Source organism: Perca flavescens, chromosome 4 (assembly GCF_004354835.1).
Source record: "Perca flavescens isolate YP-PL-M2 chromosome 4, PFLA_1.0, whole genome shotgun sequence".
Lineage (NCBI taxonomy): Eukaryota > Metazoa > Chordata > Actinopteri > Perciformes > Percidae > Perca > Perca flavescens.
This window is the reverse complement of record NC_041334.1, coordinates 40,549,957-40,694,135: the sequence shown is the minus strand read 5'-3', so window position 1 is coordinate 40,694,135 and position 144,179 is coordinate 40,549,957. Positions and strand designations below refer to the sequence as shown.

Below are 144,179 nucleotides of genomic sequence, written 5' to 3'. Positions count from 1 at the left end.
CTCCTTCCAGAAGCCAATAACATCCTTACCCAGATGTTTCTCAGCCATAGAGTTAGCTCTCATAGCCTGTTCATGTTTACCAATGTAGCGGATGGCATATTTGAGTCTGGCGCTAGTATGCTTTTTATACTCAAGGGAAGGGCCAATTCTGGGTCTGCCTGCCTGCACCCATGCCTTAAATGCTACCTTAGCTTCTGCATGATGAGCCTCAACATGCTTGTTCCAGCCAGGCTTAATGTTGTTTGTTTTTACAGGTAGAATAAGGTATGATCTACTAGCCTCACACATTGCACCCACAATACTGTCATACATGGCACAGATTAAGATGGCACCTGTGTTTGGCTATGCGTCGGTCACCTCTCTGCTCTCTCATACATCTGTAATCTTCCTTGTGATTTTCTTTGTGTCAACCCTATCAACTACCAGTTATGTCTCTGCAATCATACAGTATGATCGGGCTGCGTTGCTCGGCATTAAGGCACATATGCAGGACTTTTGTATTACCCGGGACCGATTTTCTGAGTTTTTCCCTCTAAAACTGGAGTGCCACGCGTCATCGCCGGAATACCTGTTGCTTGCCCGGCGCCGCGGCAGGAGAAGGAAGCGGGGATCCAGGGCTTGGGTCCAAGTCTGGAGGAGAAAGTGGCGATCCCGTGGAGTTTCATCTGGGCCAAACGGATCCAGTGCTCCTGGGAGTGAGCGGTGCCTGAGGCCGGTTCCGGTCTGCGAGTCAGATCGGGACGCGGTCTGTGCGTCATCGCCTGTGTGGAGCATCTCCGACTGGATCTTCCCAACCCGGCCTGCTCGCCATCGTGCGCCCCGCCAGCGTGTCCTGTGCCTGGTTACCTGCCGGACGGATCATGCCATCCAGCGTGTCCCAGGCCAGCCCTTGTCACACACGCGCTCTACCAGGATTGCACTTCTAAATGCGCGCTCCATTGCTAGTAAGGCTTTTACCCTGAACGACCATTTCACTAAGGAGAACTTGGATTTCCTGTTCATTACGGAGACGTGGCAGCGGGAGAACGAGCACTTTCACCTTAAAGAACTATGCCCCCCGGACTGCTCCGTGTTTGGGACTCCTCGGCTCGCGCGCCGTGGAGGTGGACTTGCGCTGGTTTTTCGGGATTCTTTCTGCTGCAGTTTGACGGACACCGCTTCATTCAACTCCTTCGAGCTGCAGATGTGTAAGGTTGGGAAAATACACCCCTTTTACTGTGTTTTACTTTACCGACCTCCTGGTCCTGCACGTTCATTTCTTGATGAGTTCTCTGAGTTTTTAACGTCCATCATTAAACTAGATCGCGTTTTAGTCCTTGGGGATTTTAATTTGCATGTTGACGATCCCTCTTGTTCAACTGCAGCTGAACTGTTGACTATTATGGATTCTTTTAACTTTGTACAGCATGTTTCTGGTCCCACGCATAAAAAAGGCCACACGTTAGATTTCGTATTCTCTTGTGGCCTAAACATTGATAAACTGAGTGTTGAAGAATTTCAAATTAGTGACCACTACTGTATTTCTTTTAATCTGTCGCTTACCATGATGCCTACTGTCTGTAATGTTGTAATACAAAAACGCATCATTAGTGAGACAACACCTAGTGAGTTCTCTGCCTCTTTTGACTCTCGCCCCTTTTTTGAATGTGATGATGTTGATTCACTTGTGCAAAGTTTCAACAACCACTGTCTGTCGGTTTTGGATATGGTAGCGCCTATTAGAAAGATCTCAGGGTCACAGAAAAAGGCCCTCCCATGGATAAATGATAACATTTGTAGTTTTAGGAGAAAATGTCGGAAGACAGAGCGTCTGTGGAAAGCCACTAAATTAGAGGTACACAGACTCTATTTAAGAGACATGATGCTGGATCTGAATGAATTGATAAAGTAGGCTCGCTCTGCTTATTTTTCTAACCTTGTGTCAGGAAATAAGAAGAATCCAAAAGTCTTGTTTGACACCATTGAAAATCTTACTGCACCTTCAGCTCCTCTTGTGCCTGTGTACACACATTAGGACTGTAACAATTTTTTGTCGTTTTTTCTGAACAAAGTACATGACATTAGGGCCAGTGTTAATTCTCCACTCATCAGTGTTTGTTCTACTGAGTTTTCACCGGTGTCGTCTTGGTCGTCCTTCACTCCTGTCAGCCTACAGGATGTGAAGACCATAACAGGAAACATGAAACCGTCTTCGAGCCCCGCTGATATTGTCCCAACAACTTTATTGTTGAAAATGTTTGATATTGTCGGCCCCTGTGTGGAAAAAATAATTAACATGTCACTTAGATCTGGCTCAGTCCCCGGCTACTTCAAACACGCTGTGGTAAACCCGATCCTTAAAAAGCCCAATCTTGACCCTTCAGAACCTAATAACTACAGGCCCATATCTAAACTTCCATTTATCTCTAAAATTTTGGAAAAAGTAGTGGTATGCCAGCTGACCTCCTTTATGGAGCAGCACAACCTGTTTGATACTTTTCAGTCTGGTTTTCGAAAATTACACTCTACTGAAACAGCCCTTATCAAAGTCTCTAGTGATGTGATGATGGCATCAGACTCTGGCTGCTACACTGTACTTGTACTTCTTGATTTGAGTTCTGCTTTTGACACTGTGGATCACAGTATACTGATCAATCGGCTTCATAATGAGATGGGACTCTCGGGATCGGTACTTCAGTGGTTCTCTTCCTATATTCATGACAGAACCTTTAATGTTGCTGTAAACAATGTACAGTCTGATGTGTCCAATTTGTCCTGCAGAGTGGCACAAGGGTCAGTTTTGGGTCCTATTTTGTTTTTACTGTACATTTTGTCAAATTATTGGTTGATTTAAGGATGTATCGTATCATTTCTATGCCGACGATGTCCAGTTGTATTGTTCTTTTAATGACGCTGAGTTCCATCGTTTGTCTCTGTTCCTAGAGTGTGTGTCCTCCATCAAAGACTGGCTGGCCACTAACTACCTGCAGATAAATTCAAACAAGACTGAAACGCTGATCTTTGCCCCAGACCATAAGATCCCGCTGATCAAACAACACCTTGGCTCTCTGGGCCCCTCTGTCAAATCCAGCCTCAGAAACTTGGGGGTTGTGTTTGACCAGGCCATGTCTTTGGAGACACACTCAAAACAGCTCGTCCGAAATTGCTTTTATCATCTTAGGAACATCTGTAAAATACGCAAAATATTGTCAAAAAAGGATCTGGAAATGATAATTCACGCTTTCATATCAACAAGACTGGACTACTGCAACTCTGTTTTTACTTGTCTGAATAAGTCTGCCCTGAACAAACTGCAAATTGTTCAAAATTCTGCTGCTAGGCTTTTAACAGGTGCTCCTCGAAGGTCTCTTATCACTCCAGTCTTGTCGGCTCTCCATTGGCTCCCTGTAAAATTCAGGATTGATTTTAAGATTTTAGTGCTGACTTTCAGAGCCTTAAACGGTCAGGCCCCACAGTACATCCTGGACCTTTTGAAGCCGTATTCCTCTGGCCGGACTCTTCGGTCCGCTGGCCGGAACCTGCTTGTAGTCCCTAAGACTCGTTATAAGACCCGAGGGGACCTGTCTTTTGAGTTTGTTGCTCCCAGACTATGGAACGCCCTGCCCCTGTCCATGCGTCTGGCAGACTCTGTTGTCTCTTTTAAAAAGGATCTGAAAACATGTTTATTTAGGAAAGCTTTTGGTTGATGGGTTTTCACTAGTGTCACTTTAATTTCACATATGTATACACATTCTACATTGTTTGTTTTACCTCTTCTATTGTACAGCACTTTGTGATTTTATCTGTGAAAAGCGCTTTATAAATACATTTTACTTACTTACTTACTTACTTACAGAGGGTTTCACGGTGGGAGATATCATTACAGTTCACATCCGAGCACATAATAGCATTTTTGGGTATACAAATATTCCCAAGAAGAATCTCAGTTTTCGTACAGTATGTCAAGAGATCGTCATTTGTAAGTTTTGCCCAATCCAATTTAGTCTTGTAGCTATCATTCACCCCCTTTCCACATCAAGCTTCATAGCAAATGGCACATGGTCTGAGATGGATGTCCCATATAGAATGTCTATAGATTGCAAGATTGCATGGGCATCAGCAGTGCTAATGCAGAGGTCAAGCCATGATGTTGTGTGCCAAGCTTCACTTATATAAGAATAGCTATCTGCTGGGAAAAGCAATTGGCTGGACAATATAAGGTCATTCTCCTCACAAAACTGTAATATACGTCTGGCAAACAGTGACTGGCCGTGACAGTGTTATGAAAGGGGGCGTGGCCTGATTAAGTGGGCGTGGCCATATTATAGGGGGCGGCTCAGTATCACACGTAGACCACACATTCTGAGTTTCATGCAAATTGGATGATGTTTGTCATATAAGGCAGATTTCCTGTTGCCAGCGGCGCTACGACCAAAAGTCAATTTTGGCCTGTAGGTGTCCTCAGGCATGGACCCTTGTCAATTGTGAGAAATTTTGCGCAGATCCGACAACGTACACTCAAGTTACAACAACTTCTTTGTTCATCGCTAAACACTCAAAATGGCCGCCACGCCACGCCCACCGTCTGAAGTTTGAAGTCCATCGGATGAAATCTCTAGGAGGAGTTTGTTAAAGTATAGCACCTTGACTTTTAGGCCTACTTCCTGTTGCCACTAGGGGGCGCTATGACTTTAAGTAAATATGGGCCTTTATTTATCCTCAGGGTTGGACTCTTATGAATCCTGAAAAGTTTCGAGGTAATCGGATAACGTACACTTGAGTTACACCCATTTCCTGTTTTGGCGGCGAAACGCACAAAATGGCCGCCCTGCCACGGCCACGCCCTAAGACGAAAAGTTTTTCTTTTAACAACTTTTCATCTTTAACATCTTAAGATGGCACAGACCGAGTTTGAAATCTCTAGGAGGAGTTCGTTAAAGTACAACATGTGGAAATGGCCAAAATTGCACTAATTTCGAACTTTGAAATGAAAATGGCGGACTTCCTGTTGGGCTTAGGGTATGGCTCTAATGAAGTTTTTTGTACATCTTGACATGTTACATATGTGTACCCAGTTTTGTGAGTCTATGTTAAACGCACTGCAGGGTTCTAGGGGGCGCTAGTGAGCCATTTTTGTGCGGCTATTTGCGAAACCCTTAAAATACGTAAATTTTCACCAGACTTGATGCGACCGCCAAATTTGGTGAGTTTTTGAATATGTTAAGCCCCTCAAAAAGCCAATTCATTTGGCGGGAAAATAATAATAGAAAGAAACAATAATTCCTTCAGTTTCAATAGGGCCTTCGCCGCTGTCGGCGCTCAGGCACTAAATATTAACGATAAATCCTCCAAGTACGCTAAAGTTAGCCATGGCGTTCCTCAAGGCTCAGTGCTTGGACCAATTCTATTCTCCTTATATATGCTTCCTCTAGGCGATATTATTAGGAAACACTCAATTAACTTTCACTGTTATGCGGATGACACCCAATTATATCTGTCAATTAAGCCAGACGAAAGCGGTCAGTTAGCTAAACTTCAAGCGTGCATTGAAGATTTAAAATCCTGGATGACCTATATTTTTCTGATGTTAAACTCAAACAAAACTGAAGTTATTGTGCTGGGCCCCAAGCACCTCTGAACTTCATTATCTAATGGTGGATGGTATTGCCCTGGCCTCCAGCACTTCTGTCAAAAAGTTATTTTTGATCAAACCTCAAGAACAGCCTTTTTCCATCTTCGTAACATTGCCAAAATTAGGAACATCCTGTCGCAAAACAATGTTGAAAAACTAGTCCATGCATTCGTTACTTCCAGGCTGGACTACTGTAATTCCTTACTATCAGGTTGCTCAAATAAGTTCCTTAAGACTCTCCAGCTGATCCAGAATGCTGCAGCACTAGCATTTGAAGTCACTGTTCCATTATTAATGTGACTATTATTGCCACTGTTCATCACGCCCCCAACCGGCACCGTCAGACACCGCCTACCAAGAGTCTGGGTCTGCCGAGGTTTCTTCCTAAAAGGGAGTTTTTCCTCACCACTGTCGCAATAGCCACTGCTAATGCTTGCTCTTGGGGGAATTACTGGAATTGTTGGGGCTTTTTAAATTATAGTGTGGTCTAGACCTACTCTATCTGTAAAGTGTCACGAGATAACTCTTGTTATGATTTGATACTATAAATAAAATTGTAGTGAATTGAATTGAATCTGTCAGGTGTACTCCCACTTACCCATTTCCAGTTCCTGGCAGCTTTCTGATGACCACTCTGTCCTATACTGTGGTTTCACTCGTCATGAAATCAGACGTATAACTTATCTAACTTGAAGGATAAGTCATGTAATATTCGATATCTCTTCCTTTATATTGGACATTTCAAATATCTTCATCTTCATCTTTTTCTCTACTGTTTTTGCCTTACATTTGCACTATTTAGAATGTATTACTGTATTGTGTATATTATCTTTCTTTATCTTATTTGTACATATTACTTTTTTATCTTTATTTGTATATATTTCTTATATACAAATATACTTTTATATTATGCTTGTTGTGCATGTCCTTATTGCACCATGGGTTGGAGAGAAACGCATTTTCAATTGTTCTGTATGTCGGGCACATATTGCAGAATTGACAATAAAGTTGACTTGACTTGATATTTTGCTTAATCTCTAAAAAAATCAAAACCAACAGTAAATGACTCCGACTAAAAACTATTGTTTGTGTAGCAAAAGCAGGACATAGCCCTTCTCTACCATTACATGGATCCTGTTTATTTTGAGTCTATTCACCATTCTGAAGGATCAATTGTGTATTGATCCACAGCTGAAAATAGTCCAAATGAAATGTAAACTTAAAACTGAGGCTGAATGTTGTCATAAAGCAAATTATTAGATGGATAAAATTTCTGACCTGATTTTGGAACTGAATAAAAAATCTCAGAAAGACTACTACAAGAATTACATTTCATCTTGAGTGAAACATGGATGTGTTTACCAAAACCTTTGGGCAATCCATCCAATAGTTGTTATGTGTAATATTACACTCAACACCACACAAGTCAGCCTCATAGTGGCTCCAGCTGAAAGGTCTGAGGATCACCAAGGTCAGTGTGATTCCTCCTCTGGACGTCATGAATATATGTACTAATTTTCCTGACTATCCATCCAATAGTTGCACAAATATCTGGACCAAAGTGGTGGACTGACCGACAGACTGCCAGTGCCATATTAGTAGTTATTTTTAATGCATTCTGTGCTCATTCCAACATTCTTCAACATGTTCGGAAGTTTACAAAAACAAAAGTTGAGTGAAGGGAAGGGAAGAATTCTGTATGTGTTATTATATTTTGCTCAGCAATTCAAGCCAAGACATTTGTGTGCAGATGGGAAAAGCGGATGTTTAACTTGGTATAATGATTTTCCAAACGGCTAGAGATATAACTTGTTATAGGACACACAGGGGAAGGCTTAAGGTGGGTTTGCTGTTGAGCGGCATCCAAGCACACTTCCCTCTGTTATTGGACCCTATAGTGTATGTGCGTGTGTGTGTGTGTGTGTGTGTGTGTGTGTGTGTGTGTGTGTGTGTGTGTGTGTGTGTGTGTGTGTGTGTGTGTGTGTGTGTGTGCAAAATGTCCAGCAGGGCTGTTGTAGTTAATATGACCCGGGTCAGGGATATAGTGGGTTATGAAACTTAACTCTCCTCGTAAACCGACTCATTTCCATCATAACATGTAGGGTGCACAATGACAATGGTGGGAGCGAGTGAATAGCAATGAAGGAAATAAGGATGGAAGAAAGTAACAAGGTAGTAGAATAAGGTAGGAAAGGAAGGAGGGAGGTATAGGAAATAAAATAAGAAAAATATTTAGCAAAAAAGTAAGTATTTAAAACGGAAGTGATTGGAGAAAAGGAGGGATGGTTAAGGAAGGAAGCCACTGATCAAGGGAGGGAAGGGCATATGTAAATAGATAAATACATTATAGTTTTAAAACCTTTTCTAGTCTTAATGACTACTCAAAGCACTTTTACATAGTACAGGAACCATTCACACACTGTGGCCGAGGCTGCCGTACAAGGTGCCACCTGCTCATCAGATAAACATTCACACACATTTACACTCCGATGCGCAGCATCAGGGGTAACTAGGGGTTCAGTGTTTTGCCCAAGGACACTTTGCCATTGGTACTGCAGGGCCAGGGATCGAACCACCAACCTTCCGATTCTACCACTGAGCCACAGCTGCCCCGGCGTAACAAAAAAGAATGAGGGTGCAGGAGAAAAAATCACCAAAAAATCTCATGGATTACAATTTAAGGTTTAGGTAGCAATACCACAATGCACACATTACAATAGAAAGTAAACATGTATGTATGATGTGAGTAGGGAGAAAGGAAACAAGGAAGGTTGAGAGGGCAGACAAGGAAGAAAGTTAGTAAGGAAGCAAAGAGGGATCATATGGAAGCCCAAGGTGTTCAATAAATAAAAAGGAAATATATCATCTCATGAATGAATTGTCATTATATGAATGAACCAACAGTTTATGTTTTGGTTCATTTCATAGGATATCATTTTTATTTCATTATAGACATTTTTACTTCAAAATGCACTTTTAAAAAACCATGTTCTTTCATCTATCTATAAATAGTTTGTCTGTGTGTCTGTTTGTCTGTTATTCGCATATGTCTCGAACCATTAGTCCGATGAATTTCAAACTTGCTACGGGCACAAGTAAGTTTGACGTTTGGATAAGAAATGCAAAATATATTGGTAAATATGTATCGGTAAAAGAAACACACAGTGGCCACTCCCCCTCTCACACTGCACACTGAGTGAGCACAACGCAAGACCAGAGAAACAGTCGAAGAAAGCAGCGGAGCTTTGGCAGCAAAAATGTGAAATACACCTCAGACCCACAAAAATGTGCAAAGTAGCACTACTTTGGACTGTCTTTGATTTTGAATAAACAAACGACAATTCCCAAATTTAAGGATGTTTCAGAATCCCACACATGCAAAACAACCAGCCACAGACAACAAGTGGCAGACAGAGCATGATGCCACTTATAGGCTGGCTATCAATCTAATAAAGCGAGACGTATCTGTATGTATGTATGTGTGTCTGTGTTTTGGGGGAAGGTAACCTGCACATCACACGCAGACGCCACATGCAGAACGCTTTACAACAGGTGGGGGGTGTTACAGCCTTTGACTTTTTTCCTGCTATTGTATTAAGTTGCTGTGAGCTGGCAGAACATAACATAATATCGGAGATTATTCCTTCACAGCGCTGTGCAATGCGAGAAAATCTCAGAGCTGAACCGGGCAGACACATCAGTTTTCATCCGACTCACCCTGGGTCGGGTTAATTAAGTCTACTGCTAACTTACAACACTAATAGCATTACCGTTACCAAAATACCCCCGCGAATCAAATCCCCTACTTCACCGTTAACCATCCAGCCACTAAACCTGTATGGAAATGAACACCTCTGCTGAAGTGTTAAATTCTCTCTCTCTCTCTCTCTCTGCACACACACACACACACACACACACACACACACACACACACACACAGTCCGGTTCTGGTGGTTGATGAACGCAGATATGTGCTAATTAGCTCTCATAACGGGCCAGGTGGGTAGTGCACTGCCATGAGTCCATGACGCTAATGTCTGATTACTCCACATTTTTATTGTAATATTTTGTGATTACATTCTGAGTCTGCAGCATTCTCTGTCAGGAAAATTCAGTAGTACAATGTCTTCCTCTGATGTAGACGTAGCCTACACTGTAAGTCAGTAGTAGGCTATACAGGGGAGTTGCATATGAAGTGGTTTGGGGTCCTCCTGTAAGTAATTTTGGGTACAATTTGGTTTTGAAGAATTCTTCAAGCAGCAATACCACAGGCCAAGCAATCGCCCGTTCCAAACAGGCACATTTTCAATGGGCACTGTACAAGTAATGGCAATTGTAATGTTGTCACTGCCCTATTACATTTTGGCCAATCACGTGTTCCCTCTCTGACCAGCTGTTGATGTTAAGTTTACTATCATATAAACATAGGGAAACTAGCAATTTTTAACATTTTTAAACTGTAATTTTTTAAACTGTCAATCAAGCCAGACTAAATCAGTCAGTTAGCTAAACTTCAAGTATGCATTAAAGATATAAAATCACGGATGGCCTACAATTTTCTGATCTTAAACTCAAACAAAACTGAAGTAATTGTGCTGGGCCCAAAACACCTACGAACCTCATTATCCGAAGATATAATTACTCTGGACGGCATTGCCCTGGCCTCCAGCACTACTGTCAGAAATCTAGGAGTTATTTTTGATCAGGATATATCCTTTAACGCCCACTTAAAACAAACCTCCTGTTCCGGTTGGGGAGAATTCTAGCCAGACCAGGCACCTCTCCTTAACCTGCCTCTCTTAGTCATGCTGTTATAATTCTAGACTGCCAGGGAAGTTCCTTCCTTCTTATGACACAATGAGCTGCTCTCTCCTCTCTCTCTTCTTTTGTTTCCTTTTATGTGCATCCTGTCCCAGAAATGCTTGTTACTAACCTAGCTCTGGGGAGTTTACTCCCCTGAGTCCTTATGTTTCTTCTTCGCCCAGAACATTGCCTTGGATTAGGGTGACACCAAGATCTGGGTCTTGGGTGCAGCTGTCGCTGTGGACCGGCTACACCCTGCTACGCTCCACCCATGCTCTGCTGTGCCACGCTACATCCTGTAACACCCTGCTGTGCCCGGCTATGACATGAACTACTACGACTACCATTGTAGTCACTGTTCCATTATCTTTATTATCACTATTACGCCACTGTTCATCACACCCCCAACCGGCCCCGTCAGACACAGCCTACCAAGAGTCTGGTTCTGCCGAGGTTTCTTCCTAAAAGGGAGTTTTTCCTCACCACTGTCGCAATAGCCACTGCTAATGCTTGCTCTTGGGGGAATTACTGGAATTGTTGGGGCTTTGTAAATTATAGAGTGTGGTCTAGACCCACTCCATCTGTAAAGTGTCTCAAGATAACTGTTTTGATTTGATTTGATACTATAAATAAAATTGAATTGAATTGAATTGATAAGTAAACTTTGGGATTTTGTTCTCAAAAGATTAACAATGATCAATTAAGATCAGATTTTTTGCCACGGGGGCCCCCTAGGTGCTTAATCTGACCACGGGAAAGGAGACAAGGAATGGAAATATAAGAGAGAAGATTAAGGGAAAATTAATAAGAAAACCAGGTAATAAGAAAAGGATGAGACAGGTAAACTGATAAAGGCAGGGTGAAGGGCAAAGGAAGAAAGAAAGGAAGGAGGAAAGGGCATAGGGATAAAGAGGGAAGGAAGGAGATGAATTGGGAATGAGAATGGGAAAGAAAGCAAATAAAGTGAATAAAGAATGACACATGGGAGGATGCAATGAAGGGTGGGTTAAATAAGAAATAAGAAACAATAAATGGAAAGAAATATTGTTAATGAAGAGATAATGAAGGAGGTAAGTGAAGAAATAGTGAGAAAGGAGGGAGTAAGGAAAGGACACAACAAGAAATTAAGGAAGAGATATAATGAGAATAATGAGGAGAAGAATTCAATTCAATTCAATTTTATTGATAGTATCAAATCATAACAAGAGTTATCTCGAGACACTTTACAGATAGAGTAGGTCTAGACCACACTCAATTTACAAAGCCCCAACAATTCCAACAATTACAGTAATTCCCTCAAGAGCAAGCAGTGCGACAGTGGCGAGGAAAAACTCCCTCTTGGGAAGAAACCTGGGACAGACCCAGGCTCTTGGTAGGCGGTGTCTGACGGGCCGGTTGGGGGTGTGATGAACAGTGACGATAATAGTCACATTAATAATGGAACAGTGACTTCAAATGGTAGTCGTAGTAGTTCATAGTACTAGTAGTAGTAGTTCAGAGCATGGATGGACATAGCAGGAAGCAGCAGAGTTCAGCAGGAAGCAGCAGGGTTCAGCAGGAAGCAGCATGACATTGCAGGGCACCGCTGAGCTCAGCAGGGAGTGCAGCAGGACCACGGCGACAGCTGGAACCAGGATCTTGGTGCCAACGTTCTCCAAGGAAATACGCCGGGGGAAAAAACATAAGGACTCCAGGGAGTAAACTCCCCAGATTTTAGGATTAGTAAAAAGCATTTCTGGGATGGGATGCACACAAATGGTAATAGAAAGGGGAGAGGAGAGAGCAGCTCAGTGTGTCAAAGGAAGGAAGTCCCCCGGCAGTCTAGAACTATAACAGTGTAACTAAGAGAGACAGGACATAAGGAGAAGGACATGAAGAAGAAGAAGAAGAAGAAGAAGAAGAAGAAGAAGAAGAAGAAGAAGAAGAAGAAGAAACAGCAAAAGAGCAAAAAAAAGGACAAAAGACTTGGCAAGAAAAAAAAGGTAGAAAAGGGGGTGAAAAAAGAGGGAGGAATCATATGTGAGGGATGGAGGGATGGATGGAGGAATGCCAGTGTTAATCCGTGTGTGAGAGCAGCGGCTCAGTGTCGGATGTCTGCCTGTGAATGGGCCTGTGTCACTGCGGTATCACCGCGACCGGGCCGGGACGGCGGCAGGTGGGAAAGAAAGAGCTGCAGTAAACAGGAATGGGTTTATGAGTATGACGGAGCAGCAGCAAGCAAACAAAAGCGAAACTCTGAAAACTGAGAAGAAGAGGAAGGTGTGGAGAAAGAGGCATTAAATGTCTGCCTCTCTACCTGTTGGCCCGTGAGGCTGGATGTCTGTCATCAGCGGGCTTCTGTGTCCTGAACAGGAGCCAATTTGTAGAGAATTTGTAACCCTTCATCCTCCTCTTTCTCCTGCTCTGATTCAGTCGGTCTGATATTTTATATGCCTGGGGATTGTTGTCACAATACCACAGTGCAACACAAACCAACCTCCCCCCACACACACACACACACACACACACAAACTCATACTGTCAGGAATAAACAGTGATAGAAGAATACTTAGAATTATATGCAAGGCTATGTTGAGACTGCAGGCCTTAATGCTCAATTCCAATTTTTTTTTCCAGATCTGATTTTTTTGGCTGACTGTTCACATTATTTTTTGAAATGTGGCCCGCATCAGACTCAAGTACTGGGCATGACCTGAAAGTGACCCGCATGTACAAACAAGTAATACAACGTCACGCATCACACCCAACACCCTGTTTAAATGCTCATCAAAATAAACGGTAGATGCTAGATCAGATCCGCTAGACGTGTCCTTATTCTTCCTCTGTTTGGCTTACCCTGGTATTCTTACCCTAACCCTAACCAATCCCCACTCCCCATGGCTACACCTAACTACGTTAGCCATTCTAGCAGATGTGATTTAGTATCTACCAAAAATAAACCCGTGAATGAACCAAGGAGATGTAATTGTTATGTAGTGCTACCGCTAGCTACTAGGCGATAGCCGGCAGTGTGGGAACAGGACGTTAAAAACCTTAAATCTACGTTAAAGGCTTAACAGCATACGGCCCGCGGATATATTATAAGATAATAGAAATGATGAATTACAACCATATGTCCATTATTACAGCTACAAGAACACAGGAGAAGTGTCACATGAGCCTGCAGTGCAGGACGGCCCAGCTGGGCGCAGTCCCGTGGTTCTGCTCACGTTCATTATGCCTAGTTAAATAACTCTGGATTTGGCTATTATTGCATGGTACAACTTTAAAAACATAATTATTTAAATGAGGACTATGTAAGTGTTCAGACTTGTAAGTTGATGTACCTCAAAAACCTTTATTCGCTGATATATTGACATATAGCCATGTAAAGTCTATAGGATAAACGTTTTAACTCCACCGTCAGCAGCTATGTCCATGTTTGCGTCAAAGCCTGGCACCGTTCCTGGGGGCTTGCTGTTCTCGGTGCAGAATTGTGACGATGGTTGCTCTAGAGTGATGTCAGAGTCACATAACACATGACAAACCCCCTAGCCATACACATCCGTGACTGTACTGACCTGGACACATTCAAAACACTCATCAAAACACACCTCTTCAGATAAGCCTTCCACACACAATAGTCTTACATTTCTCACCTGATAGTTACTGGTTTTACTGTTTTAATTGCTTTTGCTACTTGTTTTATGTGTTGGTTTTATTGCTTATCTGTTTTTAATGTGCTAAATGTGCTGGTTTTACTGTAAAGTGTCTTTGAGTACCATGAGAAGCGCGATATAAATAAAATGTATTATTATTATTATTATTATTATTATTACGAATTCCCATTTGACTGTCCGACCTGTAATGGATGTGGACTAAGGCTAGGATACCAGACCCGAGCCCAACGGGTCCCAACGGTACCCGACAGCCGGGCCGGGTTCGGACGGATATTTAGAAATGATGGACGGGTTCGGGCCGTGCTCGGACGGTCCCATCAGGTCCGGGCACCCCCAGGGGGGGCGGCAAAGATCACAGGGGGGGCGCAAGTCTTTATCTGGTTTGAGGTTGAGGTAAAAAAAAAAATATTGTTAAACAAATTATGATAATACACTACAATGTATAATGTATACAAAAGTCTGTATGAAAACTATATATTTTGTTGTATCCTGGTTTTTTCTGCCGCCACAGCATCACTATTTTATGAATGAAACATGGCGGAGAAACGTAAAAGTCCTGATAACTCTCTGTATCAAAAAAGAAAGTAAGGCTCTATCTCGAGAGTTACCTCAACTTTGGTTTCGCGGGGGGGGGGGCTCAGCTTTTCTTAGACATAAGTAGGGGGGGCGCCAAGGAAAAAAGGTTGGGAACCACTGGCCTAAGGCATTGGACATTTAAAATTTTAAACAGCTTATTATGTAATGGGCCTGTTTCACTTGATGCAAATGTTCGTTTTTGTGATTAAAATAAATTTAAAATATTAACCTAACATCCGTCTTCCTGTGTGCAGAAACACATGCATATCAGGCAGACTGCACGCGGCAGCGCATTGAGCGCTCAGAGCGCAACGATGGAAGATGTTAAAAAGAAGTTGGCCTCAGGAGATTTTAAAACCACCGAAAATGAAGGAAAGTCTACTGTGTGGTAGTATTTCCACATAGTTATCTAGGCATATGTTAATTCTATTTCAGTTATATGATTGGGCCTCTTGTGTGCGCCTGTGTTAACGTGTGCTTGTTGCCCCGTGTGTGCGCTCACTGTGCTGATGCGCTCATCTGTTGACATTTCTGAGTGCCTTACAGTTGCTTAATAAAAGCTTTCCACACAAACACACGTAGCCTACATGTGTCATTAGTATGAGAAAAAAATTGATTTTAACGGTGTCGGGCCGGGTCGGGCTCGGACATAAATCTCTTGATGCCTGTCGGGCTCGGGCCGGGTTCGGACAGAAAAATTCGGCCCGATCCCACCCCGAATGTGGACCAAAATCAGAACTGGAAAAGATCGGATGCCATGTGACTTGGGCTGTTTACACTGTCATGAAAAAATCAGATATTAGCAAAATAATTTGATTTGGGTCACTTTTGCCTGCAGTCTGAATGTAGCCTCAGGGCCCTATTTTAACAATCTAAGCTCAGTTGTGTTTAGGGCGAGTCCAAATCCATTTTTTCTAGTTTGACGATGGAAAAAAAAGGTCTGTGCACCGTGGTTCAAAAGGGTTGTACTTAGTGTTTTCATTTATCATAGGTGTGTTTTGGGCGTAACATGCAATAAACCAATCAGAGGGTCATCTCCCATTCCCTTTAAAAGCCAGGCGCGTTTTTACCTTAGAGCACTGCTATTATGATGGAGGATTTGCATTGTAATATATTTATCTGTAATCTTCTGCATCTTCCCTGTGTGTGTAACAAGCATAGTGTGTGCACACTGTGCACGAGCCTAGGAGCATTTTACTAATTCTCTGTTAAAATAACAATGAAATGCTGCGTTATTAACTTTAGACCAGGTTTTTGTTGGTCAATGGTGCGATCACTTCCCGCTGCCTTAAGATAGCAATAGCAATACTCCCAGAATGCACCTGAACACACCTCCCTGTAAGACTAGCACGCCCATGGGCGCGAAGATGGGCGCAGGTGCATTTGCTATTTAAACGACATGGGCGCTGGATGGGAAATTGACACTTGCGTCGGGCTTTGCGCTGCGCCGGGTGCCAGATAGGGCCCTTAGTGTCATTTAGCTCATTGTTTTAGTTTTCTGGCCTGCAACTGGCCTGTTTTGGTCCAGTCTCACCTCGTTTCCAGTAGCAGCAGGCAACTCTTTTCAGCAATAAAGCTTTGATAAACCCACTGTAAACGACATGCTCTGCACCAAAGGTCAAGCAAAGTTACAGCTGGTGAACATAATGGAGCATTTAGCAGCGAAAGAGACATATATTTCCCTAAGGAGTTGGTAAAGACCAAACATAGATCTAAAAGAGCAGTGGATGTTGCTCCATATCTCCTACATGTTTGGATAGGCAAATGTTTGCTAACACGTTCATCATATCTCATTAGTTGGATGATAGTATGTCAATTTGTGTTCACAGCCTGTTCTGCTTGCCGAGAGAGGCCAAAGAAACTAATTAATAGAGGTTTAAGTCTTAAGGGATGACAATGTCAGTTTTCTTTTCACTTTGGTCCAAACTGAAATATCTCGACAACTACTGGAAGTTATTTCCACTCAATTTTGCACAGACATTCATGTTCCCGAGAGGGGAAGTAACCTTGGTGTTCCTCTGACATTTCATCTAGCACCACCATCAAGTCACATAAAAACTACTTTGGTTTATGACTAAATACCTGCTAAACTAATGACATTCCCATCAGCCTCAGCTGTAATTTGTGTTTTGTGCTAATTAGTAATCATTATTTTTAGCATCAGAGGATTTATTCCCTTTAACCCGACGCCAAATTCAAATTACGAAATTACGTGATAATACTCCATTTGTGTTTTCCATTTGCAAATACCTCAAACTTGTACTCAAGTACATTACTTACATAACTGTGCTAAGATGCTTTCCCCAACTGCAAACTAATGCATAAAAAAACTGGCAGCTTCATTGATTAGCACTCAAACTCATGAACACACCAAACTGCCAAACATATACACAGCGCTCTCAGAAGGTGTGTGTGTGTGTGTGTATGTGTGTGTGTGTGTGTGTGTGGTACTAATTACACTCGTTCTGTCTACAAAACAGTTTCCTCATTTTTCACCTAGCTAACAGACACATTCCGACTTGACACGCACATCCAACCCTCGCTCTCCCTCTCTCTCCTCTCTCTCTCGCTGTCTCGTCTCATATTATTGCTTCCTGTTCCTCTCCCTGATAGGTGTCTGTGTGTGCATGTGTGTGTGAGACTTACTGACACTTTACTGATGGAGTGATGTCCATCTGATCCGCCTGCTGTCTCAGGTGTCTGTCAGCACCGCTCACAACACATCAGTCATCCTAAAGCTGCCCCGCAGCCCCAGAACACACACACACACACACACACACACACACACTCCAACAGTCATACACAACTGCACAGATAAAATCGGTCATCTTAACACAGACACCGTAGAAACATCACAACGCTGACCCACCCACACACACACACACCTTTACCAGTGCAATTCCACATCTGGATATGGGGGATGAGGGGGGTTAACAAAGAGAGATAGGGTGCTGTGACCGGGACCATAACCACACACACACACACACACACACACACACACACACACACACACACACACAAATGCATGCACAGTTAGCCTGAGGCAGATTCTTTAGACTACAGTCTCCCTCCTGGGTGGCAAGATTTACACACACACACACACACACACACACACACACACACACACACAGTTTTGGGCTGTTGATGGAAGTGCAGTGTCAGTGACAGATTAAACTCATACCAGAAGCAATGGAGTGGAATCACATTGAACTGGAACCAGTAAAAATCCAGTCTTTGTGTGTATTAATGTATAGTTTGTCTATGTGTCTATGTGTGTGTGTGTGTGTGTGTGTGTGTGTGTGTGTGTGTTGAGGGGTGGTAATTCCATCCGAGACCCTGAGAGTGACCCCAAAACACATACCCCTGCCTGAGGCCGCACACAAGCCAAAACACACTCAGCCAAGCCACACACAGTCACAGACACCAGCTCACCTCCCCGACACACACAAACACACAATACTCAAAGAAGGTGCATTTTATGAAGTTAGTTGTTGATTAGAGAGTACAGTAACAGTAGGTTACCTGGCCTGTTAGCATTAGCAATCAAAGCTCATTTACAAAAAGATATGTGTTTGAAAACCCAGTAAAAAGTAGTGAATATTTAAAGTCAGTTATATTTTCCTGCTAACTTTAACAGTCTTATTAATTGTTAAGCACTTAATCAATGAAAAATGATACCATGTTCAAGTTGTGCCTTACAATTAATCATAGCATTCTGCTTTCTGCTATTCCTTCCTAGCTCAGTTTAATGATGATGGTGCACATATCAACCAGAAAAATATTGACGTCAGATAGAAAATTGGTAGATAGCCTTTTAATGTATTTCGTTAGGCAACAATTAAATCCTTTTCTTAATCTTAATCTTTCTTAATCAATTAAATTATTTTATTTATTTATAGAATTTAAATCATTTTCTTTGAACTAACTCATTTGTATGGACTCAAAAAAGTTAAATTTTAATCTTAAAATCATAGCCAAATAAAAAAACATGGAAACTTCGAACATAGGGGAATCTGTGGAGGCAAATAAAGGCTCCAATATTTTAAAGTATTCATATTATGCTCATTTTCAGGTTGATAATTGTATTTAGAGGTTGTACCAGAACAGGTTTACATAGTTTAATTTTCAAATATCACCATATTTTTGTTGTACTACACATTGCTGCAGCTCCTCTTTTCACCCTGTGTGTTGAGCTCTCTGTTTTAGCTACAGAGTGAGACATCTCACTTTTGTTCCATCTTTGTTGGGAGTCGCACATGCTTAGTACCTAGGTAAGGACTACTAGCCAGTCAGGAGCAGAGTATGAGGGCGTGCCCTGACAGTACCTAGGTAAGGACTACTAGCCAGTCAGAAGCAGAGTATGAGGGTGTGCCACGCTAGCAGCTAGTTAGCTATTATAACGTGTGTTACAAAGTGACCCACGTTTGTCTCTGAAGTAAAGGCTGGACTACAATAGAGCTGTTTGGAGCAGTTTGTGAACAGTGTTTTCTGTTGGAGATGGTAAGTCGCTTTGGGGGGGACTTTGGGCTTTTTCTCTTTGGAAACCTATAACATGCACAAAAAAAGATATATAACACAATAAACGAAAGGGAAAAAGCCAAAAAGCATAATATGAGCACTTTAAATTTTAAGCAAGTACAGGGTGGCCACTAGCTCACCTGGTAGAGCGTGCGTCCCACGTAGGGTCAGTCGTTGCCAGTGGCCTGGTTTAAAATCTGACTTTAAAACAAATAAATTAGAAGCAAGTGAATATCTCACTGTGAAATGTAACCACTACTGAATGATTCATGTTGAAATACTCTTTTGACAGCATTGAAATTTTTCTTTGAAAACTTTGGAGATCTAACACGACCAGTTGAATTTGATCCAACTTTTTTTTTCTTTTGGCTATTGGACGCTACCTGATTTGTTAAACCCTAAAAGAAAAACATCTATTTGAATTTTGAAATGACCATTCGATTCAGATAAATCGTTTTTTTAAATATTATCTCAAATAGTCTGCTTCTATGCTTTCAATTTTGGTGGTATTTCAATTTCAATATTATGTGTTTAATAGTGAATACATTTCAGTTGCTCATAAAATTATGATGACCTTTCTTTGCTTCTATAACTACGTTATAATAAACAAACAACTTACAACGTATGGAAACATTGGTAAGAAATAGCTAGAATATTGAGAACATGCAAAGTGCAGTGATGTTTTAGACATTTAGTTGGTTAGTTGTGTAATGAATCTTTTCAATATCCCTTCATATTTGGGTAGTCTATATTAATTTGCTACTAAACATTCACAACTTTTTTGCTGCACATTTTATGCGGAATATAAATGATAGCAGTTAGCTTTTTTATAATGTGATGCTGTGCACATTGTTACCCCTGCATTGAAACTGATGTCATTGGTCCCACTGAAGGAGCATTCCTATCATAGTTATCCTATTATATTAGAGGTTATGTAGATATGTCTGAGTGAGGATAATTGTGGTGCAACTGAAAAGATTTTAAATTTAGATTTAAAACTGGACTAAATGCAACTTAAAAATGAGTTTTTTTTAACGACTGTCATGTCTTAAACAGCATTTCAGAAGTGTTTAAATGTAATACACGTCGAAATGTGGTCATTGATGGTGTTGAGCCAAGATTTATATTTAAAATATATGTCTAAAAATGTACGATTACAGAAGGCTTGTTTCAGGTCAAGGGGGCGACAGAAACTACTCACTGTAGCTTTCATTATTATTATTACTCGGTGGGACTATGAGGTCATCAAGTCTGTCAGTAAAATATGTTTTGTCTGTTTGATTGATATATTTGTGACCACCTGGATTTTGCTAGAAGTTACAGCTAAATACATGTATTTTAAACATGTAATGTATAATATAAGATTCTACCACTTTACCAGTGATGGTAAATGATGAGTGGATTATGATAAATAAAACTTTATAGTGTTAACTTATTAACTATTTACTCCACCACCACCTGCTGCTGCTGCTGAAAGGTAAATGTCATACTCCATTGACTAACCCTCAGATGGGGTTAGGAGTTAGACTTTTATAAACCTGCTTTCTGGAACAGGCCCAAACATACATCTGCCACTGTATTCTTGCAAAACTCCTGAAAATGCTGACCAATAGAGATAGAGAGAGCTTTGTTGGTGGTGAGCTCACTTTGGGGAGTGTCTGTGGTTACAGTGTTAAACCTCTGCACCGGGCTGCCTCTCTCACAGTGAGATTTTAATGACTCCTTGTTGATTCAAGCTATTGTATTTTTAATCCCTGACACTTAGTCTGATACCTTTGGTAAGCTGCTGTGCAATGTCTGAGTGCATGCGTGTGTTTTTCTTGGCAGCGTGGCTGACATAAGCCACAGTTACACTTGTCTTTTCAATGTGACTTTTGTGATCAGATGCGCCTGATCGTAACTCAGCTGTGTCCGTAGACCGTGTGTCCACATGTGACACTTCAATGCAACTTGCCTGATCGAATATTTATTGTCGCCTCTCAGATTTGGCGGGTCAGGCATGGATGTATGAAAAGAACTGGATACAGTGTTCGGCGGGAACCCCCGTTCATTCCAATGAGAGTGCTCAAAAAAACATAAAGCAATCATGGAGCTCGGATCTTCTTGACTGGCCCATAACGTCACGATGGACATGCGCACTAGCAACAGTTTGTTTGTGTTGTCATAGCAACCGGTAGCAACATGCTTGTTCATGAGCTTCTCTCTCGTTAGGGTACATCCACTCATGTACTCGCCATTTCACTGTCTAAAATATTCACTAACGTTAAACATTGTGTTTCTGTTGTTCCTGATCGTTTACATGCTTATCTAAATATGTATTTAGACAACCAAGGAGATGTAATCATTATGTCGTGCTACTAGCTAGCTACTAGCTAGCACTAGCTACTAAGGTTAGCCTGCAGTCTCTTGAACATTGCTTCTCTTAATACATCCATGTTAGCTACTAGCCGATGGCCCCGGCAATTTGGGAAACGCTAATGACGTTACATCCACGTTACAGGCTTTACAACACACATACGTACACATACCATGGATGTATTAATAGAACACCTGGTGAATTACAACCATTAGCTATATCCCTTATTACAGCTACAGGACCCTTTAAGTGTTTGGGCTGATAAGTTGATGTACCCCAAAAAAAATGATCCGCTGAAATATAGAAGTTTATTTCGCCAGACAAAGTCTCTGGGAAAAGTCTTTCTGGGTCAGAGGGGTGCAATGCTACCGTTATCCACTAAGACTATGGTTACTTTAAGACATGCTGCTGTTCCTGGGGGCTTGGGTGTTATGGGTCAGCTCTGTTTCCCTGTCCCTGCCTGTTTTCCTCTTCCCTTTTTCCCTGTGTTTGTTGTCTGTGTTTGTCTCCACCTGCTGTGGCGAGTGTCACAAAGAGGATCTAAGTCAAGGGGCGTGGCCACTCTCTCCTGCTCTGTTCCAGCCAGCTGCAGCACATTCCACTAATCAACAACCAGCAGTTATCTACCCGGGCTGTTCACCTCTTGAGCGCCAGTTCGTTACAACGTTACCAGTGATCCCATTCTGAACCTGCTGTCTTCCTGCCGCTCCCCTGCTGTGACCTGCTCACCTGCTGCCTGCTCACCTCGTCACTCAGCTCTCTTCGCCACTCGCCTCTTCACTCGGGCTCTCATTGCCTCCCCAACTGGCTGCCTGGGTGAGTCGAGACGGGACTCTCATCGCCACCCTCTGTCGAGTCTCAGTCTGCCTGGCCACCAGGGGCGGAGCCAGACAATATAAACATTTGGGGCTTAGCCCAAACCTAGGGGGGTCCGGGGGCATGCTCCCCTGGTGGAGATTTTTTTCCCCAATTAGTCAGCTAAATGCACTATTTTTCAGGCTGTTTGAGATAATAGAATGCCTAAAATTCTATACACTATTTGGGAAAATGATGATAGTTAGGCTAAAGTAATAAATATTGAGAAGGCAATGGCCTGCATTCTATATCTCTGACTCCAAACAATCGGCCACTGATCAGGGCTGCGTTTCCCCAAAGCATTGTAACCTTAAATTGATTATAGAACAATTTCCACAATGGTCTCTACGATCTATTTAGGCTTACGATGCTTTTGGGAAACGCAACCCAGATCCTGATAGTTAGTTCCTTCCATAGATATATGTCTGTTGTTTATGTTCTGCAGAGCAGGAACCTGCTGAAAATCAGTTTTACACTGAGTCAGGCCCGATTGTCTTTAATCTTTTCCTGTTTAATAAATAAAAAATTAAAATGAAAATGACTTGATGCTCACTCATTTTAATGATACAAAAGACACGCGTGAGCTCACGCCGTGAGAGGCGAATATGAACGCTGATCAGATAATTTCCCAGAATGCATAGAAAATCTACAGTAACATACTGTCAACTGTGTGCACAGTACATAACTGTTGAAAATACTAAATAATACTAAACTAAATCTAATCTAAAACTAAAACTAAATCTACAGTAACATACTGTACATAGGTTATACATTTAGAAACTGTTGAGAAAAGTATAATGCTGTGAAAACAACAGATATAATTTACAGTGTACTGGTCACTTTTCTCCTACCTCTTTTTGTCATAACTTCTCTTACTCATGCTCCACTCATCTCTGGAAATTTCTTCCACTGAAAGAAGAAAGTATAAGTGTTTTCTGATCACAAACTTAAGATGCAAAAAAGATTAAATGCAAATCTTATTCTCTTACATTTACTTCTGGCATCTGTGCTCCCCTTTACTCATCTGCTCTTCACTCCTTACTGCTAAACGCATTTTCATCTCTTGTCCCTCTTCCAATTCACCTGCTTTCATATTTCATTTCATCTCTATTTTCTTTGCTTTTTCCCTCACTCATCCCTTTCTTCCTCACTCCTCAAATCCAGACTTCCACTTGTCCTCTTCTCTCCTATTTCTCCACTTCTCATCACACATTTTTCTCCTCTCTCCTCTTAACTTCTGCTTTTCACTTCTTTCTCACTCCCCTCATCATCTCTCCTCCTCTTGTCCTCCAGTCTCTCATGCTCCACAAGTATATTCGTGTCATTGTCTCTTCACTCACTTATTTTTCCTCCTTGCTCATTTTCAGACTTATCTCCTTACTCCGAATTTAATAAATGTAAAAGCTATTAACCATACAGAAATTCTGTAAATCTAACCGATTTAGTAACTAGCATAGTAAGCATCTCCATTCTTTTGCTCCTACACACTTTCTTCCATTTCTTCTTTGCATTCCTTTCCAGCTGCCGTGCCTCCATTCTTTCTCTCGCAAACTCTCTAAATCTTTGCTCTCCTATTGTTGTCTTGATGAAGCATTTTTTTTGTCGTCTTCTATTTCTGTTGCGGCAACATAAGGCTGTATCAACGTGGCTTTAATTGAGCGAATCTGTCAATAACGCTGTCAGGGTTGATGTCATTCAAATTGTCCTTTTCAATTGACATGATGGCCAAGTCGTTGAGCCTGTCTCGACCCATGGTGTTCCTTAACCATGTATGAAGACGGCGCAACGCACTGAAGGAGCGTTCACAGCTGCAGCTGCTTACTGGAATCGTCAGGGCAACTTGAAAGAGAGCCTTCAGGCTTGGAAACATGTCTTCATCAAGCAGTTGGAACACAGTGGAGGTGTCAGGGACTGTCTCTTTCTCCATCCTTCTATTGATGAAACTTTTAGCCACTAGGAGTTCTTCTGGCTTCAACTGAATCTTATAATGGGAAACAAGGCTTTTGAAGGCTTCTTCAGAGAGAAAGGTCTCTGTGGTTGGGTTGCAAGCATGAATACCTGACATAAGTGCTTCTCCCAGACCTGAAAACCGGTGGGTGAGTTCCTCTACCATCCTGTCCAGGCATGGATAAAAAAGCTGTTGTCTGAATTCATCTGAGGTGGTCAGATTGGAGGTTGACCCACAGGCTGACTCCACCACAAAACCTGTTCTGAACACATCTTCACCACCAGATTCTGTGCGGAGCTCCATCAAAGTTTGAAGGACTGCCGTCTTGTACTGAACTGCTTTGCTTAAGTCCAAACTTTCCCCCTGCAGGTACCGGTGTAGACCTTCAGTTATGCCGAGGAGTTTGGAAAACATCACAAGCATGTAGAGTGTCTTTGTCTTGCAGAGCTTTGACCGGATCCCTAGGGCCATGGATGAGTTCATGTTGCTGAGACACGCTAAAACGGCAGAAAGGTTGTTCAAGACAGCATTGACAGACCTCACCTGGCACGCCCATCTTGTTGTGGAGAGCTTTCTGGATTTCTATGAACTTGTTGTGGTTCACAAGTGAGTTGCTGAAAAATGTGTACACATTCTCCAGCAGTTCAAAGAATGCGGTAGCTTCAGGTATAGCTTTGCATGTGTAGCACAGAACAAGGTTGAGTTTGTGTGCATAGCAGTGCACATACACTGCTTCAGGGTGTCGCTCTCTGAAGCGGGCTTGGACACCACCCACTGCTCCACTCATGACAGATGCCCCATCATAGGCTTGTGCAACACACAGTAGGTCACCCAAGTTGTGCGACTGTAACATTGCCTCTATCTCATCTGCAATGGACTTTGCATCAAAGCTCTGTAACCTCCGAAGCCCAAGAAGACACTCTCGCACTACCCCCTTTTGCAAAACGCACACAGACTGCAAGCTGCTCTGTGCATCTGTCTCTGGCCTCGTCTGCCATCACAGAGTACATCTTTGCAATCTTCATTTGCTTGATGATGCTTTCTGTGATTTCTTGTGAAATGCGTATGAGAAGGGGGAGTATATTCTTGTAGAAATGGGTCAAATTGTTTAAGGAGTTTCATACATTCAATAAAGTTGCCTTGATTCTGGCTAGATTCGTGCTCATCATGCCCCCGGAATGGGATGCCTTGTTTTCCTAAAAAGGTGGTTGCTGCCACAATACGGTGAAGGTACTGGCGCCTCTCTGAGATTTCTGCTGCATTAGCAGTTTTCAGCTGCTCAATTACATTCCCATGAGTTTTTGTGCTTTTAAAACTCTGCCAGCATGTCATGGTGGAAATGTGGAGGGCACTTCTTTCGTGCTCCCGGAAGGATTCCAAAGCCCTCTTCCAATTTGAAAACCCAGAGCAACTGAGTGCATCTTTATTAGAGCGAATGTTTTGCCTTTCCTACAGGCGACATGAAAAACAAAATGTGCAGTTTTTGGTTACAGAGTACTCCAGCCATTTAAATTGCTCAAACCATGTCTTGTTAAATGCTCTTTTTTGAGTTCCAAACTGGCTGAGGCCACTTTCCGGAGTCCCTAGATCACTAACTGCAGTTAATCCACCTGCTGTCCCTTGCTGTGATGCCTGTCCTTCCTCTTCCCTAGCTGACTCATCTGTGTGACAAAAAAAGATATTTTGTTCTAAAATTCTAATACATTTGTACTGGAGTTTTGATTTAGATGAGCTGTAAGCCCTTATCATCAAGACTAAAACAATAAAAGGCTTGAAATATTTTACTTTGTATGTAATGAATGTAGAATATATTAAAGATTAACTTTTTTAATTAAAGTAGGGGGGGGGAATCACTTTTCCAGTGATATTGATGCATCTGTACTTGGAATTGTTGTAATCAGGAGGAGGAAATAAACTTTCTCATGTCTTTCTGATCTTCTTTATCACTATATTTCTCAATTAGTCTCTCTTCTTATCCCACTAATGTGCCAAGATTAGCTGTAAAACATGCCCTGAGATAACTTAACATTTGATACAAGCTGTGTGTTTCGGTTTTACAAGTGCCCCCCCCTCAACCCCCCTAACCCCCTACCCCCCTGTGTACATGACAAATCATCAGACGAATCATCCGCCCATCTCTATTAGCAACTAATTTCTCTTAATAACAACTAATAATGTTAACTCGCTAGCCAGCCAGCAATACAGTCACTTAACTCAAGTGTTACAACAGCGGAGTCACAAACCTGCCACGCTTGTCCGCGGTTCACTCTCTGGCCGGTGAGGTCTGTTAGTGTTCCTGTTCGTGTTTCGTATAAAAAACTTAGTTATATCCATAACTACAACATGACAACAGCCCGCCTCATACTGTCTATGCCGCCAGCCCCTGACGACAAGTTAACGACGAAGAAGAAGATTTATATTCTTCTTCGTTAGTTTTTATTGGCAGTTGGCAAACAAGCTGAGTGATGCGCAATGCATTACCGTCCGCACGCACGGTAATAGAGCTTTTGTTAAATTTTTTGCTGCTCCAGTCAGAAAGACTGAGAGAGGAAATTAAGTTATTTTAAAAAACCTAAAAGATTCGGGGCTTTTGACAAAACATTCGGGGCTTAAGCCCAATTAGCCACCCCCCCGCTCCGCCGATGCTGGCCACACTCCTGTCCGTTAACCTCCAGCTCTAGTCCCACCTGAAGCTACTCAACCCTGAACAATTCCTCTCTGCTCTATCTCAGTTGTTAATAAACTCTTGAACTACTCCTCTGTGTCCGTGTGCTCTGTCTCTGAGTCTGGGTCCAAAGAACTAGAGCCTAACATTGGGTTCAGGTGGCACCTTGATCGTTTTTGGCAGCTGCTGCTGCTGTGGTCCTGCTCGATGCCCTGCACTGCTACATCCATCCATCTTCATCCATCTTCATCCGCTTATCCGGTGTCGGGTCGCGGGGGGAGCAGCTCCAGCAGGGGACCCCAAACTTCCCTTTCCCAAGCCACATTAACCAGCTCCGACTGGGGGATCCCAAGGCGTTCCCAGGCCAGGCTGGAGATATAATCTACAACTATACTGATACAACTATTATTTCTATTCCTCGTTCTATTATCTGTATTGTTCCAATAAATGCCAAAACATATACCAACTGCTATGATAATTATGAATCATATTTCTGTATATCTGTATCTGTGTCCCAACGGGTAGCGGCAGATAGCCACCCACCCAGGGCCAGGGTCTGTCTGAGATTTCAGGTTTTTCCTCGCCACTGTCACACCAAATGCTTGCTTGTGGGAAATTGTTGGGTTTTTGTAAATTATAGAGCGTGGTCTAGACCAGGGGTTCTTAACCTTTTTGACCTTGAGGCCCAATTTTTATAGTACAAAGTGGCCCGGGGCACATTAAATATTAACACTGTATAGGTTTAATTGACTTCACTCTCGGTTTGATTTGTATTCAATAATAAACCAAATCCACTTACTGTTTAACAAGCAAAAACCTTGTCATATAAAATGACATGATAAAATGGGATCATCACAAAGATTTTTTTTACGTTTAGGTAAACCTGCACACATACTGTATCAAGACACCGAACAGGCTGATAATTCATGGACCAAATCATGCTGTGACAAGAAAAAATGTCAATAATAAAAAAAAAGACCAATAGTAGGATTTTACTTAAAATTTATAAAAAATAAATGATATATATATATATATATCATTCAATCAATAAAAAGGGGGTAATAAAATAAATGCATTCAAATAATATAAATCTATAAAGATAAATAAATAAACTGTAAATGAAATTGAAATAAAGTGCAAATGAAACTATAGCCTTATAATCTGCAAAGCCATTTGAAAATTGCTTCAGCAGTCTCCATTTTTGCATGGCAGAACCAGAAGAATCTTTATATCTGTGACAAATGAACAATGACACAAATAATAACAACAATTAACAACAATAATACAACTCCCTTTTTATCTTCACCTCTTAATGAGACACTTGGGCCTGCCTCTGAGACATAATCAGATCCAGTCTGGGTGGAATGGGAGAAAGGCTCACTCTCAGAGTAGCCTGCAGTGTTGCTCTGAGTCTGTTTCGGGCTTTGGTCTTAGTTGTTGCCACAATGGAGAATCCTGATACACACAGGTACGTAGTTGTGAATGGGAGAAGGAGTTTCACAGCCCTCAGTGCAAGACATGGGTACTCCTTTGAGACAGCAATCCAGAAGGAGCCCAGGTCCAGTTTGCCCCACTGCAGCTTTAAAGTGCTGTCAGTGGAAACTTCCAGAAGCTGGGATTCCAGGTGTGAGGGCAAAGCAACATCATTTGTAGTGGAATCCACTGAAAATGGGTCCAAAATCGACATGTTTCCCTCTCTGTGATCCTCAGGAAAGTAGTCACCAAATTTCTCTGCCAGTTGTGAGAGGTGATGGGAGACTGAGTCACTGATCTTCACCTGAGGGGAGTTTTCCAAAATGTCAGACAAAAGTGGAAACATGTCCATCCTCTTTTCCTTGGCCCTCTTGGTCCACAAAATATGTTGCTGTTTCTTCCTTGAAGTGAGGTGTTCAGTTGGTTCAGTAGTGAAAAAATATCACAGAGGTAGGCAAATTTTGCTGTGAACATTGTGTCAGCATAGTAATGTGCAAGATGAGATTTTTCCTCATTGAGAAAAGAGAACACCTCATTCCTCAGTTCAAACAAACGATTGAGGACCAGTCCTCTTGAGAGCAATCTCACTTTACTGTGATATAGCAGCTGGACATGATCTGCTTCTATGTCCTCACAAAGCTTAGCAAAACATCTGGAGTTCACAGCATTTTTTTTAATAAAGTTTATGATTTTCATACTTACATCCATCACCTGGTGGAGATCTGGTGAGATCTTTTTGCTGCAAGGCTTTCACGGTGGAGAAAACAGTGTGTCCATTTAGCTTCGGGTGCACGATCAAGTATCTGTCTAATGACACCATGATGCCTGCCAGTCATTGATGCTGCACCATCATTGCACACCCCGACATAGTTCTGCCAGTCCAGGCCGTTCTCAGTGAAGTAGTTATCCATGCAGCGGAAACATTCCTCAGCCGTAGTTCGTGTTGGTAGCTCTCCACAAAACAGTATGTCTTCGTGCAAACTACTGTCCCAGCGGTCGCAAACTAGCAGCAGTGCAGCATTTGTGACATCTGTGGACTCGTCTAATTGCAAAGAAAAAAAAGGGCTACTTTTATTCTTTCTGTAAGTTGATGCTGTATGTCTGAGGCCATGTCCGCAATACGGTGACTCACAGTGTCGTTTGAGAGTGGGATGGTCAGCAGCTTTTTTGCAGCGGCCTGTCTGATTAGCTCACGGCACATATCAACAGCGACAGGCAGAACCAACTCCTCCGCTATGGTGAATGCTTTCTTACTTTCTGGCTACGAGGTAGCTGGCTTTCAATGCACATTTAGAGTTGCTTGTCAGTGACACGACAGACCTTTTCTGCATCTGCAGCCCACTTTCCTTCCTCTTAAAATATTCCACCGGCTTTCCCACGAGCATTGGGTGCTTGGTCTCTAGATGCCGCTGTAGTTTTGAGGGCTTGAGAGCTTCGTTGGACAGCATTAGCCAACACTCCACACAATGGGCTTTTGGCACTGCCTCTGTTCCTCCATTTATGTCGAGATTGTATTTTTATTCTTTTTAAAAACTTCTCAATTTTTGCTGCAAAGTAGAGTCTTCTTCTCTGTGTATTGGCGCTTTTTAAACAACTGAGTGCATTACCGCCACCACATGGTCAAAAGCTGCACGCAGTCCCGCGGCCTTTGCGGCCCACAGGTGCAAAACTGAAAGTTTTTTGCGGCCCTATGGTTAGGAATCATTGGTCTAGACCTACTCTGTCTGTAAAGTGTCCTAAGAAAACTCCTGTTGTGATTTGACACTATGAATTAAATTAAATTAAATTATTCTTTTTCTCAGTGCACAGTGGTGTCGGACCATAGTACCATAAGACAGCGGGTTTCAGCTGTGCTCCAGTAATGTTTAACCATGTATCCAGCTAATTTAAATAGCTTGTGTTACTGTTTTGTGTGAACAGTTAACTTCATTTAATATTGTATGTGGCGTTTTCTTTTGCAGGGTGTAAATGTTCCACCAAAACAAGTCCCTTCCCGAGACTATTTTGTAGAGCTACTGTCACTGCGATTGTGATTGGTTTAAAAAAATGCAAACAACCCAGAGCGTTTTTTATCTCCTATCCCACTTCTGGGATTGCTCCGTTGTAGCTGGAAATTTCGCCACTGTCCTTCTTTTCATCCAGATGTCTGTAACTTCCGCTTTCTTTGTGTTGGAATTTTAAACATAAATATCTGCATGGTAAATCCAGACAGCTAGCTAGACTCTGTTCAATCTGAGTTTCTGTTGCACGACTAAAACAACTTTTAACGTACACGTTCCACCAAAACAAGTTCCTTCTTGAGGCTATTTTGCAGCGAGACCAGGGCTCTGTGCAGCGCTTAGCCCAATACAATTGTGTTTGGTTTAAAGGAATGCCAGTAATCCAGAGCACGTTTTTCTCCCATCCTGGAATGTTGTGTGGACTAGCCAAACTCTCCTCCACAGCACTGTGGAGGAAGGTCTGGCAATGCAAGACTAAGCTAGACCTTCCTCCACAGCACTGTGGAGGAAGGTCTGGCCACTGATTCTACGGCAACTGCTAATTACAAGGAAAGGCATATCATAAAGTGTGTTACAGCACAATCAAGGTGGGAAAAATAATAGCATCTGAGGAGTAAAGAAATCATACACAATATGAAAAGGTACCAAAAAAATGAAACCAAGCAAAAAACATCCTTTGAAGTGAGATGCACCTTTGAAGAAATAAATGTTTACATGAAAGCGCTGTAAAGTTTTGGAGCAGCTATCAGACTCGATGTATATCTCTAATCTTCCTGATGACAACATGGTGCTTGTTACAGTACGTGGTTTACACATGGGCTGTGTTTGTGTGTAGAGTGTATAAAAAAATCAGCTGCGATCTGATCTGATCCTCTGCGTATCATCAGATAACATGCAGAGCCACCCAGAGATTCCACAAAAACCACATCTGCTCAGCACATGACCCTGTAGCCATGCCATACAGTACCGTACAGCAGCCAGGCCAGCTCTTCAGAGACAGCGGGGCTTGGCTCTAATGCCCTTCTACGGAGAAAAAAATGAGTCAGGATGAGGGAGAAACACAAGACATGAGGGATGAGACTGAAGCGATGGTATATGGAGAAGAAGTCGGGAACTGACAGCACTGACGAGGCTATCAGTTATTGATTTGTGGTGTATTGTTTAAGCATGAACGTGTGCTTCGATGAGCTCTTCCAGATGATGATATACATGATGATATCTTACTACATGCTTTGTGGTGTTCCAACCAGAAGTAAATACACACCCTGCATCCTTTGATGTCTTGGCTGTGTTTGCCCTCCTACAGTATATATCGCCCTCACATGCAATCTCTGCCTAACCCACAAACTCTTTTTTTACCCTGCGCCTGCATATGTGCACTAATGAATTCATGCTTTAACAACTCAGAGTGTGCATGTGCTGTATGCAACATATTTTTCTGTATCTGTGTCAGAGCGGAAACTGGTCTCTCTCACTGCCAGTAAAGTCCCATTAATCACCCTTGAAGCCACAAGGCAGGCCAAGCCAGTGGATGGGACCGTACGTCTGTAACTTTAAACCACAATGCATACTTATGAACATGGTCCGTCCTCCATCTATCACGCATCTGGATCCCATTGTCTTATGCCCTGACATCAGACATGTCATGTGGAGCCCATGGAAGAAGAGGGAGGGAACGGAGGGGAAGAAGGGGAAGAAGGGCACTCCGATTACTGGTAGAGTGATTAATCATAAAGATATTGGAAGTAGGATGAAGCAATGACAGAGTTGGACCACAGGGCAGAATGATAATGGCTGCTCCTCTGAATAGGGTTGTAAGATCGAGGGGCCGAGGCCAAAATGTGAACATGAAGCCTGGATAAAAGGTTAAAGGGTAGGAATGTAACCAGAGAAGTTAAGGTAAATTAGTGCTTTGCGTTAGCAGTCATAGCTCTGTTTTACATTAGCATGAGAAGGTTATTGCTCTGTAAGAGCAATGCAGATCACCTCAGCCCGAGGTCTCATGTCTGATTAGGAGTCTGTTTCAGAATGTTGCATCTTTAAAAATGTCTGACTCTTTGATTTCTCTATACAAAGTATTTCTGTCCACTGTATTTGTGAGATGGAAGACGCAAAGGGCGGTTCATTGCCATCAAAAGAAGTCTATTTAATTCCTGCACAGTTTGGTGTCAAGGGAACTGTGCTTCTGTAGGATGGTCAACAAGCTTATCAAAATTGGAAAATTGAAATTGGAGCGGGAGATAAGGTAACATTCCAACATTTAAAAAATCTGCTCTATGCTCCATCCAAAATCCTTGCAATCCACACGCGCTCGTGCTCCGCTCACATGCTCTGCCCACATGCTCTGCCAAGCTCAGTGACTACAGATTATCCAGAATGGAAAAGGACACGCATTAGCATAGCCGCGAGGGTCTGCAAGACATACTTTTTGTGAACATGTCGGCCTACGCAGATACTTTATGAAGAATAACTGAATCGCATGCTGTCAGTTTTGGAGAATGTACATTGGGTGTCTGCATAAGTACTGAAACAGTAATGAAAGCTCCATCATCAACTCCATGATTTCTTGCATTGTGACCAGAAGAAATGTATTATTTAATAAACAAACAATGCTGTTGAAGTGGAATTTGCGGCAAGAAATGTAGTGCCAAGCTAGCAAGAGCTATGTAGGGTGAAATCCTTTACATTACAGGCGTTATATGCAGGGTCACAAGTGAGGTGTAAGCTGAGGCCGCTTGTCTACTTCCACCCACAAACTTAAATACCCAAGCAGTCAGAAATCACATACACCCATAAATTACAGTACATTCACTTTAAACATCGGATGAAGTGATTCTTTTCTCTAATACAGAAGATACTGTGTCATTTTAATTAATTACAAAATAGTCTTGACAAAAAATGATGATTTCTCCATGAATCCTTTATGTTAGCGATTATAACGTTACCTAGATTGTTTGGTAACTTGTTAAATAGCTTTTTGGATAGTTAGTTAGCTAACTTGCTACTTCCACCCAACATGCTTTCACTTATTACAGAAAATGAGCTGGCTGGCTGGATAGTTATTTAGCTTGCTTGCTAGGAGGCTCAGTTCTAAGTTCAGCATAATCTGTATTAGCAAAAAGAATCACTTCATCTGATGTTTAAAGTAAATAAAATAGCTTGCCGGCCTACTTACAGGAGTTCCACAACTACACATTTCCTCGTACACATTATGGCTGTATTGTTTGTGTCCCCTTCAAAAATTGCTCTTGAGAAATGTTATATTTATGTATATATGAGAAGGAGAGGAGCTGTTGAAATGCAAAATGTTTAAAAATGAAAATCAATAAAAGTCTCTTGTGATTTGAGTGAGACTCGCCAGATGGTGGACACAAGACAAAAGTTCTTTGCCTTCATCCTCTACCATTGCTCACAACAACACCAGCCCACGTTCAAAGAAATTCACTTAATGGATGGAGTGTGAGTTGCAACTGCTATTCCAAAACCTCTCACCCTCTATCCCTGTGGGACCTTCGAAAACAAACCACTGCAAATATATTATTTCTGTCTTTCGTTCAAATCAGAGAGAATTAACTTCATGTAGGCACAGAAGTCTTATTCAATTAAAAATACAGAAGTACTAGCATCAAAATGAACATAACGTATCAAGAGTAAAACTACTCCTTACATACAAAATGACCCCACTCAGAGGATTTACTCTCTATATATTATTTGAACATTATTGATGCATTTGTATAAGCAGCATTGTTAACTAGTTCAATTTTAAAACATTAACTACATGTTTTAACAGCGGCTGTTAAAGAAGCAGACGCTGCTTCTTACAGTGCAGACGCTCTATTGCTTGCTCCTGCTTCTGCTTGCATATTTCTGCTGATAATCTTGCTTTTCCTCTGAGAGAAACTATGAGCAGCGGCTCTTGGATACTTATAAATCACTGGACTATATATTTTTTGTAGACATAGTAGGCTATTGTCATATTTGAACATTTTTCTGCGTGAGCGTGGCCTACCAATAGCTCAAGCCTGTCCTAAAGTGACTGTAGCTAAAGCTAATTAGCAGCAAGATGCCACCCTTCTCCATAGAGGACTACTACAAACTCCTTCAGAAGATTGCAGTTCTGGAAACCAAAATTTACCGGTTAGAAGTAAATATGGAAGTGAACGGATCATGTGGAAATGACACCACTTTACCAGTGACCCAAAACAATGGACAAAAGCATGCTAACACATGGCTAACTAGCACCAGCAAGACCACAAAGAAACAGGAGGGCTGTGGAACGGATAATAAATCAACAAGTGGCAGTCCTCCCTGGAACTCTTTTGGTGCAAAGCATAAGAGTAAATCATTTTCCTGGGAAATGGGAGGACGACTAACGGGCAGGACACAGCGCCCTGAGATTTGTGATACGACCGGCTGGCCTGTATTATCATCCAGGCAGAGTGCCTCTTCAACCCCTGTACTTAGCAGGACACAGACGTGGACAGCTGCAAAAGGGAAAATCAGCAACAAAATGCCTCCCCAACAACTGAGTGTGCAGGTGAAGAACAGATTTGCTCCTCTGCTGCAGGACCCTGGACATGACCTGGATTACGTCTCATCGTCACACAGCAGGGTAAGGACTGAGAGCAATTCTAAAAGTAAAAAGCTACAGGGAAAGTTAATGACTGGGTCCCAAACTCTGATTGTGGGTGACTCTGCTGTGAAAGATATAAAAAGCAGTAAAAACACCAAAATACTCTGTTTTCCCAAAGACATGGTGTCTGACTTGGCCCAAAGAATCCCAGATATCGTAGCAGCACGCCCAACTGTGAAGAACATTATACTGCATATAGGGTCAAATGATGTTGTAAAGCAAAAGTCTGAAGTGCTGAATCGTGACTTTATGAATCTGCTAAACACCTCCCTAAACGCAAAGGTGTTTGTCAGTGGCCCTATACCGCCAGTCAGAGGAGGAGCTGAGAGTTTCGGCAGACTGTTGGCACTGAACAGATGGCTTTCAACTGCATGTACCAACAACCATTCTATGCAGTTCATTGACAATTTTAACATTTTCTGTGGCTGCAGACATCTTTTTAAAGCAGATGGACTATTCCTTAACAAGCCAGGAGTAAAGCTATTCACCTCTAGCCTACTTTACTTTCTGCACCACACATCTGCTCCCTTGGCCAAGGACACGAGACAAGATGAACCAAAACAAGAGGAAGACACAACAAAGTGCGGCAGTGAGCCACCACAGCCCCCACCTGAGCAAAGATTTGACCATGGGAGACCAAAGACCGGAGATGAGAAATCTCAACCCCCCGTCTCACCCGTCCAACACTCCTCAAACCCCTTTGACAACCACGAAAGCTTTGAGGACCTCTTTAAGGATACGTCGCTCTCCCCTCTTTCCCTCATCCCCATGTTGGAGTTCACTGACCAGATGAAGCAGCTGGTAAATGCTGGAACCAAGTATGCCCCCCTTCCTTCTCCCATCGTAAAACGCCAGGCACCTATCCCTCCTCAAGGACGGCAGTTAACTCCATCTCCCCAAACTGATAAGGATGCTTGTGTGCAAAATGCAGTAAGCATTAACTGATATGGGCCGGCTCCAGGCTGCATGCCTAGTAGCACTCATGACTTTTTCCAAGACAAGCCTGGGCCCTACGTATTAGATTCTTCCACAATTTATGTTGTGATAGGTAATAGAAAAAGAATGGTGAATAAGCACGGAACTGCAAACTTTGCAAATTTAGCATCCATTCCTCGTCAGCCACAGTCTGTCCCAAAAAATGAAAACGCACTAACACTAGCACTACTAAACGTTAGGTCTTTGGCAGGAAAATCATTTTTAATCAATGATTTTATTATCAACCACAATCTTGATTTTATGTTTTTAACTGAAACCTGGTTGGACCATAATAACAGTGCTGCTGTTCTCATTGAGTCAGCCCCCCCTAACTTCAGTTTTATGAGTGAGAATAGAGTGAATAAGAAAGGAGGTGGAGTCGCCATTTTGTTTAATGACCCATTCCAATGTACGCAAATATCTTACGGAAATTTTGCTTCTTTTGAATATGTAGCTCTTCAGTTAAGATCCTCCCCTCAAGTTCTACTTCTAAATATCTACAGGCCACCTAAATACTGTGCAAACTTCTTTGACAACTTTACTGAACTGTTGTCTATAATCTGTATTAACTTTGACCGTGTAATTATTGCTGGTGATTTCAACATTCATGTTGACAACCCCCAGGACCGAGGGACCAAAGAACTGTGTTGTGTTTTTGAGAGCTATGGACTGACTCAGCATGTGACACAGCCCATGCACAATAAGGCGCACACTCTGGACTTGATTATCTCCAAGGGTCTGAACATTTCCAAGGTTGTGGTGACTGATGTTGCTCTCTCTGATCATTCCTGTGTTTTCTTTAACGGCACTATCTCTCTGCCCAAAAGTGTTCAAACAAAGTTAATCAGAAAACGGTATATCACTGAAAACACCCGTGAATCATTCATTCAGCTTTTCTCCTCTACACCCACCCTCTCAGGGGTCTCAGTCACTGAGCTTGTAAATAATTTCAACTGTAAAATTACGAATGTTATTGATGCTATTGCTCCCACTAAGGTCAAAGCTGTCTCTGGTAAGAAAAGATCTCCATGGAGAAATTTTATAGTTGTGAGAACAGAAAAAAGAGAGTGTCGAAAAGCTGAACGCAGTTGGCGAAAATCTAATCTCCAGGTCCATTATAACACTTATAAAGAGAGACTTCGCATTTACAATATGGAACTAAGGAATGCAAGGCGGTCCTTTTTCTCTGACATTATTGCCAGAAACAATGATAATTCACGTGCTTTGTTTGCTACTGTTGATAGATTAACAAACCTTCCAGTACCAATAGCATCTGAACTGTTGTCTACCAAGGCTTGCAATGACTTTGCCTCCTTCTTCACAGACAAAATTCAGAAAATTAGACAGTCAGTGCTTCCATATCAAGTACAGGATATGTGTTGTCACAGTGTGCACGCAAAACAAATTCCAACAGTACACAATTTCATACGATCAACCTTAAAAACCTGGAGGACATTATACAACATCTGAAAACCTCCACCTGTTGCCTTGATATTCTACCAATGGGTGTTTTCAAAAATGTTTCGAATTGTTGGTCTTCTGATCTTCTACAGATTGTAAACACGTCTCTGCTCTCAGGTATCTTCCCACAGGCCCTGAAAACTGCAGTCATCAAGCCACTCCTAAAAAAGAACAATCTAGACACAACACTAATGAGTAACTATAGGCCAATATCAAACCTTCCATTTTTGAGTAAAATCATAGAAAAAGTGGTTTTTCAACAACTCAACCTTTTCTTATTGCTAAACAACAGTTTTGATGCCTTCCAGTCAGGTTTTCGACCACACCACAGCACTGAGACAGCTCTTGTTAAAGTCTTTAATGACATCCACTTAAACACAGATAGTGGCAACATTTCAGTCTTAGTATTACTTGATCTCAGTGCTGCATTTGATACGGTAGACCATGACATATTGCTTGACCGATTGGAAAACTGGGTTGGTCTTTCTGGCTCAGTACTAAAGTGGTTTGAATCCTATTTAAAGAATAGGGACTACTTTGTGTCTATAGGTAATTATACATCTGAGCATACAAATATGACGTGCAGAGTTCCCCAAGGCTCAGTTCTGGGGCCTCTTCTGTTCAACATCTACATGCTTCCACTGGCTCAGATTATGGAAAACAACAAAATAAGTTACCATAGTTATGCGGATGACACACAAATTTACATAACCTTATCGCCAGGGAACTATAGCCCAATACAACAATTAAATATGTGCATTGAACAGATTAATGATTGGATGTGGGTTGATTTGCATCAAACCCCTTCCATTCCGACTGCAGGCGAGATAGCGTGTGTATTCCCCCAATGCCGGTTGGTTTACATTCGATACATACCTAGGAACCTTTTGCACGCACTGGTGGGAACTACATCCAGTTCCTGGAAGCGAAATTAACCCTAACCCCTAACCCTAACCCTAAAATGACTACTGTCAATGTTAGGGAGTAGGAGAGTGTTTTCTTTCTTGCTGTTGTCAAGATTCATTTATTTGTTAATTACTTTGTGACATGAATAAAATCTACATATGTGAGATGGGAAAATGTGTTTTATTCATTTTACCATTTTGTAAAAAATTTTACCATGAATGCCTGTTGTCGCTAATTTAAATCATAGCTAAATTTATATCTATTCTATATGCTATAGACAAATTAACAATCTCAACTTAATTTAACATCAGCTTGGAGCCAGAAACACACTTAATAAATTTGTTTATATAATTGTGAATAAATTCAGGAGTCACAGGGTTAAATAGAATGGTCACATGACTACGGTCACATGATTAAACCGCCACCGTGCTGCAGTTAATATAACGGTCATATGTCGTTTTACATGTCTTTAGAAATAGACCTATAATGTCGTTTAGATATGAGGATGTGTTGTGTAAAACATATGTATCATAATAATAATGTAATGTAATAATGTAACATAATAATGATTAAAAAAGATGTATTCTTATAAATTAAACTACATAACATTATACTGTATGATGTAGTTGAAATAAGCTCCACCTTGACATTAAGTTTAGGCAATAAAAATACTTAGGGTTAGTAAAACATCAGGGATCAGCTTGAAATGATTCATGTAGAACTACTAAAGTGAGGATGTAACATGACTTCACAGATGACTAGTCTATAGCACCTACAGGATTTGCTCTGGTGCCACCGGAAATGTCCGTTACCTTCTTTGTGTTGTAATTTTAAACTCCGGTGGATTTCTGAGGACTATGGTTAACTGCTCCTCACATCTCTGCAGGGTAAATCCAGACAGCTAGCTAGACTATCTGTCCAATCCTTTAAACGTACACATGTTCCACCAAAACAAGTTCCTTCCCGAGGCTATTTAGCAGAGGCACCGTTGCTCTGTCTAGCGCTAAGCGCCGCCAAAGACAATTGTGATTCGTTTAAAGAAATGCCAATAAACCAGAGCATGTTTTTCTCCCATCCCGGAATGCTATGTGGACTAGCCAGACCCTCCTCCACAGCGCTGTGGAGGAAGGTCTAGCTATGTGAGACTGTTTGCATCACAGACTAAAACTCAGTTAATTTCAAAATGACACAAACCCCGGTCCTAAATGAAAATCTTGTGGTTGTTTGTCCTACCATATAATGGTCGACCCATAAATGGGATCAAGTACAACAATTAACTTACTCGGCGGAGATTGCAGTTAAGTTTATGCAAGAAAAAGTGAGCGTTATGCGGTGACGAAAGTTAAGTTTAGTCATCGAAATGACTACTTTGTGGTTTGTATTGAAACACTCCCAAGGAACACCCATTTCCTGGGTAACAGTCTTTTGTGTTCCCCAGGAAGCGAACTCCGCTCCCAGGCTTGAAAGTCTTGTGTGTTAACGCCCACCCATCACCCCAACCACCTTTTGCAGAGGTCAGAGAAGAACTTTTAGGGGTCAATCAATGTCTTTTTGTTGATACAATCCACTATCATTCCGATTAGATACACTGAGAGCAAAGCGGAAATCTCAGTAGGAGCATGAGTCTAGGCGGGTTCCAGAGAATATCAACAGATGAACAGAACAGATGAACATCAAACATTTTGGGCTATCTTTGATCTGTGGATAAAGTAATTGATGCTGAGTTTTATGGGATGGAGTGTGCTTTGTGTATGGAATATGTTCTCCGGCTGTGTGAGGCTTTGCCTGTAAGAATCTGGATGACTCATTACATCCCCCCCAGCCCCCATTAAACTCCAGCTCTGGTCAGACGCCCCCAATCCTGCTCTGGCACCTCTCCTTCTGCCCCGTTCAGGGCGATAAGCCCCAATTATGACTGCCCTTGTCCGGAGTTCACACGCACACACACACACACATACATGCAAAACGTCATGTAAGTAAGCAGGCATATACACAAACACACACACACACACACACACATGCATAACATCATGTAAGTAAGCAAGCATATACACATACACACACACACACGCATACATGCACACACACACACACACACACACACACACACACACACAGTGAGAGGTCTGATGGTCAGGTACCCCAGACAGCATTCCCCTGTGTGATTAGGCTTAGTGAGCCATCTCCTCTCTCCAACCTGTCGCCAGTAGCTCTGCTTGGCCTTAACACCCAGCCAGCCGGCTATACAACACCACTGTCTGTGTGTAAGTATGTATCCACAAATCTAGGCAGTGTGTCAAATTTCTCTTTCACATTGATCTAAACTGTGTGTGTGTGTTTGTGTGTGTGTGTGTGTGTGTGCTGCCTCCAACCCATAAAGCTGTGTAGATTAGTGGCAGGACCCCACCAGAGCATGACAAGGCTTTTGTCTCTGGAGCTCAGTGGTTTTATGGCTGAGCACGCTCTTGTGTGTTATGCTTGTATGTGTGTGTGTGTGTGTGTGTGTGTGTGTATGTATTTATGTGTGTGTGTCTGTGCTGCTATGTTTTTGAAGGCATGTACCAGAAAAGTTATTTGTTGTCTTTGTTTCCCGGCCTTTATTTCTTAATCATAGTGCGGAATGGAAGGGGGTGAGGGGCTTGAGGTTTTTTGAAGTCAGGCTTGTCACTGTGTGTGCGTGTGTGTGTGTGTGTGTGGGGGGGAGGGGGGGGTTGGAGGGGTGGTGGAGGGATTTGTAGCTCCACAGGCTGTAGGAAGCTGTTGTCTCACCAGCTGTCACTCAGTCGCCCGCAGGCCACTGTGTGTATTTAAGCTCATACCTGAATGAAAGTGATGGATTCTGATTGGGGCATGCTAAGTTATTAATTACAGTTCATCATTAAATTTAAAGCCATGCCGTACATTTATAAACAATGTAATCAATTTCTACTGCAGGTTTTAAGGCCATCTATAGCATATTTAGTAGGCAGACTTATCCCTATTGCGCTTTATAGTCTCAGGAAAATGTTGATGGAGAATCTTCTTGTTTTTATGTCTGTGTGTGTGCTGGTAATTGGGGATTGTGGCGTTGACACTGCAGTTTTCCGTGTAACCGTGATTCCGACTGGAAATACCAGAGCTCTGACCTCACAAAGCAAAGATCCCCAACCCTAAATCCCTGTCTGCCATCTGATAGTCCAACACAGACACACACACGCAGGTGTACAGAGGAAAATCACAGAGACCTGCGGTAAATTGGGGATGTAGGGGCACAGCTGATGAGTAGTGCCAGTAGTGCATAAATATTGTTTATATTGTCACCATATATTGTTGAAAATACTAAAAAAATACATTTTATATATTTGTTCTGCTAAAATGTTGCTAACCGTTATTTCTGTTCAGAATTATTTTATAATACAGCAACTTTTTTTACCCTGCGTTTTGCCTCTTACACAGACATTCAGTTAATCCTGTAATTACTGGACCTTGTTCAGGCTAAAATCATATTGGAGTCTTGTGTGCTGTATTATAATTTTTTCTATTATCGAATTATCAGCGTTATCTGAGTCTCACTTCTCTATCAATGAAACTAAATAAATTTTCTGGGTTGGTGCGTCACAGCCTCCTTTGCTATTTGTTTTTTCAGCAGTCAGCAGTTCAGTTTAATTCATACAATGCATTATGAAGCAAAAGCTGCTGTATCTGAAATAGCGTCAGATTGGTGCAGTCATATAAACTGCTTCACCCAACTATTTCCTTATTATTCATTTATATCATCATTGTACAAACTAAATAAAACCAAAATACCATGTTGCGCACGTTGTTACCCGATTAATATGGGGCCCATAATATTTGCAGGTCTTGATACTTAATGGATGGATTGCCTAATTGGCTAGATTATTAGTCATGCCAAAGAGATAAAAGACTGTTAAATCATGAAAGGCCTTTTTTGAAAGAATATTATCACAGTTAAATGGAAAGGATTGGAGTCTACAATGCAATACAATACTGTGCCCTCCCCACAGCGCTCCCCTGGCTTAATGTACCCATGTTTTAACTCAAAAAATAAAATAACTACTTTCTAGTTTGTAAATTCTGGTTAATACCCTGTATACTCTGTTCTTATTTGTTATTGTAACAAGGGTCCTTCTAAATTCTATAGTTCTTGACTATGTCTTAACATCACTGCAAGGTTAAGGGCTGCAGTTAACAGCATGTTAGAGGGACAGTAAATGCTGCTGTTACACCCACTTTGCTTTGTACGTGTAGGAATTGTATGAGCGTCAGGGCATGAAATTAACACCTGCCCATCTGCCAAATGCGGGTGAATTTTGCAATTGGTGGGTAACACTGTCAATCTACCTGCCACTTTGGCAAGATATTGATTGACAGCCGGGGCCCCTTATCGCATTTTCATTACTAACATAATCCCAGCAGTCCCACGTGCAGCCACTGACCAAGCAGGAGTGAGAACGGGTCAAATTCATTTCCTTGTTTCTGTTATGAAGACGAGACGTGTGTGACTCGAACATCTCACATTACCAACAAAACATACAGTGAAAGACCTGCCAACATGTATACATTTTAACATCAATGTACGCTGTAACGTTTTTTCATTATAAAGTCACTGAAAGTTGCTGCTGTTTCAATATTGTCAGTTGTCTGCAGCGGGCGGGGCTGCTGCTCCATTTCCCCCTGCAACTGACGCGCACTCACACAAACACACACAAACACACACAATCACACGCGGTGGATGCAGGAAAAAATGCAGATGAGACCTACAGGATGACCTAAATTGAGGACAGCTACTTTATTGTAAGTGCAATGATAAGTTAAAGTCCAATAAGTACTTTATTAAACCGTATGAATGTGTGTCCCAGCCCAGGATAGGAAATTAACTAACAATGTAAAGATCAACAAGCCACTGACAGTGACATATATGTTCATATTTAATTCATTCAATAAATTATTATTTTGTGTCTTAAATCCACCAGCCGTTTTCATATTACCAACATCATCATCCTGAGCCTTTTTGATAAGGTTCCTAGGAAATCTCAGCCCAGAGTAATTAATTAATAGTACTAATTATTATTCTCCCTAAAACAAGTTTCCTTTTTATTTATTTTTTTATTTTTAAGAACTATACAAAAAACATTGTATGGATGTGTTATGGTCCACATTCACCAGTGTTTTTGTTGTTGTGGTGCGCGTAGGCTACTCCTGATTTTCATCTCATCTCTTATATGCAGTGGTGCAACGAGCCAACACAGGACAGCCTATGCAGTATCAAGGCTGGCCCCCCTACTACAGCACATGATGACGCAATGTCCATGAGTAGGCTACCATGAATAGGACAGGATAGGATCATAAAGGCACAGCAAGTCCTGTTTTTTACCTTTATGAGGCAAAAAGAAACTTGCTGGTAAAAGTCACTTTGGCAGGTGGATTTAAAAATCCACCTGCCAAAGTGGCTGGTGGTCAAAAAAGTTAACTTCATGCCCCGATGAGTGTGTATGTGCAACACATTCTCACTCCCATCGCGTATAATACGGACACTTGTGTATGTGCCTTTGGAGTTGTTATTGGCGCTAAAAGTCTCCTTTAGCATCATATATAAACATGCTTTGTCGGGACTCTTGGCGTCAGTTTTGGCGCTCTGGGTTGGGACGTACGTTTAACTGACATGTGGCACAAGAACGGGACAGTTAGATTTAGGAAAAGATCGTGGGTGGGGTTAAAAAATGTACCTTTCAGTGACACGCAGGACAAAAACAGGACACGATCTCTGGTCTCCTGGGTGAAAGTCCTGTGTTGTTTGAACCATCCACCACCCCGACCAACCTCCCTACGCGGATTTCGGTCTTTCATACTACTCGCTAATGTTGTCGCTCTTCACACTACGTCATCTTACAGCGCCACGTTCCAGCTGCTGCTCTGCCTGGTGCGTACCATACAGACGCTCAAGGGTGCTTTTTGCGTCGTATCTGACGCTGAGAGCCTACTAAGCATATGTATTTGATGAGTTGGGACTGATAATGGGTTGGTATGTGTGTACACGTAGCCTGGGCAGCAAAAGAGGAGCACATTCGTGGTGACAGCGAGCGGTGACGTGGTTCTGCACCCTTAGAAAACAGAGGAAGTAACCAAATTAAATTCTGCTGTGAGTGTGTGTGTTTATGTGTGATCCAAAATGACACTGCGCTGGACAGGGAAGGCAGTGAGAGCGAGGCCCGGCAGGCTGGAGCTGTCAGCTGTTGTTGTTTTCACACTAGTACTGTGGTAATGCCTGGAATACTAACAAACCTTCGCAGCTGAAGGCAACTATTTGATTTCGTGCACAGCAGAAATGGTTCTGATAAGGTCTGCACACACGTTTACTATGCAATTCGCTACTTGTCACCTCAACGATGGCATAGGACAGTCCTGTCGACAGGCACGTGGGAAATTGGAGCTTTCAGTGCTGACACAGGCCACCAGCACATACAAACAGTGTTTCTCACTTTCTTCCCCTGAGTGAGCAAACTGTGCCCTGCTGAGTGACACTGAGGAATAAACACATACATAGTTGTGGCTTCTGTCACTGGAAACAGAGGAATCACAGCCAGTAAATGTGGGCAACGAGTGGGCAGACCTACGCTATAGCCAGCACCTATGTAGTCAACGCCTCAAGGGCCCACACCTGCCTCCACCTCGGCCTTCTTTCTCCCCCTTTTCCCCCTCATTGTTGAATAACCAGCGTGTGTGACCCAGGCAGGATAGAAGTGAAAGGGTACTCCAGGAGGCCAGGCAATAAGCCTGTAACAGGGACCAAACATTATGAATCATACAAATTGAGATTGATGGTGCACATATTTGGGCAGTCTCTCATCGAAGGCATGTACTGTGTGACAAACTTAAAATAGAAAACTTAATGGGGTGGGTTCATACCCAGTCTTGTTTGCACACCTCAGCACGCCTGACCAATGACTGACTGCATGAAGTGGGCATGATTGTTTGAATGTCGGTTTCTGAAAGTTACAACAAAGGTGCCTCATTTTCTCATTTTAATACATGAGAAACTAAGTTGTCAGGAAAGTACTCCAAAGGTAAGAACATCATCTATTGTAAAGTTCCAAGCAGGGGCGGGTCCAGAGGGGGGCCCGGGGCGGCACCTGACCCCCCCAGAAAAATGATTGCCCCCCCCTGTACTCCCCCAATCCACTGGGCTAGAGTGCTGTCACTTTGCTGCCTGTTCTGCCAATCACTGCCTTTCAATTTGGTTAATGGATATCTACTTTAAACACACATTATATTGAAACCGTGTACTTTGTTCAAATGTTAGAGCCAGTTTAGAAGTAAACATATTGAACTCACTGTAGAGCACTTGCTGCTGTTGTGTATTGCACTTTATTTCTGTTCTGCTTCCTATTATCTGAAACCTGTGTACAGCAAGGTTTTCTTTGTTGAAGTTTGAGGCAAGTTTGTTGTAAGTGTATTGCACTTCATTTCATTTTTTAAGATTATTTTTTGGGGGCTTTTCCCTTTATTGACAGTGGATAGACTGGAAAGGGGGAGAGGACTAACTGGCTGAGCTAGAGGTCGCCCCATTGCACTTCATTTTTATACAGTTCTGTGAAAAAAAATCTTCCCAGCCATTGTCACATGACCAGTTATTGTTTCTATGATGACTATCCAAGTTTTTGCCTTAAGAGCCCATAGAAAATGTGTACTTTAATGGATACACAATTTGTTAAAAAAAAATATATAAACAGGTGAAATTAATAATGAATGTGTTTTGTTTAGCAAAATTAGATTGTGTTGTTTTATCCTATCCAATTTTTCCTATATTTCAAATCAGATTTCCTATGCTGTATTAGGGTTAGGGTTAGGGCTAGGTGCCTTGAAGTCGACGGTGGGGGATTTCAACCACATCGAGCCAATTTGGCATCATCTGTATGCGGTATTTTGCCTGTTAAGATTTTTAGCTATACTAGCAGCATGGCTCTAGGAAGGGTCAGTTGATTAGTCCACCACTTTGTTCCAGACTGTAACAACTATTATATGTATTGCCACAAAATGTTGAACAGACATTCATGGTCACCAGAGAAAGAATCACAATAACTTAGGTGGTCATCTGACTTTTCCTCTAGCATCACTATGAGGTTGGCATTTTTGCCTTTTAGTGAAATACCTTGACAACTTGTGGATAGATTGCCTGATTGGCTGTAGATTCTTAGTCTTGTCAAAGAGATAATAGGCTGTTAAAGAGAAATGGAGAAGATTGGATCCTACATTACTGTTTCAGTACTCAGAGCCATTAAAAAGGTCAAAGTTGTCATTATATCACATGACGAGATTATCTCCTGAACTCATTCATGCTTGTTAATCTCATAGAGACAAAGTCATTATATTTTGATCAGATTCCACCCAACTATGCAGGACTGTGTTTTGATTATTTTTGTATCAGATGTCTGAGCAGAGACATCATTCCACTGTGGTGTGGGAGAATTTATCTCCAAAGTCTATAAAACCTGCAGTGAATAGTGCCTCGCCCTGTCTGCAATCATAACTTCACAAATTTACCAGCATGATTTTCAGGGTAAGTATCCCTTCATGGTCAAAACCTTGTTCCGGTGGCATTTCCACCCGGACAAGAGTAGCACTCAGTGGCAGCTGATTTTTCCAGCCTTTATGCCAGCTTGAGTGTGTGCACGGTTGAAGTGTGTGGTCAGTGTTGGCTTTTCGCTGAAAGCCAAAGCTCTTCTAAAGCCACAGACAAAGCCACAGCAGGTGGATGGGTAGCAGGGTGTAGCAGGGTGGAGGAGAGGTGGAAGGGGAGTTGGGGGTTACAGAGGGCTCAATGCCTCTCCTCATCACGCTTCTTGACTCTGAAGAAAAGGCTGATTAATCGGAGCCTAATAGGATGGAGAGGACACACTCATCCTTTTACTGCTGCTGGACAGGCCTGCAGGACACCGACTAACAGACAGAACAACAGACGAGAAAGTGAGGAGGAAAACCTTCAGGGGACTTTGTGGAAATAATGCTTCACATCAACAGGATGCATGACACATTCTTAAGTCGTTATTTTTTCATCATGTCCTCTGAACACGAGACTGACATTGACTGCAATAGAACTATGATTATAATCAACTCTGTCTTATTCCTAATGGATTTTTATAGAAGACATTTATTACTATTTTACTAATATGAGATCAAATCTGTTCCTGGGTGGAGGTATTCCTGCTAAAAGGAAATTGTTACTGCCTTCCAGAATGACCCATAAGAGCATTTTCTGATTGGACCTCGGTGGTTAAAGTTTGGCTAAAACTAATTGGTTAAAGCAGTATTTTATGGGCCACTGTGGTTCCACAGAACACTGACATATTGCCACCAAATTTGTTATTATGAATATGGTAGCAAACTGTTGCATAATCACACATCCAGCAAAAGCAACCTAAGCAGTCATTTAAAATGGGTTTTTGTCCACCTGATAAACGTTGGTCCACTATTCACTCTCCTTTTAGCTCTTCTGTCTTTACTTACTACTTAGGGGAAATATCTGTTTCATTAGTTGCTAAATGGTCTTCTAAGGTCACCAGCTAACTGCTTACTGTGTCTGCTAGTTGTTTGGTGTTGGGCAGTTAGCGCTCAGTGGGGGTAACTGGAGCATTTTCACTGAAAACAGCTGCCTGCTGTTGCTGGAAACAAGAGGACGAGAGAGGTGAGACTGATTCAAAACAGTAAAGTTGTGGACTGTAAAACCAAAACAATGAGGTGAAAGATGCTAAAGCACAGAAAATTGGCTCAAGTGATGTAACTTGAGTCAGCGTCAGTTGGGGCCGAAGACTAGTTTGGAAATGAAGTTGGGAGGAAGTGAACTTACTAGACTTCTTATCGCCCGCTCCTCATCTTTGCTTGAGGCTAGCGGCTCAAGGCTACATTGGCAGCTATAGTGTTGCCAACTCTTTTTCAATGAAAGTAGCCAGCACTAACTCCAAATGTTGCTAAAAGTCACAAGATGATGTCAAACGCTCATTTGCATCTTGGTATAAAACTAAAAAATAAAATACAATATAACATATTTTTTGCTTTTTTAAGTCGCTCATTTGTCACTAGTCGCTTTTTAGAAATAAAGTCGCTAAGAGGTTGCGAAAAGTCGCTAAATCTAGTGTGAAAGTCCCCAAGTTGGCAACACTGGCACAATATCTCTGGTTCTGCTGCACTGATTTAGCTTCTTTCTGTTTTAAACTTTCCATTGTGAGTCCAGCAGTGCTATTGGAGTGGAATGCTAACTTGGTGGCTTACTAATCAACACTTACAACCTTGATATACGCTGCATTAGACTGCATTACATACTGCATTAGATGGGAATGTTTTTCATTGGTTAAGATGTTTGCTGATGAAGCATCACCCACTGAGGCTGAGTGAGGGTGTCAGTGACGTAGCCCATGGGTGACTGCTGTGGTCCTATGACGCCTGCCTGGCTTTGTAATGGACGCCTCTTGGGTCCTTTCAACCAAGCTCAGTCTGGACCCTGGACCCTCACAGGGCCTCTGGGAGCCCACTGTTGACTCCCCATTGTCTGTGTAAGTAAGTGTGTGTGTGTGTGTGTGTGTGTGTGTGTGTGTGTGTGTGTGTGTGTGTGTCCAAAGGGGTCTTTGGAGGCCTCCTGGGGGCCGGTGACTCCTCTTTGTCTCCGGTTGGCCTGCTGTCAGGGTGTCTTTGTTATGACAGTTGGGCTGCTTTTATACAGACTAAATCATAGCTCTCAGCTGTTCATTTACTGGCCTAACCCCAGACAGCCCTCGTGACCCCCCCCCCCACACACACACACACACACACACACATAACCAACATCATCCTCTTTTACTTCATTGCAAATCTCTACGGTTTCTTCTCAGTAGAATGAGAAAAGAGGATGAACGAAAAGGAGGATGAAGAGGAAGGCTAACAAAGCAAGACAGGGTAGGGGGGAGGCCAAAGGGCATTTGACATCCGACCTTTGTGTTGTGGCTGGGGCACAGGGGGGTCAGAGGACGCAACAACCCAGGGTAATCAGTAACTACATGCTAGATACGACACGCAAATAGAAAGAAGAGAACCACAAACAAATTTATTTAAATTCAAATCGGATTTATCTGTGTGATGTGAAATGAACCTGTGTTGTCAAAGTGGTAAAGTAGCAATTATAGTTACATTGTGAGCATGCATAGCAAATAAACACAAACATAACAGATTCCCTCTAAGGCCAATAGTCACTACAGCAGTCAAAGTACAGCAATAACTGGGCTCATCAGGAAAAAAAGTTCTTTTTGTTTTAATATACAATAAAGCAATAAATCATTGTATCCCTGTCTCTGCTTAGCTGTAAAAAACATTTAAAATAAATGTAAACAAGTGCAAATTATTGCAAATTACCTAAAATGATCATTGAATTGTTAGATTACTGTCACTAGTTTGGAGGAAAATTATACTTTATCATTCATCTTAAATGAATTATAGATATAGAGTGCAAAGAGAAAGAGAGCATGATGTCATCATTGATATCCACATTCAATATTGAACAGCATTGATCTAGTTTGTGTTTGAAGAGGGACGACAGGAAATGCACACTTTTTTTCTATTTGGTGTGTGTGTGTGTGTGTGTGTGTGTGTGTGTGTGTGTGTGTGTGTGTGTGTGTGTGTGTGTGTGTGTGTGTATGTGTGTGCGTGTGTGTGTGTATGTGTGTTCCTGCCTTCGGGAATGACAGACTAAAGACCAGTTAATTAGTTTGGGAGAACCAAAGTAAAATAATAAAAAGACACACTACCTTTTAGTTCTGGTCCAGCATGTGGTCACACTCATGGTCGTTGATTGGACAGTTTTGGTGATGTCATAATGCATCATTAGTGCTACATGGAACCATGTGGGGAAATGTAATTCTGACTTAGAGCAGGTCGTGCAGCACTTTGCTGCAACTGATGTGTTTAATTATGTTATTTGGTGTCACAAATACATTATTTTATGAGCATTATTATGGGATAGTGTCAAAATGAAGAAATAAACCAAAACCCATTCACACACACACCAGACTGTCACCGTGCGGAAGTCACAGCAGGCAGGGGCGTGACAGATAGTTACTATGTGATCACTAGGCTACATTTCACTCACTTCTCATTAAGGAACTACCAAAACACACTGACTAGGACAAGTACAACATACTCTATATATATATATATATATATATATATATATATATATATATATATATATATATATATATATATATTTATATATATACCGTATATATTTAACAGTAATTCAGTTTTTGGATTTATATTAAAATCACATATCTGCTGTCACCAAACTTTAACTTTTAAGTGGCCTCCATCCAAAGTTTGACTGACAGCTTTCACAGCGAATAAATTGGAAGACCAACTGGGAAAAACACGGGTTCACTGAAAAGGCATGTAACCAATTGAGGTTTAGGCCTTACACACTCCATCAACTTAATGACCCATAACTTAAGGCATAGCCATTGTGACAGGTTCCACTTCTGTTTACATGCCGTGTGTACATTGGATCACAATGTATTCCTTTTAAAATAAAGAAAAATCACTATTAGTGTCAACTTTTCCATTGATGTCTTCCCCCCCAAACCGAACTGCACTCGTTTACAAAACATAGTGTCGTCTTTTCAATGATGTATATGGACCTGTCCATTTATTAAGCCATCCCTAACACCAGGTGGCCTTTTTCTTTCTCATCCTCTTCTTTAAACTTCTTCTATCACTCCCTCTTTAGAGGAAGCAAGGTTCATCCTAAGAAGGTGAGAGACACAGAGAAATTAAGAAACAGTGGGAAACAGAGGGAGAGAGGAAGAGACTTGTCAAGAATTCTTCCAGGAGTCACGGACTGCGTGTGTGTGTGTGTGTGTGTGTGTGTGTGTGTGTGTGTGCGTGCAACAGTTCATTTGTGCGCGACTGTGCGTGTCACCCGAGAGTAAACTTTAGAGGGCCGAGAAGCATTCGTGTTACCAGGGTGATGGCACAGGAGTGTAAAGCCAAGCAATATAAAACCTGTGCTTTCCCAGAATGCCTTTGTGCCGGGCGTGTGTGCCAGCTCCCGTTGCCATAGGGATAGGGGGGTCATTAGGGTAACACGTCCTGACTCAGACCTTTTCTCTCATGACCCCCTTTCACTGTGTTTCATGTGTCCAGCGAGAACACACATCGTCCATGCCTGTCTTTCTCTCGCACTCACCGTCTACATCTGTCACACACAGTCGTACACAGATATGTGTGTGTGTGTGTGTGTGTGTGTGTGTGTGTGTGTGTGTGTGTGTGTGTGTGTGTGTGTGTGTTTGTGTGTGTGTGGTGTGTGAGTATGTGAGCTTGTGTCTCCTTCAGCAGTGGCACATGCTTGCAGCGATTTCACCTCAACAAACTGAATGGGAGTTAGGGTAGTTACAACACAGACACAGCATTGGAGAGGCAGCATTGGGTTGAAACTGCTGAGTGTTGGCGCAGGAGCTGGCATGCTTGTGTTTTTTGTGCAAATTAGATTTTATCCTGATTATAAGCAACAGAGGATACTTAAGGACATGGCAGATTTAGTTCTCCGCTGCAAACTGAGGGTTCAGTCAAGCTACTGTATGTGACTGCTCCTCTAAAATACATAAACAATAGAGAAAGTTAAGACTTTTGCTTGTAGGCGACCTTCTGTATTTCACTATAGAAGCAGTTATTTTGAAGAAAAAATATACAAAATAACATAATATAACAAGTGACACTGTTTTGGGAAAACAGGGACTCCCCTGTTTTTCTTTATTTCTGATGGGGCTGGGACGATTCGTCAACGTAGTTGACATCATCGACTACATAAATGCGTCGGCACAAATAATTTGCGTCAACGCATCACTAAATAAAATAAATAAATAAAACTTGCGTGCAAATTAATGGATTGTGAAACTAATGTAATGCGGAACTACTGCTGTAGCCCCGCCTTAGCTCTGAAGCTAGCCGAGCTCCTCCGCCGACATGCAGTTTTTTGTCAGGTTGACGGTCAGTCCAGTGAGTGAGTTAGAGATAGCAGAGTGACTGTGAGGTGACAGTTGTGACAGGGGCCTGGGACACTAACACCTGTTTCCTGGTTAAAGTCTTGAGTTTTCTCCTTAACTTCTTCAGGACACTAACAATAACCTGACTCCGCCAGATGGATTGCTTCGCATTTGCTCGGCATATCCATCTGGGAACTTTCCGTTGGAGAACTTATGGGAAGGGGCGGAATACTGGTTATTTGATTGGATGAACCATCTGTCTATCAGCTATGTTGGTGATAGACGGGCCAAATCAACCAATCAGATCCAGGAAGCGTATGAAAATACAACCACAAGCCCGCCCCTGCTGCTGCAGGCAAAGCATAGCTTGTAAGCTCAGCATGCAAGCAACATGTCGGTAAAGGAGATTTGCCATTTGTGTAACGAGAATTTAGGAATAAAAGGCACCATTTCAGGTTCCCGGACCATATTCCAAAAGAAGGATCCAAGAGAAAAAAAGCATTAGCGAGCGGCTAACAGAATTAGGGCTACCGCTGGCTGATAATACTGATTAGCTGATTGGATAAACCATCGGTCTATCACCACCTAACCCACCTCAAAACCAACGCTGATTGGCCCGGTCGTTTGGCTAACGGCTCCAAATTTTCTCTATCTCAAGATGCCAGACTGATCTGGGAGAGGAGAACTGGAGCTCGCGAGATCAGGACGGTCTCACGAGGCTACACTAACACCTGTTTCCTGGTTAAAGTCTTGAGTTTTCTCCTTAACTTCTTCAGGACACTAACACCGGTTTCCTAGTGAAAGTCTTGAGTTTTCTCCTTAACTTCTTCCGGGACATGAACTCCGCTTCCCTGCTTGAAAGCCCTGTATTTTAGGATACACGCCGAACTCCTCCTGTTTGTTGCTATAAAGTTGCAGAAGACAGTGAACGTTGCAAAAAAAGTTGTACTTTTTTTTGGATAGTTCTTTAAAAATAAAAAGGAAACTTGTTTTGGGGAGAATAATAATTATTACTATGAATTAATTACTCTGGGTTGAGATTTCCTAGGAACCTTACCAAAAAGGCTCAGGAGGCAGCAAATGTTTGTATAATATGAAAAAGGCTGGTGGATTTAAAATATGAACATATATGTCACTGTCAGTGGCTTGTTGATATTAGTTAATTTCCTATCCTGACCACACACACACACATTCATATGGTTTGACAAAGTACTTATTGGACTTTAACTTATCATTGAACTTACAATAACGAGCATAGCTGTCCTCAATTTAGGTCATCGTGTCGTTTCATCTGCGTTTTTTCCTGCATCCACGTGTGTGATTGTGTGATTGTGTGATTGTGTTATTGTGTTATTTTGTGAGTGCATGTGTGCGCGTGTGTGTCAGTCACAGGGGAAATGCCCGCTGCAGAGAGCAGCCCCGCCCACTGCAGAGAGCCAACAGTATTGACACAGCAGCGACTTCAGTGACTACAGCGTACATTGATGTTAAAATGTAGACATGTTGGCAGGACGGTCTGAAATGTTTTGCACGGTCTTTCGCTGTACGTTTTGTTGGTAATGTGAGATGTTCGAGTCACACACGTCTCATCTTCATAACAGAAACAAGGAAATTAATTTGACCCGTTCTCACTCCCGCTTGGTCAGTGGCTGCACGTGGGACTGCTGGGATTGTGAAAATGTGATAGGGGGCCCCGGCTTACCCTGCTTACCGTTAGTTAAGCATCTGGGTTCATGAGAACAGCCTGCAAAAATAGGAAGACATGTCGGCAATGGCTTCTAGAAAATCACAAAAGAAGAATCCATCGCTGCAACAATTGTTGTTCTGGTGTTCGACCACATAGATGGACAAGTCTGATCTGGTTCTACAAAGACTGAACGGCAGATTGTGGGATTTGTTGAGACTATTAGATCATTTTATTATTTGATTTATCTCTTTAAAAAAAATTTTTTATGTAAAATGTAAAATGTTTTATTTATCAAGTTGTACATATTGCTCTTGTCCATACAAAGAGATGTTTGACTAAACGTGTTTTTTATTTTACTTTCATGGACATGTATGCAGATTATTGAAAGTATACTTTTACCATAACCAGTTTTAAAATCCACTGTATTGTTTTTTGTTGTTATTGGGACAAAGGGTTAACTATGGGCTATGCATTGCCAAATCTTTATTTCATTCACGTTGATACAATATTCCAAAGAACTTATTATTATTTATTTTTTTAAGATTTTGTTTTGGGTATTTTAGGTCTTTATTTCCGACAGGACAGCTTTGACTTGAAAGAAGAGAGAGAGGGAATGACATGCAGCAAAAGGCCACAGGTTGGAGTTAAACCTGCGGCCACTGCGTCGAGGACTAAGCCTCTTTATATGGGCGCACACTCTACCAAGTGAGCTAACCAGGCGCCCACAAACAGAAACTTTATTTAGAAATGAACTTCTAACTATGTTTGATATTACATGTCAATTTTCACACACTTCTTACTGACAGACAAGGACTTGTCAACCGTATAGATTGTATAGGATTATGGTATGATATTGAGGTAGCCTACATTTCAGTCATGTGAGAGCATTCTATGAATTGTTGATTTCCTATTGTTCATAAACAAGCTCCTTTACTCACTGCCCCCCCCTGTTGGCCAATCAGCAGCAGAGCTGATGCAGGTAACCTCTGGGGAACCTGGATGCACTCAGGGATGTTGTCCACTTCATTTTGTTTCACCTCTGGACGCTGAAGCCTTCACAGCAGGCAGACTACACGGCGGCAGTTCTCAGACTCACTCACACACGGTGAGTTTTACACACTGCCCTGAGCACGATGCAGGTGCCATCTGTCTCACTGTGGAGCAGAAACGGGTTCAGTGGGAGCAGAAGTTGGGAAGGAACTGTCAGCCCAGAATGTAGGTCAGCAGGTTCCCACACCAGCTCCACTCTGCTGTCCAGAAGCTTGGACTCCGTGGCTTTTCCTGAAGAACCTGCAGACTTTCCACTCAGATGAGGAGAAGTCTTTAGAGCCCCTTGTCAGTTACTGTTTTCGGTGTTTAGTTGATACTCTGTTCTTGGACTCGTATTCAATTTTTTTTCCACCGCTGAATTCAGTTTGGCTGCTGCAGCGAAATCTCCCCACAGGGAAAAATACACATTTATCTTATCTTTAAGTATCCAGAATCAGACAGACTTGATTTGCTGTGTGTGTGTGTGTGTGTGTGTGTGTGTGTGTGTGTGTGTGTGTGTGTGTGTGTGTGTGTGTGTGTGTGTGTGTGTGTGTGTGTGTGTGTGTGTGTGTGTGTGTGTGTGTGTGTGTGTGTGTGTGTGTGTGTGTGTGTGTGTGTGTGTGTTCGCCAGCCAGGAGCCACACTGCACACAGCTGGTGGCGCGGCTGCAGCGTCTCGTCCCAGCAGGGTGTATTCTTAGCGCTCTAAAACCCAATAAGTAAAATGAGATTAGATGACACACACCAACACACACACACACACACACACACACACACACACACACACACACACACACACACACACACAACCCAAACCTCAACCACCATCACCACAACCACCCACACATGAACACACACACACACACACACACACACATAAGCTTAAGACCCATGTGTGAAGAGCGGCTGCTGCTGAAGTCTCCTGTCTGTACATTTTTTTCTTGGTCTTTCCACATCTGCAAGCTGTGACTCTAACTTAATATCCAATGTTCCTTTTTTATTTCCCCCTATAGCAATAAGGTTGGACAAATCACATTGCTTTGCTGCACTATTTTATTAGGATGTCTTTTGCATTGTATTATACGTTTTTATTCTAAAATGCAGCCCGTAGTTGGCATCTTTGGTAACTTCTCTCCACTAGAATTCACTAGAATTTTTAAATAAAGTTATGTCGGTTTGAACAAAGCATGAGTATGTGCTGTTATCCATATGTATATGTACTTATTTATTGTCACAGCAGAACCACAACCCTGGGGAAAACTTGATATTATGGCTACATGCAGAGAGATTAAACTAGGCATACTGCATTTTTTGGGCCCCCTCCAAATTATTCCAATTTATTTATTTAGGTATTTTAATGTATCTTATTTGGACTTATTTGAATGGCCTGAGAGAAACTTGTGTAAAGGCCCTCTTTGTCATTTTCTTTCTTCTTTTCATTTTTCATTTTTTCTCCTTTTTTGCATCCAAAAGCATCCCAAAAATGTGGTAATGTAACCGTTACAGCTAGCTAACATACAGAAGCGGAAACACATTTTCCACGCTATGTTTTTACTAGTCTTTACTGTACTTTTTGATAAAACAATATAATAATATAAACACGTTAAAAATATACAAGTTTAAATTAAGTGTTATGTTGGACATTTACATTTTAAAACTATAAAAAATAAATATATTTTGACTTTTCCCTCTTAATGGGCCCCTAGTGGTAAATGGCCCTAGGCAGGTGCCTAGAATGCCTATTCCTAGATCTTGAACTGGGCCTGGCCACGTGTCTATGAAACTTAACAGGGTTTGGGTTTTTTTTGTGCATTTGAAGTTACAGGAGCTACACACTAATCCGGCAGGCTGGGGAGAGGCCTACCTTTGTCCTCGACTCTGTGCGCCGCTCCTTCCTCCGCTCTTCGGACCACCTCACTCCTCGTTGCGGTGTCAAACATTGCCGACACTCAGTTGACAGTTCATTTGTAGTGAACTTAACATTAATGCAACTTGGTGGGGAAATGTCACGACAAATCAGAAACACATCCTCCTCTCACTAGTCTCGCATGTCCAGACCTTCCTCCACAGCACTGCGGAGGAAGGTCTGTCTAGTCCACACAGCATTCCTGAATGGGAGAAAAACATGCTCTGGTTTACTGGCATTTCTTTAAACCAACCACAATTGTCATGGGCGGTGCTAAGCGCCACGCGGAGCAACGGTGCCTCTGCTAAATAGTCTCAGGAAGGAACTTGTTTTGGTGGAACATGAGGACGTTCAAAAGTAGTTTTAGTCGTGCAACAGAAAACTCAGATTGGACAGATAGTCTAGCTAGCTGTCTGGATTTACCCTGCAGAGATCTGAGGAGCAGTTAACCACAGTCCTCACAAATCCACTGGAGGTTAGAACCCCAACACAAAGACAGAGGAAGGGGACGGACATCTGGCCCAAATGAGTGAAATCCGTGGGACATCGTCAATATAGACTATCCTCTCACTGACTCTCCATCTGAGGGCCCTATCTTGCACCCGGCACAGCGCGGCGCAAAGCCCAACGCAATGCACGATTTCATAGACTCAAAGTCGCTTTACAGGGTAGGTAGAGTACAAAAACAGAACAAAACAAAAAAAACAAGATTCAGGCACAGATGGAAAGGGATGGGGTATGGGGCTATGGATAAGCAGAGGTGAAGAGATGGGTCTTGAGGTGGGACTGGAAGATGGTGAGGGACTCAGAGGTGCTGATCTCTTGGGGGAGGGAGGTCCAGAGCCTGGGAGCTGCCCTGGAGAATGCTCTGTCCCCAAAACTGCGCAGGTTGGATTTTTGGATGGAGAGGAGACCAGCTGCGGTGGATCTGAGGGACCGTGAGGGTTGGTACGGGGAGAGGTCAGTGACCTATGAGGGTGGGAGATAGGGAGCCAGTGGAGTTGTTTTAGGACTGATGTGGTGCCAGGATTTGGAGCGGGTGATGAGTCGGTTTTGGACCAGTTGGAGTCGGTTGATGTTGGTAGAGCTCAGGCACGGCGTTATGGGTTGGCCTGACGGGCCTAGGCCCACCCACTTTTCAACAGGCCCACCCAAAACATTTCCTCAAAAAACATTAATTAATTACTATATTATAATTTGGTGAAGAATTATTAAAAATCGGCAAATAATCTCATAATTTGTGCTAAAATTGTCTAAATGTTTAGTTTTCAAAAACAATTTAAAAAAACTGGTCATGTCTATTTTTATGTTTCTGCGCAAGTTCAGGAGACAGTGAGGTTCGGATCGGATGTAGCTTGTCGGTATGCTAGGCTAGCTCCCAGTGATCTGAGAGTGTGAAAATCATTTCCAGTAAAGGACAAGGTTGCAAAAGTTGTTTAGGTACCTTAAACGTGCACGAATGGTCTCAGAGTCATCGCTGCAACCAGGAGATGAAGGAGAGCTGAGATCCACAACGCCGAGCACATCTTTGTCTCGGACACCGCAGGATGCTAACGCGGCTAGCGCAGCAAGCGTGGTTAGCGCGACCAGCGCCGGTGCTAATGCCTTTGCCTCTGCCTCGCGAGTGGATGATATAGCCCCTATGGATATAGCCCTGTGGATGTGGATCGGTCTTCCGTGGATGAGCCCGCAACTCAACCAGTGCTAAAGTATCCGGTCACTTCTTCTGCTGAGTTTAATTGTGTAAGACTCCCAGAGGATAACAGTAATGTATGTCAAGACTACTCTGCCTGTATTGTATTATGTCGTTATATGAGATATATGGATTAAAATAATCAATTCATAACCCGCTACAGAAGGCGCAGTTCTATTTCTATAACAGCTTGTTACTGTTTTCAAGTTGTTTTTTCCCTCATGGTTTTCTCTTGTTATGGCCAATAATGCTTTAGGGCTATTAATGCGATTTATTTATTTTTGTTAAACATGTTTTTAACATGAATCATCACACTAAAGTAAGGAAATAACTTGAGTCTTGTTTTACATGACAGATGACGTTGTCAATGAACATGTTCTGTGGCCGAGTATTGATTGAAACTGTCGGGCAGTGTTGTTGATCTGTATATTGTTGAAAACTTAAAACAGTTGAAAAGAATTGTGAAATATTCGGCCTCATGTTATACGAGCAGAACTAAACTATATTTTGGGGAAATATTAGATTCCTGACCACTTTTACAGTCGATAGGCCTTAGGTTAGGAGAGATGTGCTATAGTACAGCCAGGTATGGTGGTAATGGAGAGTCCAAAGCGCTCTTCTTTTGGGCAGAACCAAGGAGAGCGATCGCGGATAGGTCCGTCCTTTGCACCGAAACTTTTTACAATGCAACAACATATAAATAGCATCAAGCTATTACAATCTTTATTATGTAAGCACATATAATATATATAATATAACAGTCATTTTTATTAGGTTAAACAGGGATTTGATAAAATTTTTAATTTAAGGCCCACCCACAATTGGTCTGGCCCATCAAAAACTGGAATCCTGGCGCCGTGCCTGGTAGAGCTGATGCCAAGGAGAAGTGAGTTGCAGTAGTCCAGTCGGGAGGAGATGAAGGCGTGAATGAGTCTTTCAGCAGCGGAGGGTGTGAGAGAGGGTCTGATTTGGGCAATGTTGCGGAGGTGAAAGAAGGAGGTTTTAATGACTTGACGGATGTGAGGCTCAAGGGAGAGGGTGGAATCAAAGATAACGCCACGGTTGTGGGCCATGGGGAGATGGTGAGACAATGGTGCCGTCGATGGTGAGAGTGGGGTTATTGGTTTTGCTGAGTGTGGATTTAGAGCCGATGAGGAGGAATTCTATTTTATCGCTGTTGAGTTTGAGGAAGTTGCATCCAGGTTTTAATAGTTGACAGACAGAAGTTGATGTGGGAGAGGGGAGTATTGTGGGGGGATTTGGTGCTGAGGTAGATCTGGGTGTCATGGAAGTCCAGGTTGAAGTGGCGGAGTATCTGACCAAGAGGGGGGATGTAGATGATGAAGAGGAGGGGGCCGAGTACGGAGCCTTGGGGACCACCTTGTGTAACTGTGGCTGTGGCAGAGGTGTGGTTATGGAGAGAGATGAAGTGGGATCTGTTGGATAGGTAGGAGGAGTTGGATATTGGGCGGTAGTTGTTGAGGGAGGAGGTGACAGCGGCAGTTTTGAAGGCAGGCAGAGGGGACAGTTCAAAGGGACAGTGGGGAGTTGAAGAGGTTAGTGAGGTAGGGGCATAGGACGGGGAGGCAAAACTTCAGGAGTGGAGTAGGGAGGGGGTCAAGGGAGCAGGTAGTGGGTTTGGAAGAGCTGATGAGTTTGGAGATTTCAGGAGGAGTGACTGGATCAAACTGGAAGAGGAGGCAGTGAGGAGGAGGGGTCAGGAGGTCAGGAGAGATGGGGAGAGGAGGGTCCATGGTGGGTGCTGGAGTAGATCCTGGGAGGTCAGATACAGGGGATAGAGATTAGTAGATGATGTTGATTTTGTCAGCAAAAAAGTGGAGGAATGAGTTGCAGAGATCCAGAGTAGAGGTAGGGAGGGTGTTGGTCCGAGGCTTGACGATGCAAGTGTCTTTGCTATTTTAAGACCGTCCAGCGCCCACATTATTGAAATAGCAAATGCACCTGCTCCCATCTGTGTGCCCATGGGCGTGCTGGTCTTACAGGGAGGTGTGTTCAGGTGCATTCTGGGTGTGCTGGTCTTACAGGGAGGTGTGTTCAGGTGCATTCTGGGCGTATTGCTATCTTGAGGCAGCGGAAAGGGATTGCACCATTGACCAACAAAAACCTGGTCTAAAGTCAATGACGCAGCATTTCATTGTTATTTTAACAGCAAATTAGTAAAATGTTCCTAGGGGGATGTGCAGCAACACAGAAAGGATTACAAATTAAAAGATTAAAAATAAAAATATATATAAAAAATATATATACAATGTGAAATAGTATTATGATATGATCTGCACTTTCACTTCACGCACGAGCAGATCAGTTTCTTCTCCTGTAAATCTCTCCTTCCTGCTCAGCAAATCCTCCTGGCTTTTAAAGGGAATGGGAGATGATCTCTGATTGGTTTATTGCATGTTGCATGTTTCAAGCAGCCCTGTTGAAACTATAGTGGACGAGCACGCACGCTTAGGCGATTGAGCAAGATGGCGCCTGTGTTTGGCTATGCGTCGGTCACCTCTCTGCTCTCTCATACATCTGTAATCTTCCTTGTGATTTTCTTTGTGTCAACCCTATCAACTACCAGTTATGACCGATTTTATGAGTTTTTCCCTCCAAAACTGGAGTGCCACCCGTCATCGCCGGAATACCTGTTGCTTACCCGGCGCCGCGGCAGGAGAAGGAAGCGGGGATCCAGGGCTGGGGTCCAAGTCTGGAGGAGAAAGTGGCGATCCCGTGGAGTTTCATCTGGGCCAAACGGATCCAGTGCTCCTGGGAGTGAGCGGTGCCTGAGGCCGGTTCGGTCTGCGAGTCAGATCGGGACGCCGGGGTCTGTGCGTCATCGCCTGTGTGGAGCATCTCCGACTGGATCTTCCCAACCCGGCCTGCTCGCCATCGCGGCGCCCGCCAGCGTGTCCTGTGCCCGGTTACCTGCCGGATGGATCATGCCATCCAGCGTGTCCCAGGCCAGCCCTTGTCACACACGCGCTCTACCAGGATTGCACTTCTAAATGCGCGCTCCATTGCTAGTAAGGCTTTTACCCTGAACGACCATTTCACTAAGGAGAACTTGGATTTCCTGTTCATTACGGAGACGTGGCAGCGGGAGAACGAGCACTTTCACCTTAAAGAACTATGCCCCCCGGACTGCTCCGTGTTTGGGACTCCTCGGCTCGCGCGCCGTGGAAGTGGACTTGCGCTGGTTTTTCGGGATTCTTTCTGCTGCAGTTTGACGGACACCGCTTCATTCAACTCCTTCGAGCTGCAGATGTGTAAGGTTGGGAAAATACACCCCTTTTACTGTGTTTTAGTTTACCGACCTCCTGGTCCTGCACGTTCATTTCTTGATGAGTTCTCTGAGTTTTTAACGTCCATCATTAAACTAGATCGCGTTTTAGTCCTTGGGGATTTTAATTTGCATGTTGACGATCCCTCTTGTTCAACTGCAGCTGAACTGTTGACTATTATGGATTCTTTTAACTTTGTACAGCATGTTTCTGGTCCCACGCATAAAAAAGGCCACACGTTAGATTTTGTATTCTCTTGTGGCCTAAACATTGATAAACTGAGTGTTGAAGAATTTCAAATTAGTGACCACTACTGTATTTCTTTTAATCTGTCGCTTACCATGATGCCTACTGTCTGTAATGTTGTAATACAAAAACGCATCATTAGTGAGACAACACCTAGTGAGTTCTCTGCCTCTTTTGACTCTCGCCCCTTTTTTGAATGTGATGATGTTGATTCACTTGTGCAAAGTTTCAACAACCACTGTCTGTCGGTTTTGGATATGGTAGCGCCTATTAGAAAGATCTCAGGGTCACAGAAAAAGGCCCTCCCATGGATAAATGATAACATTTGTAGTTTTAGGAGAAAATGTCGGAAGACAGGGCGTCTGTGGAAAGCCACTAAATTAGAGGTACACAGACTCTATTTAAGAGACATGATGCTGGATCTGAATGAATTGATAAAGCAGGCTCGCTCTGCTTATTTTTCTAACCTTGTGTCAGGAAATAAGAAGAATCCAAAAGTCTTGTTTGACACCATTGAAAATCTTACTGCACCTTCAGCTCCTCTTGTGCCTGTGTACACACATGAGGACTGTAACAATTTTTTGTCGTTTTTTCTGAACAAAGTACATGACATTAGGGCCAGTGTTAATTCTCCACTCATCAGTGTTTGTTCTACTGAGTTTTCACCGGTGTCGTCTTGGTCGTCCTTCACTCCTGTCAGCCTACAGGATGTGAAGACCATAACAGGAAACATGAAACCGTCTTCGAGCCCCGCTGATATTGTCCCAACAACTTTATTGTTGAAAATGTTTGATATTGTCGGCCCCTGTGTGGAAAAAATAATTAATATGTCACTTAGATCTGGCTCAGTCCCCGGCTACTTCAAACACGCTGTGGTAAACCCGATCCTTAAAAAGCCCAATCTTGACCCTTCAGAACCTAATAACTACAGGCCCATATCTAAACTTCCATTTATCTCTAAAATTTTGGAAAAAGTAGTGGCATGCCAGCTGACCTCCTTTATGGAGCAGCACAACCTGTTTGATACTTTTCAGTCTGGTTTTCGAAAATTACACTCTACTGAAACAGCCCTTATCAAAGTCTCTAGTGATGTGATGATGGCATCAGACTCTGGCTGCTACACTGTACTTGTACTTCTTGATTTGAGTTCTGCTTTTGAAACTGTGGATCACAGTATACTGATCAATCGGCTTCATAATGAGATGGGACTCTCGGGATCGGTACTTCAGTGGTTCTCTTCCTATATTCATGACAGAACCTTTAATGTTGCTGTAAACAATGTACAGTCTGATGTGTCCAATTTGTCCTGCAGAGTGGCACAAGGGTCAGTTTTGGGTCCTATTTTGTTTTTACTGTACATTTTGTCAAATTATTGGTTGATTTAAGGATGTATCGTATCATTTCTATGCCGACGATGTCCAGTTGTATTGTTCTTTTAATGACGCTGAGTTCCATCGTTTGTCTCTGTTCCTAGAGTGTGTGTCCTCCATCAAAGACTGGCTGGCCACTAACTACCTGCAGATAAATTCAAACAAGACTGAAACGCTGATCTTTGCCCCAGACCATAAGATCCCGCTGATCAAACAACACCTTGGCTCTCTGGGCCCCTCTGTCAAATCCAGCCTCAGAAACTTGGGGGTTGTGTTTGACCAGGCCATGTCTTTGGAGACACACTCAAAACAGCTCGTCCGAAATTGCTTTTTATCATCTTAGGAACATCTGTAAAATACGCAAAATATTGTCAAAAAAGGATCTGGAAATGATAATTCACGCTTTCATATCAACAAGACTGGACTACTGCAACTCTGTTTTTACTTGTCTGAATAAGTCTGCCCTGAACAAACTGCAAATTGTTCAAAATTCTGCTGCTAGGCTTTTAACAGGTGCTCCTCGAAGGTCTCATATCACTCCAGTCTTGTCGGCTCTCCATTGGCTCCCTGTAAAATTCAGGATTGATTTTAAGATTTTAGTGCTGACTTTCAGAGCCTTAAACGGTCAGGCCCCACAGTACATCCTGGACCTTTTGAAGCCGTATTCCTCTGGCCGGACTCTTCGGTCCGCTGGCCAGAACCTGCTTGTAGTCCTTAAGACTCGTTATAAGACCCGAGGGGACCTGTCTTTTGAGTTTGTCGCTCCCAGACTATGGAACGCCCTGCCCCTGTCCATGCGTCTGGCAGACTCTGTTGTCTCTTTTAAAAAGGATCTGAAAACATGTTTATTAAGGAAAGCTTTTGGTTGATGGGTTTTCACTAGTGTCACTTTAATTTCACATATGTATACACATTCTACATTGTTTGTTTTACCTCTTCTATTGTACAGCACTTTGTGATTTTATCTGTGAAAAGCGCTTTATAAATAAATTTTACTTACTTACTTACTTACGCCCAAAACACAGCTATGACTAATGAAGACACTAAGTACAAACCTTTAGAACCATGCGTCCGGCGCACAGACCCTTTTTTCTTCTTTCTAACTAGCAAAAGTGGCTTTGGACATGCCCTAAACACACCTGCGCCAGGCGCTTCACACCGTGCATTTAGATTGTTAAAATAGGACCCTGTGTCTGCCCGACAGTTGTTGGACTGCACCTGTCTCTCGCAATCTGCTTCACTTCTGCTTTGTGAGCTCTGTGACGTAGGTAAGCTCCACCCACCCCAGCCTGGCAGCCAAAACCAACCAATGGGTGGATTCTGTCGTGACATTTTTTGTTTGTTTCCATTGATGCACGCATATTGTTAGGTTCTATTATCTGTATAAAATGTGAGGTGTGATAATTGCATCAGTTATTAAGACAACCTGTTTTTAATGCTCATATTACTGTATACCATGCTCTTGCTGTGCATCTATATACTAAGCGGCTCTCATACTGTGATTAGTAAACAATGTAGATGCACCTAATATTTTATTATATCTACTATATTGTATTTTATCATCTATATTACATTATACTATGGTATACTATATATATATTGACATTTATTTATTGAAGAGGAATAACCCCTTGAGATGAACCATCTCGTTTTCGAGGGGGTCCTCGAGTCCAGGTACAGAAATTGACATTGACCTTACAGCGGCAGTCAAACAGAAAAAAAAAAAAAAAAAAATAAAAAACAACAACTTACTTTACAATAATGGTAAGTGCAGAAATATATAATACATAACTCATACAAACAAGACATTCACTCATACAAGACTCTCCAAAGGTTGCTCACTCATCCCTCAACAAAGTAAACACATGAAATATGTATGTACTGAAACACACATCTAGACACCAGTAAACACGTATGCACACATAAATGTAAAAGTAAGGGATAAATGCACCATGCTTAAAATAGGTTTCATTTAGTCCCGTTTAAGGGTATCAACTCTATCAGTGTTAACCACTGTAGAGCAGTAGTGAAGTAGTGGCCACCAATAATGCTCCAGCATCTGTCCTGACCTGTGCACTCAAACCAGCACATAGATCTCAAAAATTTAAAACAATTGCATGTATTCTGAAGATGTTGAGCAAGGGCATTTTTAAACATTGGAAAGAAAGTCAAAGAGCGAATTGAAATTGGAAGATTATTCCACTCTTCAGGTGCTTTATGTTGAAATGCATATCTTCCTATTTCTTTATTGATTTGAGGAATGTGAAAATAAATGTGGTTATTGTGTCGCAAGTTATAAAATGAGCTAAATAAGATTAGATATTGTTTTAAATAAGAAGGATAGTCCATATAAATACATTTAAAAATAAACTGTAACCAATGAAAACGCCTTCTATCTGGTACGGTCAGCCAGGAGAGTTGATGGTACATTTCACAATGGTGTGTTCTGTAGTGGCAGCGGATAATTAATCTACACAGGCTATTGTAGGCAGTGTTAAGAGACTGAAGGCAGGAGGCTGTAGTATTTTGATATACGATATCGGCATAATCCAAAATTGGCAATAAAAGTTGAGAAACAATTATTTTTCTGACAATTGATTGGTATACAATTCTAAGTGAGCAGTTGAGCTTATTAGAGATATTATGTACATGAGTGCTAGAAGAAACATCAGAGTCAAGCCAAAGGCCAAGATACTTGACCTGCCTAGTAGGTTTTATGGGAGTTTGATCAAGAAATGTAATTTTTAGTGAATTTTCAAATGAAAGATTCAGCTTTTTTTGAAAAAGCATTGAATATGATTTTGATTTATTAGATAATTAAGTAGAAGCTTGTTGGACAATAGCCACCGCTGGACGGAATCAAAACCATTGTGTAATGTAGTGCTGATGTCATAAATATTAGGTTTGGAACAATAAATGACCCATAAAGTTGGATATTGCATTCAGTGCAGCTATGCGGAAGATCATTGAAAAATATCGAAAAAAGTAAAGGCCCAAAAGAGGAACCTTGAGGAATTCCTCTGTCAATGCCAGTGAAATTAGAGATGCTGCCCCCAAAGGACACACACTGACGACGATTGTGTAAATAAGAATTGAACCAAAGCAAAGAAGACGTATGCTGTATGTTGTATGTATCAAATGTATGCTGATGATGCGGTTATTTCTACACCTGCTAAAAGCACACAGGAAGCATCATCCACCCTTACATTAGCACTGACTATACAGCATTGGCTGCTTGAATCCTGCCTGTTATTGAACAAAAAGAAAACTCTTGCTATGATTTTCACAAAAAAAAACATAAAACTGGAGCGGTCCAATGTGTTCCTGGGGGGAATGGAACTTGACATTGTTGCGTCACACTGGACCCAACACTTTCATTTAAAAAACACATCAAACTTACAGCAAACAGAATCAAATTCAATTTACAAATCTTTAAACAAATCAGATCATCAATGACAATTACTTCTGCTAAAATGTTCCTACATTCAATGATATTTTCACCCATAGATTACTGCATCACAACCTGGTCACTTACTGGAAATATAATTTTAAAACGCAAATGTTATTCAAAAAAATCTATAAAAATACTTGATCAAAAACCTCTGTCATTCCATTAATGTAATATTTTGGGAAAGCACAATATGCTTAATTTAGAAAATTTTATTCATTTTAAAAATTGTTTGTTGTTTAATTTATAAAGTTTTTCATGGACTTGCTCCACCTTCGCTTTCTATATACATTTAACCAAGGTCTGACAGAGGTCATTGTACCAGAGCTTCATTTAAAAATGTTTTCTGAATCCAGATTGGCATTGAGATAATAGGTTATTGTCAGATAAATAATTCGATAATTGGAAAAAAATGATTTTCTCAAAAACTTTTACAACACTATTAATGATTGAGATGGGTCTGTAGTTATTAATATTTTCATGATCGCCACCCTTGTGAAGTGGGATAACTTTGCCACATTTCCAGGCTAAAGGAAATTTACAAGAAGAGAACGACTTTTGAAGTTGAAAAGTGAGGCCAATGGCACTGCTAGTACATGAGAACCAATTTTAATAAACTTATTCTCGATGCCATCTGGACCAGCAACACTGATAGAGGACAGTATAGCCCTTTGCACATCAGCTGGGCTAAAAAAAAAAAAAAGAACTGCCTGGCTGGAAACAAGGGACCAGATCAGGTTGAAAAGTAGAAGTCTGTACTTGTGGTGCTAGGGAAAAATGCAAACTAAAAGCATTCACCATGGTAGCTGGATCATCTATACTTTCATTATTCAGGTTCAAATTAGTTGTAGCCTGCCCCAATCTCCCAAGTACATTATTAATCTGTTTCAAGAATCTTCGTGGGTTTTTAAAATCATTCATTAGACAATTTCTGAAATAATTTGATTTGGAGTTTTTCGTTTGCATAGTACAAATGTTCCTTAATCGTTTGTATTCTTCCCAATCAGCAGTGTATTTTGTCCGTCGATATTTGTAACAAGCCCTATCCCTCTGTTCAAAGAGATTAATAAGGTCTCCATTTACCCACGGTAAGTGACTACCTTTAACTTTAACTGTGGTCCAAAGAGCATGCTTGTTTATAACATTCTGAACCTCAGTATATAGAAAATTCCATGCATCATCAATAAATGGAATTAGATTGAGCCTGTATCAATTAATTTGTAGCAAATTGTAACCTTTTTCTCCTCGGATTCTGTCTGATCAACTAGGTTTGGGTAAGGAGATTGGCAGTAGCACTAAAGCACGAGAGCAATAGATCCCCCAGCCCACATAACACACAACACAGAATGTGGTATAAATGAATAATATATTCAAATATAAAAAAAAATTTCAAACATAAAATGTTCAGCCTTACACTTGTTAAATGAAATGCAGTTATTTCCATATAAATGAAATTCACAGTATGAAATAAAATTAGCTGACCTAGGTAAGTACCGATTTAGGAAAAAAAAAAAAAATGTGTTCTTTTCCTCTCTTAATGGGTTTAATAGTCCTTATTCTTCACTGTTTTCCGTTGTCTGTTTCAGTTTATTGTCTTCCAGGGTCCTCCAAGGAGGAGACCGTTTTTAGGTTCCTTTGTCAGTTTGGTTTTAGCAAAAAAAATGTAAAATAAAAATAAAAATAAACCCCCCAAAAAATACTGAGATCTCAGGAAAAAAAAAGAAAAAAAAATAGATTCCAACTAAAACGTCATTCCTCAGGACTGAGCCTTGTCTTCACACTCACTTTTTAACGACCGTTATATCACAACGTTCACAAAATATCATCTGTGCGTCGCTGAACGAGGACACTTTGCTCCGCAGCTGCACAATGTTCTTTTTTCTTTTTCTTTTTTTTACCTTCTCACACAAAGAGGGCTGCGGGTGATGAATTCAGGTAAGCTCAGAAGTTCCACTACTAGACGGAAACAACATGCATTCAAAGGTTTCTGTAAATTACAGTACCATAAAACTAACCAGGGTTACAAAATCATCAATAAATTGGTCACTATTGAAGAATTTGGTTTGCCTTATCTTGATAAATTTAGGAGGGAGACGTGGCTTCATAATTTTCCAAATACAATAAATCATGTGGTGATCACGAAAACAATCTGGTAGAACCCCAGATTTAATTATTCATTCAGAGTGAGAAACTAGGGCCCAATCCAAAAGAGATTTAGAGGTAAAAGTAAGTCTTGTGGGCTCAGTTATAAGCTGAGTCAAGTTTAAGCTATTAATCATATTTCTTTCAGTAAGTGCTGATGAATGAAGCCAATTAATGTTAAAGTCACCCATAAGTATCATTTCCTTATTAGAAACTAAGGAAGATGCAGTAGAAATAATATTTTTAATTGATTCGAGTTTGGGAGAGTTAGGCGGTCTATAAATATTTCCAATAATTAACTGCTTGTTTTCATTTAGAGTGATTTTGATGAATAGTCTTTCAAAATGTACAGGAGTCTCATTAGGAACCATAAGTTGAGAATTTAAATTTGCTAATACATAAGTGGCTACTCTGCCTCCCCTTGTGCTTCTGTCCGATCTAAACAGTTTATAGTTGTCTATACTAATATCGGCAGAAATGAAATGTTGCTGGTAAGCCAAGTTTCGGATAACGTAATAATATTTGGATTATTATAGGCCAACCATGCTCGAAGTTGGTCGATTTTGGGGAGTAGACTTCTAATATTCAGGTGCATAATGTAAAGACCTTTACCCATATTTATCAGAGAAAAAAATTAATTAAAATACAGTGACTAGTGAAGAGATCTATGTGAGTACATACTGCAAAATAAAAAAGGTGGGTGAGTGACATGGGAGTCAACACACACACAAAACCATATACACACAAACACTCTCCAAAAACAGACAGGTAAACATGCAAAAATATTAACAAAAGATACAAAATGAAAGAAAAGGAAAAGATCCAAGTCTCAGTCTGCAGATAAAAAAAAAAATAATAATCATCGGTGAGGGCATGCGTCGGTAAAGCATGACCCTGCGTCAAGTCGCAAAGCACCACAGTTTACGGTAAATAAAGATTCAGGAATTGAATGCAGGATAGGAGAGTTACAAAGTTCAAAGTAAAAGAAGAAATGCAAATCAGGATAGACCCGAATTAGGGAGACTTCATCTGAACATCCCGAATGAACACCTCCACTTCGTCCGGAGAGTTGCAGAGGTGAGCTTCATCACCGATGTGGATCCTGAGGGTAGCTGGATACAACAGTGCTTGGCGGAGCCCCATCTCGCGTAGTTTCTTTTTCACTGGGTCAAACAGGCTGCGTTTCTGCATCAAACCGTGGCTGAAGTTGGGATAAATGAAAACTCTAGAACCTTGGTACATCAGCTCCATTTTCTCCCGAGCGAGGCGGAGGATTTTAAGTTTGTCCTGAAAGTGGAGAAACTTTGCCAGTATGGGTCTTGGACCAGCTTTGGAATCCCGTTTGGAGGAAACTCCAGGAGTACGATGAGTGCGCTCGATCACCGGTGGAGTGGAAAAGCTGGCTTCGCCGAAGACAGTGGTGAGTAAACGTACAATAAAGCCGATTGTATCTGTACCTTCAGCTCGCTCAGGAACATGAATGAATCGAAGATTTTGGGCTCTGCTCCGATTTTCGGCGTCCTCGGTTTTCTGTAGCAGGACAGCATTTTGCTTCTCCAGAATCTCAACACGTTGCTCTGGATCATTTATGTTATCCTGGTTTGAACTGACTCTAAATTCTAGCTCGCCTACTTGATCCCCGAGAGATTTAAGGGAAGACTGCAACGCATTGGCAGCTGTTAGCAGGTTGTCAAGTTTCGGGTCAAAATACGTGAACATCTCTTGCTTAAGTTGTTGGAGAGCGCTCAGAATGAATGCGTTGGTCACATTTTGTTCCATGGCGGAGCACAAGTAAGATGATCAAGTGAACAAATTGTAACAGTGACCGTCCAACAGATCACAAAAAGTCACAAGTGGCTCTAGTAACACTCAGAACTTGATGTGGGATAGAAATGCACGAAAGTTAGTTAATTAGTGCATTTAGCAGACTGAGATTTGAGGAGCTTCACTCAAGCACTGCTGCTGTGTCGGCCATCTTTAGGCAGTGTTTAATTACATTATAAACTATATCAATACAGATATATTCTTCTGTTATAACGTTATGTTTTTTTGCATCAAATTACTCTTGCATTATATATACACAATATAATTTAATTGCTGAAATATAATATAATATCTCATATTGTCGGTCAAAAAATTTGTATCTCCATATACAGTACAGGCCAAAAGTTTGGACACACCTTCTCATTCAATGCATTTTTTTATTTATTTTTATGACTATTTACATTGTAGATTCTCACTGAAGGCATCAAAACTATGAATGAACACATATGGAATTATGTACTTAACAAAAAAGTGTGAAATAACTGAAAACAGGTCTTATATTTTAGATTCCTCAAAGTAGCCACCCTTTGTTTTTTAATTAATAAGGTAAATAATTCCACTAATGAACCCTGACAAAGCACACCTGTGAAGGTAAAACCATTTCAGGTGACTACCTCATGAAGCTCATTGAGAGAACACCAAGGGTTTGCAGAGTTATCAAAAAAAGCAAAGGGTGGCTACTTTGAAGAATCTAAAATATAAGACATGTTTTCAGTTATTTCACACTTTTTTGTTAAGTACATAATTCCATATGTGTTCATTCATAGTTTTGATGCCTTCAGTGAGAATCTACAATGTAAATAGTCATGAAAATAAAGGAAATGCATTGAATGAGAAGGTGTGTCCAAACTTTTGGCTGTATTTCGTGATTTTCATTTTTTTTCATAAATTAATGCAATTGGTCACCAATTAAATCTGTCTGTGGGTTTTGCAAATATTTAAACACTGATGAGGCGATATCATGTGGCTTTGATGAAGGTAAATACCTCAATAAAATGTTTTTTTCTTCTGTCGTCCTGGGTATTGGTAATCTTGACTCTTTTGCTCTTATATGTTTGTTTTTTATCTTTATATGCTCCTAGGCCTATATGTTTTTTTGGATGTCAAATGTGTGTATGTGTGTGTGTGTGTATGTGTGTGTGTGCATGACTGACAGGTGTGTCAAATGTTTGTTTATATTGTATCATGTCTTGTTGATGATTATTGGAGGGTGACCTTACATCTGTTTTTTTTGCTTTTGTGTTTTTATGTAATACTGTTGAGTGTTGGAGCAGGCGATGCAAGAAACATTTCTGTGTGAACAGACAATAAAGTTTTCCTTATCTCTTATCACATTCTCACTATTTTATTTTACTTATTCATTTGTTAAATTTTTCTCTCTGTATCTATACTTACTTCTCTGTCTTTCTTATTTGTGCTTCGACAACACACACATTTCCCCTCTCAATGAAGGATCTTATCTTGTCTAGTCACTGGATTCATACTAATAAATGTAGAGAGAAAACAAACGGTATCCTATTCTTGTCTTTCTCTCTGGTCTTTTTTTGTGCTGTTACTAAATTTCCCTCCTGGGATTAACAAAGTTTGATCTCGTCTTTCCTTACCTTATGCGTAAGGCATGTGTCCCTGTGTGTATAGGTACAGTATTTCTTTCACTCTGAATGTTGAGCATCTTGGGCAATATTAAATAAAGTTCTATATTTTTAAATAAACCTCTCGGACTCTTTTTGGTCCGTTAACTCTCCCTTGAATAACGTGTAAGTGTAATATCTTTCCTCTATTCTCTTTCATCATTTTATTCAAAATACTGTTGCTTATGCTGAATGAACATTTTCTCATATGGCTGCAACATGTTAAATAGAAGTACATGTTTGTCCATCTTTTTATACACCTTTACTCATAACTCAGTCTGACATATTTGGAAACTTTGGGATTCTCGCTGGTGTTAAAAATAAAGTCCTGTGGGTTTTGTAGTGATGGACCCAGGCAGCCTTGATAATAAATAAGGTACATGTGTTTTTTTCTCATTTAGTTGTTGTAGTTTAAAAAATAAAATATTATATTCAATAAAATATAATCTTGCCGTTTTCAGTCCTCCACTTCGCTCTTCGTCTTCACCAGGATCAGGTGAGTCATTTAGTCCTCGGTACATGAGGCCAGCATGGCTGCCTCACCTTATTATCCTCCTACAACGTGTTCATCAATCAGTAGTGTGTAGCTGACATTTGTCATATTATTGGGATTTGCTGGTTTCAAATGCAGACATTTTGCAGCCAAGCTTTAAATAGCCTGTTGACCGCAGAATATTTGGTTGAGTGTGTGACAGGGAGAGTGAGGTGCTGCCAAGAAGTGTGTGCGGTTTGAGGAGTGTGTGTATGTGTGTGAGTGAAAGAGAGCGTGTTTAGGTGTGTGTGGGAGAGGAGTGGGGGTGGCTGGGGAGGGCATTAGTGAATGGCTGTGCTATTGCATCCTCCCAGGAGACCTCTAAAACACACACATTGTCCCAGCACACACACACACACACACACACACACACACACACACACACACACACACACACACACACACACACACACACACACACACAGTACCTAAGCAGCGCACTAAACCCGCCTCCTTCATCCCTAAAAAACTCCCATCTCGCTGCCATACCTCTATATCCTCCGCCCCTCAACTAAAGTCAGCACACATCTCTCTTCTGCCAGATGCACCGAGAGACGGTGGTGTGTGAGGAGGAACCGTGCGTATTTTACGCTCAGAGTGTGTGCATGTGTCCGGGGAGAGTTGGAGAGCCCGCCGCGCGCTGACAGGAGAGCCCCGCTTGCCTCAGAGCGCGAGCCGGTATCGGGTGATAAGCCTTTCAGAAAGGAGGAAGAACCGCCTGAGAGCTCATTTATTGACTGCTTATCCACGCACTGTCCCGGCTGGGGTAAACGCGCAGCTGAGAAAGAAAGCAAACAAGTTGATTGAGGAGAAGGGTCCGATTCAGCCCGAGCGGCTCCAGAGTTTTGATTGTATTTTTAGCATCCTGCTCTTCCCGTCCCTTCTGAGTGCGGAGTGTCAGTGGGAGGGACGGGAGAACCGCGCGGACGGACCGTGAAGCTGCGCGCCTCCCCGGTGGATGATCCACTGGATGCGGGACGATGGATTAACAGCATTCTACGGACCCCGCCGCTGCTTCTTTTTCACCGCCGACCCCTTGTCCACCTCGGGATTATTTCAGCTCTCACCAGTCTCCCCGACCTCCCTCTCGAGATGACTGAGGAGTATGTTTTGCGGTGCGTCCTGATGCTCTGCTGTGCGCTCCTCTCCGCCAACGCAAGTAACTGGCTGTAAGTTGGACTCCACATTTCTACTCCTGATTTTAGAAAGTGGACCACATTCTCACTGTATTTTCACCTCCACTCTTTCACCTCATCTCCTCCTATTCCTCCTCATCTTCACAGCTTCTTTCCTCTTTCCCTCCAGCTCGTTGCCCGCTCAGGTTAATTGTTAACCATCTCACACACAAACACACACACACATACACGCACGCGCACACTCCCTCTCCCCCTCTCGCCAAGACTTAATAATTTACCAACACCGATACATCCCCCCGCAAAGACCCTTACAAAAAGTCACCCACAAGTTAAAAAGCACATGCTCGTCATGCAAAGGTGCAGGTTCCCATAGGTGAAATGTCACAGTTGAAATGTCAAATTATTGATTGACATTGACATCTCATTTCTTTTCATGTGAAAAGTTGTATCTATGAAACTAATATAGGTCAGTAATGGAAGATGGACATGTGGCATTAATATGCATGTGCAGCCTATAGAAAAAGGGTTATAAAGTTTTATTTCTAAATGAACAGGTCTCCTCTGCCTATCTTTTTTGCCAACATAACCCTCAACCTCAGTTCTTTCAATGAAGTAAATATCAAGAGATTTTCGTAATTATGTGATCAAGAATTAAGATGGTGCAGCCTGTAAAACTTAATGTGCTAATTTCCTTATAAATGGCAAGAACACAAACTGAATAATTGTTCACTTTGGAAACGCTTCAACAAACAGGAGTTCACAGACCATTTAATCCTCTGACCTGCAGTCTCAAAAACTCTTGTTCATAGTCCTAAATTTATATTTTGTCATCACCAACAGCCTATTATAAGGTCAGACAAAGATGCTGTTAATAATATGCAGGTGTGTGCCAGTTCAACTGCATTTGAGCGTAAGAAACTATTCTAAAAAAAAGACATATCCCAGTAAATAATCAGTGCCTGAATACCACATGCATATGACAGTGACTCTTAAATACTTAAAATAGCCCACCTAAATAAATAAAGTAGAGTAAGACCACTATTAGTTTACCATGAAGTTCTGACACCAAGTTTGTCGGCTATATGAACATAATATAAAAAATAAATAAAGAGAACTCAGGAAATAAGGGAAAATTAAAAGTTCAACAAGGTCACAATAAGCTCACAGACAAATGTCAGCCCATATAGAAATATTTTATTATTCATTCATGTATTTGATGTGTGGGGATCTTGAAGCAGTCAGACTACAGGGGCTCCAAAAACACAGTGTGACTCTGTAGTTGAACTGCACAGTGCCACCTCTTCCTGGGGCCGGTCGGTTGGGTCGCATGTGTGTGCCTGCTCTCCCGGCAGCCTGTGGGAGGTGGTTAGGTGGGTTTCTGCATTCCTCCGCAGGCTCTGCTCCATTTTCTGCTGCCATTCATTCCTCTTAGCTTCAGCAAATTTACAAGCTGCGCTCATCATTTAGGCAGGACCTTCCTGTTCTCTTCCAGAGAGTTGAGGCTCGGGCGGTATAATTATACCTGTCATTGATAGTTATTATTATATGACATAATTCCCTCCTTTTATAATCCTCCTATAGGGGCTTACATAGTGTATGTTGACTTTCATTGACATTATTTTACTTAATTTCTCTGTATAAACTTTGTAAGGTTTATACAAGGTTCACTACAGACTTATGTGTTTTTACATCAGGACAGCAGAAGATAGCCTAACTGATATCATTGACAGATTTGTCGTTATAAATGAAATTACAGCCTTGCCAAAACAACGCTGTCTACCTTGAACTCTGTCACTGAGTGCAGGGTAATTGTGTTGTTTGAGGCTGAAGGCGTGGTGACAGCAGTACAGAGCAGGCATGTACAGGCAGGCTGCCGAGCTGCCAGTCTGCTCGGCGGGATTACACTGCCGAGGAAAATCTGTGTGGGGCTGTAGGGACTGCATCTCAGTCCTCAACACCTCAACAAACCCTCAAGCTTCAGTTTCACCTATACACACAGCAGCAGGTACACTCGGGGTCAAAGGATAAGAAGCAATTAGGAGAAAGATTATTGTTGGACCAGAAAGCATGCAGCAACACACCTGCTGTGTATACCCAGCAGTTTACCACAGCAGCACTTGATTGGACAGGACTGTTCATTACAATCAGTCAAATAAACCTCTCTCTATATATAGTTTGTTTTCCTTCATCTCTCTCACGTCAATCATTTAAACTGTGAGAAAGACAACCATGATCAGAATGTGTTTTATTATGTTTTTAACAACAGTGTGACCATTCAAAACTTGTGTTATAACTTTCTTTCTTTCTTTTCTTCATCCAAAACACAGAGTCACAGTGCAGACTAATACGTTGTCCCGTTTTCTATTATATGTGCACATTATTGTGTAATAAGTATATAAAGGTAATTGTTAAACATATTATTATTACATAGTTGGGTAAAAAAAATTGTTTTTAATGCATGTTGATAAATGAGCTTGCAGACCAACAAAGTAAAATTAATCTGCTTTAATGATCATTTTTGAAATAATGTAAATAATATTAATAACTTAACAACCTGCATCATTACGCAGTTAGCCAAAATAAAGCCGATTCTTACTCGGCAGCACTTTGAGACAGTAGTACACGCCCTTGTGACCACTCGGTTGGATTACTGTAACGCCCTATATGTAGGCATAGTGCCGTCTCTTAACTGGAGCACGTAAATATGAGCACATTACCCCCGTTTTAGCTTCACTCCACTGGCTGCCCGTATATTTTAGGATCCATTTTAAAATGTATTTACTTGTGTTTAAATCCTTAAATGGTCTTGCCCTGTCCTACCTGTCCAAGCTGCTTCACCCTTCCACTCCGACCCACTCACTCAGGTCAGCTGAACAACTGCGCCTGAGTGTCCCTAAAACAAAGCGGAAACTTAAAGGGGATCGTGCTTTTGCTGTGGCAGCTCCAAAAATATGGAATGAGCTCCTTCTGCCTATTAGACAGTCTTCTTCACTGTCTCATTTTAAATCTCTTCTTAAAACCCACCTTTCTTCCTTGGCCTTTCCCAGCTGAGGCTGACAAAATTTTTACTGTGATACTGTTTCATGTTTTAAATGTTAAATGTTGTAAATGTTTTAAATGATTTCTACTTTGTTCTGTACAGCACCTTGTGCAACGTTGGTTGCTTTTTAAAATGAATAAACGTTGATTGATTTTGATTTATTGATCATTATACTCATAAATTAGCATCAGAGCTACTGAAAGAAATTTCACCACAGAAACATAAAATGTGTAGTAGCTGTGTGAACTAAACAGGACTCATGGTGTGTGTCCTGTCAGCGTCATTTCCCTTCTTCCAATTCATTTCTATGGAAGCAGCCGTGCAATGCATTCTGGTAGCGTCACGTGGACTTCTGAGGAGCGGGGCGTCGAGTCCAGTAGGCTTTTTATCTCAAAGAGGAACAGAAGACGGTGCCCCAATACTGGTAGCTAAGAGTTTAATCTACTAGTTAGCTCCTCTGGTAGCTAAGAGTTTAATCTACCAGTTAGCTCCTCTGGTAGCTAAGAGTTTAATCTACCAGTTAGCTCCTCTGGTAGCTAAGAGTTTAATCTACCAGTTAGCTCCTCTGGTAGCTAAGAGTTTACTCTACCAGTTAGCTCCACTGGTAGCTAAGAGTTTAATCTACCAGTTAGCTCCTCTGGTAGCTAAGAGTTTAATCTACCAGTTAGCTCCTCTGGTAGCTAAGAGTTTAATCTACCAGTTAGCTCCTCTGGTAGCTAAGAGATTCATCTACCAGTTAGCTCCTCTGGTAGCTAAGCGTATGGGGCTTAGTATACGTCACCCCGTGTATTGTTGTGATTGGTCGTAGTGTTTGTGAGATTTTCAAATGCATGCTTGGTGCTGCCCCTCGAGTTGGGCCATTTTCATTACTCCATGCCAGACCCTTAATTTTTCAGATTTGGGTCTGGATTTCCAGGCTAGGTGGCAAGCCCACTAGCGTGCAATGCTAGCGGGGCTTTCCCATCTGTAAAAACAACGCGTTTATGGATACTCACCATAAGACTTTTAGCAAGCAATAGCAGAATATGAACATTTTCTGGTTTTCCTTTTTCTATTAGCTGAAAAAAGTAGTTAGAATATTAATTGATAGTGAACATAATGGTTAGTTGCAAACCTGATTATTATTCTGTCACTCATGAAACATTTCTTTGAATCTGCATTCACTGACTATGATTCAGAACCGCTAAAATGTTTCCAACACCTTTCTGACGTCACATTAAACCTCAGCCTATTTCTTTACCTCACCTGTAGCTCTGCTTGTCACCTTTAGCCCGGGAGCCAGGATGGGATCACTTTGCCAAATCTCTGTGGCTGCTGAGTCATGTTTAGTGTCCCGCTGCCGAACAGGGATTTGAATGCTCCTTTTCATTGGTTTGTCCGTCATCACCCTCCTTCTCCTCCTCCTCCTCCTCTTCCTCCTCTTGCCCTGCGCCCTGTGTTTGTTTGTGTGTGTGTGTGTGTGTGTGTGTGTGTGTGTGTGTGTGTGTGTATGTGTGTGATTTTTTATGATTGAGCATGTACGCTGGCATCTTCCCCAACAGTGGCACACACTCAGTAATTACCACACTGACTGCAGAAGAATGGTAACCACTTACAGTGCACTAGCATGCTCCAACTCATCAAACAGACACATGCACAGCTGAACACAATGATAGAGAAGAAGCAGGAAAGTGTGTGTGTGTGTGTGTGTGGGGGGAAGGATGTATCTAGGAATGTACTGGCTAGTAAGAATCCAAATAAATTGGCAAGAGGACCCACTCAGGGCTTCATTTTAGTCTATAAGAAGATGTTCAGTTACATTTAAAGGGCCAGTTCACCCCAAAATCTAAAACACATAGTTATTAACCACGACAACGACACCACTATTAACGCTGATATTAACTCTGGTATTATTTTTACCTTGCAAGTCTGTGCGTGTGTGTGTGTGTGTGTGTGTGTGTGTGTGTGTGTGTGTGTGTGTGTGTGTGTGTGTGTGTCATCATAGCAAAATGTGGTCCAGGTAGTCTTGCATTGAAAAATATTCTCAGGAAGGATCTTGTCTTTTTTTTTATTTTTATTTTTTATATCTTTTATTTTGAACATGTAAATACAATACAACATCCAAAGAAATGTTTTGGTGGAACGTGTACGTTCAAAAGTAGTTTTAGTCATACAACAGAAAACTCAGATTGGACAGACAGTCTAGCTAGCTGTCTGGATTTAGTTAACCATAGTCCTCAGAGGTTAGAACACCAACACAACAAAAGAGGAAGGTGACGGACATCTGCCGAAAATGAGGGACATCCAGCGCCTGAACAATCCTGGAAATGAAACGTCGTCGATATAGAATGGATTACAAATATGATGTTTGTCAATTTAAAAGATCATTTTTCAACCGAAGAAAGTTTCAGTTTATTGTTAAACTGTTGAATAAGACAAAATGACACGTTTGATGTGTACGTATGCATAGTTTTCTGTGGTTATTTTGCAACAGTCTGGTGCTGGTCGCATAAAATGTAACCAGCAGATCTGCCTTGTCAACTCATTCTCACTCCGAACTCGTAAAATACGGATGTTTGGACAGTGGCTGTCAGCATCTGAAGCGACGAAAAAAGCGTCCTTCAGCGTGTTTGTAGAACGTACCGGGGAGAGCAGCAGCTCCACGACGTAACACTAAGAGCGACTACAGTAGCAAGTAGTCTCTTGGTGAATTGACTGGATACTCTCGCTGTTTCACTTCCTGCCCGGGTGACCGAACAGCCCGTGGCTCGCATGAAAACAGACCTGGCGCGTATCTTTAGTGGAGCCGGGAGCCGCTTCACACACGATTGTGGGATGTGCGGTGGAGAGGCTGGTGGAATATCAAGCATTGACTAGAATGGCAGAGATTGCTCGCAGAGGTCGCGGCGCATTCAGAACGCAGCGCAGATGTGCCTGGTTAGAGAGTGCAGATGAAACAGATACCTGCTGCCTTAAAGAGAGTCACCAGTGTAAAGGAACGGCCTTCAGTATAGGCTACATACTAACTGTTATTACAGAGCTGATAAGAATCTTGCTTTTAATCTTCATTCTGCCTCACTGGCATTAATGCCATACCTGAAAAAACTTAAATGTGTGTGTGTGATCACGTCAGCTGGTTGACAAATGGAGAATAAAAGCTGAAAACGGTTTGTGTGATTTCTGAGAGGTTTATATGGGTGTGTCCTTCACCAAGTAACGTGAACACTCATTTTTGGCACCAAGATTTCAGTGTGCCACTGGACTGACTTTGCCACACCGAGTTACCAAGATTACAAACTGCAGGAAATAACCTCAGTGTGCCTTAGCTGACACCAAAATACAGATTTTTTTGTCCTTGTTTTCAAAGTCACTTAATGGGTAAAAACCTTAAACACTGACTCAAGAAAAAGCAACCATAGTGGTTGTGAATAATTCCTCACCACTGCTGAGGCAAAAGAAGGATTACATCTGGCATCTTTTTGAGCACGCCTTGCTCGGTTTCATTTATTTGTTTAGTGAAACTGTCATGAAGCCGCTCTGGAGAAAGGATTAGAATCCTCATTTATTTGCTCGAAAAAGAACATCCCCTTTAAAACCTAGAAAGAGTTGAGTTTGAGTTTGCTTTTTAAACACTTAACTTTCAGTACTGATCAGTGCGTTCATGTTTGGCTGCCATTTGCTATTGTCAACATGAAGCAAAAGATATGGCAGCAAAGCAACCAATAGATGGAAACAAATGTGGTTGGATGTTATTACTTAATATTCTGGTTTAGGCAGAATAGTTATGATTTCCCCTCTAAACTACTGAATACACTGAATACACACCTATATTACTCAACATTCTCAGTTGCATCCTGGTATTACACATATCACAGATAATATCTCTTTATATACTGTGTGTGTGTGTGTGTGTGTGTGTGTGTGTGTGTGTGTGTGTGTGTGTGTGTGTGTGTGAACATACATGCATATGTCCTGGACAACCATGGTGAGGTGCTAAAGAGATGGCAGCTGATGGGTAACCAGAGAAAGCAGAGACCTTGGCATTGCAGTACACACTGGCGCCTCACACGTCTTTCACACACACACACACACACACACACACACACACACACACACACACACACACACACACACACACACACACACACACACACACACACACACACACACACACACACACACGAATGTGCTAAAGCTGTGGCATGTTATTTCGAGCCCTCTTGTCATCAGAGTGTGTACAATTATCGTGACACACTTGGAGCCACGGGGAACCTGATGACCAGATTACCGCCAGCTCTGGCTGACGAGAAAACACCTGGGTCGCTGAAAGACAAGAGACAGTTCTGGCAGATCCACAGTGAGGTGCACGGGGCTTTTAGGAGACACAACACACCCTCTGTCGGCCATGTGGAAGTGCTCGTGCTCCTGGACAACAATGGTTGTGAACAGCTGATTGCATTTCTAAATGTCATACTGTCAGACTGTGAGGCGGGAGACTTGAAGGAGGTAGAAACGTGAGGCAAAGATACTGCTGGAGTGAAAGGGACAGGTGCATGCTGGTGTTCTAAAAACAACTGGAAGGTAGCTATTGTAGTTTGGCACGTTCATCAACACGCTTGGCAGTTCCAACAGCAGCCGTGGCTGTGACATACAGATCATGGAGGCAATGACAGTATTTTATCAAGTTTGTACCCTCGTGGTCGCCAGCGGCCCGTTACGATAGTTTGATTTTGTTTCACATTAAGACACAAACACACACACACACACACACACACACACACACACACACACACACACACACACATCTACATCTACTACAACTACATATAGGTATAGCCCCCTTATTCTGATGACTAAGCATTAAAATACAAATGTTAAAAACCGTAGTCAATATAGATATGTTACACATCATTAGATCGATTAGATTCTCCGCAACTTAAAGGTACAATATGTAACATTTCTGCTTTAAAATGTCTAAAAACGACCATTCCTATGTTATATATTTTTATGAGTTGTGTTCTTACACTATCCTTAATGTTTCCACCAAATGTCAAACCCAGAGAAATCTGTTATTTTATTTTCAGACACGGCACGTTTCCTTTAGTCGCCCGTCAGTGGCGTCATATAACCTTTCACCCTCCAGTTACTCTAGCTTCCGTCAGAACACTGGCACCAAGATGATACGTTCAGGAGTAATTGTAAATCATACAATGTCACAGAAAAAAAATACTTGTAACCGTAATGCTGTTTTTTTTTTCCATACAGCATCATTTTGTGATTAGTTTTTTTTTTCCATACAGCATCATTTTGTGATTAATTACATCCCACTTTTTATCACAGTAATACAACAGAGACCTTATCTATTTTGAAAGTTCAATATCGATACCAGCTTGACGTTACTACAATGTGCTAACGTTGATGCTAAAGCTTTGTGGGTCAAATTGAGGTTACAACATCGTTCAACACGCAAATAGTTATTTTTAGTATGACTGTTTCGACCACAGCTAACAGGACTGAGCTAACCCACGAATAACTTCACTAGTAACGTTAACGTTAGCTGTATAGATAGACGATTAATCTAATGTTAATTTAGCCAAAGTAGCACACCCCGGTCTGTCTGCCTCACTCCCCCGGCGCAGAGAGACTCAGTCGGGATGACAGCTGACAACAGCCCCGGGACATAAAGCTAGCTAGTTACCGTTAGCCCCCAGTCAACTATCAGCCAGCTCCTTTCATTACAGCAACCCCCGGCCAGAACTTATCTCCAGTGCCTGGTGTTTACGACGCTAACGGCAGTTTAATTAAATGTCGGGAAACAGACTATATCAGACCCAGCACCGAGTCACAACAGCGGCAACATCCATAGCGGTAGCTAGCTAGCTACATCTCCGTAGCGCTACCGGTGTATGTGCCGAAAATCTCCTCCCTGCCGAATTTCTCCCCCCTTCACGTTTAGCTGTCTTTACGGTTAGCTAAATTAACCCGACAAAAGGTGGGTTAAGCACCAAAACGAAAAGTTAAGATTACTGAAAAGTGAAGGGGAGATAATTCCGGTCAGCTAGGAGATGTTCTGCTGCTGCACAACAGGCATCAAACGTCCTGGCTCGCTATCGCGGAGATTTCCCCAACAATCCCCACCCACACCCGTCTCTCAGACTCGTTTAGTAGCTAGCTAGCGTTACAACAAAGCCCGTCCGCCCCGGTGTTGAAACCATTCAAAAGGTGACATTGATATGTGAAATATTTTGTGTTTTAGCTGCTTGCTACTGTTAGCTTGCTGGCTCACTAGCTAACTGGTCAGCTACAAATAAAAATCTAATCAAGAAAAACGTAATTATGTTGGGGAAAATGCAGCTATTTTATTAGAATAACATAAATAAACGTAACGTGAATAAATTTGAATGGGTAAACTCGTCCGTGAACTGATGCATTCTAACCGGCAGCGAAGGTGTTTAACACTAAAAACTCCCATAATTCCACGCAACTTCACAACGTCATCAAAAGTCCAGTTTTACCGTCCATTGTTTTGGTTGAGAGACCCCTAGCGGCAGAAAGTTACATATTGTGCGTTTAACCGTTCACCAGTTCATTTTACCAAAATCATGTGCACCAAAGCGTGGTAGAACGAGCTGTCATTGGCTATCAACACGTCTATCATGATGATTTCGGCCATGCAAATTCCCTTTCTAACGGTGTATAGCATGGATAGGAACAGTGCATGTGAGACAGTCTGAAAGAACGCATGTTTTGTAAGAAAAAAATACATGCTAATGCCTTAGCATGTATTTTCCCAATGTCACAGAACTGAGTAAAAGCATTTAGCACAATTTGGTCACTTGAGGAGGTTTTGGAGAGGTTCAGGGACACCAGTGACACCACAAACTAAAAACTCCTTAGCTCCCATAAGGTTAGGCCTAGAGGTCTAAAACGTTATACAGGTGTTGTTGAGGTTTAGGTTGTCTTCAAGTCAAATGCAAACACAAGCATAGTTTCAGAATCTAGAATAATTGAGGTTTCAAATGAAGCCTCATACCTGCATTCTGGTCTTCCAGTTCTTCTGTTATAAACGTTTCCATTTGGGTGTGGCAAATAGGCGAAAAGAAAATAAGGTTTACTAAACAGGACCCTCACAAGCCTGATTGCTGCAATTTGCTTCAAAATTAAACTCCTTCACAGAGTTTTAACTCAGTCAAATCTGAGCACATAGACATGATACAAATCATTTTAGATTCAGTTTGACTTGCACTTTCCGAGGATATTGCTATCTCTGATCTCTTTATACATACAAACTTGTGTACAACACACAGTTTGTACATGTGTGTGTTAACTGTGTAAATAGTTAGCAGGAGTGAACATGGTGCATGTCCAAACCTGCCCGCTGCACATCAATGATTTCGGTTTTCTAGTATAAGCGAGCTTATCTCCTTATCTATCCAAACTGAATGTGAAAATAAAAACAACCATAAATTCATCTTTGACACTGTAATAATGCAATCCCATTCTTTTCAGCTTATGATTTCATGAACTACTTTTATCCATCAAATTGAAAATATAAGAGCTCAAAGCTCCGCTTTAATGAGAAGTTTAAAATGATCAAGTGCATCCAAATTATACCCTATCCCTCTTATCCCTTTAAATGTACTGAATCTTTCCCCTTTTGTATTATCCTTTGACATGTAGGCCATAAATAAAACTGATTCTCCAAAATATATCCTACCATAGATTTACCATAACTACAGACACATCTCTAATCTCCCATTTCTTTCCACCAAACTGACAGGGATGGGTAAGAGGGATCAAGGGACACTATACACCAATAGGCTTGGCCACTCCCTCACCAGATTTCCAAGCGACTTGTGATAGCTGGTTGAATACAAACTACTTTCTTTTTATGGCAATGCCGGTGTGTCAGAGAGTCCATCCACTTTGATCCAGACTGAAATATCTCAACAACCAAAGGATGGATTGCAGTTTTCTACAGACATTCATGGTTCACATAAGTCGAATCCTACTCACTTTGGTGATCCTCTAACTTTTCAATTCACACCATCATCGGGTCAACGTTTCAATTTGGCCAATATTTTATTTTCCGACCAAATATCTGCAAAACTACTGACATTCCCATCAGCGTCAGCTATACTTTGTGTTTTGTAGAAATGTTAGCATTGTCATCTTGTGCATGTTAGCATGTTAACACTAGCTAGCATGGCTTTAGACTCTTAGTCTTGTGTGAAAAGATTCCTACACTATCCTAACTATCTCTTGCTAGTAGATACTCTTTTAAAATACAAAAATGTTTTAAATACATTGACAACTGAAAGTTGCAACCCTGCAAATGGATAATGTTTTACAGACATATAGAGACTACTTGCTAACTCAAAAGCTGATATGAACATGCATGCCTATCATCTTTGCTCTACTCAATCTCAAAACTCATCAGCTATCGGTCTGACAACGATTTAGCCTCTGGGGCAACGACCAATATTTTTGGGGTTCCAAGCCAAGACTTCCTCTTCTGTTTGGCAGTCATTGTTAACAGTCCTAGTTGATACTTTTAGTAGGTGTTTTAGTCCAGACAACATTTCACCTAATTTCTATAGCCTAAACAGATATCTGCATATGAATGCAGATACCTTTTTTTAAAAGCTAAAAAAAAAAGAAGCTAAATCGACGTCAGACGATAGCCGATGGGCTTTTGAGATTGCATTTTGGCGAATAGTTTCCGTCTCTTTTGCACTCCACAAGGACCTGTATGCAACCAAAGCCTGCTCAAACGTGATTGGTCAATACTACTCGGACTACAAACAGACTGCCAACGGAAAACAGAACGCTACCGACACATAGCACAGGAATCAGCTCCAGCCAAGTCCTGCATTTAGAAACAATCAGCTGTTTGCAGCTATTGTTTCATGTTAGTGGGCATCACCTGAAAGACCTTTATAGACAGGAAACATGACAGAGAATCTGAGGACAGGCTTAAGACAGGGATGAGGTTGTATGCATACTGACACACACCCACACACACACACACACACACACACACACACACACACACACACACTCACACACTAATTGATTCCTAGCCTTTAGGGGCCACTGCACTAACACCATGCAGGAGGTTAATTTCATGGCTTTTATTGCCTCTTTTCCCAAATGTGTGTTAAAGTATGTGTGTGTGTGTGTGCGTGAGGGTTGTGGTGTTGGCAGAGCATGTTATTTTTAGGGGGAAATGAGCTCTAGTGGAGCCAGCAGCATACAAATACACCCAGACACACGCGTAGCCACATACACACGAGCCTCTAGCTGCTCACTCAACTGGGTTAACTGAACTCATCAGATGCTTTCCTCTCTTATCACTGTACCTGCTTTGCTTCCATTTTTTATCCTTCACTTTAAATGATTCCCTTTGACCTTTTTACACTGTCTTTCATTCCTTTCTTTGAAGCTACTGTTTCTCAACATTTATTTTATTTAAACTAAATACGTCAGAGCTAGGCTTTTTGAGTATTATGACTTTAAATCATATCCACCTACTCCTTCCTACAATAACACCCCCCCCCATTGTTACCACTACCACCACCGCCCAAAGTGCTCCTAAACCAACTAGCCTACTGCAGTACTTTCATTTTTCATTTTTGATGGTTTGTTTAATAAACATTTGATGAGTTTTATTTCTCAGTGAGATATCCATGATTTGGGAATGGTTACTTTATTTTTATTTATTTATTCATTTATTACTCAAGAAAAAGAATTGGATTGCATATATACTTGCAAATGCAGACTCCCATTCCCAAAAAGTTGCATTAAATATTTCAAAGCACAGTTTATTTTGAAAACCATATAGATATTCCCTCTTTTTCACTATATTTTTACTAGTTCACTATATTTTTAGTATTCTATTTTAATGTTTCACATCAAAAACAAGCTTTCAGTATGCAGTTTACCATTTACGTAAAACCCTGCTCTGCAACCTTCAAACAGACCTTTCATTTGTTTTTATTTGTTTTTATGACAATGGTGAACCACTGTCAATTTCATTTCATTACTCCAGTCAGGTATCGTTACACAAATAAAACCATTTGGTCAATGTTAAGGAAAAGTGAATCCTGATATGAGACGGTTTAGGGTTAGGGTCAATGAGGGCAGGCTAAATAACAGGAACACCTCTGTGTATGATGCAATGCAATAAAACAGCAGCACAATCTAGTGTTGTAGTACTCAAGATCGGTCTTTGTCTTAAAGGAACACGCCAACTTATTGGGAATTTATCTTATTCACTGTAACCCCCATAGTTAGACTAGTCCATACATACCCTTCTCTTCTCCGTGCGTGCTGTAACGCTGCCTGACGGTTCCAGCATTAGCTTAGCTTAGCACAGATCCTGCAGGTAACTGGTTCCAACTAGCCTACTGCTCCCAATTGTGACAAAAGTGACAAAATAACTCCAACATGTTCCTATTTACATGTTGTGATTTGTAGAGTCACAGCGTGTACAAAAACAACGTAACATGAGACACAGCCATCTTCTAACAGTAAACAAACCGGGAACTATATTCTCAGGCAGGCTTTCTGCGAGCATATCACTCCGCCCAAGTACTATATTCTTCCGTCTGAGAATATAGTTCCCGGTTTGTTTACAGTTAGAAGACAGCTGTGTCTCATGTTACGTTGTTTTTTGTGCACTCTGGGGGTTACGGTGAATAAGCTAAATTCACAATAAGTCGGCGTGTTCCTTTAAGACCACTTTTTGAAGGTCTCGGTCTCTTCTTAGAATCGATCGCATTTTTACTCGGTCTCGGATAAAGAGGACTCAGGATTTTATTTCATGACCGGTCAAGACCACAACTGCAGGGATATCACTAAGTTGCCTCTGCATTGTCTAATTGTATGTGTTAACAGCATTGCTGTGATTGGATGTAGAACTTCCTGCTTCAAATGCAACCAGTAACTTGACTCAGCGGGGCAAAATTTATGGGGACAAATTTTAAATTAGAAAAATTTTCCCCCTTAACACATGCTCCCAAGAAAGTGAAGCAAGAGACAAGAGAAGTTGTGGCACTGGTCTGGTCTTGACTGGGTCTCGCCCTGCCTTGGTCTTGGTCTTGACTCAGTCTCAACCCCTCAAAGTCTCGGTCCTGTCTCGGTCTCGATACACTCTGATGACATGGTCTCAGTTTAGGTGGTCTTGGCTACAACACTGCCACAAACTACATCTTCTATGAAATGGTTTTAACAAAAACTAAACATTATGACCTTCACTAAGGACATATAATTGCTGTTTGCAAGCAATAACTATGAGTGGTGATGTCACAAGAAGCAGATGTGCTGCTGTTAAGGTCACTAGTTTAATATACATTTCTTGCTGATTTAGAACAGTGGTTCAAACTGATGTACAATTTAAACAAAAACCTGCCAGCCAATCAGATACACGCATTTAAACTGTGTTGAAAATATTTATTTTTTTCAGTGTAGATTAAACATAGTGGACTGTGCAGGTGAAGTTGGGGGTCAAAATAAGAAATTTTTGTTTTCTGTAAAACTTGTATTGCTTCCTTATATAATAATAACTGAGGTCTGGTGTCAGTTTTTCTTGGATGTGTAGATCGATGTGACATGGACACCAATCCCTCCTTGAGGTGACATATTAAGGCGTTATTATGGATTTCTCAGATGCTTCCCACGCAATCAACAGAGGTGTTTTCTCAAGAACAATGTGAACAGACACATGGCACGCCATTGGCCATGTTCAGAGCAGTCCGATCATCTGGAGCCATCAGGAAAGCCACAAAAGGTTCAGCAGGTAGGACGGCGAGCTTAGTGCTGAAATGTAACTCTGTGTAGTAAATTTGCAGAAGGTAAACTGAGAAGATAGTGCCCTCTACAGGTCACTATATGTTTTACATACTGTAGGTGTCTACTGCAGAGGGGACAGGGAGGGTTAGCTCAGGTCACACCACAGTCACACTTGTCTTTACGAGCAGTTTAAATCTCTGCTGCCTGCTGGCTCTCTACTTGCAGTACTGAATGTGAGGGTTTCCTGAGCACTTTACTTCATTGGCATTGAACTAACAAAAGATATTGTCCGTGCACCAAGTCAAGAACGCTAACTTGTTGCAGCTTTGCTTGCAGGTTTGTTTGCTCTTTTAAGACCTGTGCACAGTGCTTCAGTAGAAAAGAAGTTCCTTAGTCTCTTTCTCGCAGCTCTCCTCCTTGCATTTCCCATCCGTGCTATATTTACCTGTCACTGTGTACCTCTGCTGTGTGCTCAGTGCTGGAAAGGCAAACATGAGGATATTTTCATATAAATAAACATTAGAGGTGATGGATGTACAGAGAGTGTGCTACAGTTTGTGAGCCTTTGTGTGTCGTTTTGTATATGTGTGTGTGTGTGTGTGTGTGTGTGTGTGTGTGTGTGTGTGTGTGTGTGTGTGTGTGTGTGTGACATTTGCTCAAGTGTTGAGCCTCTATATCCCGTCCCTCCCCTGCATTTCTCTCTTCTCTGCGGTCCCTAATTTATCTTTTTTGGGCCATCATTTTAGCTAACTTAATAATTGTTGTTTTTTTAAATGTCTAACCAGTATATTCAATGTTGAATGAATATAGTGACAGAAAAGCACAAAACTGATTGTGGGTTATGGGTTCAGCAGCCTGTCCACAACTCTGGTGGTAAACGGGGTGTCTGGGGTTTGAGGGGTCTCTCATGATGTTTGTAGAGACGGCTCGATCAGATGTCTCTCAGGTTTGGGAGTAGGGAGTAGTAGAGAGAACTCTGGGACTTAGAGGTCTGCAGACCTGCAGCGGTGTGACTGGAGTACCAGACAGTACAGCAGTATGTCAGGATACTCGCAATATAGACAAAGCATGCAGAGGACAACTCAAGACCTCTCTTAAGTCATTTGAGACTACTTTTTTAGTTTGACATCTTTAACAATGAAGTAGGGCTGCAACTAAAGATATATATATATATATATATATATATATATATATATATATATATATATATATATATATATATATAATATTTCAGATTTCTTGAAATCTGATTCATTGTTGTTCGCTCTATTAAATGTCATAACATAGTGAATGCTGTTGCTTGTTTTGTCCAAAGGCAGTAAATGGAAAAATCATACAAAAACAGTCCAAAGAAATAAGAAGCAAATAAACCCATTTGAGCAGCCCAAACCAGCAAATATATAATACATATCTGTAGGGCTGTGTTCAATTGAAGAACTTCTTAGTCGACTAACACTCATTCAATTGTATCGACTAATCGATTAGTTGATTTAATCGACAGATCTGTAAATCTGAGTTTTTCCACAAAGAGTCATGCAAAAGGATGCATATATTGAATAAGATGATGCCTCCTTTGCATATTTAAACAACATTTCAGAAAACGTGTAACACAACAAATAATTGCCTTAATGAAAGTAATCAAAGTAGGTTTCACGGTGATATCTATTGGGTCAAATGTCAACCCTTAATTCTTGTGTTTACCAGAGATGTGCTCGTACGTTTCTTTGGAAATAAGTCATAAAGTCAAAAAATCAAACATGACTAATGGACTAAAGAGATCTAAGTTGACTAAGACCAAAACGACCGATTAGTCGACTAATTGACTAAGAGGGACCATATCTGGCATTTTTGCTTGAAATATGGGAATAGTTTAACATTTTGGGAAACACTCTTATCGGCTTCTGAAGTTGCTGCTCCCAGCCAAGAAATAGTCACATAACATAACCCGCAACTTGTTTTTAAAATCCAACTTGTCGTTTTTACATTGTCGTTTGTGTACAGATTAAACAAACTAGATAGATGAGTGTCAGAGGTACTCGTAGGTGAATTATGCTACTTTTGGACAGAGCCAGGCGAGCTGTTTCCAGTCTTCATGCTAAGCTAAGCTATTTACAGACATCTAACTCTTACCTCTTGGAAATAGAAGAAGATTTATTTATTTATATTAGGACAATGCACATTAATCAACATTTCTGTAAATGCGCCAGTGTTAGCCAGTCGGCTAATTTTCAACTGTATCACTAGTTGCATGCATGTCTTTATGGTGGGAAGAAACCAGAACACCCGGAGGAAACCCACGCAAGCACGGAGAGAACATGCAAACTCCACACAGAAAGGCCCGGGCCAACCTGGGTTAGAACCCAGAACCTTCTTGCTGTGAGGCAGAAGTGCTAACCACTGAGCCACCGTGCTGCCTGGGCCTTTGGTAACAGTTTATGTAAAAATAAATAAAAGCTTTTAATAACATCTCATGGTCTTCATTCTTAGCACTTAACTATTGATTGATTATCAAAATTGTTGTCGATTTATATTATGTTAATGAACTAATACATGTCGACAATTTTTTTCCGCACTCTTTCTTAAAGTTCTTTCTTTCCCTATGTCCCTTCTTTTTTCATTGAAAATTCACTAATTCATATTTTTAATGCATGAAAGTGGTTCAAAAGGGATTTCTGTGTGGTACTCACCATTTCTTTGCTATCCTTTATTTCCTGTCTCCAGATAACAACCTGCGTCATAAATGTCTCCTCTGTTTAGAATTATCTCTTATTTTCAGTTGTAGCCTCCCATGAGGCCGTGGGGGGCTCTGGGTGGGAGGTATGGAGCATTCCACCTGGACTGTGATGCGTTTGCGTGTTTGTGTTGCATTACACGTCGCAGCCTTCACAACACCACTGGCTCCACTGGGCTTAGGCCCCTGGGATTTAGGCACGCAACCACCACAGGCCAGGGAGACAGAGAGGAAAGAGGGAGTGGAATGAGGATGAGGGGTTGGCGAGTGTGTGTGTGTGTGTGTCTGTGTGTGTGTGTGTGTGTGCGTGCGTGCGTGTGCATGTGTGCGTGTGCATGCGTGCATGCGCACGTGTGCTTGTGCTTGTGCGTGTGCTTGTGCGTGTGTGTGTGTGTGTGTGTGTGTGTGTGTGTGTGTGTGTGTGTGTGTGTGTGTGTGTGTGTGTGTGTGTGCAAATGTGCGTGTGTGCGTGTGTGCGTGTGTCTCCTTGTTGAGACGTTTTGTTAACCTTGTCTCTGGGAAGTGAAGGGTATACACAGCAGAATGAACAGATAAAGTGAGACAGGGCTCAAAACACTCAGACACACTCGCCCAAGGCCTGCACTGAACTTTTCCCACGCGTGTACACACACACACACACACACACACACACACACACACACGTCCAGAAAATCACCTGAATACCGGCTTACCCAATGTTTCTTAAATGTTTCCAGGGTGAATGTCAGGCCAGCGGGATGCCATCCAGCTTTATGAGTGTGGTGCTGGGTTCGGTTGTCGTCTCGAGTTTTCTCCATGGCTTGTTTTTACCGCTGTCTGATAGTCTCCCAGCTGGATGCTTCGACCCAAATGTAGAGCTCTGCCCAAGGCTACGCTAAACAACAAAGGGGGATCAAACAGCGCACATGGCTTTGATGAAACCCTCGCTACTGCAATGAAGCAAATCATAGCTGGGGAGGACAGGACCTGTAGATTTGAGATTTGGGAAGATAAATACCCTCACAGAGGGCTCGAGGGCAGACAGTGGGGTTTAGGATTCCCCCAAATTTAGAGTTACAGCAACTCAATTCAAAACATTTGAAAATAAATAAATATAAATTCATAAACAATAACAGCACATCTTTGCTCAGTTGAAGACGCCCAGCGACTTCCTGATACAGCCTTAGTTGGTCTGGTATTACCAGTAACTTATGGTGGCTAATGTTAGCTAAAGTTAAACTTGTGATAAGATTAGACATTGCAGTGTAACTGACATTACATATGCTGACTTTATGACTCCACATTTTAACATATCACAAAGGTTTTTATTATTTATATATTTTTAAGGTTGATATGGCGACCTTGTTAGCAAATATTACATTAAAAAAAGCATAAAAGATTCTATGACTTACTTATTCATTTGTTCTTGGGATATATCATATTGCTCTCTTTTTAACAGTGGCTGTTTCTTAATGATACTCATGTCTATTTAGATTGGCTCCGAGTGTGCTCAGGCCCTTTTTTGTTTGTTTTGGAAAATTAATTCATGCACATTGGGTTCAGGTAGATTTTCCCAGGGGGCCATTTTGGTCAGGTCCAACATTTTGGACCCGTAAAAAAACCTCTGTCCTGTAGTTGGATATCCAGGCAAAGATGCAGTCTCACTTCTATTTTTCTAAAATAGGGATGGGTCTGTTTTTTCACTTAAAATGAACCCAATCAAATGAATTTAGTGTGTGAAACATTTCGTAACATTCACTCGGCTACATTCTATTTCAAATAGAATCCATATCCATATTAGCATATAGCTGTCAAACCTACAGCTAAAAGATGCTAAATGCTCTGTAGCGATCAAGGTAAGTGTTGCGTTGTAATGTGCTGGTGGTTCAGTCATTCATTCAACCTGTTTTTATACTCGGGAGATCGCTCATTTACACTGACAAAGAAAGAAGATATGAAAACAAGAAACAAAAAAAAATAACAACACAGAAAAAAAGCTAAAGTGGAAAAATTATTTGATAATGTAGAGCCCAATAGTTTCAGTGATATCAAATAATGGACGGAATCAAAACAATTTTTTTTAAATGCCATAAAACAGACTCCATAGGACCCTACATTAAACAGTGCTACAGTGCGTAGTTTCTGTCTCCCCCATGAGGAATTCTAAGTAATGACAACAACACTGTTGGCGCGTCCACATGATACAAGCCTTCCATGAACCCCCCCCACCACCATCCCCATGGGTCGCCAGACGCCCCAATCTTCTGAACATAGTCATACTGAGACATACAGAGAGAGTTGTGTGGAGCTGATAGTCTTAATCAGCTTTGTAGAAACTCATCTGGCTTGAATGTAACGGGCATTCATTAATATCAAAAAGTGACGCACTAAAGCTTTAAGTCAGTGCTAAAAGCTAAGTGGACATTTGAAAATATGACTACGCCAAAGTTTTCAACCGAGCCGCCCCACTGTAGGGTGGATGTGAGCAGATGTGGCCGAGAGCGGGGGTTATCACAGCGATGAGTGCTAAATATTGACACTGTCTGGGGGGAAGAGGAAAAGAAGGCCATCAAAGAGACGGAGAGAGAAAGATAATCTGAACTGTTGCGAGGAGGAGATGAGAGGGTGAATGGAGAGGAGGAGCTGTTTGACCTCTGGAAGGATGATATACTAATTATACCACATTTGCAAATAGTACTAAACATAATGCACTAATGCTAAACATGAACTATTTCTACTTCTATCACTTTTATCACCCACTATCAGGAGGGTTTGAAAGAAGTGAGATGTAGCTAACAGCTGATCTATATGTAATAAAACCAATAATTAGGATGTAAAACCTTTTTATACAGTCAGCTGGTGTACAAGATTGAGCATGGCTTTGTGTTGTGCATTATGTCTTTGTCAATAATCTGACAGCAGAACTCTGCAATCTGGTTCTGTGCCACAGCTTGATTGAGACGGGCTAACAGGGCTTTACAGAGGTATGTGTGGTCTAGGGAACTCATAACCTGAGCCTCATAAAACAAGCTTGAGAAACCTTAAGGAAAAACATGTCTACTTGGTCAGAATGACAGCCTGTAAGTTCATTTTGTTGGAGTTTAACTTATTAAGGCCCATTTTGATATTCAAACTCTGTCCACTGTATGGAGGAGCCTGCAAATACTGAATAATACAATAGTAAAATAGTTAGGTTATCACATTTACTATAGTTATCATAGATGAGCATGCAAATGGCCATCTCATGTAAATGTGCTGCTTGGATTTAATGCAGTTTATTGTTTTATATGTTCGATTTCGATCCTTATATACTTTGGATTTTGCATGTTAAACAACACTGTGTTTTTGTCCTTGACCTCCCTGAAAGGAGTAGTTCAACATTTTGGGAAATGCGTGATTTGCTTTCTTTATGACAGTGAGATAAGAAGATCAATGTCTGTTTGTGTGTTGAGCTGGAGTCAAAGCTGTGGTGTAGTCTACGTGATACGCAGCTATACGCACTATACCCATTAGGAAAGCTCCAGGATTTCCATATACCCACTTAAAAATGCCCAATGACACGTAACAACATACATACTTAATATTATATTTTTGATATCTGTTATTTTCTTCTTCACAAAGGCTAAAGAAAGGTATTTCCACCATAAATTGGTGCATAAAAGTGTATCCGAAGACAGGAAATGAAGTTGTTGATGCTCAAATCTTCCTGACAAAATCTCTGAACCCCCCCTTGTTGAAACAAGAAACAAGCATTTCTTTCAAAACTCCATCACTGCGTTACGTGAAACTGCACTAGAAATGACACAACTTTCCATTGTTTGAAAAAACTAGACTCAACATATGTTTAAAGAGTACACTTTGAGTAGTGTTGACTGTACATAATCAGGGTTGCTCCCTCTGTGGGAGACTCACTGCCAGCTTATGAGAAAGCCTATTTCTGTAAGGTGCAGCTGGGACTGGAGATATGAGACTGAAGTGAGGTGGATGTGTGAGGATCAGGGCATCCAGACTGATGCCATTTCCTCACACATCTTAGATTGTGTGTGTGTGTGTGTGTGTGTGTGTGTGTGTGTGTGTGTGTGTGTGTGTGTGTGTGTGTGTGTGTGTGTTCAGTATATCTCCCTGACCTGTCTGGCCTGGAGGTGGTTTGTATGATAAGCCACTTTCCCTCCTCTCAGTGTCCTCACAACCAGACATTTATCCAAAACATTCCCACAACGTCATGGGAACCAACCCTCTGCTTCATCTGAATGGTGTCGTGAAATTCAATCATCCCTGGTTCAAAGGGAAACATATAACTGTATTATAGTGACACTACGGTGGAGATAATATATGTCTATCTTGTTTGTGTACCACTTTAACCACAGACATCAGATTCGGTACTTTCAACTTCTTCTCCTGAATGTTCCTTTGCGACCTCCATGTTCTTTCAGGCCTCCCCACCTACTGCACACTAAAGAGGTCTTGTTGGTTGTGTTTTTCGTTTCTTTCAGGTACCTGGCCAAGCTGTCGTCAGTGGGAAGCATCAGGGATGAGGAGACGTGTGAGAGGTTACGAGGCCTCATCCAGAGACAGGTACATACCCCGTACATACCTTTTTGCACATAATTTACTAAAAAGTGCGTTAACAGTGTCTTCTTGCAGAAGGGATGGGTGATTGGGACACAAAAATAAAAACAACATTAATCATTTTAAAGAAATGTGATATTCTGCAGCAATAATGAGCTAAGAACAAAAAGGATGAGCTCTACCTAGGAAGGTACCACAATTGATTTGATAATGACATATCAATACCAAAATGAATACTGGTAAATGTATTTTTTTTTTCCAGGAGACATTTACGTTAAATGAGAAAGTAAAGTCTTTTATTAGTACGTGTGCTGCTGTGTTCGTGGCTGACGTAGCTCCTGTGTGCCTCTGCTGCAGGTCCAGATCTGTAAGCGCAGTGTGGAGGTGATGGATGCGGTGCGTCGTGGAGCCCAGCTGGCTATAGACGAGTGTCAGTTCCAGTTTCGCAACCGTCGATGGAACTGCTCCACTCTGGAGAACATGCCTGTGTTTGGCAAAGTGGTCACCCAGGGTAAGATTATACACTGCAGTGATTCCTGTGGCCTACTCCCTGCAAGCATCTGGACACAAAGGACACACTGATATGACTGACAGCACCACAGCCATAACCATAGCCATTTACGGGGGGGATGGGGGTGTTACAAAAAAGAGATTTTTTGACCTCCCTAGATAGTTGGAGATCTCAACCCCCCCCCAATGTTGAACCCAAAGTTACACCCTTATCCACACACTAAAACAAATTTATCAGTTAACTTTTCTACCTGCATGCATTAACAAAATTGGGACCTGATTATCTTTGATATGACAAAGCTGATTTGATGTGGATTATTCCACTGGCCTGACCAGTTACTGCATGTTGACGTCTGGGCTCCTGCTCTTAGACTTTAATACACTCTTTATCTGTAGAAGGGTTTTTTTGCCATTCAGAATGAGAAGCTCTTTTCAGTTACATAATGCAAAGAAATATGACTGTGTATGTATGTGTGTGGCTGTTTGTGTATGTGTTAGGCACCCGTGAGGCAGCCTTTGTATATGCCATCTCAGCAGCCAGTGTGGCGTTTGCGGTCACAAGGGCCTGCAGCAGCGGAGAGCTGGAAAAATGTGGCTGCGACCACAATGTACATGGAGTCAGTCCAGAGGGTAGGTCTCTCTCTCTCTCTCTCTCTCTCTCTTTTTCTCTTTCACACAAACACACAAACACATGGACACACGCGCAACAGAAACAGAAGGACCAACTGATCCAGTACATTTTAATGCAATCATTTGAAAGACTAAATAATGTGACAGTATTTTTATTGAAGGCCGGACAGATATCACTGGCAGCATATTATTTTTTTGACATCTTATCTCCATGTGTGTATTGCCACATCTTTTAAATATCATTATCACGCATTACTACAATCATCAACCAGCATTTCATCAATTCCGAATTATTGAAACATGGCTGCAAAATAGTGTAGTGTTTAAGCAATGTTCCTGTCTCTGTCTTAATATATTTTGATAGGGTTCCAGTGGTCGGGCTGCAGTGATAACATTGCATATGGAGTGGCCTTTTCCCAATCCTTTGTGGATGTGAGGGAGAGGAGTAAAGGCCAGTCATCCAGCCGGGCTCTCATGAACCTGCACAACAACGAGGCTGGCAGGAAGGTAACTCACTGCCAATGACGTAAAATGGGAATCAGCCCTTTTGTAGAACACTGCACTTCTTTTAGTACAAAGCACCCAAAAAGGTTGCGGTGGCAATTATTTTTTTGATCTACGTTTGCAGTTGTTCCTTCGCAATGCTTTTGTGTTACAATTCCAGCAAGTCTTAAGTCATCCGAGATATGTCCAGCTCAAGTCTTAAATATTTCTAGATATGTCCAAGTCAAGTTTCAAGTCAATCTATTCTCAAGTCCAAGTCGAGTCTTATGCCATTCAAATAAGTCCAGGCCAAGTTTCAAACTATTTGAGACAAGTTCAAGTCACGTTTCAAATCATTCAAGACAAGTCCAAGTCATGGCCAAAGTCATTCAAGATAAGTCCAGCTCAAGTCTTAAATATTTCTAGATATGTCCAATTCAAGTTTCAAGTAAATCAAGACAAGTGCAAGTCTATTCTCCTCTAATTTGAGTCCAATTCATGTTATTTGAGACAAGTCTGAGTCAAAAAAGATTACAAAATACAGTATTTTAAGTCTCATTACAGTCAAGTCTAAATGAAATCCCAATGAAGTTTGACTTGAGTCCAAGTCTTAAGTCTACAGCTCTGATAGCAGTAGGTAGTTGTTACTGTAAGCCCAAACAGTCAGCATTTGAGAGATGGATGCAGCTATCCACAGCAGCTATTCTGTATGAATATTGTGCATAGTCAAGTTATTTCTGCTAACCAAAGGTTCTTTGGCATCTCTGCAGGCCATTCTGTCCCACATGCGTGTGGAGTGCAAATGCCATGGCGTGTCAGGCTCCTGTGAGGTAAAGACCTGCTGGAAAGCCATGCCGCCCTTCCGCAAAGTGGGCAATGTCATCAAGGAGAAGTTTGACGGTGCCACTGAGGTGGAGCAGCGCAAGGTGGGCACCACCAAAGTCCTGGCACCTCGAAACTCCCAGTTCAAACCTCACACAGACGAAGATCTGGTCTACCTGGAGCCCAGTCCAGATTTCTGCGACTATGACCCACGCACGCCGGGTATGCTGGGCACGGTGGGCCGCCAGTGTAACCGAACATCAAAGGCCATCGACGGCTGCGAGCTGATGTGCTGTGGCCGCGGCTTCCAGACGCAGGAAGTGGAGGTGGTGGACAGGTGCAGCTGTAAGTTCCACTGGTGCTGTTATGTCAAATGCAAACAGTGCCGCAAAATGGTGGAGATGCATACTTGCCGGTGATGGGAAAGGGGGGGGCACAGAGGGCACTGCTGATGAACAAAACAAACGCCCCACACTCCTGCTCAATTACCATGGCCAAAGGGAGCAAGGAGGACTTGTGAACCTCCCTCTTCTTCTGCTTGAAACACCCCAACCTCCTACTACTGGTCAACGGAAACAGACTGAGTGGCTTATAAGTCAAATGTCATCCTATTCATTTTATGCCACCTTAATGAAAATCAGTAGATTATGCATGGGATTCCCTACAAAGTTACAGAGGCAGTTTGTTTCTTCTCAAGTAGAGAGCATATTTTACTTTCTGTCTCCCTCCCTCACTCATATTTGCTTTGTCATTGATGCTTCTTATTTTTGTAATGTTTAACTTATTTGTTGAGACTGAGGAGATTAACGGTTGGTGGACCTAGAAGGAGGGGACAGACGAATGGAGATAATTAGGGACAAACTGGACCCATGGGTGGGCAGATGGGTGGGTGGGGTTAAGGGTTTGGGTTTGGGTTGGGGTCAAGAGGAGGGTTGTTTGCCCTCTATCTTTGCTGCTGCTGCTGCTGCTTCGGGGACTCACTTGGAGTGCTGGATGTCAAAAAGGGAAACGCTGAGTCTGTCAGACAAGGACACAACGTGTCACAGACGGACTTTCTGTGATTTGCTTCCTGAGTGTACATGGCTGTGCTGCGCTGAAGTCCAGTCATTTATTTGGCCCCCTGCCATGCCCTGATGCTGCTCCACTTACACACACTCACTGTCTTTCTGTCAGAGGGAGGATGATGATGGACAGGTGAAAGCCACTGTCAGCTCCTTCCTGTCTTTTCTGTAGACCCGTAGCATTGGCAGGTGATAGGCATGAGACACACAAAACACACACATACTCGGCAAACATTGCTTCAAATCAGCACCTGTATTCACGCACAGCTGATACCTGCAACCAGAAACCAGAAACCTTACAGTATATCCAAACAGTTTTCAGATCACATTGTCAATGATGTGTTGCCATTACAGAACATCATATTGTAAAAATCCTGGATTGATGTTGACCATGGCCTTCTCCTGCACGTTGCCATCTGCCAAACGTTAGTTGGCTTAATGCAAACATGAGTAAACACACAGAGACATGCATGCACCAGAAAACACACAATGTAAACACACACATACACAAAGGGGTCTGCCAGAGGGTTGCCGAGCATGTTCACCATGCATGATGACTGAAGCACTTTCTCTCCAAGCGCACATAGAGCCCTCGCCCCACAGCAGCGAACCTCTGACCACATTTTCAATGTTCCTTGTTCCTTTCATACTGTACACACACACACACACACACACACACACACACACACACACACACAGTTTCCCATGCCACTGTCAGGACTCTATTGTTGTCTTGTACCACCACAAAGCCAAGCTTTCCTATAATAACGTGCTATCATTATAGAGACATACTGTAGATCTGTAAAGACTTATACACTGAAGAAGACTATACTGCCTATGAATGTATGTTAATACAGAATATATGCTTTGTCAAAAATGACTGTTGTCGTTTCTTTCAAAAATAATATGTGTGTGCGTGTGTGTGTGAACATGAGAAGATAGAAAGATGGAAAGTGAGAGAGAGCAGATCCTTTTCCACCACCAAGCCCTGACACACACACACACACACACACACACACACACACACACACACACACACACAGCCCTGCTGACAGACATACACATATTTCAATAAAATTGTCCATTTCCCGTGTCTTTCAGCTGCGTTATTATGTGGCCACCGTTTGCACCATGCAGCATTTTGTGTGTGTGTGTGTGTGTGTGTGTGTGTGTGTGTGTGTGTGTGTGCGTGTGTCCTGTTTGTGTGAGGTACATTACACCCCAAGGTCCTTCACTGCAGCCCTGACAACTATATATATATATATATATATATATATATATATATATATATATATATATATATATATATATATTTGTGCTGTCTAACTAATAAAAAAACTCCTACTTGATGCCATCACCGACCTCATGTTTGTCTCATTCACTCCTTGCCTGGGTTCTTATCCACTAAGACATATTGTCAAACAAACATTATGTAATAGATTTTTCATTAGTTTTTCTGTATTAATAATATTAAGAAATGAATCTGTTGGCATCAAGTGGCTCCCCCTACACCTTCACCTAATGTTAGACCTACCTGTTGCCTTCCCCTGTCTTTCCTGATCCACCATCCTCACACCTGAATGAAATGAACTCACTGTTAAATATAGGAGCCTCAATTCAATTCTTATCAGCCTAGTGATGGCATCAGATAAGACAACTAGTATGCAGTAAGGTTGTGCTGCTGTTGAAATTACATTCACATTTTGGATTTTAAAAAGTACAAATATGGAGAGCCACTTAGCACAGACCTTTAAAGAGAGAGAGAGAGAGAGAGAGAGAGAGAGAGAGATGTGACCCTGTAATTACAGCTTCCATGTCACCCAACAGATGTAACTACAGTATAGCCTGTATGTCTGACAACACAGCTAACATGAACAGCTAATGGTAAAACTAAATCTATTAATGATTCCATGATAACCAGAGTTATTGCATAAGTTATGTTTTCCAAATTCTTGTCATTTATTGTGCATGCTGCCTTATATTTACCAGTTGTTATTTTATCTTAATAAAATTGCATGGGATTGGTACCATAGGGTTTAATCAAAATCTAAATATAGCTATCAGCACCATCCACTTATTTAACTGCTGTCGCATCCCTTGACTCTTTCTTTTTAAATTTTTAGCCCCGACAGCATTTTGCTTTATCCATCTTTTTCCATAGATGACAACTCACTATTTGTACCTGCTCATTCAGCCCCCCCCCCCCTTTCCTTACCATCGTTTTGGCGCCCCCATGGTGCTGCACCCCTATGCGCCACATATAGCGCATACCCACTTTTTGCGCCACTGCATACAGCATACTGCATACAGTATATCAACCAGAGATAAATGGATGTGCGTCCCGCGCTGGGAACCTGGTACTCTGGTTTTAGGAAGAACAAGAGCGGCCGCTCAGGTTTCAGCAATGGCCTGATTGAGTTCGAACTGAAAAGGGAACAGAGGCAGGAACACCGTGCTAGAACAGGGATTACAGCGAAATGCAGACCACATGGCTCAAGCTTTTTCCCTCCTTCTGTCTCTATCAATATCATACTGCCCCCACTACTCCAGCTTTCTCGCTCTTTCTCTTGCAATATCTTTGACTTTAGCTGGTTCCAGTCCGCTCCCCCTCTACGGAAAGTGTAACCTAACCACTCTCGGTCTGCGACGGTGGGATCTGTCCTTCATTAAGCCCCCGTGATGGCCTAGATGAGGTGGGTGGTGGTAGCCACACTGATTGGGAATGTCTGTGGGCTTGTGTGTGTGTGTGTGTGTGTGTGTGTGTGTGTGTGTGTGTGTGTGTGTGTGTGTGTGTGTGTGTGTGTGTGCTCAGTCTGCCAGACGTACAGTTAGGCAGTCAGTCAGAGAACTCTTATGCCTTTTGTGGTTTGCTGCGGTTGTGGCGGAGACAAGAGGCTGACAGTAGGGTTTTAGCACTTAGCATACGTGTGTGCACTAAAGTGCAACAAATATGGGTTTATGAAGGCTGGTACAAATATTTGTGGAATGAAACTACTCATAGTTGATATTTTGTGCTAATATCTAGCATCCATATGGACAATTTCCAGGCCAAAAAAAATTATACTACATCTCGATACACACATCTTTGATAGACATACATTGGAAACAGTTGTATGTAGTCTACTGACAGCAACTGCTTCATCATTATGTCTTTCTTATGTAAGTACCCATTGTGTGTTTAACAGTGAGTTTAGCCTAGTAATTGAGTTAGGGCTAGTTGGCCTTGTTGATGAGTCCACCTGCAGTCAGAAAGAAACTGTTCTTGTGGCGGGAGGTTTTGGTCCCTCTGCCAGGCAGGAGTGGTTCAAAAGGTTTTCTGGTGTGGGAAGGATTGGCCATAATCCTTCCTGGCCACCTCAGTGTCCTGGAGCAAACAGGACCTGGGGGGATGGCAGATTGTAGCCAATCACTTCCTTCACAGAGCGAATGATATGCAGCACTCTGCCCTTGTCCTTGCCGGTGGCAGCAGCGTACCAGCTGGTGATACAGGAGGAGAGGATGGACTTGATAATAGCCATGTAGAAGTGCACCACCATTGTCTTTGGCAGGTTGAACTTCTTCAGCTGCCGCAGGAAGTAGAGCCTCTGCTGAGGATCGAAAGTGAAAGACAGAAACAGCCTGAACAATATAGTCAAAATTACTGGTGTGAAACAAAGAGATTTAAATTCTCTTTGTAATCAACAAATGTTGCATGAAGCAACAAGCATTTTGTCTTCTTCCGATCATGTTCTTCAGAGGGAATTTTCTCTGTTGCCATCAAGACATCCTTATATTTTACATGCTTTTAAAACTAATCGCCACTCTAATTCTTTTTCATTATTTTTTGATCTACTCTCTAGGGTGTAGCCCTATACAGTATATAGGCTTGTGTGCTGTTACATATGCGTGTGTTGTCTGTAGCTGCTCTCAACTAATTGCCCCTTGTGGGATTAATGAAGTTGTTGAATTGAATTGAGTCTTTTTGAGGTCCTTGGACACAGTGTTGACTGGGAGTCACACAGGGTGAGGGGGGCGGGAGGGGGCTGTGTCCTTCCTAACCCCCTAACCCTAACCATCTCCACTGTCTTCAGAGCATTACGCTCCAAGTTGTTCTTCTCACCAGGTGGTAGGCAGAAATTAGTGGCTTTGTGAATATGTAAATTAGAAAAGAGAGAAGGGGCTCCTTGACAATAATAATGCAAAAAGCACAAAACATTTCACAAAAAATTACAAGAAGATAATTTAAACAAAATAAAATATGACAAAAAACACAACAGAAACATATTCAATAATAATAAGCCATACAAAAACTGTCAAAGTTAAAACCTTTGTGATTTTAATGAATTTAAAGTTAAACAATGACTTTGTAAGCAAACAAAAAACTACAGCTCCAATTAAAAAGAATTGCGGGTCATTTTGCCCACATCCATAAAACTCGCCAACGCTCTTCTCTCGCTGCTGGCTAACAACGTCTACATCGGTCAGTCCTCTTTGTCTGAGCTACCCGCGACCCCTCCACTCTCTCATGGGTTCACCTCTTCTGTGGAGCCGAGACGGTTAACCTGCTATTAGCCTCGCTTTGCCAGACCTTCCTGCACAGCGCTGCAGAGTTTCAAAAGGCAAAACACAAAGGAAGCGGAAGGTAACGGACATCCGGCTGAAAAAGAGTGAAACCCGGCGGGATTTCCGTCGCCAACGGAGCAATCCCGGAAGTGAAACGTCGTGGATATGGACTAACCTGCGATGGTCTAAATGGGAAATGGATTTCATCAAAGACAACGTCAAATGTTGAATAAACAAAAATATTAGATTTCTTTTTTTTCAATCACATCTAGACATCACAGACAATCTGTTGAGTTTTAGCTATTTACAGTGTTACAAATGTCAGTGAGCTTTTGAATGAGGTTTTCTTACATCCGGCACAAAGTGGTCTCACTGCAGCTCTCTATAGCAACAATGTTAGCATGACCATATACCTACATTTGGAAAGCCTAGGAATAATGCAACACCGTGTTGGCCTAAAGAAGGGTGCAAAGTGGTCTGCCCTCTTCCATCCATCCATACATACATCACACACACTTTATAATGAAGACAACATAATTAAACAACATCAAGATTTGACTTATGTTTTGTCTAATTAGCATGTGCTATTCACAACCCACACAAGCACGGGTACTCAAATAAATACTTCCTGAAGGTATAAGAGGTAATGAGACAATGATGATGTGAAACATCAATCTTCCAGCCAATCATTCTCCCAGACAGGCAGCTAATAGTTTACATTGCACCTGCATAGCTTTGGTTAAAGGTTTTCTGCTGTCTCTCTTTCTCTGTCAGTGTGTGTTGTGAGTGTGAAGGGTTAACAGTGCAGGTTGGCTGGATATTAATGCCACTCGCTCAGAGAACCCAGGAGAAGGCTGGGTTTAGCCCAGGGCCCGGCCCTCCCAGGCCTCTCTCAAACTCCCAGATCTCTTCAGCATACTTCTCATATTAAAAGAAAACAAGTTACACAAATGAGACAGATGGTTCTTGTTTGTGATGACAGTTGCAGTTTTTTCTCCTCCAGCCCTCCTCCCCTCTTCTTCTCTCTCGGCTTTCCTCCGGTGTCTCCGCCGCTCTTTGCCCTGAAACGGCCACGTTGTGCAACACGAGCGGAGCGGTTGGGAGGATTGGGCTTGTGGGCGTTGAGACACCAGGCTCCACATCTGACATGGCTACGTAGTACTGGTGCAGTGGACTTGCTATTCACTGACTGTACTTTATCTTTACACCGCTTGCAAGTTTTATGTGCTTTCTACTCTCAAGGGTGCACATTAAAGGGCCTTTCAGGCAGACGTGGCAACAGCACTGCTGTTAACTGCACTCTTAAACCCAATGGCTTCCACCGCGCCACGACAGCTTTCAGAGTTCAACCTCGTTGAACAATGTTTGGTGTTTGAAGCCCCCAACGTCGTCTTCCAGGATGCGCTGCATGGAAGGCACTAGGGTTAGGCAAGGGCTACGGTTAAGGTTAAGGTTAAGGTTAGGGTTAGGTGCCTTGAAGTCAATGGTTGCAGCACTGCCTTGAAGTCGACGGTGGGGGCTTAAAACACCATCGAGCTGGTTGAACTCTGGGCGCAGCACGCTGTAGATGTGCGCTGAACCCAGAGCAAGTGCAGCGCAAACTGTGTTTAGTCTATAAGTCTAAGGCCTATAAGTCAATCAACAGTGTTGGGCAAGTTACTTCCAAAATGTAATACATTTTAGATTACTAGCTACTGTCATTTGGGAGTAATTAGTTCTATTATAATATGACTGTCTCTGAATTGTAATGCTTTATACTACTTTTGCATTACTTTTGACTTGGCAGGTAGCTTTTGAATTTCGCCACGGGATCAACAAAGTCTCCTCTTTATCCAAATATCTGTATACAATTATCCAATGTATCTTTATACAATATTTTGTATTATTAATCTTAATCTGCAAAGTACCTAAAGCTGTAAAATAAATACAAAGTAAAAGGTACAATACTTGACTCTGAATTGCGGTGGAGTAGAAGTATCCTATAAAGTAGGAGAAAATGGAAATACTCAATTAAAAGTAGCCTACCTTACAGTTGTATTGAAGTACGGTATAGTTTCTTTCCACCGCCGATAAAAATGTAATGCTAACGTGTAGCAAGCCTAAACGTTAATTCTCAATTTTCATGTAGAAGTCACCTATCAAATGTGTTGAAATAAGTAGCACAGTTTACAAGCGAATCATATGGCATCTGATGAAATATCTATTGCTGCATCTGATTAAGAGATGCTTCACAGGCTGGGGAGGAAGCCTAATCAGCCCCCACTCTGACTCACAAGCATCTTTAACTTGTAAACAACTTGTAAACAACAGGACTAAGGCTAAAAGTCTGCATACCGTGCACACTATGCACTCTTTGCATTGGATTCACTCAACAAGTCCTCTAAACCATATGACGATATAGGTTAGTCATAACTATCCTCTAAAACGACCCACGGGAGCGTTTCATAAGTTAGCGCCCCCAGAGGTGGCAGGAAATTTGACCCACAGGAGCGATTTCCGTCCTCATTTCTAAACCAAAGAACGCAACAGTCCTGGTTTTAAACACATCATTAAAGTTGTGAAACAGTCACCGTTTGGCTGGGTTTAGGCCCCAAAACTACTCAGTTAAGTTTAGAAAAAGATCGTGGTCTGTTAAGTTACTCAACTTCCAGTTGTATATGTCACGTGACTTAGTTTCATTTGTTCTGTAAAGTAAATTGTAGTGAATTCCAAGCACTCACCTCGAGGCCACTCAGACACCAGTTATCCCAGCATGGACGGATCAGATAAGGATGGATCAGTCAGGAGGGAACACACACACACACACATGGTCTTCAGGCTGTTGATGAGGGCTTTAGCTGCCACAGCTTCATCTCTGGATGCTGGTATAGAGGATCACTGTGAGCTTTCCTCTCCACACACACACACTGACACACACACTCTCTATTGATGGTTATAGCCATGTGTCTGTCATCGGGGAGATTTCAGCTGAACTGCAAAGAACTTTTTCCTTAACACCTGGACACTAAAACACACACACACACACACACACACACACCTGAATATGTGTGTGTATGTGGGTGCGAGCGTGTGTGTTACATGTATCTATTAGCCAACAGCAACCTGCCATGACAAAATAACCCTTGCAGTGACCAGTGGTAGCGTGACTTGATGGCCGCCTGGCTGTCAGACATGTACTCCATGAACATCATGATGAGAACAACGTTTGGTTCTGCTTCTTTTAAGATAAGCATCTTTGTAACTGCAGCAAAACATGTTGTCGTTGTACATGTAAATGAAGAATTGGGTGCAAATAGAACTAGTTAAATGTTGGAAAATAAATGAGTTAAAATGAAATATAGTATACTGGGGAGTTTTCATGTGGCATTGCTTGGATTGTACTTGGCCACCCCATCAGATTGGCATGTCCTCATCATCTTTTTTTCCATCGTGGAAGAACTTTTATCAAACTGTAAGCAACATTGGATCGGCTGCGTGGCGTGAGCCTGGCGGCTGCGTAGCGTGAACGTGGCGGCTGCATGGCGTGAACGTGGCGGCTGCGTGGCGTGAGCCTGGCGGCTGCGTGGCGGCTGCATGGCAGCTGCGTGGCGGCTGCGTGGCGTGAACTTGCCGGCTGCGTGGCGGCTGCGTGGCGGCTGCGTGGCGGCTGCGTGGCAGCTGCGTGGCGGCTGCGTGGCGTGAACGTTTATATTTGGGCTCCCATGGTAACAGGTTAGAGCTTACACACTGCCTGCGTGACACGCACGTCTCAGAAAAATAGAATACAAAAAGATGTTTATATGTAATTTTGACACAAATACGTTTAATAAATGATGTTGATGTTTGAGTCTCTAGGTTTTGACATGAATACAGATATAAATGTAATTTAAAAAATAAATAAATAATTATCAATTATGTCAAATATGTCACCTGTCAATCCAGAAGGAAATATTCTGGAGCCTATTTTGCCGTCAATACTGCCGATGTTGTCTTTGCCGTAATCAGATCAGAATATATTTACAGCCACGCAGCCGACACGCAACACAAACGCCACGCTCACGCCACGCAGCCAGTGTGCAGGAGCCCTAACTCCTCATTTCCACCAGCTAACGGCGGCGGAGTCATTAGGTTTCCATTAAGTCAGTGTGTGTATTGTGTGTATTGTGTGTATAATGTGTGTATTTCCACTGACTGCAGAACAGCTGCGTCCCAGCTCCGGCGGTCCCCAGCCCTCCGGAGGAGACAGGCTCCGCAGCAACTCAGCACACGGCAGATAGTGGGGGACAGAAAGTGGAGCACAGAAACAACATAAAACATCCTGTTCATTTTAATCATATTTCCCTGCACTACACCTCGATAACGTCATAATGGGCGGAGACAGGCCTGAAGTCAACTGTTGTTGGTTTTGTGGTTCTGTTTATAGAAACTACATACTGTTATATCGCGCAATAAATATGTGAATTTGCGAGATCTCGTGGGTCCTCGTGACTTCAGCTGTCAGTCATGGCCGCAGCCGTTCCTGGTGGGTGTTGAAGGACGGCGGAGCATGCGGCCGACACGCAGCAGAGCCGGGCCACAGCCGGTGGAAATAAGGACTTAGACTCATCAGGGAGATTTGTAACTGAGCGGTGTCTGCCCTGAGCAGCAGCAAGATAAATCGCTCTATGGAAACCAGACACTGGTGCTGGTGTCTGATGATTGTGATTTAAAGATAAAAACGGCCCCATTTTCTCTGACTTGTACACCGCCTCCTACCTGCTGGAGAGCATTTAGACCAGGTAGACCGGGCCAAACCTGCACCTCTACACCACAGCCAACATCCACATGAAAACCACATTGTGTTCCATGTGTTGGCAGGAGCTTTGGACACTGGAACAGCAGAGGCTGTCAAAGGTTCAGTGCAGGCACAACTAAGCAGTCAGCGTCTAGTGCCAGAACTGGAGATTTATTTTCATGCACACATAGCAGCCATGCCCGAGCACCGTATATAGCTGAGATGTATGAAAACTGATTTACTGCTGAGATCTGATAAACTGCTTCAATCCTCAGCATGCTTTTCATCACAAGTCAGTATCTGTGCAGATCATCGTAAAATCGTCTCAAAAAAGCGGGTGCAGCACACACACACACACACACAGACACACACACACACACACACACACAGGCAGCAGCTCTCCACCTGCATTGTGTGTGTTTTTCAGATTTCTCAAGTGTCCCGGTGGGTTGCCATTACATCCCGACATCAGCCTGCTCGTCCCACCCATAGACAGTATATATAATGGACCAGCAGACCCCGTGTCTCTGTCTGAGACCAGTGGAGGATATCAGAAGTCTCTTTCCCGGTGCTGGCTGAGTGTTACTGAGCAGCCTCCAACTGAGCTTGAAGACGTAGATGTGACGTGAGCAACGTGTCTGAAAGTGTGAAGTCTTCTGGTAGCTGTGAGAGAGAAATCTCAATCATTCCCAATCTCACAGAGACGGAGAGTGTAGGTATATGTAAGGAGATAACATAGACACAGGCTAATTACTGATCACTAACATGATAGTTAACATTAGTAATTACTGATCACTAACATGCTAGTTAACATTAGTAATTACTGATCACTAACATGCTAGTTAACATTAGTAATTACTGATCACTAACATGCTAGTTAACATTAGTAATTACTGATCACTAACATGCTAGTTAACATTAGTAATTATTGATCACTAACATTCTAGTTAACATTAGTAATTAATGATCACTAACATGCTAGTTAACATTAGTAATTAAACCTAAACAGCTAATGGAAGTCCAAACTGCCTGTGAGCTTCTCCTGTACTATACGGTAATTCCTCTACTGTGTGACAGTAAGTCTCGTGGTTATGACCCAATCGTTAGCCTATTGTTATAAAAGCGTCTGCTACGGAGCCATAACGTGAGCTACAAGGTAATGGAGCCTTTTATACATTGTCGTGTTTCTTTAGAAATAAACAACGGACAAATAGAGTCTTTAAACACTTCAGATGTAAAGTTATTCTCTGTCAAAGTGACATCAGAATGAATGGGAGTCAATGGGATGCTAATGGGAGGTGATCAATTTGTAGCATCAAAATGGCGCCGGAGGTTTGAGTTCTGAAGCAAAGCTTACCCCCTTGGTCCCACCCAGAGGAGATACTCGGCCAGGCTGGATGGTGATTGGACGACCCCAGAGGACAAAACATTTACACTCATTTGACAAACATGATGAAGACCAATGAAGGCCAGGTGGTGTCTCTGTGTGTGTGTGTGTGTGAACATAGAGGGCTGAGGATGTGTGTGTGTGTGTGTGTGTGTGTGTGTGTGTGTGTGTGTGTGTGTGTGTGTGTGTGCGTGTGTGTGTGTATGCACACACTGCACTAATATTTCAGCAGAGAGGAATGTCCTTCGTTCAGCCAGTGTGATAATTAATGGCTGTCAGCATCTCTTTAGTGGAAGAAGGCGCTGACAGACAGCACTCCAGAAACGCAGGGAATGTGTGAACGCCTCCCAGGGGTGGATGAGGGTGGATGAGGGTGGAGGAGGGGGGGCAATAGCCCCCAACTGTCCCTGTTTCAGATGATTTCAGATCAGCGAACCTGCGCTATCACCCTCATTTGCTGCCATTTGAGGAATTTCTGGACATCTGCGTAAGCTGTGCGAAAGTGATACTGATCTCTTGGCAGCTCACAGCAATACACTGTTAGATACTGTGTATGTGTGTGTGTTTTGTGTGTGTGTGTTGTGTGTGTGTGTGTGTGTGTGTGTGTGTGTGTGTATGTCTGTGTGTGTGTGAAAGTAAAGAACAGGTACATTATATATAATTATACTTTTCTCAAATTGTAATAATCATTTCACCAATTAGAATCAACCCTGAAATCACAACAAATTACATTCATAAATGTCTCCAGAAATCGTGACCATTCTGTATAAAAGGTAGATAACGCCTTATGTTATAATACATATATTGTGTAATACATTACTCTTCATGTAACTGAATTAGCACGTCTCTTATAAAAATGTCTCGGGGAAATTAACCGTCCATCCTCGAGTAAATAATCTTGTAAAGAAACTTAAACCCCAAAAGTTTTTATTTCCATTTTAAGAAATGTGTTCCCTTTGCAGCAAGAAAAAAGCTTCTTCAGTCGACATGATTATGTTTCAGAATATAGTGAGACCCTGACTCCCTACAGGCTTAATGCTCTTTATTCTTCATCTCTCCATTTTATTTTGAAGGGTGATTCAAAATGATGGGTAAATTGACCATGGCGTCATTATTTGTAGTTCATAAAGCTGTTGTTTGTCTCCCAAGAGTTGTCTGCACCGGTCTTAATATGTGGCTTAACTAATTAATATTTAAAGAATCCTGTCATCCAGCTCATTCGGATTTTCGAACACAGTTTAAATGGTGATCCTGGATGAAGTTATATTTAACAGTGCACTCTTATTTTGAAATAAAATGCAAAATTAGTAGAGAGTTGAAACCATGATCAGCATTTCTATTAATCACTGAGTGCTGATCATGTAATTGCTCTTACATTGGTCTGTTGGGAACCCTCCCAGCATGCACTGGGGCAACAGATTCATGGAGTCTACTTTTCTGTGTTCCTGCATTGTTACTGGTTTTCTTTTTCTTCTACACTGTGTTTCCAGTATTTCAACTCTTTGATCACTGTTACATAATTGCATATTTCCAGTGAATGTGGTTAGACTATGAGTGATATTAGTGTGTGAATGATGAGGATAATCAAATGTAATGCCATATCTTCTGGCTCCATCGCTCTTTTAACAGTCAGAAGCTGAACTTATGTCTTTTTGGTCACAGTAAACTACATTTGGATTGTTTGGTTTCTTAGAGTGCATGTTATCATATATACAGTAAGTAGGTAACTCGTTATGAAAGAGGTGATAATTATACAATAACCTACATGGTTTTGTACTCATATCATTATTAATATAAGTAAGCCAGCCCCATGTACCTGATAATGAGTTCATGTACGGGGTCATGATCCAGCTGCTAGCAGTGGGCTGCAGGGTGGAGTTTAAGGACGTGTTGCCCTGGTAACAGTACCAGATGAGTTTAAAGATCTTACCACTGTCTGTACATATGGACCTCTGTAGACCTGTTAATATGAGTCTGCCTGTATTCCATGAAGTTTATACTATTATTTAACATACTTAGTGTTGCATTTCATATACCTAACTTCATCTTTCTGTACATTACTGCTTTTATCTATTTTGTTTTATAGCCAACACTTTTAAAATCCTCTTGATGGGTGATTGAGTTCCACCTTAGCTCACAACTGGTGCTAACGATCTCAATGTCCATATCCAAGTCTCAGTTTACACAGCGGGAATAAAAGGACTTCAGTGGATACCATCCGCTTCACTGTGACCCACAGAGGGTCCCCAGCATCAGGGCCGGTAACGTTTGGGTGGACAGCTCCACCTGCTGGCTGGACAGCAGAGAAACTGGAGGTAATGGTCCCGTATGGCTCCATGGACACAGCCTGCCACCAACACACGGCTCAACCTCTGATGGCGCTGACAGCTCTGGTAGAGAAGCAGTTTGGTTGCAGTATAAAAAAAAAATTCTCTATTGGGCGCCCGGATAGCCCAGTTGGTAGAGCGGGCGCCCATATATAGAGGTTTACTCCTTGATGCAGCGGCCGCGGGTTTGACTCCGACCTGCAGCCCTTTGCTGCATGTCATTCCCCCTCTCTCTCCCCCCTTTCATTTCTTCAGCTGTCCTATAAAAATAAAGGCCTAAAATGACCAAAAAATAATCTTAAAAAAGAAGAGATGCTCTAAATATAAGTTAACATCATGATTACTTATATCTCTAGTTTTAATCTTTTATGTTTCAATCTATTTTGTCATCTTTTTAATTCTTGCTTTGTCTTTATCTTTTTATTTAACTGTCTTACATTTACTTTATACCTTCTAAATCTGTTGTATTACTTCTCTAATTGTAAATGGTTTTGTCTTTTTATAGTTTTTAAGGTCTAGTTATCAGCGGGTCAGTCTTCTGTGAAGCTCTTTTCTTTGCACTAACCTGAGTAAAGGTGCTATACTAAAAGATCGACGGATTTATTGATTCAGGGTCATGATAATCAAACAGTTCTGTTGCGTGGTTATGTTTTTCTATTGTTCACCAGTCGCAATAAAAAAAGAAGTGCAAGGGAAAAGTGGTAAAGGCAATTAAGGTATAAGTTTAATATTTTTAAAAGAATGCATATACAAAGAACAAAGACTTTAGACAGAGCATTTGGTTTTGCACCAAAACAACAGGTTATAATAATAATAATAATAATAATAATAATAATTATACTGACTCGGGCTGGAGATCAACCCAACTCTAAGCCACCAGTAAAGAAAAACAAGAACCAACCAATCACAAACAATCTTTACCAAACAGTCTCTCTGCCATTGGAGGGTTTTATTCAACTAACCAATCAGAGCTTTTCTTGGAATAAACTGGCAGGTAAGAGTTCAGATGAATTCCACCACTAAATGTAAAAGGAGTGAAAGTAACCTTTTTATATATATATATATATATATATATATATATATATAAAATAAAAAATAAAAACAGCACAAACAGAAATAATGAAAAAAAAAAAATATTTTGGTAAAAATACCTGGAGCCTACATCGAAATTGTGCTCCAGCTTACATTATAATTCCATCTGTTAACCTTATCATTTAGAAGAGAGACCGAGGCTCAGCTACACGCAGCACCAGACAGCGTCAACGGGTACGACAAAGTCCTCCACGTCTCAGACACACGGCAACAGGAAGGCACCCACCCTGGTGCAACTTCCTGTTCATTGGTCATCGTCTGGATGTATGGAGTATGGATCTCCAGAGACTCTGGTTTTACACGCATGTCTCTGCTGTACCCGTTCTGACTGTAAGGTGATGACAATGTTAAAACAGTATCCTGCTTTACCCCCCCTTGGTCACACATAAAGAACACAACGCTTGTTCTGCTAACACTGTTTAAGTTCCCTGCATCTAAAAGGCCAATTCCTTTCGGTCGACTACTGGACCCTTAACTTCAGGATGCCTTTAGCTCTTCAAGTGATTCCCACTCCAAATGGACTGTGAAGTCCACACTAAAGAGGACTCGATGCTAGATGGCAATATCTACTAATTAAGTTTCCACTGTGTGGACTTTCAGCCGTATTGCTCTGAATTACCGAGTTCTGTCGGACCTACACAGTTTCCTTAGTGGTTAAGAGCGCGTCTGTGTGGAACATGGAAGAAATATCTCAGACTTATGTGTTTGAGGAGAAAAAGGGTGTTGGCAAACAGAAACAAAACCCTACTTTGTTAGCATTTTCTTGTGGTAGTGCTGAGAAAGAACGTAGGGATCGGCTGATGAGTGTGCTCGTCAAGAGAGGATGGGACCAGCAGCATGAGCAGCCACCAATCAGGCAGCTGGGAGGGGCTGGGGCTTATATCCATTGGCTGGGCGTCTAAAAGTTGATTAGGCCACAACACTGTCTGAATCTAAATCATCTATCAAAAGCTCGACAGAATGAATTCTACTTGTACGTAAGCTTGGTATGTGTCCACGTCCGAGGTTACACCACCCTGCCCAAAACACACAGCAACCTTTTGGCCAGGTTAGGTCCTCTGTCCCAGACGCAGACTTAGGGGTGAAGCTTCTTTTTATTGCCGAGAATTATCTGGAACTGTGTAGGCTGTTTTCTTTCTAGTCTTCTCTGTGAAGGGCAATGCTGTCAACCAACCTCAGCAGAGCCAGGGAGAGGGGTGTGATGGCAGGGGAGGGGGTGTGTTTTGTGTGTGTGTGTGTTTTGCATGTGTGTGTATGTGTATATTTATGTTTTTAAGATTCATGTATGTGTTATGTGTGTGTGCTTTGAAAAGGTAGGAGCCTCTCATAGCAGCACACATTTGCGTTTCTTCTTGGGCTCTGGGGGCTCCAATGCAGCCAATATCGCCTCATCAAACACATTCTTTAGGCCTTTCTGTAAACACAAACACACACAGGCTCAAACACACAGGTCAATCAAAAAATAAAAAGGTAGAGGGCAAACAATAAGAGCTTAAACAGGGAAAATGACTGGGTGAAAACAAAAGCAGTTTTGAACTTCATTAAGTGGAGTGTCTTAAGAAACAGTGATGTGAGAGTATAATATAAATAATATATTTAATATGATATATTAAATATTTCAAGAAGATCAAATCAGATCTGTGACAAACAACTCAAGAGAACTTTCTGTTTTATTAGAAATGTGCTTAGTTGCGTGAGCCAGATCACGTGTTAAGTGCGTTTGTGTGCAGGTGACTTGTGACAGCCGAAACCAAACGAAGGTCAAACAAGAAAGTGGAGGAAAAAGGGACCCCACTACCACAAAACTAAAATAGTAAGTGAGCATTTTCATTCCACACCGCTGGTTTCTTTTTATTCTTTTACTTCATTGGCTCTGCTCTTCAGATAAGAACTGCTGACTACAACAAGCCATCCAGACTCAACATATTTAAAACAATAAATAGGTCTCCTCTCAGCCTTGGAGGTACGTATGTTTCTGGTCTCTCTGTATGTGGCCCTGAGCAGAGCTGCTCCACCGTGTGCTTGGTCATGTGAAGTAACCAGAGCTGCTCTGACCGTGAACCAGTAAGCCCCTCAGCGCTGCTTAGCTTAGTTGACTAACCCTAACACTAAATTCCAACAAAGCACTGGAAAAAGAAGCAAGCCAGAGAGGAGAACAAGTTCATTTGTCCTTTATTAATTTATTTCAAAGGTCATTTTACACAATTATAGCTTCTTTTTTTGTTAGTATCTGGACTTCCAAGACAGCAGGATATGCACCAAGTACTGGCACAAGTGTCATATATAGAGAAAGTTGGGCCAAAAAAGTCAACAACAAAGCATTTTTCAGAAAATTACAAATTTAAGAAACATCAAGTGTAACTGAGCTATACACCAGATCAATACGACCATACCATTAAGGTACCAAACAGGAAAGACTCTATTCAGTGGTTATGTTGTCAAAATGGCCAAACGCTCCCTACATATGACTTCAGTACTTAAAAGCCCTACTTGTAACCATAGTCAGACCCCAAGTTCTGTTTAATCAAACATCAACAGTAGTACAAAAAATACATTAGCATTAGAAATGGAAGCTCTGTTTAGTGTGGAGCAACGTGAGGCCTCCGGCCTTCCTTTGGTCCAAACCCTCCTCACACCAACCACTACAGGACCGAGGGACAGACCCACTACAACCATTAGGTCCTGCACCGTTGGCCGAGGGCCGCCGTACTAAACTCTGGCCCAAAGTAGGGAACAAGAAAAAATACAGTTGGGAAGTTTGGGATTTATGGTGTAAAACGAAGCAGACGTACGTTACCACCCCAGAAGTAAGATGTGACGTACGTTACCACCCCAGAAGTAAGATGTGACGTACGTTACCACCCCAGGAGTAAGATGTGACGTACGTTACCACCCCAGGAGAAAGATGTGACGTACGTTACCACCCCAGAAGTAAGATGTGACGTACGTTACCACCCCAGGAGAAAGATGTGACGTACGTTACCACCCCAGAAGTAAGATGTGACGTACGTTACCACCCCAGGATGTACGTTACGTTACCCCCAGGAGAAAGATGTGACGTACGTTACCACCCCAGGAGAAAGATGTGACGTACGTTACCACCCCAGAAGTAAGATGTGACGTACGTTACCACCCCAGGAGAAAGATGTGACGTACGTTACCACCCCAGGAGAAAGATGTGACGTACGTTACCACCCCAGGAGGAAGATGTGACGTACGTTACCACCCCAGGAGTAAGATGTGACGTACGTTACCACCCCAGGAGTAAGATGTGACCACCCCAGGAGAAAGATTGACGTTACCACCCCAGGAGAAAGATGTGACGTACGTTACCACCCCAGGAGAAAGATGTGACGTACGTTACCACCCCAGAAGTAAGATGTGACGTACGTTACCACCCCAGGAGTAAGATGTGACGTACGTTACCACCCCAGGAGTAAGATGTGACGTACGTTACCACCCCAGGAGTAAGATGTGACGTACGTTACCACCCCAGGAGTAAGATGTGACGTACGTTACCACCCCAGGAGTAAGATGTGACGTACGTTACCACCCCAGAAGTAAGATGTGTTACCACCCCGTAAGATGTGACGACGAGTTACCACCCCAGGAGTAAGATGTGACGTACGTTACCACCCCAGAAGTAAGATGTGACGTACGTTACCACCCCAGAAGTAAGATGTGACGTACGTTACCACCCCAGGAGTAAGATGTGACGTACGTTACCACCCCAGGAGAAAGATGTGACGTACGTTACCACCCCAGAAGAAAAGAAGATACCACCCCAGAAGAAGATTACCACCCCAGGAGTTACCACCCCAAAGATGTGACGTACGTTACCACCCCAGGAGAAAGATGTGACGTACGTTACCACCCCAGAAGTAAGATGTGACGTACGTTACCACCCCAGGAGAAAGATGTGACGTACGTTACCACCCCAGGAGAAAGATGTGACGTACGTTACCACCCCAGAAGTAAGATGTGACGTACGTTACCACCCCAGGAGAAAGATGTGACGTACGTTACCACCCCAGGAGTAAGATGTGACGTACGTTACCACCCCAGAAGTAAGATGTGACGTACGTTACCACCCCAGAAGTAAGATGTGACGTACGTTACCACCCCAGGAGTAAGATGTGACGTACGTTACCACCCCGACGTTACCACCCCAGGAGAAAGATGTGACGTACGTTACCACCCCAGAAGTAAGATGTGACGTACGTTACCACCCCAGGAGTAAGATGTGACGTACGTTACCACCCCAGGAGTAAGATGTGACGTACGTTACCACCCCAGGAGAAAGATGTGACGTACGTTACTACGTTACCACCCCAGGAGAAAGATGTGACGTACGTTACCACCCCAGGAGTAAGATGTGACGTACGTTACCACCCCAGGAGTAAGATGTGACGTACGTTACCACCCCAGAAGTAAGATGTGACGTACGTTACCACCCCAGAAGTAAGATGTGACGTACGTTACCACCCCAGGAGAAAGATGTGACGTACGTTACCACCCCAGAAGTAAGATGTGACGTACGTTACCACCCCAGGAGAAAGATGTGACGTACGTTACCACCCCAGGAGAAAGATGTGACGTACGTTACCACCCCAGGAGAAAGATGTGTTACCACCCCAGGAGTAAGACGTTACCACCCCAGGAGAAAGATGTGACGTACGTTACCACCCCAGAAGTAAGATGACGTTACCACCCCAGGAGTAAGATGTGACGTACGTTACCACCCCAGGAGTAAGATGTGACGTACGTTACCACCCCAGGAGAAAGAGGAGTACCACCCCAGAGTAAGATGTGACGACGTTACCACCCCAGGAGAAAGATGTGACGACGTTACCACCCCAGGAGAAAAGATGACGTTACCACCCCAGGAGTAAGATGTGACGTTACCACCCCAGGAGTAAGATGTGACGTACGTTACCACCCCAGAAGTAAGATGTGACGTACGTTACCACCCCAGGAGTAAGATGTGACGTACGTTACCACCCCAGGAGTAAGATGTGACGTACGTTACCACCCCAGGAGAAAGATGTGACGTACGTTACCACCCCAGGAGAAAGATGTACCACCCCCAGGAGAAAGATGTGACGACGTTACCACCCCAGGAGTAAGATGTGACGTGCGATTACCACCCCACCCAGTAAGATGTGACGACGTTACCACCCCAGAAGTAAGATGTGACGACGTTACCCCCCCAGGAGTAAGAGTGACGACGTTACCACCCCAGGAGAAAGATGTGACGTACGTTACCACCCCAGAAGTAAGATGTGACGTACGTTACCACCCCACCCCACCCCAGGAGTAAGATGTGACGTACGTTACCACCCCAGGAGAAAGATGTGACGTACGTTACCACCCCAGGAGTAAGATGTGACGTACGTTACCACCCCAGGAGAAAGATGTGACGTACGTTACCACCCCAGAAGTAAGATGTGACGTACGTTACCACCCCAGGAGTAAGATGTGACGTACGTTACCACCCCAGAAGTAAGATGTGACGTACGTTACCACCCCAGGAGTAAGATGTGACGTACGTTACCACCCCAGGAGAAAGATGTGACGTACGTTACCACCCCAAGATGTGACGTACGTTACCACCCCAGGAGAAAGATGTGACGTACGTTACCACCCCAGGAGTAAGATGTGACGACGTCGTTACCACCCCAGAAGTAAGATGTGACGACGTTACCACCCCAGTAAGATGTGAAAACCCCAGAAGTAAGATGTGACGTACGTTACCACCCCAGGAGAAAGATGTGACGTACGTTACCACCCCAGGAGTAAGATGTGACGTACGTTACCACCCCAGGAGTAAGATGTGACGTACGTTACCACCCCAGGAAAGATGGACGACGTTACCCCAGGATGTGACGTACGTTACCACCCCAGGAGAAAGATGTGACGTACGTTACCACCCCAGGAGAAAGATGTGACGTACGTTACCACCCCAGGAGAAAGATGTGACGTACGTTACCACCCCAGAAGTACCACCCCAAGATGATGACGTTACCACGTAAGATTACCACCCCAGAAGTAAGATGTGACGTACGTTACCACCCCACGAGTAAGATGTGACGTATGTTCACACCCCGACCAAATGAAATGTCAGCAGGTACAGGTTAGAAAAACCAACAAGTAAAGTTACTGCAGTGCACAGAGACTCAGGCCATGAAACAAAGACCAGAGTAGTGGTCTGGGACTACACAGTAGTAGTCTGGGTCTACAGAGTAGTGGTCTGGGTCTACACAGTAGTAGTCTGGGTCTACACAGTAGTGGTCTGGGTCTACACAGTAGTGGTCTGGGTCTACAGGGTAGTGGTCTGGGTCTACAGAGTAGTGGTCTGGGTCTACAGAGTAGTGGTCTGGGTCTACAGAGTAGTGGTCTGGGTCTACAGAGTAGTGGTCTGGAGTTCGATCAGAAGCCGACTGATGGATTGGTTAGTGACATTGGTCTAGATTTTAAAAGCAGATCCAGAGAGAGGGGGAAGGAGAGATGAACGAGGGAAATGAATGAATGAATGCAGTGTTAAACAGCAGAGTCTAAAATATACAGCATTTCCTCTTTCTCTGCGTCTCAGGTGGCTCGAGGGCAGCTAGGATAGCTTCGTCAAATACATTCTTCAGCCCTCGCTACGACAGGAGAAGGAAAAGAGAAGAGCACAGTTAGCACAGCAAACACAGAAAGAGATAGAGAGGAGAGGAGGAGAAGAGGAACATGGCACAACAAGGAGGAACGTATGTGTGCAAAATACAAAGAGAAGGTGAGAGTTACAGAACGAGATGCATGGCACAAAGATGACAGAAGAGAGGGTGCAGTGGGCTGTGGACAGAGAGCTGAAATCCCCGAGAGGAAACAGGAAATGACATCAGCAGCTATGCAACAGTTGTGCCAGGGAGAGAGGGAGAGGAGGAAGGAAGGGGCAGAGCAGAGAGGTGGGGGCTCCACCTTAACTTCATCAACACTATTGTTCTCTGGCTGAGTCTGATCTCTCATGACTCACGTTCCCTCGAGCTTCTAACAGAGATGCACCACTGACAATACTGGTAGTACTCAGGAGTACTCAGGACTCGACTGAACCACTGAGTACCACGATATTAATTCTCATGTTGAGTTTTTAAAAAAAGACATACAAACTGCCTACTTTTGGTCTCACTAACAGCATTTCATTAGTTTGATCTACACACTGGCCTTTACAATTCCAGGGCTCAAAATACTTTTGAACTGGCGCATGTAACTTTTAAAATTACACCGACTAAAAAGGTTTTACCTTCACCATAAGATTTTTACCATTTGGTGTATTTGTCCTTTATTCTCTGCACTTCTGCCACAGCCAAATCAGTCAGGTTTTACATGGTCAGAGTCACCTGAACAGGATTACATTCAACGTTTCAGCAAACCTCCAAAGATTTTATGAGAGTTTAAACATAAGCATAAACATTTTATTTGTATGTATATTGAGCTAACATGCACTTTAAGTTTCTCAAAATCTGTACAGTAAAAGGTCTTGAGATTTTACATGGTCATCCTGAACAAGATTACATTCAGAATGTCAGCAAACCTCTGAAGGAAAACATTCATTTATTTAAATTATGTGGACATGAGGACATTTTCAATTTGTTACAATATCATGTGAGCTGACTTTCCCTGTACAGTAATGTGCACTGAAACTACCTCAAATTGTATATGGTCATAGTCAGGAATAAGGTCAGCAGAAATCCATTGTACTTCTCAGCAAAAACTATTATGGAAACGGTTTTATCAAATTGTGACTTCTTTGCCAAAATTTATTATTTAGTATATAAAAAAAGTGAGAAATGATTGCTGATTCGCGCTGCAACATTATCAGTTTTTTTATTGCATGAGAAAATGGACATGTGAAAAGTATCAATTGCGTGAGGCTCACAGTCAACGCGTAACAGTTGGCAGCCCAAAACAGTTACGTGCACAGCTCACATTTTACGCGCACTACCGTGCATGTGCATATGGTGTTTCGAGCCCTGAAGTCTCATTAAAAGGTTTGCCTTCACATCCATAGGTCCTCTTCCAAAATACACAAGTTATCTCTTTAATGTTTTCACGTTAGCAGACATCTAGCTCGCAAAGAAAATTTAAAAAAGTTACCGATATCTTAACATCTCCATTTGCTAAGCCAAGTCTGTGTCTTTCAGAGCTGCACTGTGCCCATTCTCAAATTGTAGACACTACTAGCATGTTTTACTCTGCGTGAAGGAAGCGGATCCCGGGACAAGGGCCACATGGCACTGGGACTCCCAGGAAAAAAGGTTTAAAAAAAACGACCAAATTAGTGTCACTCTCATTGGACTGACCCTGCTTACAAGAAACCCTACGAGACTCCACATACCAGCACCAGCACTAAAGGAAGACAGCTTGCAGTAACCAGGATGCACGGTGGTCTGAAGCAAGGTTTTTAAGCCATATGAAACCCTTCTGAGGATTTATAATTCAACAGTAAGAACAGTCACCGAAACCAAACTGGCATGCAAAACAAAACTCATCAACCATAGCGTGCACAGGCCAGGGGGAATATGGACATGTTCCTCTTTCTTCCATTCTCTTAGTTCTTGCCATTGAGTTGTGAATCATGTGTGTTCAAGAGTGTATACAGCATATGTGTGACTGTGTGTGTATATATATATATATATATATATATATTTTTCATTCATATACAATACCTGCGTGAGGGCTGAGCACTCAACATATTTCACAGCCTTGAGATCTCTCGCCAGCTTCTCGGCTGTCTCCGGAGTGATTGGCTTTTGCTTGTTCTTGGCCAGCTTCTCTATAGTGGAAGGGTCATCCCGCAAGTCAATCTGAGTCCCGACTAGCAGGAAGGGCGTCTTTGGACAGTGGTGGGTGATCTCTGGAACCCACTGGATACACAAACACAGGGTTACGCATTGGTCGACTTATCGCATCACAAGTATTTAACATTGGGTTTTCATGGTGTGGTTTTCTCAACACTAACTCAAGTTTGATCAGCTGTCAGTAGAGTTCTGATCCACTGCAAATATAACATAAAAGAGTCTTTCAGAAATGTTTAGAAACTACAGTTCTCTTTCATGTGCCTTTGTGGACAGCTGCAACATCTTAGTGTCCATATTTTATGCTAAATTGGTTTGTATGGCATAATCAAATTTGAAATGATTTATTTGGTTAGCATTCAACAACTATCATGAAGTTCTGATCGTGTCCATGGCGAAGGTATAAGAGAGCCGTAGCTGTTGTATCCTCACAAAACAGTTGATTCATCTTACAGAAAATGAAAAGGTGCTAAGACTTGACAGTACAGCAGTGGATACTCATTTATATTAGAATGGGGACAGAAAGCTAACTAGCTTGTTTTATCTTACATTGACTCAAAACGTTACCTACTGATTGGCCACTGACCGGCTCCTACAACACACTCTACAGCAACTGATACAACAAAGGAGCAGTAACGTCTTTCTTATAAAAGCTGCTAATGACAAATCAAATCACAATGTCAAACTGTGGTTAATATGTTAAAACATCTATTTTATTGTTGAGGGAGGATTTAATAATTCTGAGTATGTTACCATATTATAAAAAAACTAAAAGAAAGCATCCATATTTCACAACGGATTGGGAAAACGACCAGTGGTAAGAAAATAAAAAGGAAGAGATTGACTTGCCTTTTCTTTGACGTTTTCAAAGGAGGAGGGGGACACAACGGAGAAACAGACGAGGAAGACATCTGTCTGGGGATAACTCAGAGGTCGTAACCTGTCGTAGTCTTCCTGACCTGGACAAACCACAACCAAAACACGTTTATCTCGCACACTCAGACCATCGCGTTACCAGCAAACGGGCAGAATAAGGCACAGCACCAACAATGCCATCTCAACACCACACGTTGACAAAAGTTGGAAACTAAATGAAGACAGCTCAAAATGTCTCCATTAAACATCATAACAACACTTCACATTGCAAAGGGTATATAGTCACAATGACTGATGGAAAGACATACCTGCTGTATCAAACAAGCCCAGAGTGTAGGGCTCGCCTCCAATCATTACAGTTACTGCATAATTATCAAACACCTGCAACACAGACCAAAACCAATGGTTAGCTTTGCCCAATAGTGAATTATGTGTACATTTTATTACCACTAGACTAGGACAGATATGGTGTTAATATTAAAAAATAAATGTTGACTTTAAATAACTTAACTAAACTGACCATCTTCATGCATCAGGGTCTAGCTGTTACAGCTCAAACTGTTTTAGACAGCTGCGTTCAAAATAGGATAGATTTCTTGTTATCTGATCTGAAGAATTGTAATGATCCAGAACAGCATATGAAGAAGAATACACTGTATTGTCCCCGAGGGGAAATTTGTCTTGGACATAGCGCTACAATCTGTTGCTTCACAACACAAACATGTAACAGAAAAACATGAAATACAATCAACATAAACTTAAGATCAACGAAGCATCCTAGGACACAAAAGGACAAACATGACAACACAACATCCTAAGAAGTAACTAATTAAAGTGCAAAATGCTCATGTATTTATTGCACCTCTGCTCTGCTGTGCTAAGATTCACTATTTGAGTTCAGCAGCTTGATAGATTTAACTGGTTCTTCAAACTCGACTTTTTGTATATGTTCACAATTATCAGTGATGCTAGCTCCAAAGGCTGGGCTGATTTAACGACTGATGCTGATTAACCACTGCCCAGGTTTTCTGAATTTAGACTTCTCAATTTAGTCTACATGTACAACAACATAGCTTGTAATTATGCTATTAAGACTGTAATTACTTGGTTCACAGGGTGTATCAAAACCAATACCAATCTTAAATAGGAGTAAAAGATAGACCATGTTTACATTTACATAAGTTGAAGTTCTGTCAATCACTCTAACAGTCATCCATGCGCTTACCGTAGGTACATATTCAGAAGGAAACTTGTTTGTGGTGTAAGAGATGAGCAGGCAGGTTTTACCCACAGCTCCGTCCCCCACTACAACACACTTGATGGTCTGCATGGCTGTGTTTTACTGTCTCCGCTACTCATACAAGATCTGGAACAGAAAAACAAACAGAAAGGAAACTTCATTAGTGGGTGGCATTGCTTTTTGACTTTAAAGACTGTCTGGCTAGTCTCACTTTGCCAGACCTTCCTCCACAGCACGCTGGAGGAGGGTCTGGCTAGTCCACCAAGCATTCGGGGATGGGAGAAAACATGCTCTGGATTATTGGCATTTCTTTAAACCAATCACAATCATCTTGGGCGGTGCCAAGCACCGGAGAAAAGCAACCGTGCCGCTGCTAAATAGTCTCAGGAAAGAACTTGTTTTGGTGGAACATTTGTGCACATTTAAAAGTAGTTTTAGTCGTGCAAGAGAAAACGAAAAAAAAAAAAAAAAGATTGGACAGATAGTCTAGCTAGCTGTCTGGATTTACCCTGCAGAGATCTGAGGACCAGTTAACCATAGTCCTCACAAATCCACCGGAGGTTAGAACGCCAACACAAGGAAGCCCAAGCAACGGACATCCGCCCTAAATGAGTGAAATCCAGGAGATTTTCCGGCAGCAACGGAGCAATCCGGGAAGGAACGTCAAGGATATAGACTAGCAACTGGCGGACTAAGTTATAAAGTTGAATACCCTTGGCCAAGAGCATTTTCCCCCTTTAGCAGTCACACTACAGCAGGGGTGGGAATCACCAGAGGCCCCACCATACGAAATGTTCAGGATACTTATGTCACAATACTATATTATTGCGATTTATTACCTTTTTTCCTACGTCAACTTCAAATAATGTCCCTGAAAACACCATATACTTGTTGTACTGCACATTGCTGCAGCTCCTCTTTTCACCCTGTGTGTTGAGCTCTATTTTAGCTACAGAGTGAGACATCTCACTGCTGTAACATCTTTGTTGGGAGTCGCACATGCTCAGTAGCTAGGTAAGGACTACTAGCCAGTCAGTAAATTAACCAAGAAAACAATCAACTATGAAAATAATCATAGCCCTAATCTGAAGATGCCACCTTGGACTGTGGGACATTTTAATGGCCATTTATCTCTACATTCTGACAATTTATAAACCAAAAGATGAATCGAGAAAATAATCTGCAGATGCCTCGATAATGAAAGCAATCGTTGCAGCCCATTCATTTTATTATTTACACCTGTACTTTCCCTAACTGCGACATATCGAAATGCCTTCGAATTTAAAAGGCCTATAAGATAAGTGAAATAATAATCGTCGACCTTGAATCTGTGTCTATACCAATGTGATGCATCTTGGTGCGTGGTGCATTTAGAGACAACACGCTACATGTAGTACGTGGACCACAGTATTCCCCTGTTTCTCCCCAACAAGTTACAGTAGTATGTCAGTGCCAAGCCACTGCAGATCTCTGCACCACTGCGTGGGGGCGGGGGTGTCACTGAGTGAAGGAGGAGGGACTAAACTGCAGACCAATGTTACGGAGTGAATATGGTTTAACAAGGGAACAGCACACAGGTGGCTGTCCTGCAGAAACACAGGGAATCCAATGGTACGGATTTCTTTGGTTAGAGAGGCCTTCATTTTGTATTGGTTTGAATTTTTTGTGGAAATCACAGACCAGTCTGAAATTAAAGGCTGATTAATATATATATATATATATATATATATATATATATATATATATATATATATATATATATATATATATATATATATATATATATTGTGTGTGTGTGTGTGTGTGTGTCCTAATGTTTTCCTGGCGGGAGTTGGGAGACGAAGACATAATACAACTCTTTATAAAGCTATAGTTTCAATAAGAGCTATCTATAGAAACATTTCTTCAATACTGCTTATACAAATGTTGATACCAATATTATTTTGTCCTTACTGACAAAGAACCTGACTACTAACACCCAATTTACAAAAAAGTGTTATCATATTAAAACACAAGGAAAAAATAAAATTATTAAAACACCTGGTAAGAAAATACAGTTTTCCTGTAGAATAAGTTCTTGTGGTAAAATACTAAACAAAAACGTGGTAATGGCCAACTAATAGATTACGCTGGTGGAGGCAGCCCAGACTGAGGCACAGACTCAACAGCTTGCAACCTTGACTAAAGGCCCGTTTCTTTCAGACTCAAGAGGTTACCCCGACTGTAGACTAAACTGTGCAACTAAGAAGGAACAACACAGGTGTGAAAAGGTTAGAGCATGCCACTATCAATAAAACAAGGCATTGCACAGCAGAGTGGGATATTAAGACCTTGTTACAGTCTAGGTTTATTTTAATTTTTTATTCTAAACATTAAGCTGTTATGTTCCATATTAACTGTTCAAAAGATGACATATTGGTGTGATTACTTATGATTATAATGAGGGGAGGGTGCTGTTGATGTCACAGTAGCTGTCTGACCTGTATCCTCTAAATCAGGGGTCACCAACACGGTGCCCGCGGGCACCAGGTAGCCCCCAAGGACCACATGAGTAGCCCTCAGGCCTGTTCTAAAAATGAAAATTGAATATTGATATTATCTGTTTCCCACCTTGGTAAGTCATTGTTGATAATTATTGTGAGAAATCATTAACATGATCAGTGTCTTCACATAGATGAGTATCATTAATCATTAATAATCATATATAACTAAAGGCAAACTGAGCAAATTTGTTATTTCAGAAGAGTGTATGAAACTGGTAGCCCTTCATATGACTCAATACCCATGAAGTAGCTCTCAGTTTCAAAAAGGTTGGTGACCCCTGCTCTAAATGTTCATGTGAAGAGCGGAGAATATTGTGTTGTCCCAGTCCAGAGACACAGCAGGGCTCCAGACCGCAAAAATTTGAGAGTGTACGACCGAATTTTACATCCGGTCGCACATGTGCGACCAGTAAATTTGCCCCGTTTTTACACGTTACACGTTGAAATTTCAGTACCTGAGAGCGCGTCACCGTAAGCTTATCTGTCCTCTCTGAAAACAGACAGAGAGCAGAGCTCTGACACAAACGCACACACACACACAGAGCTGCAGACGATGCAAACTACGTCGGCTCTGCAGTTTGGTTAAAGTCACAGTCAGTCACGGAAATGCCGATAAAGTGGTTTCAAGTGTGGTTACAGTTTTTCATAACTTCGAGCAGACAGCGTTTGCTGCGATATATTAATGGCGAGACGAAAGCGGTCGCAATGCTGTTGACGTTACACTTCCTCGGAGACGAGCAGCAGGCACAACAGTGGTTTCTGTGCCCTGGTGACTGACTGACAGGCTGAGGTTGTAAGGCAAGGCAACTTTATTTCTACAGCACCTTTCAGCAATAAGGCAACTCAACGTGCTTAACATGAAACATTAAAGAGCAATTAAAAAAACAGTCAAGATGAAAATAAAACAGGCTAAAAAATAATATACAAATACAATAATAAACACCAGCACTCACTGGATCGGTTCGGAGCAGAGTGTGAAGCGGTTGGGATGAGGATCAGCACCTCTAAATCTGAGGCCATGGTTCTCAGCAGGAAACCGATGGAATGCCTTCTCCAGGTAGGGAATGAGTCCTTACCCCAAGTGAAGGAGTTCAAGTACCTTGGGGTTTTGTTCGCGAGTGAGGGGACAATGGAGCGGGAGATTGTTCGGAGAATCGGCGCAACGGGTGCGGTATTACATTCAATCTATCGCACCGTTGTGACGAAAAGAGAGCTGAGCCAGAAGGCAAAGCTCTCGATCTACCGGTCAGTTTCCGTTCCTACCCTCACCTATGGTCATGAAGGCTGGGTCATGACCGAAAGAACGAGATCCAGGGTACAAGAGGCTGAAATGGGTTTCCTCAGGAGGGTGGCTGGCGTCTCCCTTAGAGATAGGGTGAGAAGCTCAGTCATCCGTGAGGAGCTCGGAGTAGAGCCGCTGCTCCTTCACGTCAAAAGGAGCCAGTTGAGGTGGTTCGGGCATCTGGTAAGGATGCCCCCTGGGCGCCTCCCTAGGGAGGTGTTCCAGGCACGTCCAGCTGGGAGGAGGCCTCGGGGAAGACCCAGGACTAGGTGGAGGGAGGTCCAGCTGGGAGGAGGCCTCGGGAAGACCCAGGACTAGGTGGAGGGAGGTCCAGCTGGGAGGAGGCCTCGGGAAGACCCAGGACTAGGTGGAGGGAGGTCCAGCTGGGAGGAGGCCTCGGGAAGACCCAGGACTAGGTGGAGGGAGGTCCAGCTGGGAGGAGGCCTCGGGAAGACCCAGGACTAGGTGGAGGGAGGTCCAGCTGGGAGGAGGCCTCGGGAAGACCCAGGACTAGGTGGAGGGAGGTCCAGCTGGGAGGAGGCCTCGGGGAAGACCCAGGACTAGGTGGAGGGAGGTCCAGCTGGGAGGAGGCCTCGGGGAAGACCCAGGACTAGGTGGAGGGAGGTCCAGCTGGGAGGAGGCCTCGGGGAAGACCCAGGACTAGGTGGAGGGATTATATCTCCAACCTGGCCTGGGAACGCCTCGGGATCCCCCAGTCAGAGCTGGTTAATGTGGCTCGGGAAAGGGAAGTTTGGGGTCCCCTGCTGGACCTGCTGCCCCCGCGACCAGATAAGCGGACGAAGATGGATGGATGGATGGATGGATAAACAAAATATATATATTTTTTTTTTTTTTTACTGTCATGACAGCGATGGCGCTGTCAGTTTACCTTATATGTTGCATCTTCAAAAGTGACACTGAATTTGAAACAGCACATTGTAATTTCTGCATCTATTATCAAAGTATGTATTAGTAATACAGTGGAAATTAGTAGAAATGTGAATATTTGGTTAGCATGTTGATTTACGGTGTGTGCCCCTAAATTTTCTGGTTGTGCCCCTAAAATTTTCAGTTGGGGGCCAATGTGCTCCTAGTGAAAAAAAGTTAGTCTGGAGCCCTGCACAGGTTTGATTATCAGTCGTGGTGCCTTTAGTTTGGAACTGCATGTTTAATAAAAAGCAGCTGCTCAAGCAGCTGCTGTAGAAGTTAGGGCTGAACGATGAAGCTAATTAATTGTGTTGTAATAGAACGCAATTTTCAAATTGCAAAAGCTGCATTAAATTTCTTTTTTATACAGCTACATAATCTGACCAACCAGAGGCTTGGAAACACCTGTCCCATGGGCTTAACGTGCTGCCCTATGCTGCACATGACATATGAGAATGAGAGGAGATAAGGAAAACAACTTAAGTAAAAAGCCAGGCCAGGCGCAAGCTTTGATGCTACCAGTAAAACTGTGTGGCCAGTGCTGGGTTTGCAATCCACTTTTTACATATAACATTGTTGTAAGTAGAGATGTTCCGATACAGATACCAGTATCGGTATCGGCTCCGATACTGCCTAAAACGCTGGTATCGGTATCAGGAAGTACTGGAGTTTATGCACCGATCCGATACCACGTAATAAAGCCCTAAAGAAAATCTACGTTAAAGTAGTTTATTTATGTTCTTTTTCCGTTATAACTGACTGTCAAACTGGAGAATAAAAGAAAGTTCTGGGGAGTTCATTGTTTGTGTTTGTTCATGTTTCACAAAGAGTTTAACCTGAGCCAGACCGACAACAAAGATAGAAATAATATCACATCCATACAGGGATAGTAGTATACAGCTGTTAAAACATAATGAAATATATGACACTCTGGTATCGGATCGGTACTCGGTATCGGCCGATACGCAAGTTCAGGTATCGGAATCGGTATCGGGCCATCTCTAGTTGTAAGAGGAGCATAACTCCTTTGGGGAATAGCTCAGTGCATACTGTGTGGCTAGCAAGCATGTAGAGAGAGCTTGTCAGTGGCTGCACTAAGAGCAGATAGTAGTATAGTAAAGTTGTCAAGTGGTGGTGAATGTACAATGTAGTTTTCAGTTTGTCCATGAATAAATGCAGCCGCTACTCAAGAATTAAGCACTTTACTTCATACATTCCATTAGCAGGACCACATGTAGTACAGGTAAGACAGGACGGTATGGAGAGAGAGGTGAGGGGAGGACATTGTAGAGGGCAGGAGAGAGGAGAAGGATAGGCAACAAGTCTTGACATATTTTATTAAATCTAAAACTGTGTACAAATGTGTGTAAAGCCCTTCTCGTGTCAGCGGGTGGCACAAAATAAAACTCACGCACTTCAGCACCGCTGCTGAATAAAAATCCTAGGAGAAACATGTGCTTTCCTACACCTCACAGTGTGATCTAAACTGGTCACTCTGCTACCAAGACCGATAAATATCCTGTGTTATAAACATGCTCGTTATTTGTGCTCATAACTAACTTTGATTTTCCCAAAATGTCCACATAAAGCAGCCATATTAAGTGTTGTTTTGATGGGCCCTTACTGGGTTGGGTAGAAAAGCTGTGCCTCAGGCACCATCAACTGTTCAGCTAGGGAAACCCTGCTATTGTCTGGAGGACTCCTTTTACCACATGGCCAATGAAAGAACAGTTAGTTTCACTGCACGGCCATCACGCTTATGTCCATACTACAGGTCGACCGATGCTGGGTTTTCAAGGCCGATATCGATACCGGTTATTAGTAGTTAATGAAACCCATCTCCGTTATTTGGAACCGATATGTATTTACAGTGAAAATGAAAATCTTTAAGTCAAAATTAAGATTTGAGAATGTTACAAACTCCAACACAAAACTTTGTTTAAAAGCTTTAAGCAATTATTTAATAAATGAGAAACACAGGACCTTCACCATAGAGACCGGGAATTGGGTCCCGCATGATAACTCTAAAAACTGATTTTAACCAGGGTACGGTGATAACGTAGCATTTAAGAAAGTGGGATATTACCTTAACCCGAATATAACTTTAGACTGCATGTAAAGGCACTCAATGATTGGTCACAGCTTCCTTCTAAATTCATCTGAAACAAAGATTTAGTGATGATCTCAAGCACAGGATTGATGAGGAAAGCCCTTGGACGTGTGGCCGTCTGAAACTCACACAGACTTCAGATCACAGAGACTAAATCACAAGCATTGTCTTTATGCTACTTATTACATTATTGTCCTCACAACTTACATGTCTAACTACGTGACCACTAGTGGTGTGAGAAACACTTGATTAAGTGTTGTCTTGTTTTGTTGATACGACTGGTAGGCTCAAAACAGAATTGCCCTACGGGGATAAATAAAGTTGTTTGAATTGAATTGAAACTGTTAGCATCAGCTTGTACGTGTAATTGTAGTTAATTACATAATAAAAACACATTGCAAGATTACACCTGAGAGATGGCTACCACTACAAGCTAGCGTTACCTTAAACTCGGATGCCCTAGCCTTAGCTGCGGTGTTTCGGCCACATCCCCGGCCTCAATGTGGCCTAATTTCCTGCCGGCTGTTCAAACGAACAAGAAAAACTACCCAAGTTATCCTTCTCCTTCCCTCTTTTTACACAGTCAGTATAGTGAATATTTACCCTAGCATCCAAACATTGCATTGTATAACTAGCTGTATAATCCGAGACCCTGCTTGGATTATATAAAACAAGTAACCTAGCGTTTGTTACGCCTTTTGATTCAGCTCATTAGCCAGCTAACCGCTACATAGTAACATATTTAATCTACTGCTTTACTTAGTCAAATTCTCTTCATACTTAACTACATTCGATGTGAAATACGTCCTGTACAGCCCCAAGAGGTTTATTTAGTAGCCGGTCCAAAGACCTGCCTGTCTGCTTGCTGTGCTAACGTTACTGTCCTCCTCAAATAGCTTGCTAACTGGCTGAGCTAGCTAACCTTAGCGGATGTTGTTGCTGAATGAGATATCTAATTTAATTACAGCTAATGTACCACAGATGTACAACATAGATGATCTTGACAGCATTCAACATATCAACCAACCACAGTTGTAGCCAAATATCAAACAAAAATATTTTTTTTCCGTACCGTATCCTCTATTTGTGTCTTGACGCCGGGCGTTGGCAGCTCCGCGCTAGGGGCTTCCCAGTCAACAGAACAGGGACACGTTGCGTGCTTAGACACGTACTACGTAATTACGTTAATCAACATCACTACAACCAGGCTACATCCATGTGGTGAACTCTTTTATATATGTCAATGGTTGAACTGGGGCCAAAAACCAAGCAGTATATGGTTCAACGTGGAGTCTGCGGCTTCAGCATGAAACCACACAGATGATTTAGGGTATTCAACACTGCACCTCTACTCTAGCTACACAGGGAAGCTTGTTAATAGGTTTTGATGCGACAGTTTTGTGTTTCACCCACTTTATATGAGAAATTACACTGTGTCCCCGTATATACAGTATATCCATCCAATAAAAACTGATGAATTATATAAAGCTTGACAATTGTAATACATCAGAAGGTGTCTGCATAGAGAATGTACAATTTGGAACAGTTAAAATGTGTTCTGTATGAATTATTGTATTTGACAAAATCACTTTCATGCTGCCATTATCTTTAAGTACTAAAGAGTACACCAATACCTCTCAACACCAAATATAACATTATGGTAAAAGGTCAGCACATGAATTCTCCTATAGTAAGTCATTTTTACAGTTCTACTTTATTTGCAGCTCTGAGTTTGACCTACATAGGTACACTGCAGTAGTGTAGTCTGCCACTAGATGGCAGAGTAGCCATCCCATTGACCCAAATACTCCTGTAAACAAGTGAGGTTTCAAAACATTCAGTGGAATATGTTCAAATGCAGACAAAAGTTGTAAGAAAAAAATTTTATTCTCAAATCCAAGTGGTAGAAAGAATCTACAATTACAATATTCATGTTGTATAAACACAAACATACTTAACATCATTCGCAAAAACAAAACAAGGAGGGAAACATTTCTTTCTAGGAAAGGTAAGGTTTGTAGGCGTCTCCATTGTCCTAGGTGGTCACACTCTGCAGCAAGGTAATGTTGTCTCCTTTCAACATGATCCTCCCTGGGAGACACAAGGAGAGGAGCATCAGAAGAGCAAGATGAAGGATTTAACTGTCAGTGAAACAATGTCCAATGTGCTGCTATGCATGTGTACAAAGCAACGCTTAACAGAGACAAAGCTACGAAAACATAAAAAAGGTAGGTTACGCTTACCCAGCGGCTTTCTGTTCTTAGTCTTCATGTGGACCTCCTCTGCATCATCAAGAACTAGGTTCATGTACTCATCAAAACCCTAACAGAGGAAACAGTGAGCCACAAATTAGTACCAATGCAGTAACATTTTCATATTCTTCAAATTCCTCGTATTTTTCTAAGAGCTACGGGCTCAAGCAAACTGATTAAGTATTTATCCACATTCCACCGGTCTTGCTCCTAATTTCCACCGGTTGTGGAATGGCTGCAGTCATTAGGTTTCCATTAAAGTCTGTGTGTATTTGCACTAGGGCTTTGACTTTTGCCCAAAAATCATATTCGAAGTTAATTTGTTTAATATTCAAATATATTTGAATATTTATTAATAATATTTTGACCATTAAATGTCTTCACTAAGACCTATATTGATATCAAACTTAAGTTTTTCTTTTTTAAATTAAAAGTCAGACCCTGGATTAAACAAACACTATACTTTCGACAGGAAGTTCGGAGCTTTCACCGTAGCCTACTTAAGTGGTCGGATGTTAATACTTGTGTGCTGGTGTGTGCGTCGAGTGTGCCTGTGTGACGGCGACAAATCTCGCGACTTTCTGTAGGAAAAAAAAATATATAAAGTTGCAAGGTATTTCTCTTCTGTGGCCCCAAAACAGTCTCCTCTCTCTTCTGTTGTGTGACTGAGGAGCAGCCCCCCCCTCTGTGCTCTCTCCTCACATGCAGAGAAAGACACCGCTGACCCGGCCCTGGCCTGCCCCTGAGCTGACCAGCCTTCTTTGAGAATTAGGGGGGAATGCAACGCTACCGAGCCACGGCCGAGAGACGTGCGTCGCCGCGACGTGAGGTTACATTTTGAAATGCGTGAAAAAGCCTCAGAACTTGAATTGAAAACAATGTTTACAAGCAAACACGTTTACAAAAAATAATGCCCATAACAGGTTAGAATATTAAGGGCTGCCTAATATTTGTTTGAATATCATTATTTTTTTCATTATTATTTTTTTTAAATACTTAAATGACATTCAAATAACGAAGTTCGGAGTCAAAGCCCTAATTTGCACTGACTGCAGAAGGGCTGCGTCCCAGTATCTGCTCCGGCGGTCCGCAGCCCTCCGGAGCAGATAGGCAGAGCTTCTATTTTTGCCAGACGCCGGAGAGCTCCGCAGCAATTCAGCACACGGCAGATAGTGCAGGACAGGCAGTCGAGCACAGAAGCAACATAAAACATCCGGTTAATTTTCAAAATAAAATCCAGCGTGCTCCAGCGGATCATATCTCCTGAACTACACCTTGAAAGCGCAGCTCAGAGCTGTTCCCACTCTACTCCTCTAGATGGAAAATAACTGGTGGTGGTTTGGTGGTTCTATTTTATGTGAACTCGCGAGATCAGTGTAATATTTCAATATGCAATCATTAAAGTGAATCTGACTGGCAAAACCGTTAAAGCCCTTCTGACATTACGCAATAAGTCATAATTTTTTTGGGATACATTTTTACTTCTTCCAACCATATGTTAAATAAAGAGTCAATGTAGATTTACATATTGCAACAATATCATATAATGAATCATTGTGAAAACTACTAGAACTTTCTAGAGGTGTTACTTTGGCCAGGTCATCATCAAAAAAGCAAATTAGTACATTGATGATTTTGTCCACGTTGATATTAGCTGCTTTATTTACATTTATTAAAAATGTCGCATTGTTCATCTTTTCATAGAGCTAGAGGTCTAAACTCTCGGACAAGGCCGTTATGTTTAAATACCTGCCATGCTGATTCCAAACAGACAGCTTTGTCAAGGCAGTTTGGGCTTCAGATAGCTTTTACACACCGGCCATCTAATGACAAATCATGTTCCGCTATGAATGTGCACACATGTATTGTATCACGGTCGGCCAGTGAAGGCGCAGTCGCTGCCGTTAACATACTCGTATTACAGAGTGCACGGACCGAAGCTTTGTGACTAGCATCTAATGACTAGCCAGCCCCGTCTTACCTAGGGCTGGGTACCAAACGTCGATACTTTTATGGTATCTCCAATCCTATGAGTATCGAAATAATTCTTTATCTTTCTGCGCCAAATTTCGGTTCCAAAAGAGTCTGAGCGTGTCAGCTTATCGGTCCTCTCTGCATATTGACACAGACCGGAGCTCTGAGACTGAGACACACACACACTAAACTGTCTGCAGTTTTGTTGAAGTCACAGAGAGTCACGGTTGGTTTCAAGTGCGGTTACAGTTTTTTAAAACTTCACGCAGACAGCGTTTGCTGCGATATGATATTAATGGCGAGGTGAAAGTGGTCGCGGAGCTGTTGACGTTACACTTCCTGTTAGACAAGCAGCCACAACGGTGGTTTCTCTGCCCTGATGACTGACTGACAGGCTGAGCTTGCAAGGCACTTTTATTAATGTTATGAATGAACGATACCCAACCCTAGTCTTACCGCTGCTGCCGTACGGTGTCTTCCTTGAACATGCGCTGCAGAAGCAAGCGCCGGTCTCCCTCAATTTGAGGCACCAAGTGCTAAACGGATAAACTTTGCCTCCATTTTTTAGCCGCGTTACCACGGAGACCACACCGGCACTGCACTCACATTTCAGCAAAGACCCGCCCTACATTGCATCTGATTGGCTAGAACTCGTTTCACTGGTAGGTGGAAGTTCGATGATTGGTTAAATCCAGCGCATCAAAACAAATCCCATGTGGACTTTTTAATTTATTTATTTTTCTAAAATAGAAAAACGCCAGAAATCGGGCACCAGACCCGAGTACTTAAGCCCTGCGTTAGTTAGATCTGCGTTCCTCTCATATGATTGGTAGGTGAAATCAATTGACACAAAAATAAACCGCATGCAAGTTCCCAAATTGTTTTGTTTTTTCCTCACAGCCGCACACCGGAGATCCAGCACGGTGCCGGAATACTTTAAGCCCTGCATTTCTCTTTGCTGAGTTGTATTTTCAAAAAGATTAATAAATGCCAATCTGATGTTTAAAGATGCTATATTTTGCATTGACTGTAATGTGTAGATGGAGACACCATTCAAACTTTTTTTTAAATGCACTTTGAGATAAAATTCAGAAATTTTGCACACCAAATCTACAATGATCTTTGAATGCGGTTTTTCCATGATCAAAGATTTAGTGTTGAAGAAATTACAGTATTTGTTTACATTACTGTATGGAGTAAAACATTGTAATACACTGTGGGTTCAATATTTGAATATAAAAAAGATTTGAATAGTAAATTTGTGGAGGACAGTCTGAAGATGAAGTTGCGCAAATTTGGTGTCAATTGAAAGAAACAAGTTTTGCAGAAGTTCAAAACTGCTACAAGGTAACAGCAGAGCAACATGTTTGCTCTACTGGGGCTACAGTTTGGCATAAGTTGCGACATTGTAGCACGTACGGATGATTTGTTATGAGTTTTTAAAGTTTAGAATTTAAGGTAGCTGCTGTAGCGCCACAATCTGGACAATTAGCACACAAATCGCACTGATTGAGTTTAGCATAGGACTGGACTTATGTGCAAAGTTAGGTGAGTTTTCGTGCATGGGAACATGGATTTCTTAGGAGGAATAATAATAATACTACAGGCAAATACAATAGGGTCCACGCTGCTTTGGTTCCCGGCCCCTAAAAATAACTGTTCATGCCGTCCATCACAAGATTCATCAACTTCAGTGCAGACATGGGCTACATCTCATGGCCCTGGAGACTAAGACATGAGGAAGGGAGGCAAGTGGAGGAGTCAATTTAAAAAAAAGGAACACGCCAACTTACTGGGAATTTAGCTTATTCACCGTAACCCCCAGAGTTAGACTAGTCCATACATACCCTTCTCATCTCTGTGCGTGCTGTAAGGCTGTCTGACGGCTCCAGCATTAGCTTAGCCTAGCACAGATCCTGCAGGTGAATGGTTCTAGCAATCCTACTGCTCCGAATAAGTGACAAAATAACGCCAACATGTTCCTGTTTACATGTTGTGATTTATAGTCAGCGTGTACAAAAAACGTAACATATAGTTCCCAGTTTGTTTACTGTTAGAAGATGGCTGTGTCTCATGTTACGTTGTTTTTTGTACACGCTGTGACTATACAAATCACAACATGAAAATAGGAACATGTTGGCGTTATTTTGTCACTTTTGTCACAATTCGGAGCAGTAGGCTAGTTGGAACCAGTTACCTGCAGGATCTGTGCTAGGCTAAGCTAATGCTGGAGCCGTCAGACAGCATTACAGCACGCACGGAGATGAGAAGGGTATGTATCGACTTGTCTTACTCTGGGGGTTACGGTGAATAAGATAAATTCCCAATAAGTCGGCGTGTTCCTTTTAGGGATATGAGATGCAGCTATGGTCTCAGAATCTCCACTGTTCAGCCTACATAACATATGTAATCTATTTACTAACTCTACAGTACTCTAACGTATTCAATGATTACCCTGCATTGTTCATTCCCATTTGTTAATAAAATGACTGGGAAAACTCAAACGTATTCCAATTCAAGCAAAAACATAACTCACAATAATGCAGCCCTCTATCCGCATGTTGACCTGCTCATACAACCAGACCTGGATCCGTGAGCGCTGGGAATAAGGACAACCAAGATTAGAACTCCATTTTAATCATACATCACAAAAAAACTAATTCATCCAATAATACGGGGGAAAAGTTAACTAAATACTTACATTTTGTAGATACCTGAAAATTAGGTTCTGATACATGAAGTCAAGGAAATTCAAGTTTCAAAAGCAAACACACATGACTCAAGATAAATATCTTCACCATAAAGGGTCACTGTACGTGACGTCAGATGACTAGCGTTACTGATGACGTCGCCTGGTGGCTTCTCTCACGCTGAAGTCAACAAGCCAACGTACAAATCTAGTTAAGTTAAACGGATACCGACTCTACTTATTTAGCACTGAGCTATCGAACTAGCAATGCAGGTAGCTTCTATGTCAGGGACGCCACATACTGTACAATACCACAATGGCTGAATGCAGTTCAGCGTGCTATGGTATCGTTAACTTAACGTTACACACCGGTCCTTTGAGGGCACTGCAAATATCCAGAATTGATTGGAAAAGTATTTCAAATCAAGCCACATATCCTGCTCGTAATAAGTACCTCTCACACCCTATAGCTCTGTTAAAACTCTCCCCTCGTTCGTAGCATGGGAGACGAATGGCTAACGTTAGCTAGTAAGCTAATGAGAAAGGTTAGCCTAGCTGCTAAGTTATAGCAGCAAACAATTCAACCGTGTCTTCCATTCACTGAGTAAAAAGGATACAATGGGCTGCACCATAACCTTCTGCACCTTCTGTCCTTGTCCCCTGTACGCCATTCTTCCAAGAAAATACCAGCGGGAGGTATATGTTCAAAAATTGCACCTTTTTAAGTAGAGTGCACTCCAACGAAACACTCACGTTGTGAGATTGCTTTAATGGCGGGTTCCTTCCGCGCATGCGCATGGATGTACTATAAGCTTCCGCGTGAGAGGCGAGTGGCAGTTATGATAAAGATTTTACAGCATGCGAAACAGCGCCCCTGCACGTAGGAGGTCATTACTGCACCACGTGCTGCTCCACAAACAGGATTTGTACATTTATGCGCACTTGCATATATTTCATTTGTGAAGCTGACAATAAGCAATAAGCAATAAGCAAGAACCACAGATCCACAGAACTAGACTTACTTCTAGGAGTTTGTATATTACTTTTACATAAGAAGAAATGTTAGAAAATGTTAGAGCAGCCATTGTTCACAGCATGTAGCCTAACCTAAAGCTCCAAATCTGTCTGTTTTACACAAACCATTGTCCAAGTCTACGTCCATACTTTTATTCAAAGTTATTAGCAAATGGTCATTTTAGGTCATATGCTTTGTTGGTTGAAGTGCAATATGTGCTTTCCAAAATGTCCAAAATCCTTCATGATCATGAAACATTTGATTTTGATGTACCCAAAACATTTCTTACAATCAAAATGAAAAATACAGTACACTGTCTTTTTCTTTCACTTTACACAGGCTCTCATGCAGGGTGCATCCATACCACTATACTATACTATACTACTGTATATACTACTATATATAGCCTACTATACTTTACACTATACCACTTGGCCCTGGCACATCCATTGGTGAATTTAAGAACTGTTCCGTTCATTTTAATTTAATTTCATGTTATTATGACACTTATACCATATATGCATTTATTATTCAGCTTGTATTACTGTGTTGGCTATATGATTGCCTGAAGTGATTTTTAGTTTGCTTGTTTTTTGACAGCCATGGCCAGATTAACCCACCAGGTGGCCCCATGGGAAAGAAAGAAGAATATATATGCTCCCTCTCAGCCACCGAGCATTGTTCACTCAGTACTTCTGGGCCTGGAGAATATATGTGCACATATTCTGAGTAAAATAAGAAAGACACTTACACACAGGCTTTCAGGGCCCTTTCTGGCCCAGCACCAATCTGACATGCCCTGTGCATGATATCCCCGCAGCCGAGTTCCAAACTCTAGTGGAAAGCTTGAAACCAGAAGAGTGTGTAATGGGAAAAATTACATTTAAGCATAATGCCTTATATTTTTATGTTTTATTTCTACTTTATTTCTCTCACATTATTGAAAGACAGTTTATCTCAGTTTCTTAAACTGCTAGGGTGTCCAGTCTGGAACATAATGTGAGAGAATTAAAGTAGAAATAAAACATAAAAATATAATGCATTATGCTTAAAGTGATGGTTCGGAGTAATTTCACCCTAGGGTCCTTTGCACCATGACCTCGAGCCAAACACCCCCCCAGAAGCTTTTTTCACCTGGGTTTAACATTGGGAGAGTTAGCGTAGCAGCGATATCAGCTGAATAGCTTAGCGCAGGGGCTAATGGACCCATGTTTGTATCTCGTAAATGACCCCACTAATAATTCCCGAAGTGATACCAAACGTCTACTGTAGTACATATAGGTTATGTACTCATAAAACGATGGATTGGAAAGTTTGTAAGTACACCAGAAGTTTATGAACACCTGCCTGCTGGCTTCTTCTCTCTGCTGTTGTTGCTGCTGCCGGCAGTAAGACGAATGCTTAGGGCCGTCTACAAATTACAACACCGAAAAGAGATGCACATTTTTTTTTAACTAAGTACTGTAGTATAACTAGCAGGAGACAAGTAATAACTGAGGTAAGTTTGGAGACATTACCTTATTTAATCATTAAATTAATAAATATTTTTGTTGTATCTCTTTTCGGTGTACTAATTTGTAGACGCTGTTTCAATGTGATCAATTACTATTATTCTTATGTATGCAAGTATGGATACAAATGAAGGATTTTTACTAAATTTCCCATTTAGCAGTTGATAAATAAACCAAAGGATCCCCAGATGTTGGCCTCTAGAGGGTGCTGTGTTACAGCCGGCTGAACTGTTTTAAAGTTAACAGCAGTTTCTCTGGACCGTAGGAAGATACATGGAAATCACAAACAGCGTTCACTCCTGATCGGGCATTATTCTCTTACATAGTGGCTACCCATTTTTAGATTCAGCTTTCAGAAAAACAACCTCTCCCTTAATCTTCTATCTCCGAAACACCACAGTCAAAACACTGCTGCTCTCGTGCCAAGAAGAAAGCCTTTATGTGTGTTGCCAGATACATCGTGACAATCAGCCTGCATCTAACCATAATTGGCCAAGGTATTCCCTCTGATATTTATAGATGCTATTATATAAAGCAGGATTGGCAATTTCTCTGTTGTGCACAATACACCTGTAACATGATGAGCTGAGTGAAGGAGGCCAGCCTTGAGTGTGCATTTAACAATAGTATTAATAACATACAACACAGGCTTGTGCCCCTGCTCAGAAAAGAAAGTGTGACAGAAATTAGCAGCCGAGGACAGACAAGAGTTTGCAAGTGGGGGGAAAGAAAAGACGCAAGGAGCCTCGGTGGCGCAGGCAGAGGTGTCACCTTTCAGGGCAGGGACTCCTCGGCCGCATCTTAAAAGGCAGGGCCGCTGCGGCTTGTGGTAGCGTGCGTCGTTCATCAGGCATCGCTGTCAAGTGCCACATGCTTGTCTTTGTGCTATGAGAACAGGAATGGCTGCTGACTCTCAGTGCCACATGCCTGCTCACATTCTCAAGGAAGACTGAGAGAAGGGAGACACTGGCACTCCAGCTGGCTGCCATAGAGGCCCTGGAGTCAAAATAACAATGAGGAGGCTAGTGTTAACATGCACACATGAGTGTGGGGGCCTCAAACTGCTGCCATGGACTTCTTCACAGTCGAAGTCATGTGTGCATCTTCTGATATCTGCCAGGAAAGGGAACTGTGGCATAATGATACCATTTTAGAAGGATCAAATATAAATATTCCGTACAGGATTTATATAATTATCACATGAGTATAAATTCACACTTTTCCACTTTTTTTTATTATTTATTAATTTGTTTTTATTTTCTTGTAGAGGAAAAGACATGTTTTAGTTGTTGTTTCTATTCTGTATAAGGAGAGGACTGTGAAGAAGCCTAAGGCCTAATATAGGCTTCTGTCCTCTCCTGCCCTGAAATCACTTGTTGTTTTTTTAAATCTATTGTTGTATGTACTTTATATCTTTGTACAAATAAACTAAACTAAGACATGACGCTGTAAGTCACTACTGAACACCACAGACAACACTGTAAGACTCTACTGGAATATTCTATAAATAGGAAAATGTACACACACACACACACGCACACACACACACACACACACCCAAACAGGATACCCTGCCAGTACTTGCCATGTGTGTTCTCTATCTTTCCCTTTTCTACCCCTCTCTTTCCTCGTCTGACCCGGCCAAAGGAATTGCCCCGGTTAGATCAACCTCCTCTCTAGATCACTTCCTGTTCCTGTTGGTGGTGATTGTTCTGAGGGGAAGGGAAGGCAGACGGGATGGGAAAAGAGGAGGTGGGGTGGGGGGGATTCTTTGTTTCACTATCTGCCTCACCTGCCTGACCCCCACCTGACAGGCTTGACCCCTGCAGGCCTGGTAGAGCCAGCCAGACAACCCGCTGGCTGTCTGTTTCCTGCCTCGCTGACTGACAGGATATTCATGGCGTGCTTGGAACCGTTTGAGTTAGACTGCGAGTCTAAGTCAATGTTACTCTTTCTCTAAAAAAAATTGTATAAGTATTATTAGTAGATGAAAATCAAGAATGAAAATCTGGGGGAAACACAGGGTACTTGAATGTACTTAATGGGAATGAAAGGTTGCGTTAAATTCGAGAGTAATGTTGTTAGTTAACTCATGGTGATGTGCTGTCTGATGGCCACACATGGCACTGAGAGGACAGACAGCTAATGTTTGCATTGTTTGGCAACTACCTTGACTTCTATGGTTCTCATCTCCACTCTGGCCTTGCCCATTTGACACACCTGCAAACAGTACCTGCTCAATCAGATGGACTAAATTAAAGTGTTATTAATAATAAAGTTTCAGGAAAACGCATGGTAAACATGCATGAATATATACAGCTCTCGGGTTGTAAATGGTGCATATCAATATTAATGCATTCATTTTTATTTGAATCTTGTAAAAAGTTAGATTTTGTAACTTGAAAGCAAGACTGTCACTTTTGAAAAATGGAAATAACACAAATTAAAAAGTGCTCAACCATCCATCCAATTCACTGCTACAGCTACCAGTATGCTTCATCAGCTGATTGTCGGATGGTCAAAAAGCTTGGGGCTTGTGACTGACAGCAACGCCAAGCTGACATGAAGCAGAGTTTGAACTTCTCTATATATCTTGTCTCCCACCTCTTTGCCAGTGTCGCCGTCCCTAATAAATGAGATTTTCCGCGTATTGCCCAGACCGCCGTCCTGAGACCTTGGAGAGTAACTGATGGTAATGTAGGGCCTGCTGGCTACGAGTGAACCCACTAATTGTGCAACTTTATTCAAATGTAATTTGGGTAAATTGATTTATTTGAGGTGGCAGTAGCTCAGTCTCTAGGGAGTTGTGTTGAAAGCCAGAGGGTCGCCGGTTCAAGTCCCCGTACGTACCAAAGT

At 42.1% G+C, this 144,179-nt stretch overlaps 3 protein-coding genes and 1 pseudogene across 5 annotated transcripts; 1 reads left to right on the top strand and 3 right to left on the bottom strand.

Moving 5' to 3' along the window:
• Positions 1-28,764: 28,764 nt before the first annotated feature.
• Positions 28,765-29,912, bottom strand: LOC114553766 (SCAN domain-containing protein 3-like; annotated as a pseudogene).
• Positions 29,913-74,325: 44,413 nt separating this feature from the next.
• On the top strand, positions 74,326-99,766 carry wnt4 (wingless-type MMTV integration site family, member 4). Its single transcript, XM_028576011.1, has 6 exons — positions 74,326-74,402; positions 96,385-96,466; positions 96,818-96,971; positions 97,469-97,600; positions 97,965-98,107; positions 98,854-99,766. Exons 1-6 carry the CDS (start codon positions 74,326-74,328, stop codon positions 99,322-99,324), a joined length of 1,059 nt encoding a protein of 352 aa, XP_028431812.1. The 3' UTR covers positions 99,325-99,766.
• Positions 99,767-114,316: 14,550 nt separating this feature from the next.
• Positions 114,317-133,070, bottom strand: LOC114554917 (cell division control protein 42 homolog). 3 transcript variants are annotated; one of them, XM_028576997.1, is made up of 6 exons: positions 132,955-133,070; positions 125,006-125,146; positions 124,089-124,161; positions 123,754-123,863; positions 122,776-122,973; positions 114,317-115,481 (listed from the first exon to the last, which is right to left on the bottom strand). In XM_028576997.1, exons 2-6 carry the CDS (start codon positions 125,108-125,110, stop codon positions 115,392-115,394), a joined length of 576 nt encoding a protein of 191 aa, XP_028432798.1. In that variant the 5' UTR covers positions 125,111-125,146; positions 132,955-133,070; the 3' UTR covers positions 114,317-115,391. The 3 variants fall into 3 exon arrangements, with proteins under 3 accessions (XP_028432798.1, XP_028432800.1, XP_028432799.1); XM_028576999.1 differs by lacking the exon at positions 132,955-133,070 and adding an exon at positions 132,667-132,846; XM_028576998.1 differs by lacking the exon at positions 132,955-133,070 and adding an exon at positions 132,326-132,404.
• A 676-nt stretch (positions 133,071-133,746) lies between these two features.
• snrpe (small nuclear ribonucleoprotein polypeptide E) lies at positions 133,747-139,612 on the bottom strand. Its single transcript, XM_028575843.1, has 5 exons — positions 139,415-139,612; positions 138,810-138,836; positions 138,645-138,707; positions 134,126-134,204; positions 133,747-133,973 (listed from the first exon to the last, which is right to left on the bottom strand). The coding sequence occupies exons 1-5, from the start codon at positions 139,466-139,468 to the stop codon at positions 133,918-133,920; spliced, it is 279 nt and encodes a 92-aa protein (XP_028431644.1). The 5' UTR covers positions 139,469-139,612; the 3' UTR covers positions 133,747-133,917.
• Positions 139,613-144,179: the final 4,567 nt, after the last annotated feature.

Bases quoted from the DNA above. Each gene is read 5' to 3' on its own strand.
- wnt4 (XM_028576011.1), top strand. From the start codon at position 74,326: ATGACTGAGGAGTATGTTTTGCGGTGCGTCCTGATGCTCTGCTGTGCG. The intron at 97,601-97,964 runs GTAGGTCTCTCT...ATATTTTGATAG, and splicing joins ACATGGAGTCAGTCCAGAGG to GGTTCCAGTGGTCGGGCTGC. The intron at 98,108-98,853 runs GTAACTCACTGC...GCATCTCTGCAG, and splicing joins ACAACGAGGCTGGCAGGAAG to GCCATTCTGTCCCACATGCG.
- LOC114554917 (XM_028576997.1), bottom strand. From the start codon at position 125,110: ATGCAGACCATCAAGTGTGTTGTAGTGGGGGACGGAGCTGTGGGTAAA. The intron at 123,864-124,088 runs GTATGTCTTTCC...TGGTTTGTCCAG, and splicing joins GGGCTTGTTTGATACAGCAG to GTCAGGAAGACTACGACAGG. The intron at 115,482-122,775 runs GTATTGTATATG...TTGTGTTTACAG, and splicing joins AGTGCTCAGCCCTCACGCAG to AAAGGCCTAAAGAATGTGTT.
- snrpe (XM_028575843.1), bottom strand. From the start codon at position 139,468: ATGGCGTACAGGGGACAAGGACAGAAGGTGCAGAAGGTTATGGTGCAG. The intron at 138,837-139,414 runs GTATCCTTTTTA...TTCATGTATCAG, and splicing joins AGGTTATGGTGCAGCCCATT to AACCTAATTTTCAGGTATCT. The intron at 133,974-134,125 runs GTAAGCGTAACC...TGTGTCTCCCAG, and splicing joins TAAGAACAGAAAGCCGCTGG to GGAGGATCATGTTGAAAGGA.